The sequence below is a fragment of the Zosterops lateralis genome (genome assembly GCF_965231275.1).
Source record: "Zosterops lateralis genome assembly, chromosome: 13".
NCBI lineage: Eukaryota > Metazoa > Chordata > Aves > Passeriformes > Zosteropidae > Zosterops > Zosterops lateralis.
In genome coordinates this window covers 14118805-14257002 of record NC_139773.1, presented here as the reverse complement: position 1 = coordinate 14257002, position 138198 = coordinate 14118805, and the positions used below count along the sequence as shown (strand labels likewise).

Sequence of the window (138198 nt, the reverse complement as noted above, 5' to 3'; positions counted from 1 at the left end):
GTTAGTTCTGGTTTGGTTTGGTTTGGTTTTTTACTTATTTTTGAGCAAATGCTCGGTGCCTTCAATTTAGTTAATTGTGGTTCCTGCCTACAGAGGAACCATCCAGGTGGTGAGCACTGGACCATCAATTCTTGGGTGTCCTTCACCAGAATGTTCCTCCTCACCAAAGGATTGTCCATCTGTTGATGAGAATGGTGGTTAAAGATCAAAAGATGTACACTAAATCTGGTTTCTATTTTCTCAGGAGAAGTTCTGTGTGAATAATCAACAGTCTGCAAATGCAAGAGACTCATAGAAAGGCTGAGTGACTCCCAAAACTTTGGATCAATTAAAAATGAAACCAAACCAATAGAGAATGGGTAAAAGAATCCTACTCTTTTCTATATAATATCAGTTTAAAACTGAACTGCAGCAAGTGAAATAGGAAACAAAATCCCTGACAGTTCATTCCAGAGCTACCCTTATGAAAGTCCAATCCTGTCATTTATTTGCCTTGTCCTTGATAAATACACACAAAAGAAGGGAAGATTTTACAGCAGAAAAATATCAATAATATCTTAAGGGAGTCAGGCAAAATTGGTTTGTCTATTTACAAATCAATACATAAAACCCTCCATAAAGCTGGTACTTATTTGACTTTGATGCCTGAGCATTATTGAGGATGTCAAGGTTTGTTCTCTGCGCTGTGTAATGGCACAGAGAGGCAAAGGTGTCGTGCTGTGTTGGGTTTCTGGTTTCCCACATGTCTCCTTGTGCCAGCACAAGCCAAGGGGCTCCATGGGGTCATGGGCTGTGGAGGCATCCTGAGCATCACTCCTGATGGGAATCCCACAGGGATATTGTTCCTCTGCCCTCCCTGCCCCTCTGTGCTGCCCTGATTGCTGCACTGAGGAAACAGAAGAGCTCAGGCCCTCCTGGCATCAGCATTTTCTGGAATATCAGGATTTTGTAGAACTCTGTTATCTCCTCTGCTGTATTCCCCAGGGCTTGGAAATAAGTGAAAAAGGCCATGCAGACTCAACTGGGACAAGTGAGGTGGGTCAAGCATTTACATAAAACACAGGGAAGATATTATCTGTAAACTCTGCTTCCATTTCCCTTAGGAAAGGCCCAGATCTGTCCCTGGAAAAGGGGTGCTTTTCTATCTGTGCAAGATTTTTACTAGGAAAAGATGCCCAGAAAGACCAAGGGCATCCCTCCTGCAGTTACCAGGACTTGGAAATGTTTCCCAGGAAAGGAGTGAGTGAAAATGCAGAGAGAGATGATACCTTTCATTAAATCAATGGAGCAGAGCAGTTGTGGAGCAGCAGAGGAACAGCAAAAGGCAGGCAGCCCTTCTGCAGGGCTGAGACAGCAATGGCAAACCAGATAAACACAGTCACTAAGCACAGCCAAGACCCCAAGCATCAATCTAAATGCTACAATTGCAAAAATATTGCCCTTAACAATTTGAAAACGTCACTTGCAGAATGTACAATTAACCCTAAGAAATCAACGAGAGAAAAACTGATTGGGTAGAAATTCCATAAAATGAGGGTCAACACCTTTTCTATTTTCTCCATCAGGATTTAAAAAGACATAAAATCAGGGATATAAAGGCCAGCAGCAAGGAATAAGACTTTTTTTTTTTTTCCTCAGCCAGCAGTAAACAACACACATTTTTCAGAAAATGAGACGTGTCCCAAGGAATTTGAAATGGATCATTGCCTTTTATGAAACATTAGATGTGTCTGGAAGTTAACACTGAAAATTAGAATGCAGAGAATAGACAGACCACAGAAAAACATCATTAAGTGCAATGTATTGACTTTCCTTTCACAGTGGGGATAAGAGCATTATTGTTTAGGTAAGTGAATGGGAATTCAAATGGGAGACCAGACCAAATCTACCTAGTTTTGGTTTGTTTCTTTTTTACAAGATGAAATTTCCAGCAATGTCCTGTATTACTGTATTATGCATTACTGCCTGGAGGAAAGTTCGTCTCTAAACAAATAGATGAAAATATTTTGAGAGAGGAAGGACAAAGGAGCTTAGAGCAATGAGCAAAAACCAAATAGGTAGTGTAAGCATGATTAATTTGTTTCTGCCTGCTCCTCCATTCAGAGAAGGATGAGCTGGGCAAAACATGGTTTATTTGCAAAAGGAACAGATTCCTATCGTGAAGAGAATGGGGGCAAAATTGTTTTAAATTATTTTTGTTGTCTTTTGTGCAACAAATTCTCTGACACAAAGATGTAAAACTTAAATCTCCCACATGCTGGAAGGCTCTCACATTGCTATTTCCAGCAGTGGGCTGTGCTCAGATGCCTTTGTTCTCCATATCTCCCTTCCCCTCTTTGTGTGCTCTTTATTTATTTATTTATTTAACCAACAGGTCTTCTACCTGTTGGTTAACAAATTACTGTGCTACATGAATGGGAAAGACTGGATCTCTGATAAAGGGCTTCGATGAGCAGAGATAGTGCTGCTGGCTTGTTCTACAAGGTGCTTCCTAAACAATTTCTGCCACAACAGGAACTGTGTCAGGTTAACAGCCTTTTTTTGAGTCTTAGACATTGCTATGAATGGTGCAGAGGTGAGGGAGATGAATTGGAAGGTGAAGGCTGCCTGGACTCTGCCCTGCTGGCACAGCCGGGCGGGTGGTGGGTGGTGCTGAGAGGTCAGGGACTGCATTGAAGTAGTTCAACTCCTCAGCCTGGTTTTGCTGCTGAACTGGAGGTGTCAGAACCATGCCCTGAGTGCAGGAGCAGGAGCTCAGTGGTTTCAGGTGACCCACTTTCCACCCACCCCTGTCCTCACCAAGAAGGAGCTGTGGTGTGTGAGTTGGACACACTTTATGTGCTACAGTTCCTGGGTGAGCAGAGGAGATGCTGCTGCTCCTTCTGCTGCCCAGTGGGGCTTTCAGGGCAGCAGCAGCCCCATCTGTATCTCTGCTCCTCAGGGGGAACCTGAGCTCAGCCCTGTCCCAGCACAGGTCCTCCCAGGCTGTCACCAACCTGTGTGCTTTTCTATCCAGGTTTGTGATAACCTGGCATTTGCAGTGACAGTGAGTGCTGAAAATTTATGTGTGCTTTGGATTCCATAGGGATTTGGTGTCATTTTGGTCTTTTTTAGAGATTTGCTACTCTTTTTTTGTCCCTGAGAATAAGTCCTGATTGTGCTGGTGGTAAGTCCAGCAAGGGCAGCTCCCACATGAGTGGGAAAACATATAAACACCAAAAATTTGGAGGAAGGCACTAATTTTTTCACAAGGTTTGTGTGCTTTTTAGAATTGCAGAACACAAGTAAATTTTTTATTTTAAACTATAGTTAACCTGTATGGGGTAAGATGAAAAGAGGTTGAATGCACCAGCCACAGGACTCTAGGTTATGGCATTTTTGTTCTTCAAATCACAATATAACCAGCTCTAAAGAAAACAGAAACCCTGAAAACAGTTTTCTGGGGACAAAGTGAATTGCTTATTGCTCGGCTGTGGTTTGCTCCCTTCTCCTTCCCCCATTCATTGCTAAGTTATGTCTTCCCTCCTGGTAGTTCACAATAAACACCTCGGGGATGGAGGGAATGATTGAAAAAACATGAAAACGTTTAAAAGCCTTGACTCACTGCCAGCAAACCACCTTCCACTGCAGTTAAATATCTGTTTGCATTTGAATATTTGATGGAATCTGGTCGAACTCAAATGAAACTGTTGCTGGGAGAGAGATAATGCTACGGCAATCTATAGTAATGATCTGAAGTGGTGCCATTTACAGCAATGGCCCTGCTATGGCTGCTGCATTGTTAATGAGAGCACAGAAACACACAGAGCCCATTAATGACAGGGAAAAGCCTGCAGGGAGCTGGGCACCCGCAGCTCCAGGAGGCCCTCAGCTCCCATCCTCTGTGCCAATGTGGATGGGAGATGTGGAAATTTCCACCCAGCCCCTGACACAGGGATTGCCACCCCCTCACACCTCCCAGTTAAGGAGCTCCTGGGAGCCCTCCCTACCCCATTCCACCGGGATTACTGAAAGCCTGCTCCTTCTGCAAGGGGCACACCAAGGAAGAAGTTGAAAGGCAGGATTTCCTATCTCCTCTGATGGCTTCTGAAATGAGTTTTGCCTGCAAACCACTAATCCCTGTGCTACTAAACAGTTTCACTCTCCCTACTGTGACAGTTTTCCCTCCTGCTTTTCTCAAACAGCTACCACAGTGAGGATGGATGAGTTATAGATTCCCTCGCAAAACATAAAACCCTAAACAAAATGAAAAACTCACTTGACTTAGTGGAAGATTCTAAGATTAAACCTGGAGCTAAAGCCGACCCAGAGGTCATCTCTGAACTCCTGCAGTGGCTAAAGATGTGCATCGTTCACTTCTGAGCTGGGGGAGATGCTACAGAGGTCACTGAACCGGGGAAGGCACAACTGGGGAGGTGACAAATGATGCCAAAATTCTTCCTGAAAGAAAAGAGAAGCCAAAGGAGAAAGGTAATCACATCTTTTGAGCAGCTGGCTTCAAGCCAAGGGAAAAAGAGATGTTAGGCTGTCACCACTTCCTGCAGCACTGCTGAAGGGGTATTGGCAGGGAGAAGAAAGCAGGCTTTGCCTCACAAGCTCACCTTGATCTCCTGAGTGATCGCATTTCCATGGAGTGTCACTTCCTGCCGGCTCACAGGTGTTCCCATCTGTGTTTGCTGCCTGAGCACTCAACACCCCCTCAAAGGGGCTGGTGGGGGAGCCCCTCTCATTGAGCTGCTGCCAGGCTGAAATAAACAGGGCAAGGAGGCCAAGTCCTTTTTAATGTCTTTATTAACATCAGCTCTAGGTGGGGGCTCGAGGGGTCGTGTTCACCAGTGGACAACACAGGGGAGGAAGTGTCCAGCTTTGCCACAGAGCAGAGCTGGGGCTTCCTCCTCATGAGAATCCCTGGGAAGACCCTGTTGGGCTCCCAGTCCAGGGTTGTCTGTCTGGTCAAGTACTATTGAGGTTATGGTGATGAGGTGGAAATTCAGCTTTGGTTGGTTTGAGGTTCTCTATGGTTCTGCTGACTCAGAGTGGTTATTCTTAGTCCTTGATTTTGGGTTGGCTCATTGTTTTTGGGGATTTTATGTCCAAATAGTGTCCCATGAGCACTTGCGGCTTCCTCATTTGCATGTCAGGTGGTGTCATTGGTTGCCATGCGGTTGCTACAGAGGGAGTGGAGGGGAGAGATACAACTTCAAAAGAGTCCCAGATAAGTATCACTTAACAGAGAAAACATTTAGGAAAAGCATTTGCAGAGATAACGGTATCTAACAGATAAAGCCTTACAACAGGTAATGGTAAATAGTATCTAACAACAACAAAAAAGACACTTTACAGTATTAAGTCAAGTGAATTCAGGAACTTGGTATTTTATTTCTTACAAGGCTGAGGAGAATTCTCATTTTTCTCATCTTTTCTCTCTGCCTCCATTCCATGTATGGCACCACCAGTTAAATCGCTGGGAAAAGCTGGGACAGGGGCTCTTCCCATTCAGTGTTTGTTATTGGCACTGTAAACAGCTGTGGGGAGTTTTCCCCTCCACCTTTCTCTGGATGCAGGAGAGGATTTAACCAGCACAGCCACTGCCCAAAGGGAGATGCTCTTATCTCACATGGCAAAGAGCTGATACTGTACCTGGAGAGAGTCCATGAGAACGTCACTTACAGATCTGCCCCTTGAGAGGCTTCCCTGTGTCTTCTTCTGAAATATCCAGGCTCTGCCCCTCACCTGGCAGGGGATCTGAGATGAGACAGGTCCTGGTCTAAGGTGATCTGGCTATTTGGGCACTGGTTTCCAACAGCTCAGACCTGCTGTCAGAACCAAAGGATGACATTTCTTTCAGCAGTGACCATTTAAATCCAAATTATTTATTCACGGAATTCATTAATTTAGAGAAGAAATTGTTAGTCGATCAGATTCTGAGAAACAGCATTGACTCAGGGTTTGCAGTGCAGATCTCAGACTTGTGCTGGCATGTGGGGTATTTATTCAAGCTTGACCCTTGAAAAGGGTCACCAAGCCCCTGTCCCAGGGTATTTCTGTTTGCTTTCAATTGCAAATGAACATTGGATAAAGACTTAATCTCCAGTTTGCCTTGTAGAAATTGATTTATCACTTAATAAAACCCTTGCTGTGATGGGGAGAGAGCAGGCAGAGCCTGAGCAATAGCTCTATTGTGCTGTCAGTATAAATTAGAGCTAAAGATGTTAGTCTTTAACTACAAGCTTTGGGGTTTCTGTGTTTTTTTACAAGTGCAATTTTCAGCTGACAAAAGGCATCTTGCACAACAGATTCTTTCCTGTTTAGGGTTTCATCCCACACAGTTTTCACAGCCTTGCTGCCCTCTGAATCTCCTGCAGGCAGCAACATGCAGAGGAGAGGGGATCAAACTACCGGAAAGGCAGAGTCTGCTTCCTGGGCTGGAAATTGTAGGGTACAGCTATTGATGATAATTATAGGGAAAAGGCTCATTGATTTTCACTCTGCTTTCTGAAAAACTGAGGTTTCAATAGAAGCAGGGAAAGGAAAAAGTAATAAACTAAGACGTCTGCTCTACTTTATCTGTTATTAGAGAGGATAGAGCTGGCTTCAGGTGTCTGAGAGAGTCATGTTAAACTCCAAGACAGAGTTAAGTCAGGAGCTTTATTCTAAAGTACAGACTGGCGCTTTTTTTTTTTTTTTTTTTTTTTTTTTTTTTTTTTTTTTTTTTTTTTTAACTAGGCTCTCACCCCGGGCTGAGAAGCTGAAATCTGGAATCAGAGTGCATCAGCTCTGTAGAGATGGTTTTGTCCTGAGACAAAGGTTCAGGACAAGGAACGAGGAGTAAGAGCAGAGTGCAGGGACCATGTCTGGGTTTCATCATTTGAAAATTGTCTGAATGTGCTGTCAGTCTCTTCCTCTGTAAAAAGACTAAAAGATGAGTAATGCTCAGTCAGTAATATTGAAATGCCAGATATAGATAGATGGAGTGGTATCAGCTCTATCTAAAGCTGAGAGCTCTTGATCTCCTGCCTCACTGCAGATGGAAGGATCCTGCTGTAGCTGTTGGTCCAGGCTGGACATCCAAGGGAACAGGGAGTGTCACAGTGGCAACCTGGTGTTTTTATGCAGAGGAACTGAATTAATATGAGTGGTGGCCATGAATCCAGGAACTCAGAGGTTTTCTACATCTGAAGGCTCCTGTCTCTTTTTAATCCTGCAGCTTGTTAACATCAGTTTTGTCTTTTGCATTCAGCTTCTGAGAATCTCCCATGAATTGTAGATTCCATAATTCCTGATTTCACCCAGCCCATGACTTGGGGGTGGCTTCAACCAACCTGTAATTCCCTTGGCATAAACAGAAATTCTATAAAATAATATCAGCCAGGGCTTATGGGGTTAACTCACTATGGCATAAAAACTCATAGAGGAGAGGAAGATTTATTTATAAGTTAACATTTTTATATACACACATGCATATATATATATTCATTAACTTGCTAGAATGTATATTGGGAGCATTTAATACATTCTTCAACAGCTGAGAAATTTCTGTTCAGCTCATGAATTCATCACCACAGTGAGTGATAATGAGCCTTTTGCTGTAGGATGCAAATCCTACAGCATCCCTGCATCCCTGGTGAAGGAGGGACTAGGAATCCAGGCTCTCCCTGATACTAAGGCTAGACTGAGAACGGAAAAAATAAATTAACCCTTGTCATTTTTGCTAAGTGTGTCTATAATGAACTGTATTAAATTTGAAAGGTAAAAGTATTTTGAACAGAAACTCAAATGTGGATCTGATATATTTAATTACTGTTGATCAAAGAAGAATGAGGACTAAGCAAAAGTTTTCTAACATTTTTTTAAATCTTTCATACAGTCTCTTTGCTCTGGCAGGACAGAGAACAAAATGTTAGGAATATCTTCCAAGTCAATTTCTTCTACAAAACAAAAAATTAATTTTGCATATTTTTTGCCATTATTTCACAGTACTTTTGAGATATTTTATTTCACTCCTTAGTTAATTTATTTGTAGCAACATCTTTTCTTTATTCTTGTAATGATTCACATCACAGTGATCTTGGAAATATTTTTCAAAATCACTTTGGTTATCTTAGTCATGACTTACCAAAACTTTTGCACTCGGTGCATATTCTAATCTACAAATTAACATTTAACAAGCATTCAAGACCTTTTATACAAATAAAAAATAAATATGTGAGGATGGGGGGGTTGTGTGTCAAAGGCAACTTGCTTTGGATGGAAGAAAGAAGAAGGCAGAGAAGCAGCCTGTCAGCAGCACCATTTCTTGCTGTTATGACCACCAGTGACCAAGATCCCCCAAAATCACAGCTCTCCTCTTGTCTTATTTTTCAAACAAAATGAAAATCTATTCTTTTAAAGGTGGCTTTATGGGTCTCTATGATCCTTCCCTCCTCTTCCATTTATTTTGAAAGGAAAACGCTATTTCTTAATAATTAAAAAAAAATTCATTGTATTGGAGAGATACAGATTTGTGTGCCAGTGAACACTTTGGTATTCTGCACAGGGAAACACTGACCATATTCCATTTTTTTTGTCCTCTAGGTCAAAAAGATCTTTTCTTTTTTGAAGTTCCCCATTGCCTTAAGAACACTTAACTGAAAATTTCCCTCCTTTCATGAATAGGACAAACATTCCAAATCTATTAAGCTGAAGGGAAGGCTGCAATCTCTCATTAGCTGCTGAAGAATGCACCACACCATCCAGCTTCAAACATTCTGTCAAAAATATAATTAAGCCATCTTCTAAGTAGTAGTAATGATGTTGTCTTGTACTTCCCCAGATGCTTTTATCCCTGCAAAGAATATATTTCAGAACTCACAGACCTTCTCCTGTCTCCCTTTATTAAAATAAATTCTGAAAAAAAGCCACAGCTACTTTGATGAGATATCTATCTATCTATCTATCTATCTATCTATCTATCTATCTATCTCAGTATTTTCCAATCATTTCCAAAATATGTTTTCCAATCATTTTAGTAAAGAATACATGGTGGGGTCGTGTGCATGTATATTCATGAATATGAGTCAGGGCTGGAACTTCATTCTCAAATCATTGAAGTGCATCAGTCTCTTCCACCACTGTGGAACTTGCAGGAAATTTAACCCAAGGAAGTCCTTTGTTCAGCTGAAATTCAAAATGTGCTTCCCACCCTCCAGGTGATGCAAAAATACCCAAAACTCTTCTAAACCAGCAACAATCCTTTTTTTTTTTTTTTTTTTTTTTTTTCTTTTTCTTCTTCTTTTAATCCTGGAGGACTCCTGTTTTTTTAATTAATACATCTTTAGGGACAGGCTGTGAGTGCTCAGTGGAGAGACCTGAGTGGACAGGAGTTGGCAGCAGGAGCCCCATGAGGTGTGTTGGTGCCCAGCCCACATTCCCATGACATCTCTTCATCTCTTCATCTCAACTCCTCTCTCCCTGCAGTCCCTGGGCGAATGATGCCTTCATGCAGGCAGAGCAGGAAAATCAATATGAAGTATGCCCCCTTCTATTTTGTTTATTTATATGCTTTTAGCTTTTTCAAGGGAAGTTTAAAAAAAAACAAACAAAACAAAACAAAACCCTGTCTCTTGCTTGGTTGTCCCTTATGAGGGATTTTAAGGTAATCTTTCATCAGCTTGCCTTACCACCACAGGAAAAAATCTCCCTCTCTTGCATTCTTACTTCAGGCAACTGAAGCATGAAATGGGAAATCTCATCTGCACTGGAGAGCAAATGTGTCACCTTATTTATTAATTTCATGATCAGTTGAAGGCTGAGATTTATTGGACAAGCCCAGCCAGAGTGTTTTTGAATAAAAGCAAGAATAAAGACTAGCTCTGGAGAAGGTTGCTGAATATTTTCTTTGATTATTTACACTGAGATGCAATGAAAAATGTTGTTTAAAATCTAAAATAAAAACACAACAAAACACTACAAACCCAGAATTCCTTATGTCTTTTTCTGTCCTGTGGGAAGTTTTTCTCCCTTTTTCTTTGCCAAATCTCTCATCATGGCCTTGGTCAAATCACATTCCAGCCCACGCCTCTACCTGCAGGTTGTGGAGTGCTGTACCTTGGGTCTGTTTGATTTAGCTAAACTTGGCTGCCAACATGATGGATTGAGACCCTGGAGTCCTGGCCTCGAGGTGCCATTGGCAAAATGAGCAGAATTTAAAATATTTGCAAAGTGCTCACGTAGTGCTGTGAGCTCTCAGGCACTCTGGAAGTGCCTGGTATTTTCTTTGCAAATGGGATTTGCATGTATCCGAACATTTAAAATCTTACAAGAAAAGGTGAAGTCACCAGAGCCTGGCAGGAGACAGGCTAAGAACCTCACATTTATTTCACTGCATTTGGGAAATAGAACCCATACGTACATAAATCTTTCAAAAATCTACATTTTCCTCTTTTCTACAGCAGACACTGAACCAGTTTCATGTAAATCACTTTAAACTTGTAATAATAGTAATATATCCAGGAGAATGGTGAAGGAGTTTCCTATGCAGTGCTGGAGCCTGAGGTCTCAGGTATAAAACCAGGAGAACAGTAAAAGCAGAGAGAAGGGTCAGGGATGGATGTTGGCTCTGGTGGGTGCATGTCCCAGAATGATGCTCCTGCTTCCTTTCCCTGGGGCTGTGAGTGGATTATCTAATGATGGATAGGTTTTAATTACGAGTGGGCATGTCTTCCAACATCTGATCTCCATCCAGATCTCCATCCAGTTAATTCAGAGAAATATTCTGGTCTGGTTTATGCAGGGGAGTTGGCTAAGGTCATCCTGACAGTCCCTTGTGGCACCATAATCCATAAGCCTTGCCAACAAATCACACCATTGCTCCAGTCTCCCCTGTGGAATCACACATGCAAAGGATGTGATGAAGAGGATCAAATCTAGCCCTGATTTTTGTTCAAAGCTCTCCTTTTAAGAGGAAATGCATATAATGAGTGATTCACCCACCCCACTTGACCCACCATTTAATCAATTAGGGGGAAATACAGACTGTCCTTACCGATGTGCGCATATGCAAATCTCCTGGTTTGTGCCTGTAAGGCAATTAAGCTCATAGGTACAAAACAATTATGTTGTAAACTTTGATTTTTCTTAAGGGGAAGCCTGTGGCATTAAAACCCCACACATTTATAATCTTAAAGCCTTGTTTTTTGATGATGTTTAAGGGATGTGGGGCTAGAGAGTTAACTGAGTTAGATGGCTTTTCAGTCGGCATCAAAAAGAGCAGGAATGAGTCCCCGCTTGACAGCTTGGAGATAAACTGTAAATGTGAGACATAATTTATATGTATTTTAAAAATTCAACAACAACAGCAAATAATTCAAGGGACTCTAGCCAGCTGGTCTTCCTTCTAAAACTGGATACAGCAAGCAGGAAGTTTTTGCACAGCGATGATGACATGCAGAAGCCTTCTATATAAATTTACACATTTATCAAGCCTTTGTGGAATAGTAAGCTACAATCTAGTCAGCCTGGGGCAGTCTGCTGTAATTGTTATGATTTGTTTTCCAGATACAGTACAAATTCCTCGGTAATCTTTCCTGAATTTTAATAAGGGGAAGGGAAGGCTTAATTAAAGAATCTTTTGTACCTTCTATGGCAACTGCCATCTGTGAGTGCTTCCTTCTGGGTCTTATCTCCATCGTACAGTCCCCAGCTCTGCCTTTGTGCAGCCTGCTGGTAACTTAGACTCCAGGAGTGAAATACCCACACTGAGAGGGTTTTAGGAAGCATGAACCACTTTTGCTTCCTCAGTGGAGAGGCAAGGACTAGAGCCCTTTGATCAGCCCTGATACATTAGAAGACAAATGGCATTTATTTCCAGACAAATTAATGGCATTTATTTCAAGATAAATTAGGGAATACCCAGTTTACATATGAAAGAATCCCAAACTTTTTTTTTAAGGGGTACTTGTAACATAATTGACTTCTAGCAAGAGTAGTCTCTGGTGTGATAGGGCCTTTTGTATGTTGATATAAATGGGCTTTTAATTTTACAATGAAATAGGGAAAGGTATCTACTCATAGAAGCTCTCAATAAAGAAGTGAGCTTCTCAGATGCAGCCAAAATTGATAATTTATTTCGAAGTAAATCCTCCCCACCCACAGTTCCAAGAATAAGCAACTTTTATAATAGGAGTTTGTAATTAAGGCTGGATGTCCCAGCTTATAAGGTCCTGAAAATACAAATACTATGATGAATTTCTTCACAAGTATGACCCAGAAACTGGCTGGTATTTCAGAGCAGGATGTGTCTGACCACTGGTTAAAAGAATGCTACAAACTAACTCTCCTTGACTTAATGCAGAAAGAGCAAACACCAAAGGCATCTTACAGGGCCCTTGCTCCCTCCTTCAAAGTATATACTATATATATACATAAATATTTTTATGTACCTTTTGCTGTAAGAAATTAAAAGTTTGGCCAACATCTCATTCTTTCTGTTCTGTTAAATGATCACTGGTATAGCTGTGAAAGCTTTACTAATTTCCTCTCTTTGTTACATTCCTCCTCCCTCCTTTCCTATCCATCTATCTATCATTTCCTATCTGCCTGTGGGCTGAGAAGCTGCTTTGGTATGGGAATCCTCAGCATTGAGTCCTTTCCTTCCAAGTTAATCCCCCTTAGGAGCAGCCAGGATGTAATTATTAATCAGTCACTGGAGAGTGAGGAATGTAATCTCTAGATAACACTCATGCAACTTAAGCCTGGCCTTAACACCAGTTTTTGAAGAAATGTCTTGGGCCTTCGTGTCACACCCTGATGTGATCACACAGGAATCCCCATGGGAGTGGAGAAAAACACTGGCAGAGCTGATAGCCAGGGCTTTATTTCTTCCTGTCTGACTGCACACGTGGTGGGATGCCATTGCTTTAGCTGATGGGTGTGTGAAAGCCTGAACTGTGGACGCAGGGGTTAATTTGTTGAAAGAACTATTAACCTTTTATTAATGCCCTTTGTATTTTTCCTTTCCTCTTTTTATCCATTTGCATCAAAACTCAATCAAGCAAACTGCTTTCCTCTATGTCTGGAAAAATTCAGTTTGTATTTTATTTCTATTGCACTTTTGTGTCCTTCCAGCTCTGTTAGCATAGATCAAAACAATCTAGGAGCATATGTTCCTATCAGATTTAATGTGTAGACTTTCTTAAATCTCTCAAAAGACCTTTCAGATCTAAGCCTACATTTAAGTAAGCAATTAATTATTGCATACCTCTTCCAATGAAAACACAACTTGTTTTCAATTTAAACTGCAATTCTGGCTCTTTTGAAGTTTCCTGTCTGTTCATTTCTAGCTAGGGATTGTGCAAATTTGATCTCAGACAGCACCTGTCAAATCATCAAAAGGCGTTGGGGAGCTTCCACGTGTCAGGAAGAATCTCCAGTTCTTCACTCATCCCTACGGAGTTCAGGGACCAGCAAATTCAGTCACACACATCAGTGTGTGCAAACCACTGAACTAAAACCTTTCTCTAAAACACTGAAAACACAGTCTCTTGCCTAAAAGGACACAGCCTTCCTATAAAAATAAGGGGGGAGAACATTTAATTAATCCTATGACACTGAAATGTCAGGCAGGAGGGAGTCCCTGGGGAGGGAAATGATTTGGGAGTGAAGTGTTTCTTGTCCTGGTTCATAAGTCAGGGACAAAAGCCAGGAGGGATTTTTTGAAGAGAGGAGGTATCTGTGATTCAGCTGTCACATTGTCAACTGCTCCTGGCAACCCAGTGCCCTGACAGGGCTGGGAAATACCTCCCACCAGAGCTGGGGGTGAAATATGTCTTTCTGCTGGAAAACTCCGGGAGGTATCACAGTTTTTCATGCAGTAAATCGAGTTCACCATGCAGAGCATCACCTGCTGCCAACCCAACAGAAGGCACCAGAGCCAGGCACAGAAAGCCCCATAAATCCACAGAAAGAGCAGAGGATTAACGTGGGGCTTGTTGTGTTGGTTTTTGAAGGACGGTGTGTAATTCATCACTTGAGGGCAATCACGAGAGGGATGTTTGAATTCCTCGGAGAGCACAGAGCTTATAAATAATAATGAACAGAATAAAATGCAAATGGCCTGGAAGGAATCAATAGTCATGAATGAAATCAGCCCTCAGTTCCTAATTGAAATGAAAATGAGATGCATATTCAATATGTGCTTAATAGAATATACATAATATGAGCATCCTGAGCTAATGAACAAGATCTTTCCATCATGCAGATACACACAGGCAGGCCCCCCTCCTAGGAAGAGAATGCCAATAGATGCACCCAGCCTCGCCATACCTCTGTGAATTGCTATGTATATATACATATATATTGAGAATAATGGAAACAATGAACTTTTAACCTCTGTTGGGTCTCAACCACAAACAGCCACAAGAAGAGCAGCTGTTGTTTCTGAATATCCATGAAACTGTGATAGGTATTTTGCATATTGCTCCAAAATTAATTGAAGCTTTTGTTTGTGTCGGAAATAGTGTGTGCCAAGGCTTTATTCTCCTTTGTATTTCAGGCCATTTTGCAGTAGCTGATTAGGTGTCCACATGCTAATTGCTCTGGTTCCTTGGTAGCCCTTCCTGGGACCTCACTGACCCACACAGAAGAGTGGGAGCTACTGCTCTTTGAATCTAATTATAAACAATTGAATTATTTCCTGCACAAAGGCTGAGCTGGGGATCTCATGTTATCTCAGCAGAAAGCAGATGTGCACTTCTGTGGGGATGACTTGCCTTGATATGCAAAAGCATGGCACACTCCCTTGCAGTAAGAAAAGAGCTCCCTGTTTAAAACCAGATTTTTGGTGTTTGTGACTTGGAAGAATAAGCAGCAGAGACAGAAACATCAGTGTCACATACAGGAGGGTCTTGGCCAGGGCTGCAAACATTGTCTGTTATGGTTCTTCCAAGCTTGTCTCCCGGCTAGCCCTGCTCTTCAGATACCATATAAATGAGTTATTTCTTTGGATCCAGATTTCAGACAGAGATGTGATCTTGCTTGGAAGAAGGAGAAGCTCACACTTGGTGGTAATTAGGAAGGTGTTTATTCAGGGAAAAATGCAGGGTGCGAGAGCATGAGTCTGGATTTGGGCTCTTACCTCCCCTTATGAACAGGGGCGTTACTGATGGAAATGAGGGGGAGTGATTTATGTACAGGGAGCATTGACATTGCCATTTTGGGGCAAAAGGGGTGTGGGGATGCCTGAAGCCTTGGCTGAGCCACCTGGCTTTGCCAGAGTCGTCAAGTACCAGGGTATGTCAATTTATAAGGTACAATGGGAGGTACAATGGACTGGGAGAGGGTTATTGAGGGGGTACAATGTGGAGGGAGAGGCCTGTTGAGGGGATAAGGACAGGGATTAAGGAAAGGGGATGGGGGTAGGGATGAGTTATTACAGAAACTCAATAACAAAAACCATACAGAACTTTAGAAAATTCAAAATGCACACTGCAACAGGCTGTCATGAGCACAGCACTGCTGAGACAGGAGCAGGAGATGGTCCATAGCCCCGGGACACAAGGAATCCTGACAGCTGGGTAGGTGTGAAGCATTCTGGCTCATGTAGGATCACCTCCCTGAGGTCCCACTCCTCCTGGAGAATACAAGTTAAAAGATGCCCAGTTTGCTGCTGAAATGCTGATTGCCCTTTGCCGTGCTGGGTGCCTCACCCAGCAAAACAGAATTAGACATTATGCTCTTGGCATATAACCCCAAAAGCCAAGTGTCATAGTTGGAATTCTGCCTCAGTTCAACCTCTCTGCCTCAATTCAACCTCTCTGCCTCCAATTCCTCATCTCCACCCCACATCTGTCCTGAGGGCTGAGTGTTTAACATTGCAATGTTTTGAAAATGTTCTAAATGTTCTGTGCTAAATCCTATCTGAAAGTACCTAACTGTTAAACAGATGGAACTTATTTTATTGCTTTGCAAAGCAAATGTCATCTGTATTGAATTTCTTGCCTTGTCTGCTAACAGAATTCTTCCCTCTGATTTTATTTTTCCATTCCTGTGGAGACAGGTTTGTTGGAGAAGGAGCCGAACACAATAATCTAAGGGCCAAAAATCTCTTTCTTGCTTTAGTATCCAGCATTAAAGTTACTGCCTCATCACTACTGAGCCAGAATCCCAACTGGATATCAGACTGCTGAGGTCTTTATCCCAGACCCATTACTGGATGGAAACACATTTTCCGAATCTGCACTCTATGACTGAATGGGGGCACTCATTGACAGCGAAAAAAGTGTGCTCTGAGAAAGCTGAAGTAAAATCATCCCTCCCTTAACACAGCAGAACAGCTCTTCTGACACACTGAAGGCTTTGCTGAGGGCCACTCAGCTAAGCTAAGGGCCATTAAGCTGCCATAGAAATCCCTGTGGGTTTTCCTCATGGGAAAAATGGCTGAGAATTATCGCTGGTGTAAACTGCAAGGGTGCAGCTTGTGCTCTTGCCCCTTGCTGAGAGCTGAGCACAGGAGGATGCCTGCAGGGAGCAGTGCAGTGCTCCTGGCTCTGCTGCCAGCAGGGATTGCTCTCCCCCATCACGCTCTGTCCCTCTGCCCTGTCTCAACATCTCCACTCTCAGACATGAGCACAGCAGTTTGGGAGGGCCTTTGACCAAAAGCTATTCTCACAGCCAGCTGAGTAATTCTTCCTGTTGTGTTCCTTTCTCTTCCAGCAGATGGTTGTCTGTAGCTGTTCCTTTGTAATTTTTCTCCTTATTTACTGGCTCCAGGCAGTGGAAAGTCAAGAAAAGAGAGAACAGAGATGATGGACCTGTCTTCATCACTTGGCCTGTATCCTATCACTCTGCTTCCCAGACCTGGAGCACTGGGTCCCAATCCTTCCTCCCTGAGACCCTACAGCCTCTGCACCTTCAGGAGTGTAGCTTTGAGTCATAAGCAATAAACCTGGAAGGACTTGAATCTATTTGAGGCTGCTGCTGCTGCCAGGTACAGCAGATGCTATCTGTTAGAGTTTACTTTCCCAGAAATTCTTCTGATTCATAAAACATTCAGGATTGTGGACTCCTATTTTGTCAACTCTTTCTTTCCTGATGTGTAGCTTTTGGCAGTGGAAGCATGTATGAATGACTACAGAGCTGGTCTTCTTTATTAATATCTTGGTTGGCCAGAACATTGTTGGATAAGCCATGGATAGTCCTGAGGAGTCTGCAAGACATCAGGAAGTGATTTTCCAGATGAGAAGTAGAAAGAAAGAAGGGAAAAATCTGTTTTGAGCTATACACATGAATTCCCATGGATGCAAACAAACAAAATGGAGAAGAACTAATTCAATTAAAGAGCATTCAAGCTTAAGCCTTGTTTTAGGATTTTTTAAGTGATAACTCATGTAGCTACACTGCACTGGAGTTTCCTAGGATTTTTTTTTTCCTTTGTATTTCTTTTTCCCAAGTAAGACAATCCCTCAGTTAAAAGGATCAGAACACTCTGAAATAATTGTTGAGAAGTAATTCCTCTTGCTGTTCTCCTTGGGGAGCAGCACTCCAGGGTGAATGCTGGTCCCAGAGCAGCTGGAGACATGTCATCTCTCAGCATGTGGCTCTCAGCACATCCCTCAGTGCTGGGATGGAGGAGAGGAGAACTATGCGGATTGGTCTGGAGCATGTGTTGTTGGTGCTGTAAATGTGAGCCCAGGCTGAGTGCTGGCAGCTGGCAGCGTCACAGTGTGCAGGGAGGTTCCACATTCCTGACACCCTGTCTGGAGGGGACACATGGCAGTGCAGCTGAGCCCTGGCCTGAGGACCTGACCCCACACCTCCATTGCCAAAGAGCCACGGCTGCTGCTGCTGCTGGAGGGTACCAAGAGCAAACTGAGGGCTGTGAGAATGGCTTTGCATGAAATACATTGATGACTTAGCTGAAATTCCCCTCCTTTTTGGCACATCAAATATTCACATGTGATATACACTAATAAGATACAGCTATTTCTTAATCCACCTCATGCTATTTAGATTGGGGGGCAGGAGACATTCACGTTATACACAGAGGTTGATGGAGGGGGGATTCTGTGAGTTTTAGGGAAAATTCTCACCATAAAACCTGATCTAGAGTCAGTAAAACATTCATCGTTGTCACCCCTTCCCCACTAGTGGTCCTCATCTTCTATTTCTACACTTTGTGTGAAGATTATCAACTTTTCTTTTCCTTACACCAATGTCACCCTCATCTTTTGGAAGACTTCTCTTGCAGTGACAGTATTAAGATCAGTTTAGCAATTGTTATGATGGTTTCAGATTTTTTTTAAGCACAAAAAAAAATATTTTAAACAGTAAAATTACCAGATGGGAAGCTAATTTAATAAGTTGATAATATCTTTTCATTTTAAATAGAAGACTGCACATAGAGCTGTCTTCTTGAAATACAACCTGACACAACTGCAATAATCCTAAACTGCCAGATCTGATTTTGTTTTCCAAGTAGGAACGAAAGAGTACTTTAATTTCTTTAAAAGTACATTGGAGAGGATAACATTTCATTTACAAGGGCATTCTTTAAGGAAGACTGACTCAGGCACTAAGAGACATGGAAAGTGAAAAAATTAAAATGAACTGAGTTGAAAAATAGTTATGACGATGAAATTAAATAAGCAAAAAACCTGCAAGGAAACAGCCCAGTTTTGCCACATAAACCTTGTGGTTTTTTATACAAGCCAGGGGTAGAATGCTACTGCAATTCACAGAGCTTACAGTGAGGGTTTTAATATTCTGCCCTGTCTACGCATATTCCATGGCTGGGAGAACCAGGCTTTATCTCAATATTATCAAGGTCTTTCCATCTTAAAAATAATGTACAAAAACCAGACTGACTGGGACTGAATACAGTATTCATGGAGAGAACAAATACCCATAAAATTTCACCGATGTCTGATGAAAATCAAGATGTACCCTCTGGAGAGAAGATTATGTAGAAACTCCACCCCCTCCCCAATCATAAGTGAATATTCTATTTTTACATACACCTGCTTCCTAACTTTGTTTCCAGTGAAGGAAATAATAAATTATTTTTAAATTCCATTTTTATCTGTGAGGCAATCTCAGAAACTTATTAATGGACAGGAAATGTTGGCCAATAATAATGTGGTTAAGAAGCACATTACTTTATAATCATTTTACCTGGGTTCAGATTAAGATTTTTAAGGCACAGAAGAAATTATTTCTCACTCTTTTCTTATCAGAGATTGAGTACCTAGAAAAATTCAGATGGGAGATAATACTTGCTGAGTTTTACATAGGGAAAAGTTGTGGTAGAACATTTCACAGGAGGGGTTTGGGTAAAGTTGCATCTATTTTTTTGTGTGCTGGAGAGAAAGAAAGGTCCCCACCTCCAGATATGTTTGAATTATGGGGACAACTGTGATTTTATCGAGAGGAAATGGGAGCTAGGGAAATATTCCTTGTTTCTAAATAAAAACATCTATTTTTTTCTCCCACCTCCTAATGCATGGGATGTAGTCAATATGAAATATGGTTCTTCAGCTGCCTCAGCATGCATGTCTGCTACACCAGCACTTTCTTGGTTTGATTTCATTTCAAAGCCCATTCAGACTCTATTCTCCCTGTGCTATAGTTCTGTAACTGATTCAGGTTTCAAGTAATATTTTGCTGTTTTCCCTCAAGAGTAAAAAATCAGAGCTGGCTCCTGTGGGCAGTAGCTGATTTTCACATGAGCTAGAGACAAACCTTAGGGTTCATTCCACACACATTCTTTTGTAAATGTGTCTAGATTGATTGAAACATGCAAAAAAAAAAAAAAAAAAAGCATCACCTACACCTGTCATCAGTACAGCACTTATCTAGGAAAAAAGGCTTGCAGATGAAAATGATCCTGGGAATAATTGCAAATCCAAGATGAAAATAATCAAGTGACCTCCTTTTAAATACCAAGAAACATATTGGCAAACCTTTACCATTGGACTGGAAAATAAATATCCATCCACTCATGGTCAAATTTCAAATGAACATGATCTAACTAATCAATTTTTGTTTATTTAGCATGCTCTAACTACTCAAGTAAATCTAAATTAATGGCATGAGTAATTGAATTCATTTAAGACCTTGCATTTCCTTTCCTTATGCTCTGCTGCTCGCTGCTGCTTAAATGGGAGCAGCCAAACCATTTTCTTCTGTGGCCACACAGACAATACACTGATCACCAGAATTTGGGTCCCAGGTGCCCTTTTCAGAATTATCCTCTCACATGTGGTATAGCCAATGATTAAATCTGGCTTTAATCTGAGATAGCTGAGAGCTCCAGAACAATTCAAGCCTGAGATTTCCAGCAAAGAAAAGATCCTGTATAGAGAAGAGAAACTACCCAGTGTTATTCCCACTAGTAGGAGAGGGAAGAGGTTAGTTTGAGGTTAACAACAGGACTTTGGAGGCCTTGGCATGTGGTATAAATGTCTTCTGGCACACAGCTGAGCCTCTGGGCTGTACCTCAGCCGAAGTGGGATGTGATGTGTCCTCCTGCCTCTGCTGGAATTCATGGAGCAAGACATTGCTTACTGGGGATTGCACTGGAGCCCAGGATGGATTTTACAGAAGTTGGGGTTGATGGTGGTTTGTACCTCAGGGCCTGTGATCCCTTCTTTAATAATCAAATCTGCTCTCCTGCAGGCCTCTTTCCCCCTCCCAGCACATAAAACTCCTCACACCTGTCCTGTCCCATGAATCCATGTGCTGTGGTGGTTCCACACTTACACAGTGCATGTCTACTGCACTCTATTCTGGGATTGTGGTTCTGCAACACCATTGGCAACACAGGGTGACTACAGCAGCTTTATTTGCTGTACAGCAGGCAATTTGGGTCAGCCTTTTTCTTAGAAGCCTGGAGCTTTACATGCTCAAAGCAGGTTTGCTTGGCAGGAATTTAAAACGTTTCTTATGTCTTGGAGGAGTTTTTCCACTTACAGTTTGCTAAAGTGGGGTCTAAGGAAAGAATCCCTCCATTTTGACTACTCTTGTTTAAACTGAAGGGGTCTTTTAAATCACAGCCCATTCCTGTCAATCCTTTTCTGCCACACTCAGGGATGAGATCTTAAAGCCCACCTTGCACCAGTGGCCTCCTCTCCCCACACACCCTGCAGCCCCTGACACTCCTCTCATCCAGCAGCTTCTTCAAACAGCAACTCCACAATCTGCTTCCTATATCTGCTGTGCCCCCTTTCTAAGCCAAAAGCACACAGACTGCAGGCTTTCAGCTTCATTCCAGAAACACAGAATGCATCTTCCTGCCATTTTTTCTGCTTCTGCTGTAACCAACCTGTTGTCATTTAGCTCTGGGCCAGCTCTTCCCTGCTGCTCCTCTCTCCTTGAAGCTCTCCAGCAGGTTTCAGTCCAGCCTGGAATCATTTTTATTGCCATTCCTGGGAAAATGCCTTGGTGCACTGACAGGAGTTGATGAGCAGGCCTAGCATGGTTTGCAAACTGCATCCATCCTCTGCTGTGGGAGGGAAAATATCTGCCCAGAGAAGCTGCCTCTAAATACACAGTGGCATCACTTCCACAGACTTGACTGCAAAAATTAACTTCTTTCTCCCTCGAGTCTGCACTGCCAGTGCTCATGCACAAAGCTCCTGAAAACCAGGGTCCTTTCTTTTCTGGAGGTATGGAAAGAGAGGAGGAGAGCTCCTCCACAGCACCTGGGCACCATCTAACCCAGCCCTGTGCTTTCTGCTGCCCCTGGAATTCAGTTATTCAATTAGTAACCAAGAACAACTGCATTCTTCTTCCATCCCATGGTAAAGAAGGCTGGTGCTGCCTGTTGCAGCTTTATTTATAGCTTCCCTACACCCCCCTGCTCTCTCTCACAGGCAAACCACGGAACAAGCTGCTGCAGGGAGAAACAGAGCCCTTTAGGTAGCGGCTGGGATGTGGGATTCTCATAATACTGTGTCACTACCCAGAGAATATTTCTTTGAGCCTGTCTCCTCTCTCCCAAGAACTTTTTTTAATTTTTATTAATTTTAATTTTTATTTATTTTTATAATTTTTTTTTAATAGACAAGGCCTCTTTATGGAAAGAGAACACTTTTCACCTAAAATGTTGAAGGTTTTGCAAGGCAAAGTTGGACCCAAAAGGGAAAGAAAGAGAAAAAATGTTGCTTCTACCAGAGTATTTCTGGGAGAGAACAATCACTTTCTGGGCTTTCTCAGCAGTCCTGTCCTCTCTGTGTTGTGGTCAAAATTGCTCAGCAGGGATACAAATTCCTGGAGCTTGGACCCGTTAGCCCAGATGAAAATGGTGTGAAGTGCATGAGGGTGAACAGGCAGGAGAGCAGGAAAAGGCACAAAGGGGTTTTGGACCAGGAGCAAACAGACTTGTTAAAATGGCATATTTTCTAACTAGCAGCAGAACTGCTGACTCTGGTTTAGATTATTGTTCCTTGCCTTCCATGAGCACTAATAGGCTATAAATAAACCCACAAAACCTTACTGCCAGGGAAAGCTAATTTCTGGTGCATTTACTGATGCTTAGGGCTTTCTTTTCACAGCAGATGAAATCACTGGAGTGTTTGCTGTGATTTGGTGTAGAGTAGCTTAAATCAGAGCTTTGCTTGGACCAGCTCCCAGCATTGCCTTTGTTGTTGGATCAGCAATCTTAGTGTGAATTTGCAATGGGCCAAAGGAATTAAGTGCCCACATTGACTTATTTTGGTCATCAAGATCCCCACATTTACCTTACAAATGCAAACTTTGAAAAAGTACACCCTGTTTTCAACAAGAAACCTGCTGAACAGACTTCTCAACCTGGGAGACTTTTTTTTGTTGGTCTCTTACTTGAGTTCTTCCTTTGGATTTTGGTTTGTGCAGCAGCAGAGAGGTGCCAGTGTTGAGAACACCTGAAAAGCAATTTAAGATAGCAGCTGCTGAGGGACTGCTTCTTTATTGCCCTCCACTGAAAAGGTTCATGGAAAACTATTTGCTTTCCCTGAGCTGCTGAAGAGGATGTTAGACAAGTTGTAGCTCTGTGCAGAGGTTTGTGCCTGCTCCAACCTCTCGTATCCATTTGATATCTGCAAATCTATTGACAAATTATTTCCTATCTGCTTTTCACACTTGCTGGATTCCTGGGTTGAGAGAGTCTTTATTTCTTTGCAGGGCTGAACTGCAGCCAGCTAGATTAGAAAATGTTACTTTCTGATAGATTTTATTTTCCCTGTTAGCTGCCTACAGAATGCTATACTGAGGTGCACTGAAAAAAAAAATAAATTCCACACCAGAGATATGATTTTTCTATTAACCTTCTCACCCCAAACTTCCTCAGAGATCTTCATTCTTCCCCTGGATTTCTATAGAGTTTTTCCATAAAAGCTGAAGAAGTTTGCAGAAATCAGCCATTCTTAAGAGAATTTCTTCATGCTCATATATTTATACATTGCTTTTAAAATCAGATGCTTTGTAAATATACAATTCCACTATAGATGAGGCCTTGTAAGGCTCAGTTGATACATTACAGAGCCCTTCTTTACCAGGCTTTGGTGAAACCCAACTCTGGTTTCTGTTACTGGTACAAGCTGCAGGAAAAGGTGTCCAGGAGCTGGTATCACACGTGGTTCTCTGTAGAAATCTGGTGTCTGACAAGAACCAGGAGGGTAAAGGAAATGGCACTTTGGGGACTGGGGAGTCACCAGCCCATCGGGAGTGAGTCTGCAGCACTTCTTGGCCAAGTTCACCAGCAAACATAAAACATTTCCATTGGTATGAGCAGAGATGAGAAGGCAGGCACAATTAACCAAATTAATTTGAAATATGGAAAAAATCCATTTCATATGCAGCTGAAGACAGCCCTGCAAAAGAGTTCATCCCCATTCCAAAGGGAGAGTTCCCACATTTTGATTGCATGAGTGCTTGAAAAACAATAGGCAGAGCTCTGCCATCAGAGGGGTATTTGCAATCAAACACAGCCTAATGCAACCCTGTCTCTTGGGGATTTTGTTGGTTTTTTCCTTCCCTGATATTTTCTCTTTCTCCCACTCTTCCTTTGTGGTTTACTCTGTCCTTTCAAGCATTAATTTCACAACTGATAAATAAAATTTCCTACTGACTGGGGTGCAGTGGCAGTCAGGCCAGGATTTACACTTCCAGTTTAATAAAACCAGTGAGAATGATTTGTTAAATCAATGCAGGAAAAATGCAGGAGAGGAATTTCAAGGATCTCTGAGTTCATGGGCATGATTGCATAAGATGGAAGTAATAACTGATTTCTTCTGATATAAGCAGTGTTCTCATGACCCTCACACTGTTACAGTGGTCCTGCATTCCTTCTTTATAATGGATTGATGTTTATTGCCTAGGATTTGGGATTTTTATCCTGAAATCTGCAGAACTATTAATTTCGAGATAACTTATGGCTACACATAAATCTAATGATTCAAGACAGCTTTCAGTAAAGGGCCAATGTAGTAATGACTCCCTTGAATTCTGGCTATGAGTTTGAGCAGGCTGACTTATTTCTGTTCTGCAGGCACCCAATAAATTTATTAGTTTTGCTGCAACAGTTACGTATCAATGTTTTGTGTTGTTAACTATTAGATTAGAAAATTGGGGTTTCAGAAATCTCTCTAATTGTTAGTGGTTGGTGTGGAAAATGGACTAGACCATGATTTTTATCAAGGTAGATGTGTTTGACTTCACACTACTTTTCTTCTTCCTGGAGTGTTATTGATGGTGCTCTGCTGCGGTCATTTTTCAGAGAAAAAAGGAATTCACCAAATCAAACAGTTTTCACTGATGCCCCACATTTCATTGTGTTGTAATGCTGTTATTTTCCCCCTAAATTTTATCCATTCTTTGTCTAGTATATGTGGGCCTTTGAGGATAAGCACAGGAAAAAAAAAAAAAAAAAAAAAGAAAAGAAAAGATACCCTGGAGACTCTTCAGTCTTAGTAATAACAGAGAGCAGAACCACATGTAGGGGCTGTAAGGAGATGTGTAAAAGGGATCATGATTTTGCAGACAGATGCCTTGAGAGGTTTTCTTATTCCTGTGCTTTTAGAAAACTTGTTTCCTTTAAATATATCCCACACCCCATCCCATGGCAGCTCAGGATAGAGGGGCAGACATACACAGACACTGTTACCAAGGCAGCAGCAGCACACAGACATTGGGCTGCTACCATGACAGCAAATGTTATATGGTTTTTATATATATATTTGTTTGTGTGCAAGCATCTGTCCTGGCTTTAAGCCTAAATCCCACAAGTCAATGCCAGAAGCTGGAGTGATTTAAGACCATGGAGTTAGGCTGAGTGTGGTGAAAGCTAAGCACGTGTTAAAACTTGCTTCTTGATGGGAACTTTCTCATCCAAGTAAAACTGGGAAGACAAGGACAGTCAGAAAGCCAGGAGCAGTCAGATCATCCAGGGAAAATGAATGAAAGTTGTGACTCCCCCCATCAGCTCCCCAGGCAAACAGGGCCAAATCCTTGGAGCCAAGTGTATCCTACAAGGAGTGTCCCAAGTCAGGGTTTTCCTTGGCCATCTCCAAGTAATACCCAACAGACAGTGTAAATACTTTTAAATTTTTCCACAATCCAGAAGGCTTGTTGCATTATATTTTTGTCCAAATAGACACAAATATTGCCTCTCATTATCCATAACCCTTGAAATTTTGTGGGTTTTAATTTTTTTCTTCAAATAATTAAGCCTGTTTTCTGTTGGCAGCCATCACATTTGCCTACACCAGGCTGAGTCTTTCCAAGTTTATTGGATTTACTATTTCCAAGAAATGGCTTTCATAACCAGAAGTACCCATTAGTTCTCCAGCTATTTCCTGTCTTATCCCCAGGTTGTTGCCCATGCCAGATTCCCATGCAAGGGTGGTCTCATGTTACAGAAAGAGCCTCTTTCTCTCTGGAGGACACCAACTTCTCTGACCCCACACAAATATAATGATGACTTTAAAACACAGAGTGCAGCAATTACCCATGCACGTGTCACAAACCAGGTCCACAGAATTATTTACTGTCTCTCTGCTTTTAATTTTGTCCTTGTTCTGCATCTTATAAAGGTCCCTGTCATGCTGCCAGCATTTTGGTGTCTGTTATTTATTTATTGTTGAGAAATGAAAATATGTGTAAATCCATAAATAGCTAATACAAGAAATATTGCTTCTGTGACATAAGGCTGAGTTTTTCATGGCTCTTGCATCAAATGAATGGTCCAATGGGTCAGGCAGCTTCAGCCAATCTCCCAACACTCCATGACATTTAAATATAATTTAGCTTTCAGGGTTAGGGGGGGAAGATGGGAGGGGAAATGGAATGAGTTATGAAAATACAAATTAAACTACACTACTATTGCTTTACAACAGCCTGTGCTGTATTAAATAGCTGACGTGTCTTTTCCGAGCCCTTGTCTTGTTACTTTTACATTTATGTAAACTTACTTCACTTTAAAAAAGAGAACAGGAACAGAAAAATCAATTGAAACAGAAGACAGAGATTTAATTTAGCTGGGGGGAAATCAGATCAAGGAAGGCAAATGATGAAGATAAAAGTAACCCTTGTCCCAATGTAGAGAGAGAGTGGCTGTCTGATGTTCATTAGAATTAATTAACAGCATTCTGCTCCACTGGGACCAGGGGGGCTGAGGAGGGTGGGGTTTGCTGCTGTTCCAAGAACGAATTAGAAACACAAACAAAAGGAAAAGGGAGTCAGGGGTTCCCACCCTTTAAGACTACAACAGTTTGGTAGATCTAAATGTGGATGGACAGAAGCGAGGTGGTTTAAGCACAGCCCTTCCTCGCCACAGCTGTGCTGGAAAAAGGCAGTGACTGATGGACTATTGTGCTGAGAGTGTACCTGGGGACATGAGGTTTATGTGCTCCACACTGTGTATGCAACTGTCTGCCTCTGCCTCTGCAAAAATCATAATGTCCACTGGCTGATTGGAATGAGATACCTGAATATTCTGAAGGATATTAAGTTCCCAGAAGGAAATAGGCCAGCAGGTAGAAAAGCATCTGTCTCCATGTTCAGGTTGGTACAAGGAATGAACTCACATTCCTTATGAGACACTAGAGAATCAACATTAGACAGAGCTATTATTATCATCCCAGCACTGCCAAGCCCACCACTAACCCATGTCCCCAAGTGCCACATCTACACATATTCTCAATACCTGCAGGGTTGGTGACTTCACCGTGGCTCTGGGCAGCCTGTTCCAATGCTTGACAACTTTTGGTGAAGAACTTTTTCCTCATACCCAATCTAAACCTCTCCTGGCACAACATGAAGCTATTTCTTCATGTCCTGTCCCTTGTTACATGGGAGGAGAGCCTGACCCCCACATGGTTACACCTTCCATTCTGGGAGTTGTAGAGACCAACGAGGTCACTCCAGAGCCTCCTTTTCTCCAGACTGAACCCCCTCAGCTGCTCTTTATCAGACTCATGCTCCAGTTCCTTCCCCAGCTCCATTTTCTCTGGAGACACTCCAGGCCCTCAAAGTCCTTCTGGTAGTGAGGGACCCAGAACTGACCCCAGGGTTCAAGGTGAGGCCCCACCAGTGCCAAGCACAGAGGGACAATCACTGCTTTTGTCCTGCTGGCCACACTGCTGCTGACACAAGCCAGGATGCTGTCAGCCTTTTTGGCCACCTGGGCACACTGCCAGCTCATATTCAGCTGCAGTCCAAGACAACTAAACCCAGGATAATCCAAATACCAGACACAAAATGGCAGGAAAGAGGTTTCCTAAATTCATGTGAGATTTTTTTTTCTCCTCATCTCTCACCAAGAAGTCCTGCCAGGAAGCCTGTTCATGCCAGCCCTGAAGATCCTGTGCCTGAACTTGGTGTGTGCTGGAGGAGGAGAGGCAGCCAGCCTGGGAGCATGAACAAACCAACAGACCTGATTCCAAGAACACGGGAGCCAGCTGAGTGTGGAAGGACACAAACTTTGTTTGCTTGTTTTGGATTGAAAAGGAAGGCTCATTTTAAGCTTCACGGGGTTTTTTTGAGGGATGGAAGAAATCAGCCTTTACCAAATGCAAGGAAAAACTGACTTTTCAAAAACCTGCAAAGGATCAGGGCTTAAACAAACAGAGTCTCTGAAATTAAATCATGCAAATGTACTTGACAGATTCCCTGTTCAGAAAATGGTGCCCAAGAACAAATAGTTCTTTGGCTGTTGAAATGTTACAGGATATTGGCAGCCTAAAGAGATGAAAATAACCCCCTGAATCAAGACATTCTGCATCCCCTGAGCTGCTGTGCTCCTGCCCTGTGGTCAGGGGGTGTGAGCACTCGCAATATGGTGATGACTGAATGATTTATGAGGTCCCTTTTTCAAAGGATGCCTTGAGAAGTACATATGTATAGTGATCCCAGTCAGCCATGGCATCAGGCTCTGAAGATTGTTCCACATGTTGTCTGTTCATTACATAAAAACAGAGTGTGGGCCACTGGGATTTTTGTTTACTCCCTCTCCCAGCAATTTAGAGAGGGGACAAATGTGAACAAGGTACATGGACTGCTCAATTCAGTGTTCAATAATAAAGCAAGGACCACGGGGATGGGGACAAAGCAGAACATCATATTGATGGCCTGCTTAGGTTTGTCTCTCCAAGCCTGCTGCAACCTCAAGCCTCCAGATCTGACCCTTCCAGGTGAGCAAGATGAGTCCATCAGATTAGGGAGATATGATGCTGTTGGGAAAAAAGCCTCTTCATTTGACCATGGAACAACATGCATAAGAAATTCCTTAGCTGGACATTGACTTGAAAAGCAGGAAAAGGAAGGGGAAGGAGCAAGAAGCCTCCTGGACTGCATTCTGACAATCTGAAAATTCACCAGGCATTTCAACTATCAAGCTACCCCAAAATACATGAGCAGTATGAAGCATAAAAGTAGAGCGAGATCTGAATTTGATGGGTCAATCTCTTCAGTGATTTGATTGCACTAAATTCAATCTTTAGTTCAGAGAGGTGACACAGAGCTGAAAATTGAAGCTCAGCTACAGAAATTGAGTCTCAGGAAGGCAAGAAAGCAGCGAGGCATAAAGGGAAAAGAACATAATTTCTTAAATAACTTCCCTTTTGATTCCTTTAGCTAAAGCCAGTGTTTGCCAGGAGATAATCCGTGCACAGCTTTGCCTCCTGTGCTTTGGAAAGGGAGTCACTGGGGGCCAGACTTTGAAACCCCAGCACCCAGCAGCCAAGTATGAACTCTATTGCTGAGGAATTTCTTTCATGACGGATCCTGCTGGCTGTTCTGGTAGGAGGGGGAGCCCTTCCCTCCTTGGGGGAAAGGAAAGTCAGTCTGGGCCGTGATTTGCACACAGCAGAGATCCTGAGGGCGATGGGCAGTGTGTGGTAGTTTGATGCCACAGAGATGTTCACCTACCAGGAGCAGGTGCTCACTTATCACTGGGGCTGGAGAGGGAATGGACTGGAGATAAACAGCTCTCAATGTGTTGGCAGAGACTCCAGCCAAACTAGAGATTGTCTGCAGGCTGCTGTAATTTCCAGGGCTGTCACCTATCTTGGAACAGTTGTTGTTCTCCAGGAGCCAAGGCCATGGCTCTGTGTGGTCCTTGGAGGCACTTCATGTCTCAGTATGAGGAGTTCTGCTTTGTCCTATGAAGACATAAAAATTTGATCTTTTCTGCACTAAAAAATATTCAAACAAGAGAAACTCTGAATTCAGCCCTCTGCAGGAGCTTTGGGATTTCCTCCCTTCCCAGCCTGGGAAAGCACTTGCAGGCATGGTAGAGATTATCAGTAGTAGTTATAACAGTATTTATGAATTATAGTTTAAAACATTTTGCTTGAAGCGTTCTGCAAAGAACCAATATTACAATAATAAGCAACAATTTAGAAATGATCATCAAAGTGGAAAACCAAGATAGATATAACATAAAGAGCCAAAGGGCATCATTAGAAGGAGGGGGAGGCTTCCCTTTGGAATGCAGCCACGATGCAGAAAATGCCTATTCAGAGTAAACTTTCACCTGATCCTTCTTCCCTTCGAGAAAAATGTGCATTAGAATTTAATGTTGCAAATTCTATGTTAGAATTCAAAAAGTAAACACAGCCATGAGCTTCTGCTTGTTCTGAGATGTCGTTTTCCCTACTTCTCTCCTTAGATCTTATTCATCTTTAACAGGTTGTAAAGGAAAACACAGCTCTCTTGACTGCACAGGGGTCAAAGAGGTTTTCTGCTCTTGCTTAAGTGACAGACCAGGATTTTCATAGACTTGAGCCACAGTTTTACTGTGTATGACAACATAGTCCAATAGCAGTGACCCAAGCAGAGAAGAGGAATAGCTTTGAAGTATTACAGATACAATTTACTATGCTTCTTATGTTACTATGACTGTACAGATTCTTACAGCAATCAAGGTTTTTCATTAAAGCCCATTTTTAAGAGAACATTCATTTTCAGGAAGGAAAAAAATGTTAAAGACATATCTGTTTTCCATAAAATCTGGGCGTATTATGAAAAATAGTTGGAGTCCTAGAGGAGAATATTTTAATTTTCAGCTGGAAAATACTGGCCAAAGTGCCAAATCTCAGCTTCATACAGAATATGAAAAAGAAATTAAAATGTTTGCAGAGAACTTTTCCTCTGGGTCATCTTTACCAGGCCACTGCTACAAGGTACATTCCGTCTCTTCCCGGACTGCTTCAGTACACCCCTTCCTGTTGTGGTTTGAAAGAAAAACAAGTGAGAGGCTCCAAGTCAGAAATACAATTTAATAAGAAGAAAGGTAAAAAGGTAAAATAAAATAAAATAAATGCAATAACACAAAGGACCACTGACAGAGTCAGAATACAACCTGAGCAGGGTAGTGGAAGCAGTCCAGATGAGATGGTCTTCCTGAAGCAGTGATGCTGTAGAGAGGTCTGGTAGCTCTGCTCCTCTGGGAATCCAGTGGGTCAGGGCTGCTTGTACTGTCCCAAATCCCAGATTATATCCAGGTGGGAATGCTTGGCTCCTCCCCCTGGGCAGAGCATCTCCCAATGGGATGAGGAGTCGTAAAGTGGGTCCTTGATGGTCCATTAAACAGAGATAACTCCTGGGGGGAGTTACCTGTGAGTCCTGGGCAAGGCATTGATGGGCCATGAGCAGAGGACACCCCAAAGGCAGGGGGCCTGGAAACACTAGACCACTGCCCCACCTGGTTTCAACAGTTCATGAAGATGGTGACAGAATAAATACTTTGTGTACATCCTACACTGCAACCCAGGACACTTCCCAATTCTGCTCATTCCTTGGAATTTCTCAGTTCTACAATTTCAGCTTCACTGTCCCTCGATGCAGCAGGAGCCTAGCAGAGCCCCAGAGGCTGATGATTTGGGGCAGCTGAGAGTCCTCCCACCAGTGCTGAACTGAAGGTGGCCTTCACTCTGCTATTTACAGGGTTCAAGGTTAAAAGATTTAATATTCTCATCAAATTTCTCATTTCAGACTTCTCTAAGCTTAATCCAGTAAAGCTGAACTGGGTGTACAAACTGTTCAGCATCTGTAAAACTTCTGATAGAACATCCACATTTTTTTTAAAGAACATGGAAGATGGGACAACTATGACACGAATTATTTTGCTGCTTAAGCATTCTTCCTGTTTAAATGTTTTTGCCTTGCATTCAGATTGAATGTTTTTAGTATTCTGACATTTATTTTTTAAGTATTTTCCCCAGAACCACATACAAACCTAATGGCCATCTGTATTGTAAATCTTCCTTTTGGTCCTAATATATTTCAAAATTTCTGACAGATGTGGTTTTCCACTTTGGTCTTTTCATTCTCACTGAAGTTTTTCACCATTCTTGATGGGATGATTGATCATATCTTTTATTTTTCACATGTAACTCTCGTTACATGTGTGTCTATATAACCTGCATATATACATTCTATATGTTTAGTTTTGGGCTGCCAGTGAGATGCCCTTAAACAAGGGTGGTGGCTCTGGCTTCATCTATTTGAGACAGCAGGAGCTCCTCAATTTTAGGACTCTATTTACCTCTACTGAACTGTGTCTGGCACTTCTGGCAATTGTGCTGGTCATTGAGTAAATGCTGTAGATAATTTCAAAGTAATTGGCAAAAAATCTTCTGGAGGCACCAGGATTGATCCTTTGTGAGGCAGCAAAGGCACCTCTGGGTGCGCCAAGGGCTGCCTTTCCTCCTCATCCAAGTGGCTGAGCACATCTCTGCCTTTAAGAGCTGGATGTGGGAGGCAGCTGGGCTGGCAGGCAGAGCCAGCCCTGTCACGGGGGGCTGGAGGAGGTGACCAACAGTCCACAGGTTCCCCCGTGCCACACTGTGAGGAGCAATGTTCCCATTTAGTCACTGGCACTCACTGTCTTTCAAGCCTCATTGAACTCCAACAGGGGTAAAAAAGCCTCTGCAATGAACGTGCTCCTCATCTGCAGGACAGAGATGTTTAGAGGATGTCACTGCCATCACTCTGGCTGGGGGTGAGGCTGAAAGGACTCCTGTCAACCCCATGATGGAAGCAGGATGGAGGAGCACTGCTAACAACAGGCAGCCGTCAACACTTCCAAAACTCTGCTCTGAAATGAGGCCACTGGGCTGTCTCTCAGTCTTGCTGTGGGTGTGTGTGGTGCTGTGAGCTGCAGGTCTCTGGGTATTAGGGGCTGTCTGGAGCAGTGAGGGGCCCTGCAGCTGCCAGACCCCAGCTGAGGGTGTGAGCTGTAGAGGCATCATTACTGCCCACCTCCCACTGCTCCTGCTCGCAGCCGCAGCCGCCTCGGCTCCGTTTGGTTTATGTGTGACATGATTTCCCCATAAAGGAGGGCTGATTGTAAATCCAGATGGAAATGGATTTGCATGAAATGCACTTTAATTAATTAGCTAAATGTTAGCAAAGTGCTTTGAAGATGTAAAACTCCATACAAGTGTTCATCGGTTCTAATAATAAAATAACAATAATTAATTTCCCCAGGAAGCGTGTGTACTGCATGTGCTCAGAATATTCCTATCCAAGAACATTAAAAAAAAATAATAACCCCACTTTACCTCTGACATTTTATTGAGGACTGAGTACTGCAATAAAATAAATTAATTCATTTATTCATCCATGGAGATTTCAGTTTGGCTCTAGTTTAAAAAAGAAAATAGCAGCCATAGTGCCCATTAGTCAATGTGACAGAACAGAAGTATAATTTAGAGCAGTTAAGCTAGACACGGCTGTTTAGCAACGAAGCATCTGATAAGGGGACCAAGTATCTCTGCTTTCAGTTTTCCCCTAAAAGCAGTATGGCCCTGCAATAAGGTGACCTGCAGTGACTCAAAATCTGGATGTTATTCTGAGTACATTAACTGAGAGGAAGCAGGCACAAACCTGGGCTGGTACAGATGCTTTTACACATTGTTCCTGGATGGAGTCTGGGAAATTCTTCTCTCTTCTCTTGGAAGAAGGGTTCATTTTAGTGCTTGCATTCCCTTGGATTTGATTCCTGCAAATATTTGGTCAGATTTCTGCATGCAAGAAGTTAGTGAGAAAAAAAGCCATTGCAAAAGTTCATGCGAATGTGCATTTATCAGAGGATTTGCTCCTCCAGCAAATGCTTCCAGCATTTCTTTCCAGCAAACCTTTGGCTCAAGGGTCAACCTTCCCTGTGCTGCACCACCAGGATTGTGTTCTCTAAGGGAAACTGGGCTGGATCTTCCTCACTCTGAAGGAAGGAGTTGACAATGCAGTGCTCCTCCTTCAGCTTCCTGACAGGTTTTCACTTGAAATCACTCAGACTTGTTAATTTACCCGTGGCATCCCACCAAACACATCTGCTGGAGCAGGTCACCACAGAGACTCAAGGGCAGGGCAGAGAAGATCTGAGGATGGGCTGATTCCTCCCTGCATTTTTCATGCTTTATACAAGTGCAGAGATGAGTGGTGAAAGTTTGTGTCATTAATCAGTAGCTTATACCCAGGGCATTAGGGATTTTAAAGCTGAGGAGATAATGTGACAAATGAACAAAATTATGTGAATTAGCAGAAAACTGACTTTTCCCCTTGATATTAATTCATTTCTGTGGCAAGGGTGCACTTTTAGAGCGCAATCAAATTCATTAAGAGGTTTTGATGGATATGGAGAGACAGGAAAACACCATTTATCACTTGGAAAAGCTTTACAAAGCACAAGAAGGGCTCCTTTATGGAGTCATAACTGCAGGAGATGTCATCTGTCAGGGAGCCTGCATGATGGCTCTCCCTCCCCAAGTGGGGATGTGCAGATTGCAAGTGAGGCTTTAAACTTCTCTCCAGAGCCTGAGTTCAGGAGTTTGTTTTTAGTGTATTTTAGAAATAAAATCAGAGAAGGAAAGTGACAGAGTTGAGCTGCTTTCTGCACAGGGACTCTGCCACCCAAATCAGCAAGGAATTGTGTGAGGTTCACCTGATTCATCTGTCTCAGAGCAGAATTTAATGACAAAAACCATCTGTTTTGTTCCCAGTAGTTACGTTGAGTGTTATATAACAAGAAGCCCTACAATGAGACACTCAAACAAAAACAAACCTGTACTTTATCTCCATGCCTATAAGCAAATTGAGTGTGAGCAAATGATTTTAGATGTGTCTCTAACCTCCTTAACAAAGCAGAGGAGATACTCATGCTCCACTAGAAGTAAAAAGAAACATTCAAAAGAAGAGCTGAGGCCAGTCATTTTCCCAAAATACTTAGCTGTTTACCAAAAATTGGAACATTATTTGACAGTCGTCAGCATGAATTTTCTTGAAGAGAACGCCTGGAGTAAGTAGAAAGACCTGAAGCTTTTGAGTGTCCAAAACTAATATAACTTTACCTTGACTCTGAATTCATCCTGCTTCTGGAGAGAAACAATGGGGAATTTAAAATCTCCATACAATTTCAATACCTTGACTGAATAAAAAGAACACGATTGACCTGCTGCATTTGACCATTATGTTATTGAAAGATTCCCACCTATGAACGAAGGGATTTAGCCTTTGGAAAACCTACTAGTATTTGCAGAGCTGTTTCCTGACCTTTTCTGTAAGCCAACATAGTCATGAGCAGTAAGATCAAAAGCCTGATGAATGTCTGATGTGAAGAGAAAAGAAAAAGCTCCAGGCTCTTTCCCTTAGAGACTGATGAACACTCATTTCCAGTTAATTTAATAGGGTATATGCTGAAAAAGGGACTCCCGTATACAGTACATTGAACACAATCTCTTATATTTTCTCTGCTTAAGTGGATGGTCTGTTCTTGTGAGCCTCTGTCTTAGCAGACACTAAATATTATGTTTGTCAGATGACTGTACCTCTTCAGGAGCTCAGTTTGCAGGCACTGAATGCACTTCAGACCTCAGATGTCGATTTGGAATGGATACAGAAACCCAGAACCCTGCCTGATTTGGGACAACTGCAAGAGGTGACCTGAACCTCTAGTGAGGTAAACCAGCCAAATTTAATTGATTTTGGTGCAGCAGCAGTGATTGTGGTCCCTGATGATCCAAATTGGATGCTCCAGACCAGCTGACTGTGCAGCAATTAAAGCAAAGGGATGAAGAAGGAGCTTGTTTTAAGGCAGCAACACCAGCATCAGGCTTAAAGCTGACAACTGAAATTTAATAATGCATTTCATGACATGTGAGCATTTTGTTCCTGAGCCATCACTGAGGACTAGCTTTTGGCACAGTAACTGAGCCATACACCTTGAAGGAAAAACAGCCCCCCTGCCTGGGGCACAGCTCAGTGGGACCAGCTCTTCCTCAGCCCCTCAGCACTGACTCCTGCACATTTCACAGGAGAGAGGAGCACACAAATGCCTGTCCTCAGTGTTAGCTCCTAGCCCAAACATCTCTATACAAAAACAAAACTCAGCTAAATTTGACAAAGATATCTTCAAAAAGCTTTTTGGCTGGTTCCTACCTGCAGAGTGATAATCTCTCTACAGAGAATGACTTTGGGAGGGACATATTGAAAGGGAGGAGGGAAAGAGTTGACATTATTTAAAGAAATCCATTTAGTGAAGTTAAGCATGTCATCTAGATGTTCATTTTGCAAGCGTCAAGTAAATATAAGAAGATTGTATTTGCATGCTCAAGCCCAGGTATCTACATTAATGTTGTCAACTGCTTTAGGGTTTTCTTCACTGGGATATTATTACAACCCAACCCTTTCAGCTGCTAATTTCCTGTGCTTTGCAGGATGGTGAGCAAGGTACAGGGAAGAGAGGAAGTTCTTAGAGGAGAATGGGGCATTTTACTGCATTTTACTGCATTTTACTGCAGCAAGTAATTACAAATTTAATTATTTCATATACTCTCTGCCTTTGATGGTTATCATCAACATACAAATACTCTGCAACAGCATAATTTCTCTGGCAGTGGCAAGTAAAAAATCATATTATAGTGATTGGAGCCATCAACTTTGTCATCTGTGTCTCTGCTTCTTTTGTCAGATTCGTTTGTGGAACTCAAGTTTGTGTGGATCTCTCCCCTAAATCCACTGAGCAGAGTCAGGGCCACAAAGCAGACTGTTTTCTGTTCTTTTAGGAGCTTAAATGAAGGCTGGAAGAATAATAGAATCATTGAATGTCCTGGGTTGGAAGGGATCCACAAGGAGCATTGTTAATCTATTTCGTTGTAGCTGGGGTGGTCAGGGCTGTAAAATGGTTCAGTGCTTAACTGCACTTTTATAACCCTCTACAGGAGACAGAGTGATGCCAGAAAGCCTCTGCATTTACCACTGCAGAGGAAGTGGAAGGAGACATGCTCCTAAAAGTGCAGTTTACCAGGGGAAGCTGCAGCAGCTGCATCTGTGCTAACAACGAGCTCTTCCCTTCAAGTCCAGCTAGGATTCACCCTCCCTTTTTCCTGAAACTCTGACAATTCCACATTGGGTCAAACACATGTGAGATGCTCCCAGGCTGGTCTCTGACAGCTGAAACAGCTCCAAGGACACTACAGATTGCTTGTGTTGTAGTAGCAGGTCTGAATTGCATGAGGAGGAACTGAGATCTTGCCATCATTACCCTCTGCAAATCAGGACTGAGAGGCTGCTCTGCAGATGTCCCTGCCTGTCCTGTTCACTGCTATCACTTCATTGTTTCCTTCTCCTCCATTCTGTTCCCTCTTCATTTAGTCTTCAGTCATGACCACTTTCATGTCGTCTTTCCTCTCCTTGTATCAGGGTAGAATGTGGCCCCTGGCTTTAAACAGCCACCCTACCCCACAGGACATCTGCTGTGCCTCACAGGCACTGTCCCCCTTAACCAGCTGGGACAGAACTTTGGCTCCAACCTGGAAAATGGAGGTCCCAGCAAAATGAGGAGCTGCAGTTTCTCTTCTCTCTAAATCCCGTTGTTGGTCTCAGTGGTAATAAATCAGTGTTTAAAACACTTTAGCTTTTCATCATCCATTAGACTAAACATCCGCTACTCATCTATTTTCCTTCTGCAGCATCATTGTCTTCACGAGTCAGAATTAATTGATTTCTTTAGGTTGGTTTGGGTTTCATAAGAAGACTAAATATTCCCAAGAGATGAAAACATGAACTGAGTGGTCTGCGTGTGTGTGTGCAAAATAGATTTCCATCTAGATAAAGGGGAAGTGAGAGTTCAATACAGAACTACTGTTGTAATCCTGGAGACACAGGAAAACCACAGAATTGCCATATATGCAGCATGGGAACAGGTTGCTCAGAGAAGCTGTGGCTGCCTGACCTTTGGAATTGTTCAAAGTCAGGCTGGAGATCCCTGCCCATGGCAGAAGATTCGGACTAGATAACCTTAGAATGTCCCCTCCAACCCAAACCAGTCTGTGATTATATGGGGCCTCTTAGGTAGGTACAGAAATATCTATTTTATAAATAAAGTAGAAATCCATGATGGAAGTTAAATTGTTGGAGACAATTTAACAATCAGACAACAAACAAATGACATAATCCTAAAGAAAACTGAGGAATTCTGGATGTCACTCATGCTCTCCCTTCTGAACCATGTTATCATCTGAATGTGTAAAAAACCAAAATCTACAATAAAATAAGCTTCAATCATAAGTCAGTGAAGCTGAGGGGGCAGCAGGTCTCAATTTTTACTCAAAAATCAAAACCCAGAAAGACAAGGAAAGTTCAATTTGTCCAGTAAAATGCCATTATTGTGTCTGACAATGACAGGTTTTGCATATACAGACACACAATGTGCATGCACATGCATACAAAGTTGTTCCATAATCACAGGTTTTCTGGCTTAGTCTCAAAGCTGACATAAATGAGAAGACCAGGAGTTTCTCTTCTGCTATTTTATGGACTATGAATAAGATTGCACTTGTCCTGATGATCCTTCCATTTGGCCATCATTCATAACCATCAGACAGACGGCCCCTCACAAATAAAGGGCACATCCATACGCAGGAATCTGTCAGACAGAGTCAACATGTCACTCTAAACATACCCCCAGTGACCCAACACATGTTTTTCTCCCTTCCTTCTTTAATTTAAAATTGTTTTTTCTCTTTCCCTTCCATTTTCACCTGCTCATTGGATGGAAATTGCACTGCTAGGAAGGCAGGGACACCAGCTGCTCTGAAACTCTCTCCATTCATCTCTCTTAGGTCCTGAATCAGTCAGGTGCTTTTGTGCCTGCTGAACCCTGAGCACCTGCTTGAATCCATCCTTGTTCAGTGAAACATTTAAAACTCATTGTAAGCCCCACTGACGCCAAGCAGAGTTAAACACAGTTAATGCTATACTTAAAATTCAGCCCAGTTGTGTAGTGCTTTGCCAAATCATTATTTGGCACTGGATAGCAATGCAGGCCTCAGTGACCTCCAAAAGGCTGCTCATTACAGCTGTTTATAGCAGTTAGGGACAAATACCTTAAGGTGCAGTTAAGGAAATGTACCCAACTTCAGATCTTTGCCACTGACAAGCAAAAGCTCAAGGAAGCTTAGAGGAGAAGGTTCAATTTGTTCTCCAAATGTGACATAAGCTCTGAGGAATAAATGCACAAAAATGTTGCTTTTAAATTTTTAAGGTTAGCAATCATTCACATCTGCCATAAAAGCCAGACAATTTCCTTATACTTCATTTTAGCTGCCTAAAAACTAATTTCACATGTTACAAAATCTGAAGGTATCTTAGGGATGTTTGCTTGTAGCTGCCTACCTACAATTTCCAACACTTGAAAATTCATTTCATCTAATAAAGTTATTTGAGTGGAAACCACTCAGTACCTCACTTATGCTCCTGATTTTTCATGGCCAACTGAGATAACTCATCACTAACACAAACAGTGCATGTGCACATCAACATCAGCAGAAACAGCCCCCTGGAGGGTGTGCAGTGGGCTGATTATGAGGGTATTTATCTCAGAGTACAGGGAGTGAGGAGTCCAAAGCTGTACCTATACCATCCTGATCCTCAAGAACATAAAGACACTGAAACTGCCTGACTCTGGCCCACAGAAAATCTGTCTGAGCCATCTGTTCTCCAAGAGTTTGTTGACCAGTGCACAACTGGACTGGCAATGGCTAATGGGAGGTGTCTAATGGGCAGATGAAGAGGGCAAACTAAACAGCTCAGTCTCTGACTATTAAAAACTGGCTTTGGTTGGGCTGTCTGGCTGAACTGCCAAAGGTTCAGCTATTAGAGGGCTCAAGATGCTTATCTAAAAATAGGTTGAGGGCTTTTTGTCAAATTTCAACACTTTGGCTCTTTCCAACCCGCTATAAAATCTGGCTGATCTTTGGATCTGCCTGGAGCTCTGTGAAGATCAAACTAAAGCAATGAGAGCCACAGAAAAACAATAGATTTAGTGATGAAAAGTATTTAAGTCTACCTGTTAATTTCTCTTAGATGCAGCCCCTAGTACTGACAGCACTGGAAACATCTGAAAATTTTTTCAAAGTGCAAGGAATCTCTCAGGTCAGGTATTAAATGGAAGAAGCAAGACCTCAGCACCAGCCATGCTGTCTGCAGGCAGAATCCCTCAGTGCCCCACTTCTTCCTGCTCTGGAAGGAGTCTTATGCCTTGAAAGAGCTCCAGTAGAGCACAGCTCCTCTGCCTAGCAGCACACTCACCATGAGCTCACCAGAGGTGGCTCTGCACCATTTCCCCTGTTCAAAATATCTGCTAAGATGTTTATATTTGGCATTGCCTGTGTGTGAAACCTTCTCCTCAGCCAGGACCCTGTAAAGAGCTTTGCCATGAAGCATCGGTGAGGGACCAAACTGGTGAAATGAGTGGTGAGACAGGAGGCACAACCTCCACAGGAGGGAAATCATGACAACACAGCTTGCAAAGAGTAGCAGACGCCACCATGCTCACCCAGAGCTTGCCAAAGAGCTTGTTTGTTTGAGTTCCCTCCGTTGCCTTTTTCCGTGTACGTGGTTGCTCATGCACACAAAGCCAATGACAAACACACACAGGCTCAAACCCAACCACGCTGTGCTCCTTCTGCCAGCTGGAAAAGGAGGGCTGGAGCATTTCTTGTTTTCTCTGTTTCTTACCCCCACAGAAAAGTCTGGGATACCAAACAACAACCTGTGTAGAGAAGATAGAGCAGGTTAAAATGGAAAAAATGTACGTGAAACAATCTCCTCTGCTTTGCCCAGGAGGAGCTGCTATTTCACTTTGATGCCTGCTGAAGCTGTGGATGTCTCCCTCAGCCTCAGCAGTGATTTTCGTTCCTTAATTAATCAATTACACATGTAACTGTGGTCCATTAGCAAGGCAGATGACTGTCTTCAGATGCTGATTACTGGTTTCGGAAGAGCCCAAAAATATTTCAGCAGGACGAATAAATTTCCTCTATGAGGTTTTAATGAGACCATTTAGCTTTTATTCTCTTTTTAAAAAACAAGAACTGAAATGGGCGTAATAAACCAACTCCACCTACATGATGCACAGGGGAAAAACAGCAGGCCCCAGTTTTAGACCCTGTCTGCACTTAATTGTACTTGGAAGGGTATATAATGGAGGGCTAATGGTACCTATGTGTTTAGCTCACTTAGCAGTGCAGAGGGGATGATTTCCTATACACAATATAGCACTTTGGTTGGCTGTTTTATAAGATAATGATCAGGACACATACATTAGTAATAGACTGTCATGGTTAGTATGTCCTGAGTTATAAACCCCAGCTGGTCATGATCATAATTATTAATAATAACAGTAATCTACATTTCTAAATCATATCTGACCCCAAGAGCTACCGGAGTCTGTTTATATAATGTACACATTGCAGTAAGTCTAATTTCATCTGTGCATAAATTTAAGGGCATTTTTTTCAGTATGGGGCCATATTTTCAAAAAAAGCAAGAATTCAGTTCTTGGAGCAACTCAGCCTACTGTGCTGCACACAAAAATACAGTTAGGATTTCAGTACTTAATTTTCTGACATCTTCCCATAGTATGTTCATTGTGTCTGTTCATTTTATTAATCTGTTATTGACAAGAAGAGCTCAGGACTCTGATTTTAAATCTCATCTGAGAGTCTGAAAGCCTCTCCTCTCCAGCAACTGCTTGCCCCTGGGTCACTGCTACTATTATACGATGATTTATATTTACATATTCTGCTTGGAGGCTGCATTGTATTTGCTTTCTCCCGTTTTTCTTCCTGACATTGAGGATAAAAACAGCAATCAACATGGGACATCAGCAAGGGCTCATAGCTGGCCCCCTGCCCATTACCTTCAGCCTTTCTTAATGTTTCACTGATTATTTTCCAAGCCGAGAGGCTTAAGCTGTGAAATTCCTGAAAAATTAGTTCTGAGCTCGAGTGCTAAAAATACACATTTCATGTAATGCTGGAAAGAAGACAGGGTGATCCCCACTCTACATTTGCCAAAGCATCTCTGAAATCCAAATAAATTAAACTTCTTATTCAATCAGTGTTGCCAAGTGGATGGGTACAAGCAGCTCCAGTGGTGAGCAAGTAAATTGGCCATATTCTGTATTTATTCTGGTAGGCTTTTTACTAGTAAAGGAGGCATCACAGTCTTTTATTCCTGCTGGACTATGGTCCTGCATCCCCCCTGGACACATCTCCAGAACTTCTGGTGCTGTCCAAAGCTTTGGAGTCAACTGGGCTTTCACTCCTCTTTCCTTTAAGGATATTTAGATTTGACTCAGGAGTCAGAAGTCAGGAATACATGGATAAAACATCCCCAAAGCCAGGATAAAGGCAGTAAGAAGCAATTTGCATTGTAAAGAAGTTTTATAAGTATGCAGCCTATTAATAACTGCCTCCACTTGTGACAAATGTCACTGGGCTGATTTGAGCTGCTCTGGAGGCGGAACAGATACAATTATCTATTACCCCGGAAGACACTCTCAACAAATTATTCACGTTTGAAGGGTGTTAGGATGGTGTTTTCTTTTGTTTTGTTTACCTAATGGGCAATTTCAACCCAAAGGTCCTGGTTTTTAGAGGCTTCAGACTCAGGGTCACTTCTGCAGGGCATTTGCATCTCCCCAACCCATCAGCCCTGTTGCGCTTTGTGTTTCACAAACTTGAAAGCAAAATGTGAAAAGAATTAGAAATCAGTGGAGATTTGGACATTTATGCAGCTTCAAAGCTGTGATGGCCAAGGAAAAGCTTGGAAAGACAGGAGGCTGTGAGTTTTCTTCAGAGAAAAGTTTTGCAATTACCTGGCCCTCATCATAGTTTGACACTTCTGAGTCTTCTATAGAAGTGCTCTTACTGAACCCAAGGCATTTGGAGGAGAAAACAAACTCCCACACAGGCAGAAAAATCGCTGTAATTCACCTGGTGAATTTGCTCTCAGCAAAAAGCCCATGGAAAAAGATCCCATTACCCTGTCCTCGAGCTGGGAACAAGGGGAACAGAATTGGTCACTTCTCTGGAGGTGACTTTACTTGGGAATTGTCAGTCTTCAAGACTGCATGAATCATGAAAGTCAGACTGCAAAGTCAACAGTGAACATTCCAGCTCCCTCCATCTGTCCCTGCAGATGCACTGGAGAGCCCCATCTCCTGCCACCTCCACATCCCCAGTCATGTCCTGCAGCAAGCTGAGACCTTTCTGGAATCAATGAACTTGGTTCTTTGGAGGACTTGGCTTCCAGCAGAAACAGCCACACAAGGTGTTGTGACAAGACCTCACACCAACCCCAGTCCAACCAGGCGCTGACTGCAGCCTTGGGTCATGTCAGTGATTCTGTGCCCAGTTACAAAGGCAGCAGCTCCTCACTGTCACCCAGCCCTCCCCACCTCTCAGGCAGTTTGAGATACAATAACGGCCCAGTTACCAACACCTTCACATTTTCTGTTTTGTTACCTCCAGTACAAATATCAATTACACAGTCTGACAAGGAGAAAATGAAATTGCAATGTGTTAGGCTGCAGGTATTTAGTCCAGTGATTGGGGCTGTCTTTAAAACATTGTAATGACACCATCCTGGACAGGTAAGAGAGAGATGGGATATTGAGTGCATTCCTACTCTTTGAATTTAAATTAAAATTTGCTGTGATTTAAGATGTTATCTCCTTTGAAGGGCTATACTTTCCTTGGAGAGAATAATTATTCTCAGCTAATAATGTGAGTTGCTAGGCTAGTGATTAGTATATTTGCAACAGGGTAAATTTGCTTCCTGTTGACGAAGGCTCAGGTGTGTTATTTACTGTCTGATAATTTCAATCTGGAATTAATCTTTGGCTTGAAAGGACACCTATTCTTTAAAGCTCATCATCCCCTTGCCCTGGTTTTGCTTATGCCTTCAATTTCGAAGGTACATTTTTCTTCATGATTTGCAGAAGTCATTACCAAATGCTTGGAAGTCCATCAGCCAGGTTACCTTGATAATTTCTTTTATGAATAGTAATAACAACAATGTCAATAAATAAAGCTAAATCATGCCCTGAGGAAAACAAAGTAGTCACTTGTGAATTGCGCTTGCAAAGATTGGTAGTTAGAAGGTAGCAAGGACATAAAATGAGTAGGCAGCATTATCCCCCATGCCTCGTTTTGAAATCAAATTAATCGGGCCACCACCCAAGGACTTTATTGGTAAGTGTAATGCCAAGCAGCAGTTCTTGTTACGGAGTCAAGGGGGAACACAAGAACTAATAGCTCAGGGCTATGACCACTGAGCAGCCCAGGACAGAAAATTTTAGTGCTTTATTCCTCAATCAGCTCAAGGGCAGACATCAAACTAGACCAGGATCCCAATGTGGCAAACAGAAAGATCTAGATTGTCCTCCACATTGGCTTTAATGCTTTGTGCAGTTATTCAAGAGGACTACTGAGAGCAGGGTCATTGCACTGGAGATCTCTGTGGTATGAACATTTCACCTTGTGCTCATTCCTTGTCATGCAACTGGAAGCCCTGGCTGAGTAATGCCTGGTGAGTAGCTCAGCCCTCACTCCTTCCCTGCCATTATCTCACAGGCTGGGGGAATTCATTCTCAGTGATTATGGTGCTGATAAGGGAATTCCCAGGACTACAATGACTGAACATACTGGATTTACATAATCTTGCTTAAAAATCAGCATTTCATTTCCATCGTGTCACCGGATTCCGGCTGCATCAACCAAGGGAGGATCCTTGGGGAAGTCATACCTGAAGAGAAAAAGGAAAACCTGGAGAGAAAAGGAGGCAGAAGGTGATTTTCCCAGGTTTTGCTGTGCCGTGAGACACCTCAGAGATCTAGTTCTTCTAAAGTGAGGAGGAACTGTCAGATTTCCAGTGAGCAATGCCACCACATTAATTTTCATTCAGGGAGTTTGCCACCCACACCTCCAGGAGCCTGGGGCTTGCACACATGGCAAAGATCCAGACTCAGACCTCTGCCCTTGAAACATGACCAGTGTGGTTCTGGGAGAGGCTGGACGGGGCTCTGAGCAACCTGCTCTAGTGGGAGGTACCCCTGTTTAACACGAGATAATGGTCAGGAAAGGGGCTGGGGTTGAATTTGGGGTATTTTGTTTGGTTGGATTTTAACATTTTCCTGCCTAATTTTCCCATCTAAATTTCCTCTTTATGAAATTCTGTCTCTAAAGCCTATCAAGGCAATATTTCATCCCCAGTGGACACTGGAAGGTTGCAATAATCGTGTTCATGATTTAGGGATACACTTAACTTCAGCCTTGAGCTCTTCTGTGGTTGATGTGGAATTCACCTAGGATTGCCTCTGGTTTCTTTTCTCTTTAATGAGTGTTTCTTCCCACAAGTTTTATACTGAACTTTGACCTGAGGAGACAGGGAAATTGGTTATTTGGGAGCAAATGTGTAGCAGTTACAAGAAAAAGCTGCTTTAACTGACCTGGAGGAGGAGCATTTTGCAATATCAGAGAGAAATGTCAGCAAGGACATGGAATAATAACTGGCACCCCAAACCCAAAAATCTCAGAAAATCTGTCTGAGAAGATCTCTCGAGCCCCTAATGTAGGTGTCACCTCACAGAGAGCAAGATACCAACACAAAGGTGACACTATTCCTGTCCTCTTCCAGGTGGGATGCAAAAGGGGACAAAGTAACTTAGCAGGGTCCCACAGCTGTGCTGAGCCAGGGCTGCTCAGAAGTTTTTATGGTTTCTTTGGATAAGGTCAAAAGGGGGCTGTAAATAGTTGTTCTGAAATATTTATAGGCCTGAGGGCTCAGTACAAGGCTGGTTTCTTCAGAGCAGTTTGTTGTTCAGGGGTCTAAGTGAAGGAACAGGATTGCTGGGAAGATTTCAAAGCTCTTATCCTTATCCTAAATTAGAAAGGATAAAAGAGCTGAGTTTATAATTTAAAGATGTATTTTGAAGGGCTGAGTACAATATTCTTTTCCCATTCTGAAGCAGAAGATTTCAAGTCTAAGAAAGGGCTCCCTCTGGAGAAGTCTTACCGACTTCTGAAAGCCCAGGACAGGAGTGGGTCCTGCTCCTGTCCTGCCCATGGCACTGCACTGCTGCACAGCCTGCACAGCCTGCAGCCCTGGGAAGGTACATCCTTCCTGGAGTGTCTCTTTACTCTGCCAGGGTAACAAAAGCAAGGAGTGAAGCCACTTGAGATCTGGCTTTGTTCTCCTCGCTATTAGGTCTGTGTGTATTCACTGAGCAGCTCTTTTGTTTATACTCTATAGCGAAGGAAAAGCTTTCTAGGGAATTCGAAGCTTGTTGTTCTCAGGGAGGAAAGAACACAAAATCCATGGTGGACCTCAGCTGTATCCAGGTGTGGTGGGAGGGAGCTCCTAAGGCTGGGGTAAAGCCCTGCTTAAGAGGATCACAAACCTCAAGGCTGGGCTCTGTGGGGTCTGGAAGCTGTAGGCTCCTTTGAATAGCCCAAATTTTAACTGCAGAAGGTTCTGCCTTCTGGAGAAGGAGGAACTTATGAGACAACGTTGGTGACATCTTGTCATGATTAGCTGGGCTGGAAACCTTCTCTTCAAAGGCCATTCCCTAGAGCACCTCAGCAGCTGCCCCAGGGGGCACCACTCATGCAGCCCTGCTCAGAGCCCTGTGGGTAAGGCACTGCCCAGTCCACAGCTTTTCTCCTCTCACTGCAGTCTCACCACATTATTATAAGAAATCTACATCTCCCCTGAAAAACACTCAGTATGTGCAGGCTGAGAAATCTTGAAAACCATTGCACCAGCCTACTGAAGCAGAAATTCTTATTTTCTCCCCCATAATTACGTTTGCTTCGCTTCAGGTTTGCACAACTCGCATTCCAAAAGCTTTGGCACTAGTCAGGGCTGTTTGCTCCCTAAACTTTGGAATCACTGCCTTTTTTCTTTTTTTTTTAATTTTTTTTTACCCCCCTTTTTCCCTGATTTACCCGAGGGTCAGAGCCCTGTGAGCTGTGTCTGATGGCACTGCTGCAGCACCTTGTCTGTCTGATGGGGGTCCTGGGCACAGCAGCCTCCAGCAGTTACTGGAGAGCAGAGACCAGACAATGCTATGGGCAGCTGCTGCCATCTCCTGGTCTTTCAATCCCCCAAAAAGCTTGGGCATCATCAGTAAGGTCAAGTGCAATAATTTAGTTTTGCACACATCTAATTGCATATGTGTGCATATACGTGTATGTATATATATATATATTTACACTTCTTTTTTTAGGTGAAAAAAGAAGTGCTGAACAATAAATGTAAATCTGACTTTTAGTATTTTCAAATAGTGCTATATAGGCTAGTGCAGTAATAACTCTGTACACTTAAAAATGTAAAAAATTATATATAATCCCCTAACTGTTTGCATTTTATCACGGACCATGGTAGCTGAAAATTCTTCAGCTAATTCTCATTGCTCACTGAGAATGGTAAGAAAAATCTTTTGATAGTTTTTTCTGGTTTATAATCACCTGCTCACAAAAAAACTTGTCTGAGAAGAACAGACTCACTAAGCATCAGCCCCAAAATCATACCATGGTTTATGCATTGGCAGGTGTTCAGTCTCAGCAATTTCTGCCCCAAGCTGGAAAAACAGGGCTCCATTTCCCATCCACAAAGACCTGGCCAAGTTTTGCTCTTTCCTTGTCTTTTCAACGAATGTGAACTCAGATTGCCAAGTTTGGTCTCTACTTTTAAAGTCCCCAAATTAGAATCTGAGATACTGGTAGTTCTGAGATACCGTAGCACTGGTAAAATGGTTTGCCATCTTACCATAACCTGTCTCAAATCACGTTCCTAATATGAAGTCACTTCTCAATTCAGAGGCATCACTCAGACCTAGTGCTGGATTTTGTGGCTGGGAATGGAATGCCATCATCCCCAGCCTTCTTCCTCCGCCAGGTAACCTTCTGTGACAGCTCGGGTGAACTTGCACATCCAGGGAATCTGGGTCATTTATTAGTAGCTACGAGAATCTGTGCCAGAAAATCCATGTGAAGAAAACGAGATGGTCAGGGCAGGAACATTAATATGGAAAAGCAGGAACACAGATTTGGAAAGGTTTTCTTGCACGAACACAGATGTGCAAAGGTTTTCTTACCAACCAGTCCATCCTATGTGATCTCAGGCAGGCATGTCACATAATCCTGCTTTTAAATTCTTTGTGCTCTACTTTAAAATTAGTCAGGGGTTTTTATGCCCTGTTTTTATCAGCAACCCTGTCTGAACATTCAAATATGGGATTTTTCTGCTTACTGAGACTCCAGCCTTATGCAGAATGTCAACTAGCCTGGAGGAAGAACGACTCAAAAGCACCTCCAAGGCTTTCAGTGCAAATCTCTGACCTTTATCTAAAACCTCACTTTGTAGAAAATGCTTTCTGATGGTGTTTGCTGATGCACATTTTCCTACAGGCCAAACACACAGCAGGGACTCAGGGAAGATTGACTCCATAGCTCAGCACTCTGCAGTTGGACCTGAGCATTGCAAAATTCACAGTTGGCAGCTCCAACCTGAGTCCAGCCCTTACTGACACACACCTGAGACCAGCCCTTACTTGTCCCCACCTGAGACCAGCCCTTACCTGTTCCCACCTGAGACCAGTCCTTAAAAATCCCAGACTGCTTCTGCCTCTGATTACCCCAGTGCAACCCCAGCCCAGACAGGTCTTATGGGACCCAGCTGAACCCAGGCTGAGGGAAAATTCTGGTTTAGCCCCCTAATGATGGAAATACCTTTATGGTTTCTTTATTACATTTCTTTATCTCTCACTTAATATTACCTTTAGCATGTTGCAGTGGATGTGCTAAGAGGACCAATCACAGATTTACCCAACAACTTTTCAGCACTTAAATTTCATAACAACAAGCCAGGGCTGAGTCCAATCAAAACCCTTCAGCAGGCCTAGGACAGGAGGGATCACTGCATTTTATGCTCTACATAAAGAAATTCTTGCATAAGCCCCATAGTCTGTCAGCCAGCCTCCACTGCTTGTGCCATGAGCTCTTTTCCTATACAGTTGCTGCTGTCTGTATCACTGCTCTGAAAGCATGGCCTGGACAGTTAGATATATACAAAGAGCTGCAAATAAAAAGAAAGAGCTCACATCCTTAGAAATACATCCAGGAAGGGAGCATACTGTGCTCAAATGGTGTGCCAAGCCCCAAAATAAGTGCTTTTTTGGGAATGCATTCTTGCTACAAAGCAGAGTTTAGCTTTTTGGTCTTGCACAACATTTGAAGATATCTCATACTTCCTCCTACCAGAAAATTTTTCAGGGCAAAGATTTTCCCACGTCCTGTGTTTGGAAGTCCACGGTGTGAAAGGATTGTGATAGAAGGGAGTCTTAATTGAGTTGGGATTGTTTGAGAGAGGAAGGATGAACAAGTAGCAAGCATCAAAGAAAACCACGGTGTCAGGGTACAAAGTTACCCAGTAGAGCCCTTGTGAAAGGGCTCAAAATGTACATTAAACACAAACAGTACAAGAGCCATTCTTTTTCTTCCAGCCTTTTAATGTGACAGAGAGAACAAAAACAAAGTCCATTGGAACAGCTGCAATTTCCAGTGACGACCAGACACAGATCAAATAAAAAAAATAAAAGAAGGTTTCAAATGAAGAAAAGGAACCAAGGGACTGGAATTGGCTATTTCACAACAGAGTTGACAGAACATCTAAATGAAACTTTCCATTAAAGCACAACACCAGGTGTTATTTACAGTGGGACTTGCAGTGTGTGTACATTTATACAGCACTAGCATCACATACAGCAAAGAAATTAATTTCATTTCCTTCACAGTTCCCAGGCTTGATTCTTCCTAAAAGCAGTATTTGCTAATATAAGGGTGAGAAGCTAAGGGAGAAACTTAATGCAAAATAAAATGCATTGGGCTCAAATCTACAGAAACCTAAAAATATCCTCTCAGGTTTTGTGACTCCTTTGGAAAGTCAAAGGACATAAGCAGGGAATATAAAAGGACCTAGGGCCTCCTTAAGAGCATCAGAGTATACTCTGCTGATGGAGGTCTCAAAGCAGGACCTGGAAGGGACCTGGACATTTGCAGAAAGCTCAGCTCCATGCAGTCCTGCTCTGTGCCCTTGTGTGAACCCAGCTTTGGGGCTCAGGAGCATCCCTCAGTGCCTCTCCAGTATCACTGAAGGACATCAGGATGCCTGAGCACTTCCCAGTGTGCAGAGCCTCTGGCACTGGATATGGGTTTTCCATGATTGACCCTCTTCATAGTCTGAAAGATCCACACATCACCACTTGTAAGTCCCAGAGCATTTCAAGGAATTTCGAAGAGTGATGTTGATATGGGCAAGGAGGGGATCACCCCACCCAGCACAAGCTGCAGCCACCATCACTAGGATGTAGCAGAGCCAAAGGCAGTAACAGGAGCTGTTCTGCACAACTGGATTAAATACATCACAATGCCACAACCTGTTAAATCAACAGGGAATACAAGGAGGCAGAACTCTTATTGTAATACCACTGGTCTTTAATAATAATATCAACAGTGCTTGGTGTTCCTATAAAAGCCTGAGTCTGCATGCTCAGAAATTCAGCCATGGACTCGTTCCACTACAGTGCTGTAGAGCTGAAGACACAAAGCTGCAGCAGGCCAGTTTGGGTCCCCTAGACTCACCTTTCCCATGCCACAGTGTCCCTGGCTAAGTGGCTGTCCTGCTGTGCCACACGTGCACGACGAGATCCAGCTGTCCTCTAGAAGAGGTCTTTGGGATTTAAGGCAAGTCCCCTGCCTTGGTCCTCTGTGTCCCTGTTGCAGTAAAGTTCATGGATCCGTGGAAATAGTGCTGTGCAGAGAGCATCAGGGGACCTGTGGTCAGCAGGTTTCTCCATGGATGGTCCAGTGTATCCAAGACAGAGACTGTCCACTGTGAGAGACGTGGGCAGGGGAACTGAGGGAGGAGATGTGCTGGCCCTTGAACAGCAGAAATTAAGCTGAGCCATCAGAAGAGGTGCCTGAGGAGAAATCTTCCCTTGCTTGACGCTCAAGGATCTGTGACTGAGGCTAAGCCTAGCAGGTAGCCAAGGTTTGAAACTGAGCCCAAAACAAACCCCAGCCCATGCAGAGGGGTCTGCACCCAGCAGCTGTTTTGCTCTGGAGAGCAGCTGAATTACACCATGGCAAGGACAGCAAACAAACACATTGGGAATATTGACTCAGCCTGTCCCTATGAATTGGGTGGGAGATGTCAGCCCAGGTGTCCCAAAGGAAATGCCTGAGCTGGAGCTGTTCCCCTGGATCTCTCTGTCCCTGAAGAAGCAGGACTATCCAGGGCAAGTCATTGCCTCTGCCTTTCAGCTGAGAATTATGGGAATCCATTCAGTCAAATGCTGGCTGTCCCAGCTGGGTGATGGGAATTCTCCTTAGCTTTTCCTTTCTTCCTTCTCTGCTCATTGCTGTCCTTTATCCCAGGCTCTCAGCTGTGATATGTGTTTGCTCTCTCCTTTTAGGTCACAAACTCCCTGGTCAAGCCAGGGGTAAGAGCCTTGTCCCAACACCCCAACAGGTGCAATATCCCTTAGCCCTCAAGTGACTGACCTACGGATTTTAGGGGTGCAAAGAATTTCCAGGTGACATTGACAAGGAGATCCTATTACTCTTTACCTTGTCCCAGCTGGTCTGTGAGGTGAGGTTTAGCAGCCTGTGAAAGAGCTGTTCTGTAAGGAAGAATGGATAATATTTCCTAATATTACCTTGCCATTTCTATCTCCTCAAGATTTCAGTTTCTTCCTTCTCTGAAAGTTAACAGGGAAGTTTTGCAAAATAAATGATGTCATTAATGTCACTGCAAAATGTCAGTGGAGAACACAAATAGTCAGGTTTGCTGTGAGCATTGGGTGATGTGTAAATAGGAATGTTATGCAAAAGAAATATTTATACAAATAGGTTCTGGCTCCTCAGAGCAGCACAAGCAAATAGTACAGAAAATGAAACAAAATTTCACCCCCCTGCCCAGTTGCAATGTGGTAATTGGCAAGCACAGCCCAACAAAATGGACGAAACCTAAAGGTCATGGTGATCTTTTGTGTTAAAATACATATTTAAACTGTTTCTTATCATGCAAAAGGACCAGATGTTCTTAGAGAAAAATCCCACATTCTGGGCTGTGGTTCTGAACAGAAGCTGTGAACTGCTGCCAAAGGACATAATTACATTCACTCCTACCTTAGAGAAGGAACCTTACTGTTCTGAAGACAACTAAATAAAATAAATAATATTTTAAAAAAGCCTTAAGCTACCCATAAAATGAAGGAATGAATCATAATAAGCTCGGTTATTACAGCAGCTTGTGACTTTATCCATTTCATAAACCTCAGAATAAAGGTCAAAAATCTCAAACAGCCCATTGTAGCCCAGCGGATCCATGGGTGTTTATCCCTGATTGACACAATGATAAAAGTGATGCTCATTAGAGGCTTTTGCCTCATTGGCAAGGAATTGCTGCTTGTGATCCAACTCTGCTGTGAGTCCTTCAGCTGCCCCTGCAGCAGCACCGTGCTGACTCCCACAGCTGCAGTCTGGGCTGGCCCTGGTGGCAGCCAGCCTAAGTGCAAAGGACTGTGCCTGTGCAGCCAAAGGCAGGGCTGTGAAACATCACTCCTGCAGGATTTCAGCCTAGCCTTCCTTGGTTTTCTTAAAAAAAAAAAAAAATCACCAAAAAAGCAAAACCAAACAAAAACCAACGAAGATCCAACAAAAGGTAAATGAGAAGATCATCAGCAAAAGTACAAAAGAACTTTTTACGTCATGAAATATCCTGGTTTGACAAATTAGCTGCACTATGTGGTGGTTTCAGATCAATTCTGGTCTATTGCTGAGCTTTGTTGAAAGGATATAATTAGTGTTATCTCATCCATTGCAAGCACTGGTGTGTTACTGAACAGGATGCTTTTCATTCTGGTTTCCCAAAACAGACCCCAAAATACACAACTCACTTCGCCTCTAGGTGCAGCAGGACTTAACTGCTGTGATAAAAAGGGCACACAAATTCCAGAAATGTTCTCCACAGGATATCAAACTAAACTGTGCCACTTAATGGGGAATTTAATGTTCTGTACAGTGAAAGCTTGCTGTGTGCATTCCCTGTGTAACAAGTTAAATGGCTTTAAGTAACTGTGCTTACAGTGTTTCAATGAGACCCAGGTATATTAGAAAATCAAGCATCATATTCTTCAAATAATATGGCTAAAATGCTGGTAAATTCACAGTTACCATACTGTAGGTATTAGGCAAAAATCCCCTATTTACACTGGATATTATGTACACATTTGGTTTGTGAAATGCTCCAATATCATATCAATTTCTCCTCTGTGAAAGTTGTAGGAAAAAAACCCTCTTAATCATTATAGAAATATATATTCCCAGCCACTAATACATTTAATATTTGGTATCTGAATATAAAGAATGAAGTGCCACTAAGTTGGTCATGACTCCTGATAATCTTGAATTACTGGGATTTGTTTTTTAGTGTCACTCTTAAAATCCTCCTAAGGGTGCAGAAATTAAAAATCTGAACTTTTAAATAGCTAATCACTTCAATGGGTGTATGTACGTTTGCAAGTAGATGTAAATACATATATATATATAATTATTTAGATATTTCTCTTCCACAGCAAGAAGGTGCCTAGTGATTTGCTGTGCCCAAGACAATGAAGACAGGAAAGGGCTTTGAAGCTCTGAGTCTTCTGAGAGCTGAGCACCCACCCTCACATCCTTGAGAAGTCAGGATTCTCACTCTTCCAGGTGGGTGGGAAGTGATAATCTCAAAATCAAGAGACCTCTGCAACTCTCACCCCTACTGCTGGAGCTCACCTACAGCAGGCTGGTTACCTGCCTCCCCCTGGATGCTCTGGGTGTCTGAGCACAGCTGATGTGGGTGGGCAAGGGGTGCTGGACAGAGGCAGCAGGGTCGGGGTCTGTCCTCCCGTGTCACTCCCACACGTGGGCACGGAGCCTCTGTCTGCATCTGGCGTCCTTGCAGGGGGATGGACAGGGGCAGAAGGGGCTCCCAGAGTAGGCAGGGTGGAGCCCAAGCTCTGCAAGGGGTGTGTGGGGGCTGCATGCACCAGTCAGGGCTATAATAAGGTCAGAAATGATGGGTTTGTTTATATCCCTGCGGGTTCTTCGTTCCCTCTGCCGTCTGAGGTATCGACAGAACAGCGTAGAATGAACGTTTTGGGTTTTCCAGACATGGCTCTTTTTTGTTCTTCTTCTACATCTGCCCCCCCCACAAGCCCCCTGGCCTCTGCTGCTCACATCAGGACCTGTTCTCGAGTCTCTGGCAGGCGCAAAGCCAGCAGGCCACCTCCAACCAGGGCAGAGGAGGCCAGGAGGATGGGAACCACCTTGGTTATCCCTACGAAGGAGGAGAAGATGGAGTTCCCGAGGATGGCACCAAACTTGCAAAGCCCATTGAGGATGCCAAAGGCTGTTCCCCTATCAGGAGGAAAAGCAGAAAGCAATGGTTAGGAAGGAGTTTCTAGCATGACCACAGAAGGTTTGGATGTGTAATCTTGTGAAGGCTTTTATGTTGCCCAGGCTAAGCTTCTAGCAAATAAAACTGGGCAGAATAAATAAGTAGATAAATAGATGCAACTGTTTTGCATGTCTCTGTGAATGAGGAAAATGTCTGTGTGCACTCATTTCTCCTCTTCATCTCACCTTCTCCCTAGCCCTAGAGTGGCCCACTCTGTCAGCCTTTGCCCTTTCCAAAAACAGCACGACAAAATCTGCTCTAGATCTCCCTTCCAAGGGCTGCCTGGAGTGGGTTGTCACCAGAGGAGCAACCACAGCTCTCCTCTAAATCCTGTTTCACCCAGCAGCTAAAAGTACACTACTTTAGGTCTCTTCCAACCTAATTCCAACCTTCATTCTGTGATTCTGTGACTCTGTGACTATATGATTCAATGTACAGTTCTTCTTCATTTCTGGCTTCCCCTAACTAACAAACTGAAAAAGCAAAAAGGAGCTTATAAGAATGTTGTAAGGAAAGATTTAATCTGCAGGACATTGTCCCAAAGTCTCCTGTTCTTCTCCATGTCCCAAATCACTGTGCACATGGTTTTCTCCAGGTTTTGGAGCGGAAGGCTGCCCCACTGATGAGCCATGATGAGAGGCTTGGGGATGCAGTGTAAAAGGCCAGACCTCCATGCACATCCATGGAAATGACAGAGAACATCTTTCATTTGGTGCCCTCGCCCATGGCATGGGGTTTAGAACTAGCAAATCTTTAAAGTCTCTTCCAATGCAAGCCACTCTGTGATGTCATGATTCTATGATTCTTTGATTTATCAGCCCATAGTTTCCATATGTCCACCTGATCCCTGTGTTCAATCTGCCACACATGCAGAATTAGGCTTGCAAATATCTGTTCCGACCCAGAACTACACATCCCTGAAGGACCGGTGAAAGTAAAATAAATAAAAATATACAGCTCCCCCACCTATCGCCCTGAATTTTCTTGCCTTTGAGTTTTCGAACCTTTGCAGCAGCATTCTCACACTGCTTCATGTAAACTATAGGTATTTTTAGAACTTATCTATGTGTTTACATATTTCTTCTCTAGGAGGAGGAATGTGATTGATGGTCATGTCCACCAATGATGTTCAGAAGGTGGTGACCCTTTTGGCCAATCTTTGGCCTTCTGTTCAAAGTGTATATAAGTAGATGGAGTCAGAAATTAAATTAGAACTTTTGCTGCTTGACCTGCTGGTGCCTGTGTATCTTTTGTGTGTCCGAAATAGCGACACCCACCTACATGTCCCTAGGGCAGCTTTTTCCATTGGGAACCAGGAGGACTAGGTAGAGAGTAAAGGGGACTAAAAGGAGAAGTGTAGTGAGCACCTTTTGTCCGTAGGGTAGAGCTCCACGGTGATGACGTCCAGGGCGTTCCAGGCAGCGATGCTGGCCCCGCAGAACAGGCACTGCCACCCGATCATCGCCGACTCGCTGTTCCCGAAGAACAGGAAGAAGCAGCACACGGCTGAGATCAGCATCGACCCTCCTGCAAGGGGAGAACCAACAGAAAAACGCTGGCACCACCTTCCCCCATCCACAGCTGAGCAAAGACATTTGTTAAAGATGGCTTTCAAGTGATGGCATTTCCTCCCAATAAGAATTAAATCTGTGAGAATCCAAAAACACCTTAGTGCTGCCGTTCTCTGGAAACCAGCCTGGAAATATTCTCAATGTCCACCTGATCTTGCTGACAGTCCTGCTCCACAAAGACTGTGAAGATAGGCTTTTCCAGGCAAGCTTCCAGCATCTCAGACTTCCAGATGGACCCAGGAAGAGCAGAGGCAAGTAAACACGAAAAGTCAGTAAGGAGGAGGCATCATTGTGAAGGTTTTTCAACTTGGGTTTCAAGTGATAAGCTTGTGCATTTCATACCATATTGAAGTCACTTGACACATTTCTAGTCCCAATTAGGATAATTTACAGTCACTTGTATGAAGCACTTGAGGTCTCTTTTAATTATAAGAACATCATTAGATTTCATGGCACATTTGCACAGGAGCCATAATTTTATGAACATCACCGAGGGAGAATGTGAGAGCATTCATGCTCAGTTAGGCACAGTTCAGATTCAGAAATATTAATAGCTACAATCACTGCTTTCTACCCCATTAGGAATTTTCACCTGAAAGATGAAATTTGTGAAAAATCAAACTATTTTTCCAGCAGAATGTTCTGTTAGCATTGAAATATCTCCATTTATTCCCAGAAAAACAAACAATTTTCTTTGTTGTTTGGTGTTTTTGGAGTCAATTTAGCACCATCCAAAATGTTTTGGATGCTGAAGTGTAACTAAAATGCTTCAATTTGGACATTATATTGCATCTTGCCACTGCAGTGGCCTGCCTATGAAAAGCTGCTGTGCAGGACTCTATATCCACTTCTCCTCCATGGTACAAGGCCAAACTACATCCCCACAGTGTGGTGTGAACATCCTCCCTGCTGAAAAAGCCCAGCCCAGCAGTGGTCATCATGAAGGCACCAAGAGATCTGCTGTTTTGTACAAGAGAAGGTTTGGCAGGACGTGATAAAAATGAACTGAAGCCCCAGTGAGGCACGTAACACAAAGGAGAAATTCAGTTTTGCTGTTAAGCTGACCAGAAATAATATGTTCGACAGAGCGATGCAGGTGGGACGCCAGGAGGCTCTTTCTATTGGAAATTCCAGAGTGAAATGTTTCAGCATGTCGTTACTAATTTTTGTCCTGTTCCCTTCGTTTTTCCAGGAGAAATAAGCATTTAGGGCTCCAGCTGTCATCTCAATTCCAGATGAAAATGCTGAAATGCTGACATGTTTGCAGGATGGACAATCTGATTCTCATTCAGCTTCCTCTCATTTATTTCCCACAGACCCTCTAGTTTGTTTGGGTCTTTTCCAAATTCACCACATGAATGCTCATTTTCCCTCAGTGTACATTCCTGAGACATCACTCATCTTGCTCTACTTTAACCTGTCTGAAGGTGAGGTTGAGCTAAACCTTCCCTCTGTTCTCAGAGGAGAGAGAGGAGCTCAAGAGAGTGATTCATCCCTTACCCCTGAGCCACATCCCTGATTTTATTACCTTCTTCTGGCTATTCCCCAGGGCATGAGTCCTACAGTACCTGGAGAGCAAGGTCTGATCCCTGGAGGCTGCAACACCAGCAATTCCCAAAACATTCACAAAGCTGATAAGGTGATAACTTGATAACTTTTTCCCATGATGCTAAAGGGTGGCTCCTTTCTTGGCTGTGACATGGTCAGTTAATTTACCATATGGTCTCTGAAGCTGCTTGTGCAATCATTCGAAAATCAGATAAAAGCCAAAAGAGGGAACTCCTGGGCTGTCAAGCTGCCACATCAAATAATCTTTGTGAATATACATTGCTACAAGCAAAATGTTAATTTTTTTATACAGAGGCTTTGGACTTCAGCAGCAACTCAACAGGACCAAGAGGTCATTTTTTAGCTCTGACCCTGATTTGCTGAACACTGGAAAAACATGCAGGATTTGACAAAAGGCAAAATTAAGAAAAAGAACAAGTTACACAGAGAAAAGCAGGGTGAGGAGGTGAGGAGTAGGTCACTTGCTCACTGCCCTGGAGTAGATCACCTGCCTCACTCTCTAGTCTTTATCCTTCTGCTCCTTTTGTTTTGGGGATGACTCATTCCCACCAGAGCTCTTCACACTGAGCAGGGCTCTTTGCAGGGCTGTGCTCCCACCATGTCCTGCCCCATCATCCCCACTCACCAATCATCTTTATCCTCCCAATTTTGTCCATGAGCAATGCAGAGATGATGTTGCCTGGCAGCACGGACAGGCTGCCCAGGAAGCTGACCAGGTAGATCAGAAAATCATTGTCCTCCTCAAAGTCGATGTGGCAGCCTTCCTTTTCCATCATAAATGTGGTGTTGATGAGCCTGCAGTTGATGAATTTGTGTTCGTAGAGATCTGTGAGGGAAAGAGGCAAAGGCTTGACCCTGCGTGGCTGAACTCCCTTCATACAACAGCAAGGACCAAACCAAAGACCCAGGAGCAGTTTATTATCCAATGGAAATGGTCAGGAAGTATTTATTTCAGTGGAAATTTATTAGAGTGGCAAACTCCAGCTGGGTCCTTGGCTGCTGGTAGGTGCAAGCTCATAAACTCCTTTTATTTGTGCAGTCACCTGAACCAGTATCCTCATGCCACAAGGACAGGGCAATTCAGGCTTTGGTTTTCATAGCATTATCATTTGTCCTTTATTAGAGTAGAAATTAAGAGCTTTTTTTGGTATAAATTGGTGACTCTTTTACTGCTGATGATCTTCAACTGCCAGTGGCTTGAAATTATATTTTAAGCCAGTTTTACTGAGTAGAACTGTAAAGTGCTGAGAATTTTGCCATTACTTTAACCTGTCAGGGCCTGAGCATGGAATTTTGCATTTCCCATGTAGCACCCAGAGACACCAGAAGCCATGGGATTAAAATCACTGATGGGGCAGCTTGAGGTCTCCTTCCAAATGCATCACACTCTTTTCCTCCAGCATCACTCTCATTACCCAGCACACACTCAAACCCACAGACCCCTACCATCCTTTCTCCCAGAAAGCAGATAAAACAGTTCTGATAAAATAGTTCTAATAAAATAGTTTTCTGATAAAATAGTTCCTAGTTACAGAGATGACACTGCAGCAGGAATCCCATTACCAGTATTATAAAAGACAGTAGAGATGATGGTGCAGTTTTCAAAGAAGGTCTCACTGGATCTCACATCTTCAAAGTAGCAATCCTCAAATAATGAATCCTCAAATCTCACTTCCTTGAATTTCATGCCAATAAATCTGTGGGGCAGGAAACAGAACTTCACTCTGTGCTTTAAGATATTTTCTACGCTGTATAATGTGCAGTGGCTGTTAAAAGAGACAGAGCTCTAATTCCAATTTCTAGTGTCATTTACAGAAAAGGTGTTGCTTGAATGTATAACTCCTTCCAGGTCTTTCTGTGTTTTATTAGGAAAGAAGGGTCTGAAAAGGTGGTTTTTTTAAAGAGACATGGATCTTTTAAGGTTTGGGCAGTTTTTCTGTTCCTCAATATAACCACACCTGAGAAAATGTGCTTCTAAAGCTGAGGGGACCCAAATCCTCTCCTGTTCAGTCCTAGTCTGCCTGAAGACAGAATTTCACTCAGTGCAGGGCATTTCCTTCATGAGCTGACCTTGCTGCCTTCCTTAGTCTCCTCCTTCCTCCATCATAAATAAAACCAGACATTATCAGGAGCCTATTGAGCCATTTGGTGAAAGGCTTCTGACAGTTGTTTAAACTCAAAGTGATTTTTAAAGTGAAAATGCAGTAGGGATTCTGGAGAGAGTGGGGAGATTATCTCAGTCCTGCTTGTAACCATCTCTGTCCGAGGTTTATTACTTATCATGTAATGAAAACAGATTTCACTAAAAATAATAAACTGTGTCAAGTGATTGATTTCTCCTCTGATGGGAAGCGTGACACGTCTGACCTGGCTGCCTGAAAGATGACACAATATTGATTTACCTGTGAGATTTTGCAGGAACACTGAGAAGATGTATTAGGTAATGCACAGGCATGTTTAGAAGATGTAAGGAGCTATTAAGAACAAGCATTATTGCTGTAGTTAAAGACTGTCACCAGATGAAAAAAAAAACCCTTCTGACATATACTCTGCAGCTTAATTGAATTGAGCACTTTTAACACAGCGTAACGTGATGGTTGTTTACACCTTTAAATGAGCACTGCAGGGCTTCTTGACTGAGCCTACTAACAGGAATTATTAATGCACAAAATACCACAAGAAGATTATTCAAGTGTTTTGCTCCATGTAGAGGGTCTCAGAGGTTGCAGCAAAACTTAAGCTGTTCTGCATTTGCCCAGTGATGTATTTGCCTGTGATGTATTTACTCCTAAAGGCTGTTAAAAGCCCTTTTTCTCCCCCTGCAGTTTGCTTTCTTAACACCAAGCTTTAGAAGAGTCAGATAGCCATGGCCTGGTGATCCATGGAGTTTTAGCTCACAGCCAAGGGCTGCAAGGAAAACACAGCTGTAAACCATACTGAGATAACTTCTGGGCATTACTGCAATTTAGCTCCATGAGGTTTTGAGTATTGGAAATGGAGAGGGCCAAGGCAGGAGAATAGTGATTTACATCAGTTTTATGTCTTCATCCAGCAAAGCGCTGAGTATCCTTAATTCTCAATGAAGTTAGTGAAAATTCAGCACCTCCTCTAGGCATAAGAAAAATGTCTCCAATCCCCAAATCTGACCACTTTCTTTTGGGGAACAGGAATTGTGGGGCATCATCAAGTTCAGCTCCTTGCTGAGGAAAGGTGTATGGAAGGACATGAGGACATATGTTGGGGTCCCCCACCAATGTGTATCAAATATATAACATGGAAACAGAGACAAATAGTTTCTGAGGGGATTGGAACAGCCTGGCTGGGCAATGAGATGTGGTTTCAGCTGTGAAGATTAAAACAATGAGTGTGGTGTGTAACATTGACTATCCAGTGGGACCTTCCCACATGGGGAGGAGCTCCCACCATCCAGGCAGCAGGTTAGGTCTGCCTGGGGCAATGAGACCACAGAAATTACATAGTGATAATTTTCCTTTTTATTGGGATTTTGAAAAGTAATAATGGAACGACTAGGATTTACATTGCTGTGGAACATAGAGTGATTGGGGTCCAGGTTGGACACAGAAGCAAAAACAACAAGTCCAGCCCAAATAGGAGGAAAAAAAGGAAGGAAAACGATCATGTTCTGCTGGAGCAAATTCACTGACTTCAAAACACTACAAGAGTAGGTGACACACTCATCCATGGGAGATGTGACTTCACTGGGAGAAGAACCCCAGTGTGGCTGTGGCCCAGCTTGCACTAATGGGCTGCAGGATGGAGACTGGGGTCATTCATATAAAGGACTTTGAGAAGAAATAGCTTTTTATTTTGGAAATACAGCAGCAATTTTATTACCAGTGGCTGCCCAAGCCCAGTAGATGTCAGTGTGGGCTAAGGAAAAAGAAGTAATTTCTGCATCCAGGGCTGCCAGGTGGGTGTTCACTGCCCTGATCCCAACACAGGGTGGGATCTTGTGGGATCCTGTGAGATCCTTCCTGCTGGAAGCAGAACTCCTCACAGACATCCCCTGGGCTCTGCAGAAGTCAGTGACAGAGGCAAAGCAGGTGGAAAAACAGGATTAAAATGATATTTTGTCTGTCAAAAAATACCTCTGAGACTTGAGAGATTTAGATTGAGTGTCCAAAAAAAAAACAACTGAGAGGTTCAAATTGATGGAGAATGGAAAAGAAAGAAAGAGCTTTCTACAAATTTATTTCAGTTTGAATACATCAGAGCAAATTCTGTTCACTTACTTGTCATTCTTGTATTCCCCATTTCTATGGATCTGGTTTTCCAAGGTGAAATTAAAGGTGAAATGGGACACTTCTTCCTCATCAAAGATCTTCACTCGGGATTCATACGCCTCATCTTGGAAATAGCGGATCATGTCAGGGAACCAGACAATAAGGCCATAGTAACTGCAGCAGGATTGGGAGACACATCAGGGATACAAGATTCTTCCAAAGATCCACTTCACAGCTTGTAAACTTGTTAAACTCCATATGTGAATGCACGTCTGACACAAACTCTTGCTCAGTTCTGACATAGGACTGAGCAAAGTGTTTCTGCACTCTAAGCACTCTGCTGATCACAGAACCATGTTGGTCCCTTCCCTTTCACTTAAAGCAGGACAATTCAGTTCCCCTTGGCTGGGGAATAAAGACATATGCTAAGTTTGCTACCCATAGCAGAATAGAAACAAATTATTTCTGTAAGTGTGCAGTTCAAGTGAGAATTAGACAAAATTTACCTGTAGTTTAGATTCAGACTTCCTGAGTGGTTTTGATCTAGACTAAGGAACATCTGAAAATCTGGTAGGGTTGTGTCTTTTGTGTGTGTGTGTGGACAAGATCAAATGGAAGATCTAAATGTGAGAAAGTCAATTTATTACTGTGCTACCAACCACTTCTCAAGTGCGGTTTGTTCAGAACACCTTGTACTTCATATAAAGCAATCAGATTGATCAATATTTGTAGGAGATCAAGGCTTAGTTCACAAAGACTCTTTAAAATAAGACCAGGATTAATTTTGTAATAGTTTATTTACATGTGTAAATAACTGTTCAGACTCTGAATAGTGCTTTAGTTTCCTGAAAAATACAAAGAAGTACCTTCCTTACCTTAAGGCCATTGTAAACCAAACCACAGCCAGCATCAGTGTGTTCATCCTGTACTGAGCTGTTAAACAATATAGCACGTTGTCCCAGACCTACAAATCCACAAGAAGGAATTAGCTGCCAGGACTGCCCAGCAGACTCTTGACAGCTTAATTTCTGAGTGCATCATAAACCTAATGTCAGAAAAATGGGTTCATTAGGGGAAGGTCAGATGCGTGGCTTACATTCAGTGTTTTTTCATAATTATATTTGTCGAGTAAATGGCTTACAAAAAAATCACTTATTCAGCTCAGTGCCAGAGTACTTGATCTGAGCCCTCTGTAATGAGCTGGAGTGCATGATTAGGGCTGGGTGTGAGGCAGTGTCTCTCTCAGGTTATATCAGCAAATGTGGATATGAGATCATTCTCAGACCCTCTGACAACTTTATCTTTTCAAATATATGTACAGTGTCAGGAGTGCTTTCAGACTGAGATCGAAAGCTCTCTGAAGAGCAAAAACCCAAACACAGCTGGCACTTCAGGAGGAATAAGATTAAATCAGGTAGGGAAGAAGTGAAGCAGGAGGCAGGCCAAGATCTGCTCTTGACTCCTTGCAGAAAATTCTGCCAAGAACATGAGGGGATGTAACTCCTCAAGCTCGTAATCTTCCCAATAAGTATAGTAATAGTATAGCACCTGCATTGCTATTAATTAAGAAGAAGAAGTTTCCTTTATTTTCAGTTCAGCCTTCAAGACTAGAAGTTCTGTGAAGGTTCTCTACAGTCCCACGTGGGCATTAGGTGAGCAGCATAGTAGGTGTGAAAGGTTAAATTAGCCTAGGAGACTATATAACATTCTTAGAAACTTGGTCTCAGCAGGAACAAAGAGCAAACGCTTTCTGCCTCCACTGCAGGTGATAATTTCACTTAGGCTTGGGGAGAGAGAATCAATATTTATCTGCTCAGGAGGAGAGCCAAGCACTTGGGGCTGTGGCTGGTCCTGTGAGCTCTGCACTGCTGGGTGAAAATGATGCTCCCAGGAGCATTTTGGGGCCTGGCTGGCAGATTGCAGGTGCACACATCTGCACAGAAAGTGCAGTCAGACTACAGCTCTTTGCAAAAATCAGAAGATTTTCTGAGGTGAGAGTCAGGATTTCAAGGTACAATGACCTGCAGCAAAGAGGCACTGAAACACTGTGTGAAGTTTTGTTCTTCTCTTTACCTGTTTTAAAGTAGTTGTGATTCTGACCAGCCACCGCTGGTACCAGGTCCCTGTTGAGCTCTGGATTTCAATAAATTCATCTACTTGCTTTGGAGTTTTGATATAGGAAACCTGGAGAAAAAGAAAAAGAAAAAAAATAATTGAAAATTGGTCTGAGGTTTCTAGAATTGATCTTGGGTGGATTTAAATTCCACTGTCTTCTGGGCAATGTTTCCACCTAATAGCCCCTATTATTTTTTCCTTGAAAGTTAGCACTAGCAATTGAGCTAATTGATTTAATTACAGCAAGAGACTATTAACAGAAATAAGCCTTCCTTCCTCCTTTTCATCCATCCCTTCATTCTCTCTCTCTTCTTCCATGAAATATTTTAAGTACATCATGTCCACTCCAATATTTGATTTACTGGCTAATGTACCTGTATACTACCTTATTTTTCTATCTTCAGATTCCCAATAGAAATTAGGACTCAGAAAGTATAGTAAAAATTATCTCCAAAATCAGCCACTTGTACGCAAACTGTGTCCTCAGGATTTCATTTTACTAAGAAAACTAGCAGGAATATTTCTCATTCAACATCTTTTAAATACCACTGGCAGAACTTCTATGACAAATGAATGTGTGGATGGGAATCTTTGCAGCTGAAAATGCATCTTTGCCATCAAGTGAGCCCACACAATGCAGTTTGGAGTCTGAATATTCACTGCTGAATACCTGAACTGGACTGCTCAGGAAAAATTACAAATGGATCCCAGTAAATATTTGCTTAGTAGCTTTAATTAAAGGACATATTCAAGGAAAACAGAATTGTTTGTAAACACATGGAGGAGGCAAAAATCTGCTGAATAAATTTCTGAGTGTGAACGAGCGCCTTGGCTCAGCCGCAGAGTCTCCACATTCCTATTCCTGGCACCCACTAAATGTCAGATCTGGGAACTGTCCCTCACCAGCTGACTCACCACAAACTGACAACTTCTGGCCTATCAGAAAAACACAGACCCTGACAGTTTGTGCAGCACCAGGAGCACTGATCACCTGCCTGTGCCAGTGGGTGTCAGTACATCCCAGCTCAGGCAGTGCCTCGAGGTGTGAACAGAGCTCAGCCCTCCACTGCAGCCATGACTCTGTTCCATGGAGTAATGAGCACTAACAGAAGCTGTACAGCTGCTCCTTCATTCTCCTGCTCAGATCAGACTCTCATAGTGCCCTATTTTGTGAGATATATATATATATATGTGTTTTTATATATTTATATTTGAGTTTTATTTCCCAGCTCAGCATTAGGGCAAAGCCAGTGATGGATTTAAAGAAAACGTCTCTCTCACCTTTGCTATCAGGGCTTGAATTACTCAAGTGGTTGGTAGCCTAAAAATAATAAATGCTCATTAACATCCTACATGAACCTGCACACGATTGTCATGCTTGGATATGAAATGTTAATTTTCTTGAAGAATCACTCCTGAGGGGCACAGTTTCCTGACAACCCTCCTGAACGTGGAGAGTTGCTCCCCTTCTTGATCAAAAATACATGTTTCACACACAAGGGTATCTCCTTTTTCCCATCCTTTAAAAGCATGTGTACTCCCATCTTTAAAAACATAAATCAAGACTACTTCCTTGGCTGGCTAACCAGGATTTTACAACTGAATTATAGTAATTTGCAGCTAACCCCAGCATAAACCTTTCCTCTGATTTTACTATTAATGACTCTGCTGGTGTGACCTTTTTCACAACAAGCAGCAGACCAATGAGTAATAGCCACTCATCCCACTTTCCCTTGGAGAGATTAAAGACTGGATATGAGGCAGGTGGAGCTTGGAAAGCTTATTAGAAAGTACACGAAGTTTAATCAGACTTTGATTAGAAGCCAGAATGGAGAAAGGAATGACTCAGGTCTCCCTCATGGCTAATATCTCTCTTATTTTGTTTCAGTCTCTTAGAGAAAGCCAATTAAGCATGTGCATAATTGAGAAATATTAAGCATGTGCATAATTGAGAAATCACTGGTCTAAAGGATGCAGAGTAACACCAGGGATGAAGAGTACTCACTGCAATTGACAGACTTGACTAATGCTGAGGAAAACAGACTGGCATCTAAATTTCAACGCACAAAATGTTTCTCACAGTCCTTTTTTTCTGGTTGCTGGGGGAGAGATTACACTGAAAAAGTCCTGAGGAGGGATAGAGTTGTGCTGTGCTGCACTGGGGAGGGTATGTTCAGCTTTTCTTAACCCGTGGCTTTGCTCAACTCACCGTGAACACCCTCTCTGGCTCACCCTTGGCTCGCATGTTGGTGTCATGAACTTGCTTGAGTATCATCCAAGCTTCATCATGTTTACCAATCTGAAAACACCAAAGAGAAGGAAAACAAGTGTTCAAGCTCCCAGCTCTGTAATTTATCAAAGCACAGAGAGAAAGCAATTCTAGAGGTTCAGCAAAGTAGAGAAGCACACAGACAGCCTGGGTGCATGAAACCTGCAGAGCTGAAAGCATGGTTGGTATTCACAGAGTGCAGCATCTCTGTGCTGGAGAAAGGAATTGTCCTAAAACTGCCTGAGGCAGAAAAGGGGTCAGGGATAGAGCTTTAAAAACAGATGAAAGAAGAGGAGATGGATGAGAACTGGGCTCTCATCCCAACTCTGTTAAAGACTTCAGGCTTGAACTATGTATTGCTACATTTCCCATCTGTGGAGATACAGAATACTTGCTTAAGATTTCTGAGGTTTAAGAATTTTACTCAGTGAAATGTATTTTGCCCTTTGCTCTTCCACCAGGATTCAGGAGTTCCGTGCCCAAACCCTGTGAGATGTTTTCAAAGTGCCTTTGTTGGACAGATTAAATTCCCATTTCTCACTCCCTTCCTTCTGTACCCCAAGTGGCAGTGACACACTAATCATCAGTGATTGACCCCACAGTCTGCAATCTTTGGGCTTTAAGCAGTCTGTGGAGCTGCTGTAGACACGTAGGAGTGGCTTTCCCTCAGAGCTTGTGCTCGGTGTGTTTGATGGGACAAAGAAAGACAGACAGTGACACATTAGGGACCTGCCCATCCTCTCCTGATATCAGACTGCAACATTTGAGATGAATCATCTTACCTCCAGCAAAAACCGTGGGCTCTCAGGCATGAATTTCAGCGCCACCAGGGAGGCAATACAGGGCAGAGCACACACGAGTACAAAAACCCTCCAGCTGTGGAAGTGGTACTTGGTTCCCATACTGAACCCCCAGCCTGGAAACAGCAAGAGACAACAAGTAAAAATACTGTCCAGGAATTCTGAGTTTTTCTCTGCTAAAGCAGCTCTGAACTTTGCAGCTCTGTCTGGCATGAGGGCAGGTTGAAAGTTTGCTATTCTTAGTACTGGTGGTTCTTGGAGGCTTGATAACATGCTCAGTAGATAGCATGTTCTGTCCGTTACAGAAACTGGAACGTGCTCAGGCTCTGCCTTGTAAGAACCTCCTTTTATCTTGGAGTTTAGAAATCACCTTGTGATAGGAACAGCTCTATGCAGCTGTAGGCAAATAAGGCTGGAAAATGGTACAGGAATAAGGGCCATAACTGATTGCTTCTCAGTTTTGTTACCGAAGGTTTATAAAGGTTAAATCTCTGCTCTGAGAGGCACATAGGAGACAGCTTCTTTCCGTCTCCTACATCACATATGTATTTCACATTTCATGGAAGTGAGCAAGAAAAGCAAGTTTATTTTTTTTTTCCAGACCTACAAAATCTGAGCTGGGATTCAAGCTTAAAAATATCAAAATCCTAATCCTGCTTTTGAGGTACCCTGTCTCCTGCTTTTTTCCTGGAGTTTACCAAGTTAGGTATTCCCCTGCTAAGAACTGGAAAGTACAGCCTCATTCTCTTACATTGCTCCATTCAATCTCCCTAGGCTCAAATCTCATAAAGAGTGTTTAAAGCCTTTATTTCTATAAAAACTTTTATTCACATAATAAGGAAATCATCAAGCACTGGGTTTTGCAGAGGTCTCATCTGAGCCAGTCATGGTGCTCTAATGATTTCACAAAGTTCCAAAATAGTAGGTGGAACACTGGAAATCAACAAAGAAGCTACAAAAACACAACATCAAAAAGTTATCTGAAAAATAATTGTAATGTAAATATCTAAGGGCTTTTAAAAGCAAATGTTGTTGCAGGTAATAGAATTATTTCTGCCTGAAACCACTGCAGTAAATTTGCCTATTTCTTCCAACAGTCTCTGTCATGTCAATCAAAAGCATGAATATTTCTTTATACTGAATGTGCTTTAAATAAGCTAAAAATGAAATTATAGGTAAATGTTAGTGGTTTCCTTTGTGGGTTTTGTGAACTGTCCTACTTTCCTCAAACAGAATTTTGCAAACAGCTGGTGTCACTGAATACTGGGGGAATTAATCTTTTCCAGTAGATACTTGCTTCTGGTGTTTTCCCAGGTTATGTACACAAGTTACAAGGAATTCTATGTGACATGCAGAATTTTGCTTCTCAGAGCACAAGTAAATTTCAGTTTACAGGCATCTACTTTTTCATTCCCACTGCCAGCTGAGGGCAGGGAACTCATTCCACTCCTACATCCATTAAGATGAAGTCAGAAGTGGCTTTAGCCCATCAGTGCTGGGCAGATGTGTCACCAGGTACCCAGCCCTGACAGTGTGGACACGCGGCTAAGGGAAAGCACATGTGCTGTCCTCATTGCTGTCATTCACAGCATCCAGTAATTTGCTGATTAAAGTTGCTTATTTTTGATAACTGGATCAATTTTTGCAATATAATCTCAGTTGATTTTTTCCCCAAATGAGCTGACATTTAGATTAAGAGCTCAGGCTCCAGCAGTGTAATTCAAGGGATGTATCTGAGGCTTTAGATGGAAAGCAGGCCCATCCAGCCTTATCTGCAGCCTTAGCATCCATCAGTCAATCCTGCAGTCCATTTATGACACTTGTGTGCACTTCAGGTATCAATTTATACTTGTGTTGGGATGTGTAAGAGCTGTCACTACCTGTGCAAGGGTTTGGGGTGGTGTAGTGAGTGATGTAGGAATGTGGTGGTGTAGAAAGTCAAAAGCACAAATTACCGTAATGTGGGATGATGCTCCAAGCCATTGCTGAAGCATAAATGCCACCAATCATCCAGAACATGCAAAGCCAGCTCAGGTGTTCCCCCCTCTTCTCACGAGACAGGAATTCAGAGAAATAGGGAAACACGATGGGGAGGGTGCCCCCAATACTGAGGAGAAAAAACAGCACATTGGAAAAATAAGAGTCTTCTTCAATGTCTTTGTGGTTAGGATTGCACGTTTAATGAGGGAAGGTCACACTCACAGGTGGGCTGCTCAGAAGTGAGGCTTGGAGGAAAAATGCAAACCTCTTTGGCTGGACTGGTCTTGGACATCAAAGATGAACAAGATCCTCCTCATGCTCTAAAAGCTGAATTTCCTGTACAGTTTGTACAAACCCAGAGTAATACCCTGCTCTTCAATTAAACATCTCTTATTATTTCATGATCACTCATTTTAGGGTGCCAAAGTACAGGCAGCTAATGGGAACTGCTGAGGGTCTCATTGGAGGCCTTGGAGGTGGGCATTTTTCACTCTCATCCACATTTCTGCACAATTTAGGCAGTACCAGAAGGACATCAATGACCAACCTTTGCCACCATTACAGCTCTAAGGGTCCAGAGTGAGCCAGCACAAACACACATCCTAAATGGCAATGCCATCCCTGCTGGGTACCAGGGATGCATCTCCTGAGCAGCCTTCCTTGTCCCAGCCCACACACCCACACTGCCCAGCTGTGCTGGGGCTCCTCCAGGACAGGGGCCAGGTTCACCAGGTACCCACCCGAGGCCTGAGATAAGGCGGCAGAAGAGGAAGAATCCGTATCCCTGGACGAAGGAGGAGAGGAATGCAAAGGCAGCATTGATTGCAAGTGATATGATGAGGCATTGCTTTCTTCCCAGTTTATCAGCGAGACCTCCCAGCAACACAGCCCCCACCATCATTCCTAAGTAGACTATCAAGCCTGCAAGTGAGAGAGACAGTCAGCTTGTTAACAGGGTGGAGATAGTACAGCTGATGTTGTCTTGGCATACAATGCAATAGAAATACTCTTAACCACTCCAAATCTCAAAAGCCAGAAACTCTGCCCATTGGCAGGACAGTAATTATCCCATCTCGTGCCTGAGAGGTTGCATCATTTCAGGGAATATGGACATACCCTCATTTGACCAGACCCACATCTTTCCTTCCCAACCTCTCTGCTCACACATCCCCTGCACGTAAGCAATGGCCAGGCATAAGCAGCTTAGGATGCACGTGTCCCAGCTATGTGCCACCAACAATACAACAGAAGTCTGATGTCTTAACTCCTCTGACCCCCCTGAGTGCAGCAGGGTGCAGGATGTGTGGGGAGAGGCTCTGTCAGGCTGCTGTTTATGCTCAGAAAGCTGTGAGAGCAGAGAGACTGATGAGGCATGGCTAAATCTCTTTGCAGAGCTTCATCTCTTTCACTCTCTGCTTTTCCCAGCTGTATCTGAAAGGATCAGTCTGTTACCCAGACTCACCTCGTGTAGCTCAGCTACTTCCTTCGTTACTGAGCCAAGATCTGGCGTCTAACTAAAGGACATCTTACTCAAGAGTGCAGTCTTGATCTGAAAATTTGAGGAGAAGGGAGAATCTAAGGCTTGTCTGGACAGTTTGCTCTATAGAGTTATCTCTCTAACATTGCTGAGAAAGATGGATTCTTCTTTTTAATCTGACTTCACTAGATCTTCTTCTATGGGATCCTCAAAACACAGTCTCAATGACTCATTCAGTGCCAGGCTGAATAGGAGAGAATGAGTTTCCACTCTGGATAGTCTCCCTGTACTCTGCTCAATTTGTGCTTTCTACTCTCCTGGAAAATATGGTAGTTGTCCTTTTCTACTGCCACTGTTGCAGAAGGGCCACAGATTTTATTGCCTTTTGCTTTTATGCAGGAACCAGTGTAAATAGTACTAGCTAATAATGCTTAAAAGTTCAGGAAGACATTTTTTATTTATTTTCTCTACTTTCCAGACGTAGTTCAGAAGAAATTGGTTGCAATCACAACTTTTCCTGGGGAGCAGAGAGGTACAAGAGGCTGCTCCCAAGAATACCTGCTGCATCACATTAAACCCCATTGACAGGATTGTGGGCTGTGTCTGCAGGCTGCACAATCCTGCTGTGGAGATCCTGGTAGGGCCTGACCACGGCTGGATGTGATCCAGAGGAGCTGAACTATTTTAGGATGGGGAACATCTGCTCGCCGGAAAGCAGAACTTGCAGCACAGGGAGTTCTTGAAGGAAAAGGATGATGCTTGAGGATGTTTGGAGACTGGGGAAATGTCAGGTTCAAGACCCAGCTGAGCAGGGGTTGAAGGAAAGCAGCAGTGCTCCCTGCACCTCTGGCCCTGAGTGAAGGCATCGGACACTGAGCAAGTAAATACACTGCCTTAATAGGAAACATTCCTATTCACTGATTGAAGGAATACAGCTAAAAGAAACATTTTTTCAGGCATGGTTGGCTCTTTGGAGGTTCATTCCTCACCTTGAACCAAGCTTGGCTTCTCTTGAGAGCCAATGCCTTCCCCAGATCACAATACACTTGGAAAACAAGGTGGTAATGAATGTTTTTGTAATTCATTAATGTTTAAACAAAACAATCAGTCTGAATGCAGCTCTGTGCCATCCAGCAAAGCCAGCTAAGGGCTAATGCAGAGTTGTCTGGCAGCTGATCCTGTCTTCCTTTTGATTGCAAATGCCTGCACTTGATTTAAAATGCATTACTAAATTAAAAGCTATGCAGAAGAGATCCATTGCAGCATTTGAAGGACACTTGCGTCACATCGATCAGATGTGGAAAAGTTTGGATTTCTTAAATCTCTCTATTCCACAGTGGGGTCACCTCTCTGTGAGTGATTCTTTTCAATCCACATGATGTCTGATGGGCAGGATTTGTGTGTCAAAGGCAAAAAATCTGTTCTTGTGTATTAAAAGTCTTTGTACCAGAACTGTGGAGCAGGATTTGGCCAATTGTACCTCCACCATGAGCATGTGGCACTGTGCAACCAATCCTTGCACTCCCTGCCCCATCCTCCTGATCCAAGCTGTCCTGGTGAGGAGATCTGAAAGTGTGTAAAGGTTTCAGGTACTGATCTGAAGATAAGATACAGACATATCTCAGAGTCTGGGATCTCTATTTCTATTTACTTTGACCTCCAGCTTGTTCACTGAGGTGCATATTACAAGGGTGAGCCAAAGCAAAACCAGTTTCAGTACAAATATTTCCTGAAGGAAGGATCTTAATGCAGTCCTGGATGGCTTAATGCTTTTACCCTGGCTCCTGAGCCACATTTAATGGAGCAACTCTGATGGCAGAGAGTGGAAGGAAGTGATGATCAGCCCTGTATCTACTCACTGGTGCATCACAGCCACCCATCTGGCAGCGAGCCCTACCAGCACTGCCAGACCCTGATAAGGAAGAAAAAATGATCTGCCAAACTTAATTTTTGTAATTTTTTTCTTTTTTTTCCCCCCTTTTTTCTTTTTTCCGGAGAAAATCCCTGGATGGCAGATGTTCATCCAAATCCTCTTAATAACAGAAAATGTTCCAGGTCAGGAGGAGGTGGAGGAGATTGCTACTGCCTTCTAGATGGTGTTTTACTGCAGTGACTGGTGAGAGGCAGCATGTTCTCTGGCCAGGAGAAGAGTGGGCTCAGCATGGGATGTGGCAGTGCTTGAAACTCCACGTCAAGAAGTGGAACTGCTTTTGCAACCAAACCCCTGCAGATTCTGACTAAGGAGCCCAAACTTGTGATGGAAGGGAAGTTTGGATCTCTGCAACACAACATCCATCAAACAGGGAGCAGATAAATCCCAGCAGAGCTGTTAATGTCATGAACTCATCTAGAGGATGTTGCTTTAATTAGTTATTGTATATGATAAACCAATTGATGCAGGGTCCCCCCAGAAATTTAAAACAATAACAATCTGTAATAAAGAAAATATCAAGGACAACCAGAGACTGTCTACTTAGCCAGGTTTTGAGGGAAGGAGCCTAGTTATGGAAAAATGTGCTTCAGGGTTGAAACAAAATGAAGTGAAGACTGCATGTTCTGGCCAATGTAATTAAAATTTTGGGGTAGCTGCTATAGAACACTCTGTCAGCTGATGGATCTCGGGACCCAGAACAACGTCTGCTCTGCAGATTGCTGTGCCCTGGATTGACAACAAGGTGGCAGGGACCCAGGGAGGAGTGGAATAGTTACTCAAACAGCCTCTTTGCAGGGAGACAATCTTCCAGAGAACACAGTGATGGTTGCTACTTCTGAAAAAGATCCAGTTCACATCAAGGAAACTAAAATTTTAAGGGGAGTTGGACCAAGAAAAGTGATCACAAAATCATATTTCTTTTGCTGGGTTAGTTGTGTCCGTCAAATATTCTGCAGCACAACATTACAATGGTCTGCACCAGAATCTTGACTTCTAAACTTGGCCTCAAACCACACAGACTTCGACTGTGCAAGGAGGGATCAGCTTCCCAACTGACACATAAGGTGCTCAGATGAAATGTTAAGGGCAATTCTGAATAAGCCATTATTTGCAGGCTATTCCACAAGTCCTGGAGTATAATGAATGCCTGTGGGAAAGTCTGCAACAGCCTCCCATAAAAGTGGTGGAAAACCAAAGAGCTGAAATTCTATGAATAAATTTTGGGTTATGACTCATCCATTGCTGAAGTTATAAGGAAAATATGTGACCACTGACTGGGCTTATTCCCACTAGAAAAGGGGTAACATATTTAGCATTTTCACACTAAGAAATTTATTAGCCTTTACTGAAGTTGTGCACTCTGTATTAGACAGGAATTTGAAGTTAGAAGCTGAAGTTTTAGGAATAAAGAAAGGAATATACTGCAGATACAGTATGTGCCTCTCAGTGTGTTAAACTGTATTTTTACTACTTCAATATAGTAAAAAGTAGACTTCTAAGGGTTTCAGAAAAAAAAACCAAAAAATTCAAGGTTTACCTAAATCTGCATCACAAGCATGAATTTTTCTCATTGCTGGTTAATGGGATTATGGTTTTTAAAAAAGAGACACATCTAAAAATAATCCCTTTTATGACAGGACAAAACTTGTGGAATAAATACAAAATTTGAACAAAAAACCCCCCAAATAGCTCACTGAGAAGAATTAGTCCCAGAGTCCTTGAGGCTGTCAGGGAGGCGAGGAGTTGGGCCCAGGGTTGTCTCTGGTTTGCATGGAACCAGTAACCACAGGAATGGGAAAACTCCTGCCTCCCTTCCAATCCCAGGCCACTCACTACCAGTACAGCCCTATGGTAAACAAAACACAGAGGGTCTTGAAGAGGGAAAGCATTTGGACAACAGAAAATTATTAGGACCTTATATATCTTGTAGCTCAAGTTGTAATAAAACTAAAATTGAAATACTGTTACTGGCATAGAATCTTTAGGGATGCACCTTATGGACACAAACAACACTTCGTGAGTCAGGTCTGGACAGTTTGGGAGATGGATGTGGCAAGGCAGAGATCCAGTTGTAAGTAATTGAAAGAGAGGAATAAAGAAGGGATAGTGCTGACTCTCTTGTACCACAGTGATGCCCCAGAACAGGGGAGGGTCTTGACAGAGGATGAGCTCAAGGCTGATGTTTTTTTGGGATTTTTTTCCATTCTTCCTGCAATTTTCAATCTGCTCTTCCTTATAGGCTTATTAATGCTTTCCTCATGAATCAACGTGACCTTTAAATGGAAGTCAAAGGAAAGGCAAGATCCCATTGCACTCTCCTTCTTGGTTAATACAAGCAGTGAGACTCCTTCCACAGGCAGCAGCTCTGGCACTGAGAAGGGAACCTCCCATGGCAAAGGCAGCATTGCATTTGGGGAGATCTGTGTGTGGATATTGGGCAAATCTGGCTGTTGGGATGCAGGGGTTGTGCAGCTGGAGCCAGGGTGAGGCCGTGGGGCTGTGGCACAGCACAGGTGAGCCAAGGCACAGCACAGATGAGCCAAGGCACAGCACAGATGAGCCAAGGCACAGCACAAGGTGAGCCAAGGCACAGCCGGGCTCAGCACTGCCAGCAGGGTGTGGGTGGTGTTTACCCTCAGCTTAGCTTCTCCCCACAGGACTTCTCCAGCACCACAATACTCATGGGACCATCTGGTTCTCCCCACCCAACCCCTCTGATAAAGCAAAGATTTCAACTAGGGAGGACAAACAAATCCTTTTCTGTCCAACAAAAGCTTCCTCAGGCTGGAAGGCAGCAGATGAAATTCCCACCGTGTTTACAGATGGGGACACAGCCACTCACCCCCATATCAGACCTACAGAAAATGTGGGGTGTTCTCATATCACAAGACCGCTTTTGTTTTATTCCCTACTGCTCAGGGTGATGATGCTCCTTGGGCTGCATCTTGGGCTGAGTGTTTCTGACTGAGAGCAAATTTGTAGCCAGGAATCCATGCCTGATATAGGGGCAGGTCTCATCACAGTGTAGTGAATGCTGTATGTATGTAGTGAATGTAGTGTTGGGGGTCCATGGCCATGGAGGAGAAAAAAAGACAGGAAATAACCATGGCAGAGCAAGGGAGACATGGCTGGGCTGGGCTGGGCTCAGCCAGAAGAAAAAAAAAAATGAAGTGGAGAAAAGCCACTGAGCTCTGCAGAGGGGATTAGGATTTACTGTCATATCAGGTGAATTCAGGTCAATGAGAAGCTGAGACCAGATTTTATCTCAGCTGATAATAAAACATCCTCTTCACACAACTAAAAGCAGGCATGTTGTACACATTCTATTCAACCTGACTCACACAGCCAAACTTGAATTGCTACATAAAAGCATAGTTACTTATAAGATTTTCTTTTTCTTGCTTTTTTTTATCTGGCATTATGAGGTTAAGAGTCTGTAATATGATATTCTCCTTAAAAAAATTATTATTAAATCATAAAAAGGAGAAGGGAGCCTGAAAAGGCAATTTTATTCTCCGGCCTGGTGTAGCTGTTTTATAGTTATGGGCAAAGCCCTTAAAAATTTCCTTGTCTCAGTTTAGTGAACTGTAAAATGACGATAACACAACTGCAGCTCTGGGATCTGGGAGGGCTGATGCTTTAACTCTGTCTCGAGTTTTTTATATGCAGGATGTGAAGAAGTTTAAATTACATTACTATGTCATTATCTTTTATATTTGCTTTGTACTTACTGCTCTGTGCTTGCAAACATAATATTTAGTCCTCTAAGAAATGATTTATAGCATGTAAAGATATGTATTTATAAGATATTTCTCCAAATAATGATACTGTGTGCCTTTCAGCAACTAAAAAAATACAAATTTTATTACTCTTTTGATTATACTTAGCATATTTTAAAAAATGCTTCCAATAGGCTGTATCATACTGAGAAGGAATATGTAAGTACTGTTTCAGAAAATTTAAGAATTGAATTATTATTTTGACTACTGCTGATGAAAGCTCAGCAAAGTTGATCTGTCAAATGAATATGTAAAAATAATGTTGTTACATGCTATCAAACTTGTTCTTAACAACTTGTATTATAAGTTGATTGAATCAAACTGCTAAAATATGTATACTGTTGTTTCTTTTTTTTTTTTTTTTCTGGTTGGGTTTTATTTTTGTAATACCCCTGAAATCATCTTTAAAATAGTATTTCTCATAACTGAAAAACTCCAAATACGTATTTTGTCCCACTTGAGATATTTAGGGCTAAAATAGCTGTTAATTTGCATCTGATGGTGAGATGTTTATTTTCAGAATGAAATGTAAACGTTTTCTAAGATGTGTCATATCCACTTCACACATTTCATGAAACACTGTGGGCATCTGTTTATTTGCAATTTTTGCATAATTTGGCCATAGTTTGCTTGATATTTTCCCATGATTGCTTTCCAAGGGAGGAAAAATATTCAATGTGCAGAGTGTTTAATGCAAAATGTCCTTTTAGCAGAAGCTGAACTTCACTAAATTGGTCTTTAGGAGGCATCTGCTTTATCTCTCATATTTGTCCCTTCCTATTTCTGCTGGAGTTTGATTACTCACCTGACTTATTTCCCAGTTTTTCCCTCCTGGCCTCTCTTGTTATGGCTGAGACCTTGTGTGTTTAAATGTTAGCAGTTGCCTGGAAGTGACCTTAACTGCTCCTGGGGAAACCTGGTTATGTTTCCCTTAGCTAAAACGTGGGAGATAATCGGTTCCTTGGGAATAAACACGAGCTTATCTGTGGATGTTTATTGGTACATGGGGATAAGGCAAGGGGCAGCAGCTCATGTGTGGATAATATCCCTGCTTCCCTAAAACCGTGTGATAACTTGAGGGAAAGCTGTGCCTGCTCTAATCACCCCCCTGTTCATCCTGTGCAGACACACTGGGGCAAGACTGTCACTGCACATTAGAAATGGAGGTGAAGGCTCTTTGATTGCCACCAAATCAATCTCTAAGTGTAAATGAACCCTGATCAACGTGCACTGACATAGAGCACTAAAGGAATGGATTCACAGAGGGACATGAGTTTCTCTTGGAGACTCTGAGCTTTGTGGAGATACCTTTTTTCATAGCTGCAGGTGGATGGGAGCTGAAGCTATCCTAAGAAAGATTTTGATGATTTTGTTCTCATCTCCATCAACAGCTCTTCCTCAGCCTTCCCCTTGAGAAGCTGATATCTGCTGTCCTCGTGCCCCAGCTGCTCAGAAAAGGGATGAAACTCTCTTGCAGGGGCAGTAATTGAGGCACAAGGCTGTGCTGGTGGCAGGGCTGCACCCAGACCTCATGTCCCTGCAGTGCCCTGCTACCTGTCAAACCTCCAACACCCTCTTTTCCCTGCTGCTTCCACCCTTCATTTGGCAGAAAGGTCTCCTTCCCCTCTCCAGACCCAGAGATCTGCACTGTTCCCTTCCTATGCCCTCCAGCAGCCCCCTACCCACCCCAGGCTCATCATACTCTCTTCTTGGTGCCTTGGGTACTCAGTACCCACATCAGAGCACTGCTGGGCAATGTAAGGCTTTCCAAGCCATGCTTAACTCATTTTCACAAAGAGTCATCTCACAAACCTCAGATCCAGCAGCAGAGAAATGTCCAGCAGACAAGAAAGGGGTTTAACAAATACAATGGACTGAATCAGAGACCTGCCCCATAACCACCACTACCATAACCATAACTACCCACTCTTGTCCCTGCTCCAAACTAAGATAAACCAGCTTTTATTGTATTTTAGAAAAAATCCTTTTTTTCTTTCATAGTGAAGCAATTAAATAGTTTGAACACAAGCTTTGACAGCAGATCCCTCCCAGACAAACAAGCTAAGGACAGGAGAAATTGTTCTGCAAAATCAGGTTCTCACAAGCTGTGTTTGAAAGTGGGCAGGAAAGGCAGCAAGAAGAGTTCTCTTCCCTCATTAGCAGTCCCAGATTAGCTCTGTCAGTGCGCAGGAGGCTGGAGCTGGGATTGGATACGGACCCAAATGTCTCCTTGCTTATTCAGAGCTTATCAGAACACCCTGAACTTTCAGCCTCGCAAATACTGAGCTGGAAAAAGCAGAACACGCTCTCTGGGGAGATTTCGTGTTCATTTTTACCTGTGGTTGGGCCAGAAATACTTCAAAGATAGATTCCCTTGTGACATTTGAAGTTTTCTCATTCAGGAGCCTGCCAGAGTTTGAGCTATACAGAGGTGGATATTTATGAGGTCAGAGTTTCAGAAAATCTCAGCTTTCATAGAGTCACCAAAATAAATGACCTGCTTTTCAAAAAAGGTCTCATCACTGAAAACACACTGAGCCTTGTGTCCCACAGGGAGCTGGTGAATTCCCAAGTCCCTTTGAAATCAGGATCTAATTGTGAGAGGTTTGCTTTTAGATATCTCACTGGAGATATTTTGAGCTAGAATTTTAAGGGGTTTGTAAAGCAAAAAAGTCAGTACAAAAGTCAGTACAAACCTGGCTAGCTGTAGAAAGAAACATCCCAATCTTCAAGTTCAAAGAAAAAAGGGAGTAACAGAAAAGTGAATATGACCTCAGTACACCAAGAGGAGAGATGTATATATGGATAATTATCTATTGCCTTTGTCACATGAAAATAATGTAAATAGAATGAAGTCAATGGGGTCTAGTCCCAAATCTGCATGTACCTTGCATCAGGCAGGGCTACTGGGCCAGCCTGTATGACCTACAGTCCCTGATGATTCCCTGCAACCCCAGTACATGTTCATCAAGACATACTCCCTCCCTCCTCAAGCAGTTATTCCAAGAGCTATTTAATTTCCCTTCCAGATGCTCCATCCTACTGCGTGGCTGGCTCTCACTACAGACTGTGCTGGATCCTGTCCTAATTCTTGGAGATCTGGGAGGTTTTGCTGTTTTGGCTGATGGAATTTGGCTTGTCTATTGTTCAAGGGAAGAAATTGTTCGTCCAAACCTTTCCACCCAGTCTCACTCCCAATAACTGAGCCTTGCATTTTCACCTCAGGGAGATGTCGGTAATGATGCAAAAGGGATGTTGCCAGTAGCCTCAGCTTTAATCTGCATGCTGCATTTTAATTGCATTCCACAGACCTAAAAAGAAACCTCCATTGACAACATCTGATCCAGGACATATGAGCAAACAGAGAACTTAGCAGGCAGAAGGAACTGACTGCATGGTTGATTTGCCAGTTGGGACTTTGGGCTGAAGAAAAGGGAAACTTGTAGTTTCTAACAGTTTTGAGTCACTAGATCTACCTTTAATTTTTCATTGAACACCCTTGAGTTTTGCCCTGTGGACCTGCACACTGTGAGCTGCCTGCCCAGACCCAGGTTACTGTGACCAGACTGGCGCTGCTGCCACAGCACATTCTGGTACAATTCTGCTGCTCATCAGCCTGTGAACCTCTCCTGAGTCAGATCCACCCAGGCATGACATACAACACAAGAAGAAAGTCATCAGAAGATGCTGAAATGAGCTGGTCACTAGAATAAAGGTGTCCCAGCTGCTTCTCACTGCATTAGAAGAGCTGTTTGCCAGTGGCACTTACCCAGCATCCCTTTGTTGGAACTGGACAAGCACATATCCTTCTCAGCACTGGGAAGAACAAATCCAACCACAAATACCTCCACCCCATCTGCCATCAGTGCCAACCCTAAAACAAAGAAGAGAGTCCACTGGAAGCGTCCGTGGCCACACTCCTCGATGATGTTCTCGTACTGGTGGGCGAGTTGCTCCTCGTCCTCCATCCTCTCGGCCATAAGGTCAGCACGGTCTCTGTACTCATCATCCATGGCAGGGGCTCGCTTCTTCTGCTTTTCTTTAATGTCATCTGGGTGTGGGATCCCTTGGTACTCCCCCTCATAGACCTCATCATCCTCATCGTGGCCTTCTGTAACGTCACTCTGGGCATCCTCTTCCTGCGCGGGCTCGTCCCCGCCCCGGTAGTAGCCGTCGTTGGGTGCGTCATAGTTGCCATCCTGGTACCTGTAGTCATCTGAGACCTGGTTTGTGTTTCTATATCCATCATCCATTCTGAACAGAGAATTCTAAACACTGCAGGTCACTGCGTAGATGTTCTAAAATGTTGTCTGGATTTGTGCAATTCCTGGTGTTGGTTACTTGAACATATCTTCTCTCCGTTCTTTGGAACTGATGGGATGTACAGCTTCCCAGGCTCAGGAGGAGAATTATATATAAAGGTTCTCTTTGACAGAGTCTCACGCAGCTTTTGGTAATGCTTCACTTTTCAGCTGTCATTTGTGACTTGCTGGGTTCTGTGCTTTGGGTGAGAAAAGCTGCTGTCTGGGGAACAGCGAGGGAACAGCAAATTGCACAGCCAGGGAGCTAGGAGGATTTGACAGGTTTTTCCTGATTCATTGTGGTGCTGAAGGTCATGTCCTGAGAAAGAGGAGACAATAGCAATGAGACAGCAGTAACCTTGCAAGCACACACGGGCTGAGTTTAATGCCCAACATTTTGAACACATGCTTTTCCTTTGAAAAAATATGGCAACAGAGGAATGTTTTTTGCATCATCAAAACCCAAAGCCTCAGAATAAACCAGAGCATTAAAATGTACCAAGTTCAGTGGGAACCCAAAGTAGAATGTAAAGTACCATGTGGTCCCAATTTCTATCATTCCTGGAAGTCCTGCCTCCCATATGTGGTCCTGCTTTCCACAGAGATCAGAACAGCACTGGGCTGGGTTGCTGGAACAGAGCTCTCAGGTTGCTAAATATGTTTCCATCCATCTCCTCAGAGTACACTCATCCCTGGTCCCTACAACTGGCTAGCGTCATATTGAGACAAAATATGCTCTTGGTTTTCTTCTTCATCCAGATCCCCACATCAATTTTATTTATTGGCTTCTTTTTTTCCCTAGTGTCTCTCCATCTGTATGCCAGATGCACAACTGGCATGCAGCATCTGCCAAGATAAAGTCACCAAAAGTCACACCAAGCTCTGTTCTCTCCATATCTAAACATCAACAAGGGAGGATTTTCACAGAGAGCAAAAAAATAAAGCTAATACAGGACCACTGCTGTCTGCAGGGAAAACCAAGGGAAATCAAGGAACATCTAAACACATACTCCTTCTGGACACCTGATTTCCATTATTTTCCAGGCAGTTTGCAGCCAGCTGGCTCTCCAGTGTTCCCCTGCCTCCCACAGCTGTAGACACAGAGTTTGGAAGGAGAAGCACATGGGAAAGGGAGTGGAGTCAGGCCAGAGCAGCCAGCACAGCGTAGGCATGCACAGAACACAGACTTTGCTTTAAGCTTTGAGCTACTTGCCTAAATAAAATGTAAATGAGGTATGGATTGACATGGGCAGGCACAAGCCTGAGGATGTGTGGGTGTTGTTACCTACACAGTCAGTTGACCTATAGAAGCGCACGCAATTGCACACACTGTAAATAACAGTGCTATATGCAGCTAAAGCGACTTCAGAGGAGAAATTCAGTAGCTCTCTCTATAATAAAATGCTCAGAGGGGCATCACTCCTGCTGCAAATGCTGTGATTTTCTGGCAACCCAAATGCTCAGGGTAAGGAAGGAACAGAGGCCTGACTTCCCTGCGTGGATTAATGGCCATGCCTTTCCTGTGCTGTTCATGGAGCCGCTCCAAGGAATGTCATAAAAGCTTCCTCGGCACTTCTGCTTATCTACCTATATATTTGTGGCCCATAATTACAAAACAGCCTCTACAGAGCCTGCCAGAACCTCTTCCTTTTCTCTGCCCCTCTGCTATTTGTCACTACCTTCAATGTGTTTCCTCTTCCCTTTCTTTATGCTGAGTCACACCACACGTTTTGCATCAAGTGAAAAAGGCAACAGGGCATTCTTTCCAGGGCTCAAAAAAGGCACTCAATAAAGCAATGGAAAAAAAAAATTAAAAATGCCAAAGCCATTCTGATCAGGTTATAATGATCAGGAGTTTACAGTGCAGGGAGCAGTAAAGAGAAGTATTGGCATAGGCACCAGAGCTGTTAACGTGCAGGGGAGTTAATACATCCGACAGCCATCAAAAGCACTTAAGTGAGTTCTACAGCTCTTGTTTCAGTGCTGGAGTGTTACCTTTAATGGTTAAAAAAAAGTCCAAAATTACTTTTGAGTCTCAGAACCTCCCAGTCCTGAAGTAACTTTCTTGATTACACAAAGATTTGTGTCATGACTGAACATTATGTTCTCCAAGGCAGTAAAATGTCGTTCCACAGAGACATATTTTCTTTTGAAAAGTAGGGGAAAGAGGCTTTTCTTTAAAGAGAAAAAACAAAAGAACAATATGTGCAAAAGAACATTAGGCCTTACTTTGGAAGTCTCTAAGAATCATCTGCTGGCAGGTCATGCTTCAAAGCGACCTCAAATGTTGGAGCAGGAAGCGCAGTGACCTCACTGTGTTTGTCCCTTTCTGGTTGCTACAGAACTGAATTGAAAACTCATTTAGGAAACGAAGTAACAACAACACTAATGATCAATAGCAGAACTGATCAGAGTCTCCACAGACCTTATCTCTCTTTTCAAAAGCTAAAAGTATGTTTTTAAAGACCAAGTGCTAGAAAACCTTTTGTTCTCTACTTAAAAGCTGCTGAGGCTTAAAGCTGGGCTCTTTGCCTCCCACAACAAGAGGACCAAAGATCACAAACTTAGAAAAGAACTATTGAAGCATCCATGCTCTTTCACTGACACACAAAGATTGGCATTTACCAGATGGAATCACATCTTGGGCAGCCTAAGAAACCATGACATGAGCTGATGGGTCTCACAGACCAGTGAGAGTCACCTGAGTGAGGAAGAACATGTACTTCAGATAAAGGGTCATGGCAAAAAATAGTGACTGGGTTCCCATTCAGTTTGTAGGATGGATATTTTCTGGGATCACCCTAGGAGAAAGAGCAGTGCAGAGAGGCAGGCTGTAACTTCAGAACGCTACACTTTTTTGCATTTCACACCACTTGTTTTCTTTCCTTGCCACATATGCACAGGCTGATTCACTCCAGACCTGATTCTTTAACACCCTTTCACTCAAGCTGAGCTGCACTCACTCATTAACAGCCCCATTTAGCATTTAGATGCGAAATCATGATGTGTCACAAAGATGGCAGGCTTGGGTTGCTATAATTACCCTTCACAGTGATGCATGAGCACTTGAGACAAATATACACATCACACCAAGCCTATTGTAGCAGGGTGGGTGGCAGTCTCTTCTCCCGGATAACAAGCAACAGCACAACAGGAAACGGCCTCAACTTGTGCCAGGGAAGTTTCAGACAGGATATTAGGAAAGTTGCATCATGGAAAGGGTTGTCAGGCATTGGAACAGCCTGCCCAGGGCAGTGGTCAGGAGTCACCACCCCTGGGGGTATTTAGGAGACATGTAGATGTGGCACTTGGGGATATGGTTTAGGGTCAATAGTTGGATTTAATGATCTTACAGTTCTTTTCCAATCTAAATGATTCTAATTACAACCCTTGGCCCTTTTAATCAGCCAGTTCCCTTTCTGAGACACACAAGTGAAGTTAAGCACACAACAAACATCAGGCTCTGTAAGGCAGAGTCTGCAGGGGCAGGAAGGCAGAGGCAGGAAAGCCTCACTCTGAGTCTGCCCAAAACAACCCATTAAACTGAGTGCTGGACACAGAAACCTGGAATATATCAGAATTCAGATCCTTTCCTCATTTCTTTAAAATACACTCTGCACCTTGCAGTTTTCTTTTACTCTTTAGCTCTGTAGTTAGTTCAGATGTTGCCTACTTAGCCAGGAATTCATTCATTTGAGCTCTGCAACTTAAAATAGACCTAAAGTCTTGGATAAGCCTCATAATAGAAACAGTATCTACTCTAGGAAAAAGGGATGTTTAAAAAAAGCAGATTAACACCTGCATTTGCCTCTGTGAGAGGGTATATAGGTAAGTCTGGCGTGCTGAGGTGATAAACTGGAGGGCAGCAGAGCTTGGAGGGGATGCAGGGAAGGGTGAGCTTCTTGTGCTTGGTACTAAATAAAGAGAGCCAGGGCTTGTCAGAGAGCTGGGCTCTATCAGAAAACAAATCATGTCAAATTAGTGAGCAGAGCAGATATGAGAAGGGTTTTCTTATGAAATATTGCACCTGGGGGCATGATAGAGTTTCTGGAAAAGCAAAGAGAGCGAGGATGTTGCTCTGTGGGAGCATGAGCCGTGGGTGCACACACATAAATGCATAATGCACATCCATGGTGAGGATCCAGCAGGGAGAGAGCCAAGGCTGGGAGCTGCCACCCAGAGCCTTGCTGCAGCTCAGAAAGGGAGAACACTCAAAATCAACAGCAGGAGGGAGAGGTCGTTTGAACACTAAGGAGAAGGAGCAGGACAGGGACACTATAAAAATGCTTTCAAGGGATTTTTTAGTATTCACCAGAATAATCCCTGTAAAACAGATGGCAGAGCAGTTTAATATTCTGCCTGAAGGACAACTCCTCCTGCAAAACATCCTCACCCCCAGAGCTGCTTTCTGCTGACAGCAATGGGAAGGTGCTCAGATCCTACAGTGACCATAAGGACATTCTGCAGTCACAAAGATGACTGTAAAAAAAATATTCCTGAGAAGATATTTTCCTCACTGAAAGGAGAAAGATGATTATGTAGATAGGTTTCTGTGAAGTTCCAATCTCAGATTCTTAATGAGGCTGCAACTAATGGATCTGTTTGTACACACAAAGGGACAGATTTTTGAGGTGCCTAACAAATCACAGCTCCCAGGGGAGCAGCATCCTGGATTTCAGGCAGCCAGAAATGACACCAACATTATCACACAGGCTGAGCACTGTGGCAGTGAGTGATTACTGTGCTGCTGGATGGAAGTGCTGCAGGCTGAGCATCCTGGGCTCTGTCCCTTGGCATCTCTGTGTCCCTCCAGACCCCACAGCAGGACAGCACAGCTTTCCCCTTGTGGGCATTGCAGATGCCTTGCAGATGTGATTATATGAATACAGGAATATATTCATATATGGGCAACTTGTGTCCCCAAAACCTTAAACCTAAATAAACCAGAATCTGGGGAAAAGAGGTCTCTGTGCTCCCAACTTCACAGCTGAGGAGCTGTCAGGAAAAGTGCTCCCAGGTCCTTGTCAGGTTTTCAATGAAGTCTTGCAGACTCACATTTTAATTTTTTTTAAACTAAGAAAAATACTATTTTATCTCAGGAGAACTTTGAAAATTTCCCTCTTTCCAAGTAGTATAAATAATAATGATAATTCTTTTAAAATCAAAAAAATTGGGCTGCAACCCCATAATTCACAACAAAAATGTTTTCAGATCAGCTCCATTATAAATTCTTCATCTTACACTGTCCAAAGTTGCCCTTTTCATTGGCATCAAAAAAAAAAGAAAAATAGAAGGAGGTGCATGGAGATTTGTTTCAAACTGAAACAAAATGTTTAATTTAAGAAATGCCATCCTGTCAGCTGCTTGATCCATTTTTTATTAGAAACATTCGTCAAAACTGATTTTTTCCCCCTAAATAATTCAGGTTTGGAAAAATGGCATGTTTTTATCAACAAAAATTGTGACAAGAATTCTGATTATGCTCTCATGGATGTAAAATTCTCTCAGGTGCACCTTTAAGAAGACAATATAGAGACATACAATATAGGAAAAGTAATCCTGCTATTTATATGCATATGACTAAAGGTATCTGACCTCTGTGAGGCAGAAAAGGGCTTTTCTTCCACAGGGCTGATTATTGTTAGGGGAGGTTTTTTTTTTTGTTTTGTTTTTTGTTGTTTTTTTTTTTTTTTTTTTTTTTCTTTTTGCTAACATTAAAATTGCTGCTGCAGCCACACAATTCAACATCCAGAAGAGAGCTGAGCAATATCATCATTCTCCTGGACAGATGGCAAGGCTGGGTTCTTGGCAAGGATCCTGCAGAGCAAAAAGCAGCAGGATCTGAAGAGAATTTATATGTGAGGGAAGGTAGAAAAAGGAAATGAGGGGGCTTCGGATACAAAAGGGTAGAAACCAAGTGAAATCGGAAGTCAAGGAGCAAGAACAGGGATTTTTGGGGCAAACTGTGCTCAGAATAAAGGAGGAAATGTCCAGGGAAAGATGGAAGCCCTGAGATATTATTGATCCACAAACTGTGGAAGAAAATGCTTTGTAATAACAGGAGCTCTTGCCTTCATATCCAAGGATTATAAATGCATCTTGTGCCATCTCTGTTGGAGATCAGCCCTGAGCCTTATTAATTCTTGCTTGACTTTTTGCATCTCTCTCTCACTACCAAAACAACAGGAGAAAAGTCTCAGAGCATGGAACTCTGAAACACTTTTGGAGGAAGCTGGCTGTGGAGAATATCACTCAGTCAAAAAATAACCCAACCCAACCCACACCAACGACTGAACGTTATTTTAGGGGATGATTGTATCAAAATAGATCACATCTCTTGTAGGTCTTCAGCAGTCACTTCCCTTCCTTCACCTCTCAATCAAATATCCTAAACAATGGTGGTGAAGAGCACTGTGTCCCTGGGGAATTTCCAGGAGGATGTTCTCAGATCTGAACACTGGCCAGTGAATTGGTGTGATTTCATCAGCTGAAGACCGTCTCTCTTTTTTTTTTTTTTTTTTTTTTGAAATACAGATCAGCCCTTGGGATGCAAGTTTCTACAGTATTTTAGACAGGTAAAGGAATCCTATATGCATCACCAGGAAAAAAAATCCATTCTGATCCCTCTTCAGTCTCAAAAGATTGGAAGTAAAATTTGTCTTTGCAATTGATGTCCAAAAGAAACCATGATCATCAAGCATTCATGAAGGAGGACTATATCACAGTCCCAAGTTGAAAACCCATTGCAACTGGAACAATATCAGATTCTGTATCATTTCTGAGGTCTCCTTTCTGCTCTTGTTCCAAAAAATCAAGAAGAGTATATGAGTTTGATTTTCTTACTCAATGACATGGCAGCTGGAAGCAAAAATGAGTTACTGTGCCATCAAAGACAACAAAATTACATGGAAGGGCATGTCAGTATATGTTTTTTTCAGGTGTAAAATTATGTGTTAATGGCTACAACAATCAACTGTGGCTGCAAACACAGGAGGCTAACTGGGTCTGGGCAGCAAGGGATTTAAAAATCAAAGTCTGGAGCAGAGCTTACCTTTAAAAGGAATTTGCTTTGGACTGTGGAAAAAGAAGTGTCTTTTGTTGTAGCTTCAGAGGAGACCACTGTATTAAGTGAAAACTAAGAAAAAAACCCCTAGTTTTTCCTGAAACTTTTTTTATTATTAAGAAATTGTTTGATAGATGTGTAACACAGGTTCAAAAACTCTCCACGGAGCTTGTTAAGCAAGCTATCTGTGCCACAGATTCTGTAAAGAAGAGCAAGGTATTTGAAAGTCATTGACTTGAAATCATCTGGTTCAAAGAACCGACTTTCAGCAGTACAGATGACACCTACTGATTCCTCCCCTACAGCACAGGTAGGACATGTAGGGTAAAACCCTCTGTGCAGTGTAAAAAACATTGATTTCTGGAATGGGACTCATTTATTCACTGCTCCCACACTGTAGTTTGGAAAAGATTGGTGCAGATGCAGCCCTGGTGTATCAAGAAATGCAGAGAAACTAGAGATGGAGTATTTAGTGTGCTACCAGCAGCCTTGATTAATTATTTAGAGAAAGCATTTTAGTTCAAAATTCTCTGCTACAGAGTTTATTGAACTGAAGTTCTCCTACAGTTTCTGGATAATCTCTATTGATCTGTGGTGGGTTTTACACATTCCTGGGCAGGTGCACACTGTGCGTGTTTGTTCCACCAGGAGAAAATATTTATTGCACTGTTTGATCCTACAGTCCTGCATTACACAATTTTCTGTGAGGAGAAACTATTGTCTTTGGAGCTGGAGCATTTACAGTAGCCCTTGGATTTGGAAGCTGAGATGGACAGGGTACGAGCACAAATAGTTCAGTAGTTTGAACTCTCCTGATTTATGCTGAGTAAGAATCTGGCTGCCCTGCTCCAATGCCTTTACATTTTTTCATTCTCACCCATCCCACTGGGGGAGAATTCTGGTTTCCAGCACATTGAACACTGAAATACCATTGCCTTTTGTGGTGATGGTGGTGACTCTCACAGCAAAGTGGCTGTGGGATGGATTCAGCCTGTAATCCACAATATTATGTTATGAACTAAGGGACAGAAAGTCCCCAGACTGTTAGAGGGAGATTATACCCTAAAGTCTGATACTCTGTTGATGCAGATGCTTTAAAGGTCATATCTAAGACAGTATGTGCTACAGCAAGCTGGCACAAGCAAACATGCAGCAGATGAAACAAGGAACAAGCATCAGTCAAGCAGAATAAACAGTTTTTCTGAAGTTAGGGGCACAGAGTAGCAAGCTGGGTGTTCATGAGATTGATACAGAGAGGAATGTCTAACAGTAGGAGTTGGAAAGCAACGGCTTAGCAACACATAGCTATATAAGGAGGGACAGACTACACATTAGGATTCCAGAGAAAGGCCATAAAAGGTCAATTTGACAAGCTGAATATGGATAATGAGTTGAGACAGATGGTGTAAGAGTATGGTAGCTAATAAATAATGAACAGACTTGCTTCAAGGAGCAAACACGAGGAGAAGTCACAGCCCAGAGCTTAGTCAGAGGGAGGTGATGAAGAGGAAAAGAACAAAACCATGGAGGATGGAGGAGAATCACAGCAGGAGGCCTGGTGGGAGAGGAGTGTCTGCTGTTATGCGCCAGAGTTTTGTGGAAATGATAATTTACCCAAAGAGAACTTAGAAATGCATATGCCTGAGCTGGAATTTGGCCATCTTACAGAGATTAACAATTTTTTAGCTGAGAAATTGCTCATAGTCTTTAAACTTCTTCTAGACATCTATTTCCTCTTGCCCTCCTCTCCCATTACCACAGGACCTAAGCAGCCTAGAGTGCTCCCAAGTCCCATCAAAGGCTGGGGGAAATTCTCAGGTTTGTTTTGCACATCATGACTTGAGGCAGGGAGAGACTAAAACTGTATCTGAGTATGGAAATAGAAATGCTGTGTGCTGTCCCCCATATTCCAGGGACCCTGTTGACAAGCAAGGTAAAGATTTATTCCCATCTTCAAACTCCGCTATGCTCCACATGATGACCAAGATAAAGGTGAGCTTTGCTGCCCCACAAACATTTTCCTGTATGTGGAGCTGAGGCACAAACTCCAACCTGGACACCAAATAATATTTAGAGGTGTCCCAATGTAGATGCAAATCAAGGAGTTTTCCCAAAATCACCTGGGGGAGCCATATCAGAGCCAATCAATCAGCACATGTTTCTGCTATTTCCTTGTCTTTTTAAATATAATAACGACCTACAATCTTTGAGGTTTTACTGCTTATTAATAAACCAGCTGCTCTATCAGCATTGCACCTGGCAGCGTAAACCAATAGGAAATGGGATTTTTATTCAGAAACAACAGTGCCCTAGTGCCCTTTGATGTATTTAGCATTTCTACGTGTGTTTGCCCTTGGGCAGCTTATTAGGTTTAACCTTACTGGGCTTGCAGGCCCTGACAAGCTCCCAGGGAGGACTGTAAGCAATAACCTTGGAAGTAAACTGCTTGCAATTCAGCAGATTCTGCCTGTGTCAGACAGCAAACATCCCTGATTAACTATAAACTGCTTAGCTTATTGGCAAAGATGTGTCTCTGGCTACAAAGGGGATTTTTATTTCATCACACTTGCAACCTGAGTTATTAAATAATGAGCCGCTTAATTAACTAATTCATTAATACATGGCTGTGATGAATAGATTTGCTCCAGTGACAGAGCCATGAAAGCAGAAAAGCCCTGAGTGATTTCTAAGTACTGCTTTCTTTCAGGAGGGATTTTATTTGAGCAAGCATCCTTATTAAATACCCCTTTTATTTTTCCTGTCTCTACCTAACACAGCAGCCTTGAGGTCTGCTGTGTCTGTTTGCCCCCAGCACTCCATGCTCTTCTCCTTTCCTCCTTTCTGCCTTGCTCCTCCTTTCATTTGGATCCCTGCAGCCAAAGTGTCCTCAGAGTGCTGTGCCACAAAACGACCCTTTGCCCATTTCTCCCACACTGCTGTGGCCAGGATGCCTCATCATCCCCAGCCACAGATGGGAGGTGACTGTGGTGCTTCAGGTACTGATAAAAACCCATCAGTTATTGCCCACAATCACCTTCCCACAACCAACCTCCCTGCTAATGGAGACAAAATAATTTACTGCACCTCACAGCAGCCTTTGCAGGGTTGTTATCTCCTGTTTTCTGTGGCATTATTGGAGTGTGTTGAGAAAGAGCTCTAACAGAGACATTTCCACAGGCTGGAAACCACTCCTGCCATCAGGAACAGCTCTTTCCCAGCCCAGGATGCTCAGGCATCAGTCTCTCGAGACAGCTGCTCGCCAGCTCCAGTGAAGCGTACAAATGCAGTGGCCATGCCAGGATTCTCACTCATTCCCAGCAATCCCCTGCAGCCTGTCACAGACACAGCCAACCTTATGCTTCCATCCTGCCCTTTAATAGGCTTGATCCTCTTGTTTCCCTTCGGGGCTGCCCAATGATCAAGGCTAAAGGGGCACAGTTATTATGAGATGAGATAAAAGGGGTGGTTCTCGAGCTAAATCCAGCCTCTTTCTTTTCTGCATAAGACCTCCAAAACAATTGTATTGTGGCCTCAAGGGCTTTCGAAATTGCAAATGCACTGTTCATTATGCACCTTGCCTGTGGAGAAATACAAGTGCAAGCAGAAGCAAATTTAAAGAGACTCCTTTCAAGGTTAAGTGGGAGGGAAAATACTGGAGCAATTGCTTTTGCTCCATTCATGTTCATGGAATTTTGATTAGTTTAACCTTTTTTTTTTTTTTTAATATGAGACACTACTGAGAAGACCTGAACCTTGTAGCAGCCACAATCATTCAACAGATTCCATTATCTAGCTATCAAATTCACTATGTGCCCCACATGTATCAGTGCAGCACAAACAAAACATACCCACAGAGTGATGTCTTCTTCTGTAAGGAGGCAATTTGCAAAGCCTGTCTGAGCTGCACCTTGAATATCTGAGATTCTCAGATCTTTGAAGAACCTGCATTTGAAACCAGCATCTTGAAGAAAGTCATAAAAAAAATTTCCATAGGACCTGAAATATGTTGGTATTGACTTATCAGCAATGTTACCCAAAGCAACTCTGTATTTATGCTTATGTTTTTATACTCATGGAGGATTTAGACTCAAATGAGCACCCAGCAGTATTTTTGCACCTGAAGAAGAGGAGAATGGGTAATTTGGGTGCATGTAATGGGCCCCTTAACATTTTGGAAAGTTGGGTTGCCTGGCAGTGGTTTTTCCTAAGCCTCCCTCATTCCTTTCTTGTTCCTGCAGGAGTCTTTAGGATAGATCTTTGCAAGAGGGGCTCATTTACACAGAGACTTAAGCTTGGCCAATATTCTGACAATCCAAAGTCATGTAGCTTTCAGCTGTGCCATGGGGAAATTGCTGTCTCATAGTCTTCTGAAATGATGTTTGTGCCTCTGCAGAATAGAGAAGGAAAGGAAGAAAAAACTGAAAGAAGGAGAAGATACTGCAGGAGCCAAAGAATGAAAAAAAGCAACAGCAGAGCATGAGATGCAGGAAAGGAGGCAGGACAAGGCAGGGGATAGCGAAGGTCAGAAAGGTAGGGAGAGAAAAAGGCATAACAGTATCAGTGTCAGAAACTAATGTTGCCTTGAACCAGTAAAAAGAAGAAAAACAAACAAAAAGAAGCCAGTTAGGCTTAGCACTTCACAGCAGTGAGAAGGTTCTGCATTTTCCTCCCAAACACATGAATAAATTCCTGCATTCAGGTTGGACATTAATGATGAAAAAGCTTCATCTCCCCAAATTAATAGCTACAATACATCATCAAGCTGCAGCACTATACCCTGTGTGTACGCAGAGAGAAAATCCTCAGCATCACCTGTCGAGGCAGAAGAAGGATTTAGCTGTTATTTATTGCTCGGTGTGACTCATGCCTGTGGGTAGGGGCACGACAGTACAGATGGGAGTTAAAATCAGACTGCCATCAGGGGAATTTATGCCAGGAGAGTTGAATTCAGGCAACTTCTGCTTATGTTTTACCTGGAATTTCTCTATAAAATATGAAAAGAGTAAAAAAGAATTTGAAAAATGCATGCCTGTGCAGACATTTGTTAGGACTCAGACAGGTTTGATTAGAGGAGAGATGGCTTAGTGACTTGGACAACATCAAGAATTCTGTACAGTTTTCTCTAATGCCACAAATGGCTCCATTAACCTAAGGCAAGACATTTAGCTACTCTTAGGTTTAGTTCTTTGTCTGCAAAATTGTTGTAATAACTTGTTTTCTCTACCTGTCAGATATTGTGTAGGGAAAACACAGGCATCACTGAAAAGAGAATCTTGTAACCACTAGTGAAGAGCTCAAAAGTTCACCTTTCTGGACTTAAGATTGTCCCTGCCAAGACCACTGTGATGTTGAAATGATGCTCACACGGACAGAGCCTCTTGTGAATGACCTCCACTGTGCTGCTTCTGATCAGAATCAAGAATATTTCCAGCACATTTCGTAGCTCTCCTTCTGTTCCTCTCATTTCAGCCCCAGCAAAAGAAGTCATGTAAGAACTCTAAGAGTCATCAGACTCCCTAAAAATGAGAAGGCAACTGAGAGAGATCCTGAAACTTGAGCTACCCATGCACAGGAGCTGCTCTGGCTTTCAGAGGTGGGGGACAGATATTTTTTGACTTGTCTCCATTTTCCCTGCTCCAAGTGTGCTCCTACCTGCAGATACTGCAGTGAGGGGCACCCTCACCTGCTCCCCAAACCCAGCCTCTCTGACCCAGCCCAAGGAGCTGTACAGCAGAAATGCCAGCTGTAGACTCCCTGGAAGTGAGTTTAGTGGAGGAATATGGCTTTCAGCAAAATTTAAGCAGCAAGGACCTTCATCATCTTCCTTCCTGCTGGGAGTTTGAGACCTGCCTCATGTACATATTGGCTGGTCTCCACTTGCCCTGGGCCTGCTTGCAAAATCTTGTTTGGTATCCAGGCAGCCTTTCCCTCAGCCCTCTCCACACCTCAGATGGAGTCCAGCTCTTCATGTCAGCAGGCAAATTGAGGGACTGAGGGGGACAGCTGCATTTGGCCCCATCTGAGGATTTCATCTGTCAGGGTGTTATTACCCAGCTTCCAGCCCACATCCTGACACGCTGAGATCAAACCTCATCAGGCTCCTCAGGGACGTTTTGGCTGCCCATCCTTCTGACTGTCATTTTGATAGTCCAGAGCTCCAGGAGAGCTGGCCATGCTCTCTGTGCTGCAGAGCCAGGCACAACAGGCCTCAAAGAGCTGCTCTTGAAGAGCACATCAGGGAATGGCTGCCAGGATTTGGGCTTCAAGCACTCCCTTGCTGCCAACCCTCCCCACAGCAGTGTTCCTGCAGCTGGCCCCTGATGAGCAGATGTATGGGATCAGGGCTTTCCTCTGGCCCCTGCCTTCCCAGGCCTCACAAGGGAGCTCCTGAATTTGGCAGCACTTGCAGGTGGTGCAGCCTGGGATGTGTTGTCACATTTACTCCTACTGCTGATGCTGCTCCTCCCCACTGAGCTGCAGGGACCATGTCCTGTGCCCCAGCACAGAGCTCTGTTCTCTCTGTTCTCTCTCTGTTCTCTGTTCTCACTCCTCCCTTCACCCCAAGTCAACTGGCAATGCTCCCCAAGGCTCCTTGTCAGGACTGAAGTCACTCACTGGCAGATGGGTCTGGTGGCCAAGTGGCTGCCCCATCAACACACACCCAAGACCTTTTTTGGGTGAAAGAGAAGGCACAACAAGGCAGCAGCTTCTCAGAGGCCTCCATGCCTTATCTGCCTTCCCTACCCTCTGTGTGGGCTCTGTTTCCAAGCATGTTTTGGGACAAGGGAAAATATCCTTTGCAATGGACAAGAAAAGAAAAAAAGAAAAAAAAAAATCAGTCTGTTTGTTCTCAAAATGTAAATTAGATGGACTTGCAGTCTCATAATAGGAGACAAAGGGACACTAAAGAAATTTGAAAGGCAAGAGATTAAAATCTTGCACAAGGAAATTCCTATTTACACACTGACCTGTGGGACTTCTGGGAATAAAAGGCAAGGTGTTGGCAGCACTAAAAAGCAGGGATTGGATGCATTTGAGGGAAAGAAGGTCAGTATCATCTGCGTTTCTTTTTCTACAACTTTTTTTTCCACTGGGAGAAATAAATTCTTCAAGGCATGAGGCAAACATCAAGGGAACTTCACTGTGGTGTAGGCTGATCCATGAGTATCAACCAAGAAGTTTTCTTGGATATATTTGCTGGTGCCAACTGCCAGAGAGGGCAAACCAAGGTAGATATTTCCCCGGGCTGTCAGTCCTGGGTAGCAGTAACAGGAAGGCTGTGGAATGTTTTTCCCTTCACCTGTTACTCTGGGACTATTGACACAGAAATGACACCAGGAGATAAAGTGATATCTCAGTAAATGGCTTCTGCTCCCCACAGGGAAGAGAGAATGACAGTCTATCACACCTGGAGTAAAGACAAAATAAACTCAAGACTTTTGCTAGTAGCAGGAATCCTGGATGATATATGAGAGACTGCAGGAAGCAGTGGAGTGTGAGAGCAGGTGTCCTCCAAATGACAAGCCTGGGGGAATTAGCTGGCAAATTTCAAGGGGATAACAAATATTTCAAGGTAGATCACGTTAGTGCCCCTTCAGGGGAAAAAGGATAGAATATCCCAGGTGAAGAAAGTGGCAAGGAGGTGATGATCAGAAGTTATTTATCAAAGTGTAACCTCACACTTCCTTGTCAGGGAGCCAGGGAACAGCTGACAGACAGCAGGGGGATATCAGACCTTTCAGCTAACCCAGACTGGATAGGCAAAAAGCTGCTTTCTGATGGCAACTTAGTGATGAATGTAAAATCTGGTGGCTGTAAATTTTTTCTGGTTGCCCAGGAATAAGCAGCCAGAGCACAGAAACCCACAGTACCAAGCCTGCAGAAACAGCTCCTGTCTGCAAGCAATGTACCTTGGGAATTTACTGTGAGATGAGTAGGATTTTCTCTGGGAAATAACTCCTCCTAATTGTTTTGAAATTACTCTCCTCCCTTGTGAAAACAAAGAAAATGTCTCTCCCTGAGGGTTCCCAGTCTATTGCTGTCTCTGGATGCTGCAAACTGTGGGGGAACTCCCCTGTGGTCAGAGCTGGCTGACAGCACAGTGGTGCTACAGTGGATTGCAAACGCAGCAAGGCTTTGTGAACCCAGATCCATCCCTGATATTTGTCTGTATAACCAAGGCTGCCTCAGTGCTGCTCCTACAAACCAACATCCTCTTCTGCTCTGCTCATTTAGGGCACCCACCTCTCCCAGCCAGAATAAAAGCCAGGCTGAGCTGGCAGAGCCCCTGGCACAGGAAAGGAAGTTTTGCCCTTTGACTTTTCTTTCTACTTCTCCCATTTCTGCTGCTTTGCAGGAGGGAAGCACTGGCTGTGGTCTCTGCAGCAAGGGGTTCCCCTGCAGCATGACATCATGCAGAGAGCTGCCTTGGCTCATGGACAGGGCTGATTTCTTCTGGTAGAGTAACCCTGGCTGCCAAGTGAAGGCAAAACTGCTGATCCTTCTGCACAGCACCCTCAGCACCTGCCCCCAGCCAGAGACCAGCTCCTTCTCAGACTCCTTTCCACACCAACCTGACAAATCGCCTGCTGCGCTGCCACAGATGGCTGAGGCACTGCTGACTTTCTCTGCTCAAATCTGGCCAAGTTTTCCAGCTTTCCTGCCCTCTCTGGCTCCTTTCTAGCTCAGTCATTCTGTGGGATTTATTTTTTTTAACACTTTCCATATACTTTTTAGGAACGTTGGCTCATGTTGCTGGTCTTTTCACCCCTGTATTCAAAGGGTGATAAAAATCACCCATGATTTGCTGCAGGAGACCATGTGAAGGGAGACTTGGAGAATCCAAATCAGCCCCCTGAGCCATTTGACTCTGAGAAGGGTAAGATCAGAGGATATTTAATTAGGTTCCTAATTACAACAGGTATTAACTGTCATAAAATCACCTGTGTGGGGATCCCAGAGCAATATGAGCTGGAGATTTCAGAGATATGCATTGCATAGATACACATGATTATTCCTTTGGCTTGATCCCAACTGCAAGAAAAGCAAGCTGAAGATTTAACTCTAATGTGCCATTTATTCTTTCCATGATAAAAACAATGTAAAGAAATTACAGGTGGGCACAGATGGGTTCAAATACCATCAAGACCCACTGTATTTCAATCCTAAAGTAAAATCAAAATAATAAAAAAATGGGATCACTATTGGAAAGCCCAATTGTTACTGAAGTAAAACCACCTTACTTCTCTTTTCTGCATCCTTTCTAAGAATATATCCCTGCTGAGAGGAATAGACATTGTTTCTTCCACATGATCCTGACTAAGAGCCCAGAAAATGGGGAATTTACTAGAAATCAGGGGAATAACTTTGAAGGTTAAAAAAGCAACCCATTTTCTACTGCTTGCATGCTCATGTCATCAGGCTGATAAAGCAGGAAAAAGCATCAAAAAATAGAGTGGTTTTCTATGAAAAAAGAGGTGCTAATAATGCTTTTTCTTTACATAAATAATATTTTTCTTGAAAATTTGGCTGGTTTGTCCTGACTCAAAGTCCTGCAGTAGGTTCAGTAATTTTCAGAAATGGAGAAAGGGAAAAATTTGCTTCTCAAACATTTCTAATTTCTCCAGAACAGATTCTTTTTCTTTTGAGAATAAAATCCCTCTTTGACCAGAAGGAAAGAATGTCTTCTTCAAAGAGAAATGAGGAGTTTCTCTTTTCCATGGCTTCACTGGGTAGCATAAAGGGACTCTCCAGCTGGACCCAGCTCTGTTGGGACACTTGCAGCAGATGCAAAAGCCTGAAATTCAGACTGATGCTGAAGCTTAGACAAAGCTTCCTGACAGCAACATTTCAGGGGCTGAAGGACAGCATCTTGAGGGCATGGAGAGAAACCTCATCAGTGGGGTTGCTGAAAATCAAAGACAAACTGCTGGCAGTAACCTGTAAGTGTGAGCCTGCACTGGCTGAGCCACAAGTTTTAAGAGACGTCACTTTAACCCTTCTATGAATTAAAGATGGAAAAGACACCACAGCGTGGCAGGAGGGGGGCAGTGCTGCTGTTGGCTTCCAACTTGCACAGAGTGTGAGGAGCAGCTTGTTCTCTACATCAGCCCAGTGGCAGGTAGATTAAACATCAGCTGGTACCTGGCTGCTGAAAAGAGCATCCAAATGTCACCCAGCATTAAGGGGATAAGGCCAAGGCTGCCAGAAGATGTTAAATCCAGGGAACTTCATCTGTCTCTGTGTTTCTCTTGAGTCATTGTTGCTTTTGCAGTGGAGGAGCCCTTCACTGCAGGCAGAGCAAAGGGCTGCAAGCCTCGGGGAGTGTTGAGGCTGATGAAATATAGATGGGAACCTGGCAGGCTCCTCGGGCTGGGTAAATACATGCTCAGTAATTGACTCCATCTTCCAGCAAGAAATGCTCTGCATAAGGATGAAGAACAGGCTTGTTTGGTGAAGTGTGATATTCACATTTGACTCAGCAATCACTGAGGAAAAAAAGAAAGAAAGCCCCTCCTCTGTGATGAGTAACTGAGTAGTAACTAACAGGTAACTCCATTTTCAACCTTTCTCCCTTTTTACTCCACCTATTTTCCATCACCCACTCAGAAGATGCTATCTCTGATGTCCTATAGAAGCATCTGATGAAAGCAGATGCAGCACAGGCACAATATCTCAACCCAAACCACTTACAGTCTCCACTACACTCCCAAAGAAAACATCTGCCTACCTGGAGGTGGCAGGAAATGGAGCTGCTGATGCACAGATCATGCCACAGCCACAAGCCAATGGTTAAGTGGTTACTGTGGTAAATGAACATTTGGTAGTGGCTCTTTTCCAGCTGCAAGGACAGGAATGGGAAGGTGAGTTCATGGGAATACCCTGAGTTCATGCAAACCTGAACAGCTGCTCCCTGTGAAATTATTACAGGCTTTGGCTGAGGGTCCTGCCTGTCCTTTGTGTATCAGCTGGATCCTGGGAGATCTCTGCCTTCATGTGTTCTAACCACATAGGACTGGTCAGAACAAGCTGCTGCTTCTGCAACCACAGCAAATGAATTATTTCTAGGCACCTCTCAGGAGCCTCTGGTGCTTAACTGGATCTCCCTAACATGGAACAAAGATTCCCCTTCCCAGTGAGAAGGTGAAACCTGGATGACCACTCCTGTCAAGGGTAAGGTACGAGTCCAGACATGAGCAAGCAGGGCCAGATGGATGTGAAATGAAGCCATCTAGGAAGATTCTGAACTGAAATCTCATGTAGATTGAACCTCATGATGGAATCTCACAGTGGAAACAGCAGCAGCATCTCTTGCTCAAGCAGGAATTTGAAACATTCTGAAGCAGATATTGAAAATTATTTTTTTGCTAACAGCAGGGATGAAATTCACCCCAAACCCACTCAGCTCCAAGCTGCATCTGTGGACAAATTAGTAATGCCTGGTATCCTATATCTGCCTACTAATTAACTCAGCAGCCTGTGCCAGAGTTAATCAGGGAAGCAGCTCCATTATCCCCAGTCCCCCCACAGGGCAGGGATCCACCAGCTGCCACCTCCCACATCCTGCAAAGGCAGGGCAAGGACCTGCTGGGTTTGCTGCTGCCCAAAGGCCACTGAAACTTTATGGGGGAAAAGTGGGTATTTGTGGGTGTCTGTGGGTGTCTGTGAGTGGATGTGGGTGGATGTCCCTCAGCCCTGCACCACAAGAGCTTTTCCCATCCAAGGGAGATCCCTCCACAGGGAGTTCCTCCCACACACTTTACACTGACAGAAAGGAGGGAGTAAAGGAAGAAACTGAACTGAATTTATTAATTGGAAAAAGACAAAGCTTGTCTCCTATAATTCAGCCTCAGATGGAGCCCCCATCTCAGAGCCCTGGGGCTGCTGCTTTCCCAAAGCACCTCAAAAGAAAAATCCTCATTCAGGAGGATGTACAGGAGATCGAGACCCCTGGGGAGGGTCTGTTCCAATCTGACCCATTTACCCCGGGGGGTTTAATCCCAACTTGTGGGGTTGGCAGGCTGGGCATTCCTTCCCATTTGAGGGAAAAGCTGTGTAACACAGTGTTACAGATATCATTTGCTTCCTTATTTGCCGTGCATCTCTTCCAAGCCACACGGGCTCGGATGCTGTAAGCCTGCCAAAATCATGGTATTATTTCATAGTATATAGGAGGGAAACACCCCCCCAACAATAGTTAAATAATTAAAATGAGGTCCTGCATTTTTCAGCACACTGCTGGGAGATGGAAATTCTGGATGGTTTTTTAATCAAATGGCTTATCTAAATCTAGCAGGAATTAAAAACCGTTTCAGAATTTGATTTTTTAAATGTCAAAAGAAATATTTTCTTTTGGAAATCTTCCAGACGGAATATTTCCCAGTGCAAAAACTTTTCTTATAATTATGAAAAAATAATTGAAATTGAAAAGCTCTATTAGATGCTCTGAAAGAATGAAAAAGATGCCAAAATGATGGCAAATGACTTTCACACGTCCCATTTTAATAGCAGTCTTGATTTTTAATTTGATTTCAATTACGTTATGGACCACAACCTTAGGGCTATAGATTAATCCAGATTTGCTCAGATGAGAATCCATCCATCAGCCCTGCTGTGACTATGTTCTTCTAATCAAATGCAATTAACAACTGTCATGAAACACTAAAAAAAAACACTTACAAACTGCTTAATGACTCCCATAAACTGAACTGATTCATGTAATTTTTGAAATCAAGTTTCAATTAGGTCCAAAGAACAATGAAAGCACAGATTCTGCTGTGATTATATCATCTCAGTCTGAGTGAGAAAGATAAATATGATCCATTTTTCCTTTACCATTGGGAAAAAAAAAATCTGCTAAATGCCTTGTTTTGTGTAGCAAATGTTGGCCAGTTCACTCAGGCTGTGAGTAAGCAAAGCTTCTCTTGCACATTTACTCACAGGCATTTCTATAGACTTCTCTCCCATAGGATGCAACCATCAAACTCTAGAAATATTTCATAAAATTATGATAAAATTTGACTTAATTTATAGATAAAACAACCAGAAACCAATTATCAGTGATGATTATGTATTAAAATAAATGGAATCCAATGCAAGGCCTAAATTCCCCTTGCAGGAAGGATGGAAATCCTGTTTCTCCATCCCCTGTCTGAACCTCTACATGACCCAGAGGGACCAGCAGCTCTTTACCCATCCTGTCCTGTTCCTCCAGGCTGGATGGGCTCCCTGCCTGCTGGGTGGCCTGGTGCTTTCAGGACAGATTATCCTGCATCTCTGCAGATTACAGCAGCATTTTAATCAAGTTGATATCTTTTCTCTGTTTATACTTACACTAATGAGATCAGAGACATTTTTCCGAAGTTTTCCTTTGATCACAGGACAGATTTGCATGTCTGTTTTGGACACTCAGACAATGAAGGGAGCCTTCTTTCTCTGCTCAAATGTGTCTTTTCTGACAGCATAAAGTGACTAAATGTCTCAGGCCAAGCTGTGCTGCTGTGACACTCCCTACAGTCACAGCCCACAGATCAACCCTTTCAATCTCTCACACTTTTGGCCCCTACCTCTAATCCCAGCTCTCTTCCTGCCTCTGTCTTTATCCTCATCAACAAATCCCTTTCCCCTCCTCTCTCTCTGCCTGCACCTCCATCCATCACTGTCTCTCCCGGGGTTTTGGGGGTGTTTGGGGGTTGAGCCTGGAGCTGTTGTGTGAACACACAGACCTCAGGTGTTGGCTGCCATCACAACCAGCCTTTGAGCACCTGCAACAGCCTTTGAATGCCACAAGGTCTCTGACAAGCCAGCCTGACCCCCATCTGCAATCCCCACCTCGCTGAGCACTCCCACCTTGGCTCTGAGAATGAGGAACCCAAACCCACGTCCTGATGGTGCCTTTTCCTTAAAACCCACAAAGCTATTTTGAGTCTATTTGTATGGTATGGCCAGATGTATTCAAACAGAGACTAATTTCACCAGCACAAACTTGTCCTCACATAACTTCATTTTCATCCAGACAGAAGCTTTTCATGCAACAGCCACGAAACCCTTTCAATATTTAATCAGCTGCATGGCCTGGAACAGCAGGGCCCAGCAGCAGCTGCCTGGCACAGAGTGGGTGAGGGGGATGAGGGCTCTCATCCTCACCAAGCCTCTCTCCATTCTAAAAACTTGCCTCCTCCACAAATTTGCTCTGGAGAAAGGCAAATGGGAACCCCGTTTCAGCCTTCTGCTTTAGCTGTAACAGCTCCCAAACAGCATGGCTTTGAAGCACCTTGGTTTTCATTCCTCCCTTCCAAATTCCACTTCCCAGGTGTAAATCTTACTTTCTTTCCTACTGATGGCTGGGAAGTTGCTGTGCTCAGTGCCCTGTAATTGTGAGTCAGCAGGACTTGAGCTCTCTCCCATTTCTTTCCAGTTCTAAAGCAGGCAGGGAATAAGCTTTGGCTACAGACAAGGCTTTGCAGAATTTGCAGGGTGTGTGGGGGGGCAAAATTAGGCTTTTCCTCTTCTTTCCTCATTCCCTTAGTGCCTGTCCTGTGTGGCTCAGAGGGGGAGTTGAAAGGACATCATCTCTCGTGGGTTGGCTCTGCAGCATTCAGCACAGACTGTTGGTAGCCACCATACCTAAGGAGGGTATCTAGGAGATAAAGCCTTAAGGAGAGACCCCAAAGTGACCTGCTTTAGTCATGCCTGTTCCAAAATCATGGCAAAACACCAAATGCTTTCTGGTCAGAAATGGTCTGTGAATGTTTCCTACCTGTGCCCTGATCTCTGCAACATCCCCAGTAGCCAGCAGCCCAGCAAGGCTCTGGTTTGTCCCTCCCCTGCTGCTGGAGGTGTCTGTGTTGCCCACCATCCCCAGCACCAATCCAGGCATGGCTGCAGCACAGGCAGCATCTCTGAGGGTTTGCAGTGTCTTAGCTCCTAAGAACAATGCTTCCTCTCTTGCTACAATTATAAAATAGATACTAATAACCAACTCTAAACACCCTTATCTAAAAGAAGAAAGAAAAAAAAAGCATATCCAATTAGCGATAAATAATAAGCAGAAGATTAATTAAAATTACTCTGTTCTTAATTCTCATCCTCTGGCTCTGAGAATACAAAAGGCATTCCCCATCTTCCCAAGGGTGTCCCCACGTCAGAGCACCACCAGAGCCTCCAGAGGGCCAGTGACTGGCAGTGGTGACAGCAGGAATTGTCATGGATGTGCTGGCCCTGCTGGAGATGGGCTCCCTGCTCCTTCCAGGCTGGTCACAGCCTCTCTTGGCTCACCAGGGAGGCTCAGCCTGCACCAAGGCCACCAATTTTGGGTCTGAATTGCAAGTGAACACTCCTCATCTCCTCCTCAATGCCTGCAAGTCTGACTTTTTCAACAGCAGCTCCACATCGGAAGAAACCACTGGGATTTTTCAATCTGGGTCTGTGTATAAATCATTTAACACCTCATTTACACACACTTATAATTAATGCACACTGGATGGCTGCAATGAAACAGCCCTGATAAAACATCCAAAATGCACTGGACTGCAAGTGCATTGGTTTAGGGGTGTAGAAGGACAAATGAACCCCCTCAAGAAATGGCTGATCCCACTGGCTCCCACTCTCACTTTCAGTGGAAGCAGATGAGAGGAATTTGGGTCAGATTTCCTCCTTCCTAGTGCGCTGAAAGCATTTGAGAACCATTTGCCTTTTTGTAAAAAGCCCACACCTCTTGTGGCCACAAATCATCTCCTCTTCTACTTCCCATCTATCAAGTCAGAGAGAGCCCTGGGCTTTGTGTACAGAGCAGAATTATCACTTTTTTTTTATTATTGCATTATCAGGTGCGATATCTCTCATAGTAGCCCATCTATCTCTTATTCTGGTATAAGTCCAGAGAAATTTTACTTATTTTGCTGGATTTACAGCCCTGAGAATAACATCAGTACCTATCCACCCAGGATAGTTTGTAAATCTAAAAGAACTTTTATCCATCAGTAGGAGTGTCCTGTGCAACACACCCTTTGTGTCAAGTACAGCTGGAGAAGAATTTTGCATACTTCTATTCTTGTCTCCCAAACCCTCCATCATCCCCTTGGAGGCATCAAATCCAATTTGCCTCTAACCTGATTCCCCAGATGTGCTACTGCCCCAGGGAGTGTGACTCAGGAGCTGCAGAACAAGGTGTAGCTGGGCATGATGGAGGACCTTGGCTGCTTGTAGGACTGCAATATAAATGAGGTTCCTCAAAGAAGTCACCACCACCTCCTCTATGGGGGTCTCCTCTGAGTGTCAAGGCATAGAGGAGACACCAGAGAGTCCCCCATACTTGAGAAGAGCTTGGATATAAGTTCAGGAGGTCAGGAACCTGTAAGCTGCAATAATTACAGCAGTTAATCTGCATCAGCCTGACCACCTGCCACAAAGGGCAAGAGAAGTGTCCCTTGGAGGAGGCAGATTTCTCCCTGCTGCCAGGAGGAACAGAGTGGGAGAGATCCCTGAGACACCACTTGTGTCCTGACAGAGGATTTGTCTTCAGTTTACCACTGCAGCACCTCAAGAGCAGGAGGGGTGGGTGTACATACCATGTGCACAAGCAGATTGGCTCCCAGAGCATTTTCCCCAGGGTCAAAAATATCCTGCAGGGATCTGTTCACTCTCTGACATTTTACAGAACACCCCACAGAGATTATCTCCAGGCCAGGACTGGGGAAGTCTCCACATTGCAGGGCTGCTCAGAGGACACCATGCCTCTTACTCCCAGCCTGGGAGGACAAGAGGCAGCTGCTGTGCTGGGAACCAGGGCTTGAATAAATCCATCCATCACCCAGTGGGGAGCTGCTGAATTCCAGCTTCCTGCAAGCTCATCTCCCACAAGAGCTGCTGTGAAGCACAGCAAAACACCAAGTTTGACTGGAAACACTGAATCAGTGAGAACTGAGCCCTCACAGTCCTGCAGCATGTCCTGGACTGCCCAGCATCAGAGCTGACACAGTCCTCATGCCAAGAGGAATCTTGGAGTGGCACTGGGCTTCTGATGTTGCCTGGGTCTTGGATTTGAGAAGATCAAAGCAGCCCTATTGACTGTCTCCTCCACAACACAACTTTGTAGATATCAATCACATCCCTCTCTATCTGTAGTCATATCTCCAGGTTTGACACACTAAGGTGACCAGAAAACATCTCAGAAAACCTGTAGCCTCTCCAACTTTAATGAGGGAGATTAGAATACTTACAGTGTTCTAACATTTCAACCACCTCCAAGCAAGCTGTAATTTCTTCTCCCTCTCTGGCATTAGGGCAGTTGAAAACATGCCCAGGTGAGCTATGTCACCTTAGATATTGGAGATTGACTGGCACCTACTTGTAAAGATTCCCTAGGACAATGCTAGAAAAAGAGAATTGTCCTCAAAGTGGCCTGAGCTTTCCAGCTCCCTTTCTGTGACTGAAGTCTCATTCATAAGAGTGAGACTTAACCCAGCTCCTCTTTCAAATTCAGCACAGCCAAGGGAATCTGCCAGGCCACCTCAATTAATCCCATCTTCCCTCTCCCCCCAGCAGCAGTGAGTTTCCTCTGCTGCTCCCTAAGTCGTGACTGCACGGGGAGAACAAGCAGGCTGAGCAGATGGGGTGTGAGGGAGGGAGCCCTCGTTTAAAATGCAAATAGCTAGTGGTAATTTAGCAGATGTGGTAAGAAAAAATCTGGAGAGACAAGCGTGAGGTGACAGGATTCCAATTTCAATCAAATAATGTGGAAGTCTCCCCGGCAAGGAAAGGTTTCATCTTCCATCTTCTTGATTGCCTTGTCTTGAAGAGATGGTGACTGATGCCAAGTGCCATCACAGGAATGATCTGGAGTATTCTTCATTTATGATCCCAAATCACTCCCTGCCCTTAGAAAATGGATTTTTTTTCATGGGGGAAATCCATCCTTTATAACCCAAATGTCCATAAGAAAAGACTAAAATTCAATTAAAGTCATAACATTCATTAATTCTGTAGCATATTCAATTTTGTTTCTATCCAGACACAAAGACTTTAGGCTCAGTCCTTCACTTCCCCATTATCTAATCAGGATGGCTCAGGAAATTTGGGACATTATAAACATCTCTAGATCCAGCATATTGTAATATTCATTTGGCCCTAGAATTTCATCTTGGCAGAAGCACCGAAGTTATCACAGATGGGTATGAGGTTTTTCTCTTTATAAATATTACAGAGACATTAATTAAACAGGGGAAATTAACTGTGCTAGGCAGCACTGCAGAGGGACAGGAAAGCACAGTCACCATTGGCCAGCATGGCAGACTGAATGTGGGATAAATGCACACAACATCAAACTGACAGCAAAGATACTCTGTAATCAACATTACTGCAGGTTTTAGAAGATAATTCAACAAGAAAAATAATTTATAGACATTTCTGGTGCTCAGAAGCAATATTCCAGGAAACGTGGAATGAAGGGCTTTCAACCTTTTAAAACAAACCATGATGTTTTGGTTAAAGGACACAAAAGCTGTCCTCTCTAAGATTATTTCCTCACATTATCAACCCCCCAAAGATGACAAATTGGGCAATTCCTGCACTTTCTCTCTCTCATTCTTGCCCTGTGCTGGGTTTTAGTCACGCAAAGCCCTTTCCAGTTCCTCATGTTCTCTTCACCCCTGTGTACCACACAGATTTGGTCAAAAGATTCTCCCCCTGAAACACACTCGAAACAAAACTCCAAGTCAAAACCTGCTGCTGAAGAGAGGAGGTTTTTTTTCTTAGACTTAACATGACTGGTGCTTGAAACGTCTAGGTTTCTCTAAAATAATCACAACCCCCAAACTGCCCTACTCTCAGTGTCACAGTATCTAACTTCAAAGAGTAGGAAATGTGTGAGTTTTTAGCAAGTGGAGGTTTCTGCATGAATACATCATGACAGGAATATTTTTATAAACAACTCATCTCTGAAATGTTCTTCAGAACTAGTTTTAATTCTGCCTATCAAAAATAAATCTAAAAAAAAAAAAAAAAAAAAAGTTTTGGTATCCCCAAACCAAATCCTGCACCAATTTTTTGGGTGAAACACAGGTCTGTCAAGAAGATCATATCTTTGAACCTGTTAGAAAAATTCACAAAGCTCCCCCAGTACATTTCTCCTTTGTTTTTTGTAATGTACAGACCTTTGCAGATTCAATACAGCCAGATTGCAAAGGCTGCTCTTAGGTTTATTATTCTCTGATCCTCTTTAAACAAGGGCCCTGAATTCATCCCTGGTATAAGAGCTCTGCTGTCACCCCACTAAGATGCAGGACACCTATTTTGAGAATCCTGTGAGACACTGACTTGCAAACCTCTCACTTGGACTAATCCCATGTCCAGGAGATAAGACAGCTCACGGTCCCAATGGAGTGTCAATGAGACCCTGTTCCTCCCAAACATCTTTATCTGCATCTCTCTCTATATCAGCTACTGGCAGAACCTAGGGGACTGGTTTCTGTGAAAAATGCAGTTAGACTTCAGCATGGAGATAGTTTATCAGCTAGGAAAATTAAGATGCTTTATGCACTCTTTTTATGCAAGTTTATGCAAAAACTTTCTTATGCTAGGAAAATTAAGAGCTTTATGCACTCTTTTTTAAACTCAGGGGCAGGAATTTATGAATGACTTCCCACAACTCCTACAGTAACAAGCACAGGGCAGAAAAAGCAGCATTCAGGTAGGAGCTCACATAGGACTACAAGGAAAATATCAGACCAAGCTGGAAATCACAAAAGAAAAAAAGATACACGGTGGGCAATGGATCTGCCTGCGAGTGAGAGCTGGTCCCACTGCCCAGGCACACACATTGATCTGCTTGATTCCCAGCCTCTCACTTAACAGTAATTAAATTGCTTTGATGAGCACTGACCCCTGGAAAAGCTTCACTACAAACCAAATGAGCTTCACTGTTTTGTTGGGGTCTTTTTTTTTTTTTTTTTTTTTTTTTTTTTTTTTTTTTTTTCAGCTCCCTCTTTTTTGCTTTTCTACCCCACTAAACCCTATTACTTTTACACCTGGACTGGTGGTTGCCCAGAAAGGGACCAAAGAGAAAAGCATCATTTCTTACCAGAACTAGGAAATATCTCATCACAGCCGTTCACCAGCCATTCCCCCTCTTTCTAGCTGCTCCTGGAAGGGCTGCCCCTTTCTGCTCGGATGCCACAAGCCGGAGATTAGAAGTAAATGCTCTGCAAGCCAAGCCGATCATCCCGCTGCGACCACATCCAGGTAGTGGAGCGGGAGCCGTGGCAAAGTCCATCAGGCAGCAGAAAAGAGCCTGGCACGAACACACCCCCGGGCACGGAGCAATGGGAGCGCAGGGAGGCTGCAGGCAGGAGGGAGAGCAGATGGGAGGGGGTGGCTTGGGGAAACCAGGCAGCGGGCGATGCGAACGTGACAGATGTGTTGACTTTTAAGTTAAACAGGAAATTGAGGATGTTCGACGCAGAGAGGAAAGACATTAGCTCACATTAAAGGCAAAGACTTTCCACGGTCTTTCCCTTCTTTGCTTTCCCTCTTCCGTCCAGGGATGCTCCAGTGATTTCTAGCTCTGCCAGCCAGGGTTGATACTGACTCTGCCTGTGTGTCTGGGCAAGGCAGGAGCTGCAGGGCCAGCCACAGAATTCTCCATCCTAGCAGTGAGTTGGGAGACTGTTCTTTTATTCTCTCTTCAACTCAGACACTCCTGACATTATTTAAACAGCATCCTCTAGATGATATGAGTAAAAGAGGAGAATGCTGAACAGCAGAACAAAGCTTTCAATTTGTCCCAGTTCTGGGTAGGGGAAAACACAGGGTCAAAATCCTGATTTAGCTTATGTAGGATAAGCAGCAGAGAGTAGAATAAATTGATTTAAATGAAGGGGAAATAAAGTGGTCTTGGTGCACTCAACTTCCCCATGATAAACCTGATTTTTCCACAGTCCAGACAGGGGTGACCAGGCTGAGTCTGGAGGATAAGAGCTGTACTGTGAGGGTGCACAGGTTCAGGGGGATGTAACTCCAGGGCAAGGTGGCTACATGTCTAGGCAGCAGTAAAATGTGAAGAGAATTGGGGAAATCAAAGCCCTGCACTGATTTCTTAGTTATAGCTTGGAAAACCGAGTGAAGGAAGGCAGACAATACTGGCTTAGAGCTAGACCCCCTAATCTAGAGATTGGGGGAGGAAGAGAGTGGCCACACCACAAACCCATGGACAGAAAATCAGCTGGGACACAAGGACTCTGTTCCTGTTTTGTGAACTGGTCATCCCTGCTGGCTTTTTCCACTGTCTTTGACACAAGGAGGAAGAGCTCCCTCATCATCCTTGCAGAGCTGGGTGTCAGCCACAGCCCAGCATGCACAGTTGAGCCTTTCTCATTCATCTCCTCACCAAAGCTTTGTCCCAAGACCCACATGTGGAGGGTCAAGAATCTCTTCTGTGGCATGAAAGGAGTGGAAAGACTCCTTTATTCTAGCAGATGTGCATTAGGTAAAGAACAGAAATCTGCTATGGGCACTTGCTCCATAATGGGGTGAAATATTCAGGTTTTGGTGCAATCTAGTCTTCCTCCCTGCTTGCATCCCATTCTTCCCCACCCCCTCACTGTCCCTGAGCTGTGCTCTTGGCCTCCCTTCAACATTTTAATGGAGTATTGACAGTGATCCATTCGCACTGACTTGCATCCCCAGAATCACTTTTGCAGAGCCAGCCCAAGCAGGTGGGTTTGGAGCAACTCCTCAGATGGATCAGCTGTAGTTCCAAAAGCATCCCTTTTTTCTGGTTAGAGAAACAGCTTGGAAAAGTCTAGCGAGGATATTACACTTTGGAAAACTGCTGCCTCGGGTCTCTTGTCCCTCCTCCTACCTGCTGCCACGCTCCTCGTCTCTGCAATTATTTATAAAGCTCCATGTTCTTTCCTAATTGGGATGTTCCCTTTCGCCTTGCACGTCACTCCTGTGTCACTCTGCGTCTGGGCCCCTGGTGACCTCTTGGAGTGCTTTGGCAAGGCTGGCAGCAGCCAAATGAGTCATCAGCAACCTGCTGGCATCTCCCTCCCTCCAGCCATTGCCCCCCTGGCTCCCACCGAGCCTGGCTGCAGCCAGGGAGGCCTGGGGGAGTTTAAAGCTGTCTAATCCCCTGGATAATTCATGAAAAGAGGATTACCCATTCTGTGCAGAGCCCTTAACCTAAATATAAACCAGCCTTCCCCTTGTATTGCAGCTCCTGTGGCACGGAGGCGTTTTCCCTGCACTGCTTCCTCATCCTACCTTAGGGGTTAACTCTGCTCTTGCTCAAATCTGGGACAACCTGGTTCTAACCCATGGAGCTACAGTGCAATAAAACCAGGGTTTGTAAAGCAGAGGTGAGACTGTTCTGTGACCACCAGCAGGATCAACACAGACTCATCCCCAGCAGCACATTCTCTGCCTAATAAATGGCAAACTCCTCTGTGGGGGGTGTCAGGGAATATGCTTTCTTACTGTATATTTGGAAACCAGTGCCATGGTCCCATGAGAGCCTGACAGCAATTCATCAGGAGGGCAGAGGGAAGTGCTAAACTTGGATAATCCCATGGGAGTTACAGTAGTCTGCCCCAGGACCTGGCCTCTGCTCTGCTGCCCACCCTGGGTCACCAGGACCTGGGTTATCCCTGCTGCCAGAGGGTACAGCCAGAGAGATGGTGAAAGGGGAATAAACGTGTTACCATTCCTGCTTGCATTCAGAGATGGAGGGATAAATTGGGGACCTGCAGGAGGGATTCCTGATGGATGCAGCAGCTTCCTGGGAGACCACAGCAAGCCTCACCTCTCTCCTTATTTTCTCTCTCCTTATTTTCCTGAGCTGTGCCTCTCATTTTCCCCCTCTCCTCTTCCTCAGATGGTGAAATAAGGTCTGACACAGCCACTACTGGCTCCCCTTTCCTACAATGCCTTTTTTTTTTTTTTTTGGCAGTTAAAGTCCTTATGGGACTTTAGTCACCGTAACATTAAAGCATTCATTAGCACAGGAGTAATTCCATAATCTCTTCAGAAGAGAACAATTTCAGAGGTTCAGCTCATGATCTGGAAAATCAATTTGCCAGCTTGATGATGCAAGAAGAGGATTTTCAAGGCTGGCTTTGGCTTCCCCAACAGGACTGTTATCAGCCCTGGGACTTGGTGGCCAGGAAAAGGCCACCCACTACAGCTCTGAGGGGAGGTGGCAGGACCCAGGGGGTGTCATTTGGCTCAGGCAAAGAAGGGAGCTGTGGAAGTTGCAGGATGAGCCTCAAAACCAGACCTATCTCACCAGGTTTTGCCCAACAGTGTGCAGGACACAGGTGAGACAGCATCACCGTGGGTCATGGGGAATTTTCCTGACTTTTTCATCTCTTAATACTTCATTTCACCAAAGCAGTGGTCCCAGCTCAGAGCATAAAAGGGACGCACCTTAAGCATCCTGCCTTTTCCCTGCAGTTACAGGCTAAACTAAACTCTTGCACCTCCTGTACCAAGTACCAGCCCATGTGCTCTCCTCATGGCATTTTTCACACTTTGACTGTGCTGTCAGAAGGTGGGGCCCACACCCTGCCTGCAGGCACACAGCCAGACTGGCAGAAATCATCTGCAGGTGCAAAGCTGACTTTGGGGAAGTGTCCAGCTCTGTGCTTGAAGGTTGGGGGCTGCCTCAGAACCTGAGTGGGCTTCCTCCTCCAGCCCAGCTCCTTCAATCAGGAGTTGTCAGGTACCAGAGACTTTCATTTAAAGATGTTCCAGGACATAAATAGGTGCAAAAAGCTGCTTCATGGGACAGACCTCTCAGAACCTGGCAAGCTGAAGTGGAAGGCTGTCTCCTGCCAGCTGCTTTCTGCTTCTGGCTTTGATGCTCCCAAAGGGTTCCCCAGCACCCACATTATGCAACTGCAAACTTGTGTTAGGAAAACCTAAAGTGTCCTTGAAGGTCTGATCTCCAGCTGAATTCATCTAACAGGGGTGGACATGCTTTTCACAGCAGGGCCATGAGGAGGAGAAGAACAGGAATTAATTAGGACCTCTTAGAACTCTTGAGACCCAGGGCCTCAGTGTAGGTGCTGTTACCTGTGGTAACTCTCTTAGAGTGAAGGGAGATGTTCCCCCTCCTCTTTTTGATGGAAGTGGGCTTTTCTATTGTGACAAAGAATCAGAAGCCATGGCTGCTGCCCCTGCTCCCACTCCTTCCTCCAGGTTGTCCTGTAGGAGTCTGGCCATAAACATCCCACTGTATTAAGTGTTAGGGCCCTGTGGCATTTAGGGCAGAGGCACTAAGGTGTATTTCCAAATGAGCAGCAGATGTTGGGCTCAGTGCCTGGGATGATCAGTGCAGCACTGTTGGATGTTCAGTATCTGGATAAGTAAACCAGGGAATTAACCCTTTTCTTCTCCCTTCCCCTAAGTGATAACAGCAGGGACACAGAGGAGACATGAAACAGTAATTTTCATGCCATGTCAGACACATGAATTTCTCTCAGCCTGCCAGAAGCTTCTACTCTGACTCTTCATGGCAGGAGTCCCTCATAAGCTCTAGTGGGTTCTTACAAGTATCCCACCTAAACACAGCCAGGGATCCCCTCAGCACACATGGAGCACTGCATGCTCCTCCCCTGTACATTATCACCACCAGGCTGTTACTCTCTTCCTTTTTTTCTTGAGATGAGGTCATCCCTGACAAGTAATATCCTTGCAGGGCCACTTTTACCCATTATTTTTAATGGGATCTTGGTGTCATATTGCTGCAGTTTGATACACATAATAAAATTTTCCCTTGAACAACACTTGTCCTCCAAAAGAAAAATAATCCCTGCAGAGATGTGTGCCTGGATGAGTTACAGGATGTGCTGAGGGCATGCACACATGGATGGGAACTTGTCACCACAGCACCTGCATCCTACCACAGCCACCGTCCAGAGAGCCAGCCCTGCCAGCTCACGGATCGCTGCTTTCTCTTTTAACCCTTCCTAAGAGGGGAGACTCACTGCAGTTTGTCCCTTTAGCTGCAGTTGAGCTCTCATGGGGAGGATGGTGAAGGGAGGACAATGTCAGTGGGTGTAGGACAGGCTTGGTGTGCACAGACACTGGCACAGCCAGGCATAGCCCCTGTCCCCAGGCACATACCCCTGTCCCCAGACACACAGCCCCTGTCCCCAGGTACACACCCCTGTCCCCAGGCACACAGCCCCTGCCCCAGGCACACAGCCCCTGCCCCAGGCACACACCCCTGTCCCCAGGCACACAGCCCCTGTCCCCAGGCACACAGCCCCTGCCCCAGGCACACAGCCCCTGTCCCCAGGCACACACCCCTGTCCCCAGGCACACAGCCCCTGCCCCAGGCACACACCCCTGTCCCCAGGCACACAGCTCCTACCCCCAGGCACACAGCCCCTGTCCCCAGGCACACAGCCCCTGTCCCCAGGCACACAGCTCCTACCCCCAGGCACACAGCCCCTGTCCCCAGGCACACAGCCCCTGCCCCAGGCACACACCCCTGTCCCCAGGCACACAGCCCCTGTACCCTGTCCCCAGGCACACACCCCTGTCCCCAGGCACACAGCCCCTGCCCCAGGCACACACCCCTGTCCCCAGGCACACAGCTCCTACCCCCAGGCACACAGCCCCTGTCCCCAGACACACAACTCCTACCCCCAAGCACATAGCCCCTGTCCCCAGGCTCACAGCCCCTGTCCCCAGGCACACAGCCCCTGTCCCCTGTCCCCAGGCACACAGCCCCTGTCCCCAGGCACACAGCCCCTGTCCCCTGTCCCCAGGCACACAGCCCCTGTCCCCAGGCAATCCGTTCTCCGTCTCCCCTCCAGCCCGCCCCGGGCGGACACACCAGGAGCACTCCGCTCCAAACTGCTCCAGCCCAAGTTAAAACTCCACAGCGCAGCAGCTCCCGGGCTCCCAGCAGAGAACCAAGGCGGCATAACGGGGCTGCTTTAAATTCTTCACAACTGCCCTGACCCCTTCAATCCCGTCACACCCACCCAGCCCCTCCAGCTCCCACCGATCCATCCCAACTCCGCCACCCACTCTGCGCCCTTCTTTTCCAGCGGCATCTTTCTAGTTTCTTTACCCTCCCCGGCACCGAGCCCCCCAAAGGCGGGGTGCCAGCTGTTCCCCGTGTTCCGTGGGGCAGAGGCAGAGCCCGGCCCTTACCTGAAGCAGCGCGGGGAGGAGCGGGGGGTGCGGCACAGCGCGGCTCTGCGCTCGCATCTCCGCTAGCGCTGATGCAGTCCTGCCAGGCGCCGCATGCCAGTGATGCAGCCGCGGGGATCCCAGCCCAGGAAAGCCAGTGCTGGGAGGGGGAGGCTGGTGTGTCCTACCTGCTTCCCTGCCGTCCCCAGCCCAGAGTGCGGAGGCAGCAGAGGAGCGGCAGAGAGAGCGAGAAGCTGCACAGCAAACAGGGAGAAGGAGGCAAGGCTTGTGTAATTTCATCACGGTAATAAAATCCAACCCAGAGCCCAAGTGTTGCAGCTCTCTAGCAGAGTTCTTCATTACATGAGGGGATATTTTTTTTTTTTTTATTTTTTTTTATTTTTTTTTTTTTTTTTTTTTTTTCTGGTGTAATTGCTGACACACTGGAATGTTTCTGGCTGGAAGCAGAGGGGAATCCCAGCATGACTGGGCATCCTTCATCTCTCCACTTCATATATTAGAGCATTGCTACATTTGAGACCCCTCTCCCCGGGATGGCTGGGGTAGGGGCGTGTTTCAGACAAAATCCTGGGAAAACCCTGTTCTGTTTAAAACTCCCTTGTGTTTATAATTTGTGAGTTCATTGCCAGAAGAGTAGCAGGAAATATCCCACTGTCCATGAAATTTGGTGCTGGAAAGAGACCATGTGGACACAGCAGCATGGAACACAGTCTCCCCTGGGAATCCATCCCCATCATTCTGTATTATTAAAAGAGATAAGCAGTAACATGAGGAGGTGTCTTACTGAGGAACAAATCCTGCAGCTCCTAAGAAATCCTTCCCAGTGCACATGGGGGGCATGTCCACACCCAGCAACCTCTCCCCATGCAGAAGTGCCCAAATTAGTCCCGATAATGAGAGCAATATTTTCACTGACAGATTTTCATTGCTGCCTCTGTTAACATAAAACTAAAGAGCAGCATGGATCCACAGGCTTTTCAGAAACCAAACAGGGGCAGATTTACAAGGCAGCATGAATTGCTTGTACTTGAGCAGAGAAGTGAAAGTGCAACCCCATCTACCCACCCTGCCTCTGTCAGCAGGTGACATCTGGAAATCCACTTTCCCACCCTGTGCCTCAGTTTCCCCTCCTGTAAGCCAGGACTGGCACTAGTGGCCCCTCCAGGCTGTAGAAGTACTAGAGATTGTCACTCCTTTCTTTGGCTGTTTCTAGGGTTCCTCCAGACACATACTCCACCCTTCTTCCCTGGCCTGTGTGTTCCTGCACACCCTCATCTCACCTGATCTGAATCTCCAGCTCAGGTTCTCTTGTTCTAATTGACAGCATTCCAAATTGGGCCTGTAAATTCCCTGTTTATCCGATGCCTTGCTGACACAGTTCCTGTGACTGCACTGGTGGCATTGCTGCCATAAGGGAAACGCAGTAGGTGATTAATTCAGATCTTTTTCTTTTTTTTTTTTTACACCCACTCATAAAAATTGGAACTGGAATCTAAGGTTCAGCTTTATTCTCCCTTGCACAGTACATTAGCTTAATTGCATTCTGTGTTTGGTACAGTGCACCAATCACTTTGATGTGGGAGCACTTCAGAAGTCAAATTATTACCAGAACTCCTGCACATTACAGGCCAAGTATCAAGGCCCTGGCAAAGCTATAAAGAGTCAGTCTATCACCATGCCACTGAGCACTGCTTGCTTGCCTCTCACTGCTTCTCTCAGTCCTCCAGCTCATTAACAGTCCAAATTCCTCTAATCACAGCAGCTCTGTTTGCAGGTGTCAGATCCATGCATGGGTCATGCTCAGGGAGCACAGCACCCTTCATGCTGTGTTCTCCTGGAAAGGGCTTGGGGCAGTCCCAGCTTCATCCCAGCAGCTGTTGGAAGGAGGCTGCTCTGCCTCATGTCACCTTCCACTTGCAGGAGGGTTTGGAAGAGAGGAGAGACAAGACAGGCTGGCCAAATAAGCACCTCAGTGTCCCTGCTGGGCTTGTCTCTATTCCCAGAAAAGTCCCTGCATATTCGTACTGTTCCCCATGCAGCAGAGATCTAATTTGGGTAAACTTGCACTAAACCTCCCTGCAGAACGAGCAGAGAGGGAGGCAATAAATCTCAGAGGCGTTCTTTACCAATGCATTGTGATTATCAGAGTTTCTAATTACCTCTGCACCCTCCTGTGCTCTCTCTGTTAATCACTGCCCCCGTATCCAGGTACCTCAGCCAGACAGAGCCATTTTCCATGGTGCCATATGGTGCCAGTGGGGAACCTCACGGGCTGCCTGACAGCCAAGGCAGCAGGACAGGGAGGCCTAACATCTTCCTGTTCAAAAAAGCACATTAATGAAATCTGCAACAATCCAACTGCCTCAGAACTGCAAGGAGCAAATGCAAAACAAAGCAGAGCTGCAATGAATAAGTGCCTGGCATGGAGATGGATAAAATTATATAAGCTCTTATATCCCAGGGAAATAGGAGTTAGTGTAAAGGCTGATTGTGAAGGTGTACTTACCAACCTGACTGCACAGGCAAAGAGAGCTTGTTCTAACCCCATAAGCTTGATCTAACCCCATAAACTCACTGAGCACAGTGGAAAGCTCACAGATCTACTGTGAAGCAAGTTGGGATGGGAGATCTGGCCAATCCATGTGAATGGAGCAGAACCCCACAGTCAAAATCAAGCCATTTTCCTCTTTTATCTCACCTCAGTGGTTTCTCTTTTGCCTCCTTGCATGAACCAGACACCAGGGACTCTTGCACTGAGGTGCACAGCTGGCCAAAGCAGGGTACCCTCCTTCAGCAGTGCTCAGATGCTGTGGGGAAGGTATACAAAGCAAAACAAGAAGTCAAGTGATGAAGGAGCACCCTCTGGGATGGCTCACAGGCTTTGGAGTGAAAGGAAGGTAATTAGAGTGAAAGCACGACTCTAAAAATACACAAACAATGTGGTTTTGTTTGTGTGAAAGAAAACATGAAACAATTTCATGGCTCTGCCAGAGCCATGGCTTACATGGCCAAGCACTTGCTGTGAGAGGCACTCGGTACCACAGGGTGCTGTGTGACCAGGGGAGGGACCAGCTCAGAGCTTTAGGGTGGCTTCCAGGGCTCCCTCCACACACAGACACTCACACACATGTGGGGGTGCACACAGACCACTCATACACTCTAGTGTCCCTCTCTCCTGCCCTGAGCCCTCCCACACAGTCTGTATGAGGAGCCCCAGCTGAACCTGTCCTTGGAGGTGTCCATGTCCTGAGAGGAGACAAGAGAAATCAGCTTTAACATCTGTCAAGGGTTACACACGTCTGAGGGGTCAGGATTTGGGGCTGGGGGCTGCAGGGAGGTGGCAGCAGGAGCTGAGCGCTGTCACCTCTCCAAGGTGTGCAGTGACAGCAGGCTGGTGGCTGCTGCTCCCCACTGGTGACAGCTGTCCAGCCAGAAACAGCCCAAACCTCTCCCTCCCTCCGCCACTCCTGCTAATGAAATTTACTTTCAAAGGCCAGAATCTGGCCTTAATAGAAGGGAAAGTCCCAGGCAATATTTGATTGCACCTTCAATTACACCTGATAAGCAGGATTAGTAATGCAGATAACAAATACAATGTAAAGAGCTACACAGGCATTAATTCTAATTATTGGTATTGCTGCCTGATGACTGGCAGATATAGATAAAATGCATATGGAATCAATCTGGATATCAATAAAATAGCTGTCAGTCCTCTGTGCTGTGAAGGGATTGTGTTGCCAAGACCCAAAAGCAAATTTGGAGGAGAGAGCACACGGCAAAGGGCCAGAGCCACACCGTGCCACATTGTCTCCTCCCAGAAAGGGACTTGGCTGCTGCCTGGTCTGGGGAAAAGGCCAGCTTGAAATGAGGAAAAAAGGGGTTTACACTCTCTGGGGAATACACTGCAATGTGCAATCCTGCAGGGGTCAGGGTTTGGGTCTGTGCAAGGTTTCCATGCCCACAGTTCAGATGGGGTGTGTGGATATACACAGACTCCCACTGGATGGGCCCTGCTGCTCAGAGCTGCTCAGGAGCAGCAGCCCCTTGCCGAGTGCTGTAACTCCTGCAGCACCAGCCTCGCCACCCACATCACCAATGTGCTGCATAAAAGGAGAGATGAATTACTGAACACAGGAGAAATGAGGAAAACACTTCAATGCATTTCATATTTTCCTCCAAAATGCTGAGCTTTTCTGATTAAGGCTCTGTTTCCACAAAGCATAATTTATTTTTTATTTTCCTTAAATTAACCTGTTACTTTCTGCTTGACAGGAGCTCCTGATTATCATGGCAACCCAAAGGGCTGCACAGCTCCTGGAAGACCAGGAAATCCCAGCACCAACTGTGCTTCTGAATGCTGGCCCCACTGCCTTCTCAGGGAGGTGGTTCATGAGTGTACAGGCTGCAAAACACAATCTGCATTTGTGCCCTCCAAGCCAAAGGGCTGAACCATCTAAAACCCACGCCACTGGTGCTGAGATTTCAGGGCAAAAGTGCAGTCACCGTGGCAATATCAACTTACCTGAGCTGGAAAGCTGAGCTGGAGAGGCTCTACCACACTAGAAAAACAGGAAATTAACCTCACAGTAAACATTTTGCTGAAAACTATTTGTGGCATAAAAATTTCAGCTTTCCAAAGAGCAACTGCTTTTAAAGGGTGCCAGTGGTACATGCTGTGACAGGGCAGGGGATGTGATGTCAGCTGCCATCCCTCAGCAGCATCATGGCCTGGAAGTGGTTCAATGTAGAGACCAGGGTGCTGCAATGTCTCTAACCCAGCAGAAACCATGCTGTAAGACAGTTCTGAGTGAAAAAACATGGGGACTTTGGCAGGTCTTGGTGTGAGGGCCAAGACAATGAGCACAGCAGGACTTGGGCTGACAGCACTGGACTAAATATATTACCTAAGAGCTGCATCCTCCAGGTTCACCTTACACATTACTTTTTTTGTTGTTGTTTTTGTCCCCCTTTCCCCCCTTCTTTCTCTAATGGTTCTGTTCTAGGTTGAAAATTCCAAGTACAGGCACAGAGAACCATTAAAGAGCAGCTCACACATCTCTTTTCTTTGCCTGTTTTTATCTTTCAAAATGAAGGAATATATTGTCAGGTTAACTCTGACTTTGCAGAGCTCTAATGAGTTAGTCAGGGTTTATTTATGTGGAAAAGATGAATGGTTGCCTACATGTTAATAGCACAATCAGCAGCAAACCCCTCAGCATTAATATTTAATGTCCTTTGTTATGTACATGCCTGGCTGTTATTCAGAGAGGGCTGAGTCAGGAGAGCAGAAGCTGCTGGGAATTGAATAAGCATTATTTGTGGGATTTCTCTGGGTGGAAAATGGAAAGTAGAAAAGACATTGTTTTTTTATGTGTGGCAGCCCAGTTGTCAAGAAACTGCATTTCTGGAGAGTGTATAATACATGCAAGGAACTGCTGCAATGGAACTCTGTGGATTTTTGCATTACCTGATTTCTTTAATGTCTAGATATTAATTGTTAGTTTGCACATCCATAGCACAGCCTATCTCCCATCTTTTATCTAGATTTCCTACAAGTTAGACAACTAAATAAAATAAGGATGTGAATCCTACATCATTAGCACTTCTTCACTTTTATATACACAGATTAATATATGAAGTCTATATATAATATTAACCAAATATTAATCTTAAATCTGTTCTTCCTCTGTAGCCACTGCAATACAGCTGCCAGATACAGATGTTCCCCTGTACAGAACAGATATCAACAATGTTTTTCCAGATAGCAGAGCTATGCCTGTTTTTCAATTTAAATTGCCCATAAATGCCCCACTAGCAAAACCTTTCCATATTTCCATGATTATTCTGTAACTATAGCAAATGGCCTAAGCCTGGTGTACAACACTTATTTCATCTGAGTGATTTTTAAGAACACTCTGATAGATGTGGGCATCTAAGGGATAAGAAAATATGCTATATTGCATTACAGAGAAATTAAATACGAAGCTGTAATTTCAGATGCAAAGGCTCAGGTTTCAGCTTTTTTCTTACTTGTCTGGAAGAGCCCTTTATTCTTGAAGCTGTGCTTTCTGGGGAATTTCCTTCAGGGAAACAGAGGGGCCTCTCCCTCCTTCAATAAAAGGCAGAGAAAAAAGAAGCTTTGGTATTTTCAAACAAAGTCACCTTCACCTTAGCTGTTCACTCATGCCTTTGCTTCTCTCTCAGGCACAAAGCTGCTTGGAGCTGGATCAGAAGGGACTTTATTGAGTTTAATGTGCACAGGACAGAAGGCACCACAGCCAGGCTGCTTTCCAGCAATGCATCTGCAGGGGGAAATGGATGGGGAGATGTTCTCACAGAGTGCATCAGGAAATCGTGTGAGAAAAGAAAGAATTGCTGATGATCCCAGAAACATTTCAGGTGTCTGCACCATTGGGTTGTAACTTTGTGGTATCATCGACCACCCCTGAGGCTCGATGTGAACTGGTCATTTAGGCGTAAAAACGGAGAGAAAGGGGAATATTTCCCTGAGCAGGAGTGAAGACGAGGCGGAGGAGAGCAGAGAGAAGCATCGCTCTGAAAGCATAGGGACAGAGAGAGAATGAGGAGAGGCTGCGAAGGGCAGCGCTGCAGTGCGGAGCCGCCTACGGCAGGGGGCAGCAGCGAGACAGACGGACGGACAGACAGACGGACAGACGGCCCCTGCCTTGGCCCACGGCAGCCAGAACTCCACAAAGGCCTCGGGAAATTCGTCAGCCTCCTAATAACTCCTATCTACCTGAAAAAAAAAAAAAATTATATATATATATATATATATATATATATATATATATATATATATATATATAAAAGAGTGCAAAGAGTAAATAAAGTCACAAAATCTACAGAAATCTACAGAGCGCCCGGTGAAAAGAGGTGAGACGGCAGCTGGCTGATGTGCTGGAAGCATCATACCATTGAGGCAGCAGACAGGCACAAGGAGTTGGTTATTTTTTTATTCTGTGGTTATTTTTTTGTTCTGTGGTTATTTTTTATTCTGTAGTTATTTCGGTAGTTCTGTCCTAGCAACCAGGTGTCACAGTCCCCTGGGCTCACCTCTGAGGAGCTGCATTTGTCTTCACAAAGCTGCTTAGTGATCATCTGCAAGTGTGGGCCAGCAGGCGAACTACTTTGAAGATGAAAATGGAGATTTGCTTTCCTACTTTCAGCCTGATTTTGGTATAATAGCCATGCTCTATAATGTTACATACCAACAAACATAATGATGAAACATCTGTATCATGTCTGCACTCCTGTTACCTGCAGGCCCTTCAGGAGGTCACAGATGCAACTCTGCATTTGCTGATCTCCAAAACCCCACGATTTAGTGACCTTTTCCCAGTTCATGTTTTCTCTCTCCCCAGGATCCAGCTGAATGCCAGTTGCACATGCATGTGTGCCCTCTAAAAGGAATTTCCCTAGAAGGGATAAGATAAAGGCTCCCTTTTCTACAGCCCCCCGGGTAAGACAACAAGGAAACCCTCAAGCTTTTGTCTTTGCAAAGTGTGTGATGGCTCTCTATTTGAGTTCATGGAGAATACACACAATTTGGGAGTTTCATGACTCGTGTTTATGTAAAACCACAGTGTCAGAGGGTCTCATCAGGTCGTGTAACAGGTCAGTATGTGACCACAAACACCACTGGCAAGACACACAGGGTTTGATATTCTCAACAGGGATGGGCACACAGGCTTGCTTGATGCTAATAAAGATGCTTTTGTCTTGTCCAGCTGGAAGCAGGAATGACTGGATGCTCCATGAGAAAACTGGCTCTCATGTGATTTCCAGATCATGTTTTTCATATCCCATAATCTGAAATCACATTAGAGTCAGGGCCCAGTCCTGCTCTGAGCTTCTGGGACATCCAGTGGCTCTCTGCTCCTGGCCCAAGCTCACATAGATGGTTTGTCTAAACACAGCTGTGCAGCACCACTGTAGAACAACAGCCAAGTATCCGTGTTCAGTGGAAAACACAGAGCTGGAATTGTTAGGCAACACGCAGAAGCCTAAAGTGAGTATCTAGGAGATGTCTGAGTACCACCTGAGTGTGGTGGGATTGCAAGGGCACTGTAGATTCAATTTCTGGCCTTCTTTTAAACTTCAAGCAATTCAGTGCATTAATTGCTCAGGGAGGTGAAAATGATGCTGCAGAGTGGAACAGAGACACTGAAGAGAGGGCTGACACTGCCCACCATGGGCAGTGCCCAAGGTTCCTGTTGCTGCTCCATGTGCACAGTGGGAGAGAAGACAGATGTGAAGCAAATGTAAACTCAATTTCTTTTCACCTTTTCCTCCCTCTATAAACATCTAAGCACCAGTTAACTCCCAGGGACTGCTGGGTCCCTGAACCTGCTCCTCTTGCTGGAGCAGCTGCCTGCTGAGAGCTGAGACTCTTCAATGCTGCACAGCCCCAGCCCTCACCAGAAGGAAGCCTCTCATCCTCATCTCTAACAGCGATGAGGTGCCAGCCAGTCAGCAGCCTCATTTGTCTGGAGTCCAGCCTTGTCCCTGCTTTGTTTACCTCTTCTCATGGCAACAGACAAGCTTCAGAGAAAATTTTTCACCCACTCATTTTACCTGATAACAGCCTTGAACCAGCATCTGTTTGCCTGCAGGCACAACTTCTCACTGCTAGTTGGGACTTATTTCTTATGAATTGTTGCTAAAAGATGTCACTTTGGAATGAGCTCCCAACAAGCTGTGTCCCTGCTCCCTAAACTCTGAAATTCCTGAAACTTGCTACTGCTGGGGTCCAAAGGGCACAGGGACAATCAGAGATGTCAAACACATGGGATTCATCCCTCAATTTGCTCAAATGGCACTGGGCAAGCCTTGAAAAAGCCTCCTCCTGGGGGATTAGGAATACAGGTGTAGGAGTCTGCTCTCTGCTCACCCAGGTATCCCTGAGCCTGACTTTTTCCTGCCCATGGGAAAGCTCCTGTTCTGCTCCCTGCTGTGGCTGGGTGTGCTCCTCTTCTCCTCCATGGTACACACCTGGCACTGCTGGGCTGTGAGCTGAAGGAACAACAAAATGCCAACCAAAGGCAGCAGAGGAGCATTATCTGGCTCACCCCAGCCAGCACAGCTATTTGGGGCAGTCTCTCCAGGCCACTGCTGCTGCACACTGCTTGCCCTGCCTCTGCTGCTCTGCTGGTGCTTGCACAGACAGGGAAACACAGGTCATCACCTGTGTGATGGTGGAAAGTTCTCTCCTGAGGAGGAGGAAAACTTGAGCATGGTGCAAAGTTGCAGTCAGCTCCTTCCTCAGCTTTCAGTGGCATTTGACTGAGAAATGTGGCTACTTCAACACCTTGCACAGAGCTGATTCAACCACAGGCACCTCTGTGGCTTCCAGTTTGGGGCTGGTTCTTGCAGAGCCTTTTTAGATTTCAGCTTCTCTGGCTGGTTAAAAGGGACCAAAGTGAGGCTCAAACACAATAGTGGCAAAAAGGGCACGGTGAATAAGAGGATTAAAGTGAGGTCAGGTCAGAGCAGTAGCTTGGTCACCACCCAGACAGAGCTGAGCTGCAGGTGTGGGGCTGCCTGCCCGTGGCAGGAGGGATGCTTGCCCACAGAGATGTCCCATGGATGCTGCCAGGGATGGGCAAGGGGACCTCAACATGCCTGGGGGAAGCAGGCTGTAGTAGAAAAAACATCAAGTGTGATTTTTTTTTTTTTTTTTTTTTTTTTTGAAAGCATGTAATTCTCTAAGACTGGCACAGAGACCAGACATCACAGACACTCTGAACATCACTGAGAGTGTTCAAGGCCAGGCTGGACAGGGCTTTGAGCATCCTGATCTAGTGAAAGATGTCCCTGCTCATGGTGGGGGGTTGGAATAAGATGATCTTTGGGTCCTTTCCAACCCAAGCTTTTCTATCATTCTATGATCTCTGTTGAGTCTGGATGTAGTTCAGCACAGCTACAAAGCATCGAGAGTCCCAGCCCTGGTCACACCTGCCTATCTCCAATTTTCAGCACAACACAGCATCATGTTTGAACTCTTGGTTGGACAGGCAGGCTGTCATTCCCTCCCACTGGTGTTTTTGTAAAGGTGTCTTGGTTTCAGACAATTTTAGGAAGAAATACCCTGAAATGAATGTCTCCTCTAAATAGTGAACTAAACTACAATACCATTTTTAAACACTCCTCTGACACGTTTTGGACCTGACCATGTTGGGTGTGGGACCAAAGACAAACACAGTCACACACAGACACACACTCCTACGTGTAGACACCCTCCACAGTCTCATGTTTCTTGCTGGCTGATGAACAAGGGACCAAACGATCTGAGGGAATGTAACTTAGCACCAGGGCCCAGTGCAGCACAAAATCCCACTTGGTGCCAAGGACTTGTGATTTATGCTTTTGTTTCTGCAACAACAGACAGAGGCATAAAGTTGTTTTTTTTTTCCTTTAAAAAGGAGCTTTGCTGGATTTTCCATCCCCTGCTGAGACACAAAGCCGAATGGCAGCCAGTATTCCCAGCAACACCCACGGTTAAGCACCAGTGCTGCTGCCAACTCCTGCAATCTTATCACAAACACCACAGCATTTGCTTTCCTTTCGTAAAGCCCCAACTCCTGGAGTCATGGGATTAAGCAGGCAACTCAGCTTTTGATTTTCATTGCAGCTTTTATCCCTCACTGTTAAGAAGAAAAGCTTTTGAGTGGGACAGGTTCAAACCTACAGAGATGAGAAATAAACGTATCTGCTTAAAATCTGGTAAATTTTAAGTAAATTTTATTTGGAGAAAGAGTTTTGAACATTTTGGAGAGCAGACCTTGTCAACAGCTAAAGGAGTCCCTTAAAGAGATAACCCTAACCCTAACCTCTAACCCTAACTCTAAACTGTAACACTAAAAGTAACCCTAACCCTAAACCCCAAACCCTAAACCTTAACCATAACCCTAAACCTAATCCAAAGCCCTAACCCTTACCCTAACCCTAACTCTAACCCTATCCCTCTAACCCCTAACCCCCTAACCCCTAACCCTAAGCCCTAACCCTAAACCCTAATTTCAGTGGAGAAGATGCTGCAGGGAGAAAGTAGACTTGGGTTTTCATTTCTTTATCCTGTCTGAAATATCAGCAAAGGGAGAACATGAGGGTTCATTAGCTAAGGCAAACACATTCTGTGTAAAGAAGCCAACATTATATTTCAAAATGTGAAGAGTGAGACTCTTTAGAAAGGGAATTAAGCTGAGCAGATAAGCCTGTCTTTGTCCCAAGCTGAGACTGCTGGATGGTATTGATATATCAGTGCTCTAGAAGAAGGAGGAGAGGGATCAGCATCTTTCATTTTGCAGCACTTGCTCTATGTGTTGTAGTCCTACAAAACTGTCAGAGGGATGGACAGATGTCCCCAGTGCTTGCAGCCCCCAGACCCTCATGGTGATCTGCTCTGCATCTTCTGCTTATTTGGATCTGGAGCTGCCTCAATTTTTTGTCCTATCTAATGCCAAAAGCAACTTCAGTGCTTAAGTAATTAGGAGCAATAATTGTGCAGATGCCCTGAGAATGGGGCCATCCACTGTTTTGCTGCAATTTTTAATAATTTTAAGTTGAAAAAGCTTGTATAATCTTTGAACACAACTACATCTCTAAAGTACAAAATGGGATGCTTTAACAGACCCTGGTGAAAATTGTTCCCATAAATGATGAGAAATATTTAAATCAATAAAACATTTGTTTAGATGTCCATATGGAGGAAAGATACAGTCTGTTGCTCTTCATATTGGATTGATCCCACTGTGTTAAATTACAGCTGGCTACAGCCCTTCATCATTTACTGCACAGCTTGACAAGCATGTAAAATATTCACACTGAGCGCAAAAATTCTGAGTGTCTGATCTCTGCATTGTCCTTGTCACTTCCTCCCAGCCAGGGCCAAATTAAAGGCTGCTTGATACAGGGGGAAGCTTTGCTGCAGCTCTCCCACAAGCCTTTAGCCACGTTACCCAATATCCTCCCTCTGGCCTGCAGGAGCCAGCAGCTGGGCAGCAGATGCAGGCAGTCTTCCACATGTGATGGCCTGTCTGCCACAGCCCTTGCCTTGGGGTTTATCAGCAGCTCTGGCCTGCTGATCATAAATACAGAAATGCAACAGAGACCTGGTCTTAAAAGAGTAGCTGTTATTGTCTGAAGGTGCCTGGTCTGTTCTTCTCAGAGGGTGACAGCAGTGACAGTGGATGGTGGGAGGAGCAGCCAAGGCACTAAATGGGATCTGGGAGCTCTGGGTGCTGTTGCCACCCAACCTGGGTGATGCAGCTGGAGTTTGCCTGCCTGTACCTCTCCTCAAAACACAACACAGTGTGGACCACTGAAAAAGACCAGGAAGGTCAGCAACAGCAGCCTTCAAAGCCATCTGAAATTCTGAATTTCCAAAGGACCTGTGAAGTAGAGTAATAATTCTGGGTACAAGTGGATGCTGAAATTGAAGATGTGTGTGTGAAAGCACCTGCCTGCACATCCCATTGCCCTGTGAAAGCAGAGGCAGGCCTGTCACTCTGCCCAGGGGCAGCTCCAGCAGAGATGTGGTGTGAACAGCCAGGTTCAGCAGGGAAGGCAGCTCCTGAAAGCCCCATCCATCTGTGGTGGAAGGAGGAAAGCCCTTGTGCTCCACTCCACTGGAGCCTCTCTCCCACCAACGATGGTCTAGGGGAGCATTAAGGAAGAAGGGCTGGATTAGAACCCTAATCCTGCCTTGAGGCACAGTGCTGATCCTGGCCTGACTAGCAAGGCTAAAAGGAGATCTCAGGCTGGGCTCAGACACAGGAAAACTGTACACCACAGTTCTGGCTCTGCAGCCCCAAATGGCAGCACATCACAGGTTCTACTCAGGAGCTTGGACCAAGCTTCGTAAAACCCCTTCTCAGTCCAATTTTGGGATCCCAATGAGTGTTACTGTGCATCCTGCAAACTCACTCTTCTCAAGGTCCTGCTTTTCCCTTGGGAAATGGGGATCTGTGCCCTGCAAAGCCTGGTCACTGCTGAGGCATCCCTTTTAGAGCAGGGAGACAAGCAGGAAAAGGAAGCACAGCTGATGTCCTGACTGGAGCCGGCAGAGGCCACTGCTGTTTGCTTAAAAATGACTCCAGGCTCAGGTCTCTGATGTGGGCTTCACTCCCAGGCATACTCCTCACTCCAGAGTGTGTTTTTCTGCTTCTCTGTGGTGTCATGTCTTGGCTCCAGGATCCCCAGGCGTGTTGCAAAGCTCTGGGTCAGAGCCATCCTTTCTGCTCTCTGCAAAGGGGTGATGTCAGTGTCTGTGTCCCTCCCTTCCTCGCCCCCAAACTCACCACAGTCACCAGACAGACCATCAGAAACCACTGCTAGGAAATGCAGGTCTCTAAGGAGCTACTGCACGCCAAACCAGATATCTCTAAGGCAGCATGATATAAAAACTTTTTTTTTTTTTTTTTTTTTTTTTTTTTTTTTTTTTTTTTTAATGAGAGAGAAAGCAAAATGAAATCTGGAGTCTCTCAGACATGGTAACCTCAAAAACGTGGCCACCTTCCACCAGGGCATGCTCTGCTCTCCTGCCTGAGTGCCCACCTGGCACCTGCCCTTCCAGCTGGGGTGATGTTGCTTTGGCCTCATCCTTGTCAAAGCTTTTAATCTTCTGTATGTTTACTAATGTGATATAAAAATGATACAAATTGGGCTGAACAATGAAATCCATAAAAGTATCGCTGCCTTTCTGCAGTTCCACAGCTCAGGTCTGTTTGAACATACCCAGTGATGATGGAGCAATACGTGAGGTGCCTTTGATGCTTGAAATGGCTTGGATCTGTGAAAAGAAAGCTGAGCTGTGCCTTTACTTTAGTGAAATGAACAGAGAGGTGACTATAAATGCCAGTAACTACTCTTAAAAAAGGCAGCAATGTGGAAAAATAAGTAGGGCACCATCAGTAAAGTCAACAGTTCTTTCTAAAATAGCTTAATTTCTTTAAATAGCTTTCAATAAATTTTAGAATAGTTTAAAAAGTTGTTGGGTTTTTTTTTTTTTTAATGAGACAGAGGGCCTTTTTCATTAGAGGATGAAAGAGGGTGTTAATTTTTCAGAAGTCTGGCAATTTTTCAATGTGTGCCTTTCAGATTTATGAAGACAAACCTGCTCCTTGTGCCTGTGTTTTATCATCTCATTACTCCCAGTACCAGGGGGAACAGTGTGCTCTCTCATAGTGTACTCGGGTGGAAATGTTGTGCCCCAGACTGTCTTGGTCATAATGAAATGTGGCTGAGCACATTCAGCTTGTTCCAGCTGATGTTACACCTCTTTTTGCTCTCCAAGTGGAAATGTAGTCATCACAGGGTGTGTATGTGTGGGGGAAATGCCTTCCCAACGGGCCCTTTGGGATGCAGACATGGAATTAGCAGCGCTGCCTAATGAAGGAGCTGTTAGATGTGGGTGTAGATCCAGCCTGGAGTACTCTCAGTTTTGTTACCAAACTTGTAGGACACACAGAGCCACAGCCTAAATCAGGATAAGGTTTATGACTTTCTGTCAGCTAACCAATTTGTTCAGCAATTCTGGCCTCTTTGATTAGCTATTCCAACATTTCTGAATGCAAGTATTAATTATCTGCATTTAATATAGATGGGTCACTGTTCATTTCCCATCTATGACTCTGCATGGTTTCCTTCCCAGTTTGACAACTGAAAGTGTCACTTCACAACCTGCTGCCAAGGTGCTGCCAAGAAGCCAACCATCCTCAATTATCACTTTCCCTTCCATCCCTAAATAGAAAGGACATGTGCAGCAGTACAAGCATTATCTGCTCAATTGTTTTGTGTGAGGAGCTCATTTCTGGAAGAGATCTCTAGCTTGCTTATTCCCAGCATGCTGTGTTGCAAATAAGTCCAAACTTTCAGTCCCCTGCCACAGGAAATTAGGTCCAGAGAGAATTATCAACACTTTTCTCCTTGTGAATATTTGTATATTTGCAGTTACTGCTCTTCCAGTTTGAATCAAGGTGTGGGTGTATTGGGTGAAAAATTATTGTTAATCATTGATGCTACACCATCAGTGCTGTGCCTGAAATGCTCAAATAATTTTAAAATGCTTCTTCTGACCCATAAAACTGAACTGGGTCTGGCTGTTGCTTCTGAGGTGATAATCCTTCTGCCTCTGCACACTCAACCAGAGTAGGCTCAACTGTTTATTGTGAGGACACTGCTGACCTGCACACCTAAAAGCATGGCACAAATGTGGGGTGTAAGCTTGGTTTAGAGAATCTTTTAGAGCAAGTGGCAAGGAGAGACAATGGCTGGTTGGACGGGAGTCCAGGGGTCAAGGAGTAATTGATGGGCAAAGTGCAGAAGATATTGGGATCCTTGTGACAGCAGGAGAAAAAAAAGCAACAGCAGCAAGATCTGCTCTAAAAGCTTTAGGAATTAGTGCTTCAGGAGGCAGCAAACCCTCTGGGGACTAACACTTCATGATACCCTATTTTTTTTTAATTCCTATATTTGTTTCAAGCATTGAGTTAAGCAGCTGATGCTGAGTTAGAGTGGAAATTGCCCAGGGAAGGCATGTGGTGTGCATGTGTGTGGAGGTAATGGCTTTATGTGACGGGCCCTGGGGGTCTGAGAGCCAAACGAGAGCCCAGTAATGGCTGCAAAGAAAATAAAGTGCTGCTCTCCATCTAGTGATGGGTGTGGGTCACCCACAAATGGCTGTCAAAGAAAAGAGTTTCAGGCAGGAGAGTCAGACACAGATCTGCAAGGTGTTAGATGGCAGGAATCTCCAAGGGGAAAAGAGGGTGGAATCTTCATTGCTTGAGATACTTCAAGTTCAACTGATAAAACACTAAAAATAGATGCTGAGGAACTAACTGAAGTAGCAGAAGTAGTGTGAGGGTGTGGAGAAGCCTGATATGTGATCTAATGGATGTTAACCTCTGTGATCCTGCAAAGCCATAGTAATGAGACACACCATGGGCCTCTCCCTGTAAAACACAACCAGCTCCCTTCCTCACTCAGCCCTTCAGCACACTCTCCATCTGCTGTATTGCACAAACTATACATACAATAAACCACTGAAAACAACCAACACCCTTTATAGGTAAGGGGAGGTGATTGTCTATATTCTTAATTTTCACTTTTATAATAACCATCCCAGTGCTCTGTTCCAATGCACAGCAAAGCATTATGCACAAAGAACAAAACCCTCCACAGTCCATTAAGTTTCTGCCGCTCCTTCTCTCCTCCAGACTCCTGATAAATTATATCAGGGTGAGTAGTCAGATGCTTGCTGCTGGTAGGAAAACCCCTCAGGGGCCTGCAGGGCATTGAGTTTCCAGGTTCTTGCTGCCAGTGCTAGAAGAGATGGGTGTTGAAAGCAGCATGGTCAGGTCTGAGGAGCAGGGAACACCACAGGTTATTCTCCAGACTGGTGCTGACTGATGTCAGTAGCTGAGAGGATGCAAAGGCTATGGATGAGAAGAGGGAATCAGCTTGATTCATCTGAAAGTAAGGAGGGATGGGAAAAATTGGCACCCTGCAAAGATATAGATATCAGCAAAGGCCCTGGTATTTTGAAGCAATTGCTCTTCCATCATTAGCTGTCACATCTTGCACAATTAAATTGTGTGTGAGAAAAAACATATTTAAACAAACATTTGCAGAAGTGGTTATCAGATGGTGTATACAGTCACAGTTAATGAGCAGGCAAATTCTGCTCATGAATTCTTAGCTTTAAAATCATTTTAAAGCTACAGATTTTTTCCAAATAGCCTCATATACACACAGCAAGATGTCTTCATACACAGCTGTAAACTTCTGACCCCAGGCTATTTTCTTTGCTCAGTGATTTCAGCATAAGCTGCAATATTTGCTTTATTCTTCTGCCCACTACAACAGCTGAAAAAGTAAGTCAGTTCCCTTTTTTTATTTTAGAGATGCTCGGAAAAGGAACCGAATGTGATTACAGGAGTAACCTGATGGGGCCTTACATTGGCACAGAGGGATGAGCCTCCTGTTTCATTTTCGGAATGAGACACTTTGTGTGGCAGGAGTGTCTGTGGTTTTAATACTTACACAGTTGTAAAGGAATTGTAAATAGTTTTCTTGATATTTGGATTAGTGGGTAAATCAGATCAACGATAGAAGGAGCAATCTGTTTGTATGTGTTCATATAGGCTTTCAACAATTCTTCATGAGCCAAACAAATAAACTGCTCCCAATTTTCAAAAAGTGTAATTTCACTATCTTCAATAAGAAACAGTCATGTTAACACCATTCCAAGACAATTAATGCTTTGCAGGACAAAGTTTGCCATGGGCACCTTTTTTCCCAACTGGGTGCAATAAATAGGGGCTATTTTCAGGGATGTTAATTTGATTCTCTGCCCATGTAACACTAATCTCTCAGATGTGGTTTGGAGTTGAATATATACATGCACCAATGCTTTGGCTTGTGACAAACATGAGAAAATGGATGCCAGCATTTGAAAACTTAGTGCAAAAGAGAGAGTCAAAATCAAAACAAAGGATTTTGAAGGACATAGTTATGGACGAGAACCAAATCTTACGTCTATCTGTGTAGCATCAAAGGCGGTTTTTTTATATTTGAGACCTTCATTATGTGAGGCATTTAATCTCCTGTTTTGTTAAGCGATCTTGCTTGATGAGGTGCCTCTCAACTTTCCGATCTGTTACTGTAAGCACACAAGTGACTTTCAGCTAACCCGGGCAGGCAGTGGGAGGAGGAAGCTAATAAAAAGGGAAACACAGCTTTTGCTGAAGTTCTCAGATGTCATGGCCATTTAATGGGTCACAAATGAATTCTCCAGGCTGGCAGGTTACCCAAGCCAGCCACAGCCACAGCACACCTTGATACCCAGGGCAGGTATGCCATAGTACACTGCACAGCTTCATTAAGAGCAAGCTCAGATATGTCTGAGGATGGGTAAACTGCTCTGTGCTGACAAAAAAATTATAAAATAGTTGTGAAGACAAAGACCTCATTAGCTGAAGTTGTCTGCTAACTGTAATGACATCCTGGACACCTGTCAATGAAGAGCTGCAGGGACGGAGGAGGCTGTTTGATCCTAATCTCTTTCTTGCCAGTCTGGATCAGTTCTGTCTCTGTTTGATCTATCAGAGGTTTAAATGACCAGTGCAATGGCCTGGTCTGCAGCCTGCAAGGCTGGAGATAAGTCTGCAGAAATACCCAGCTGACCTTGGAATGAGCTTTGCTTGGATTTGCTTACAGGTGGTGATCAAAAATACCGTATGATGGCAGCTTAGTGTGAAAGAGATCCCTTCCACACAAAAGCGTGTCAGTGTTGCAAAACACAACTTGCTCAGCCTGGGATGCCAGAGATGCCGTACCCCATTCCTGACATGGGCTTCTCAGCCCAAGCTCCTAAGAAATAACTGAGAGGCAGTCTAGCATTACAGAGTGAGGGGAGATCCTGAGAGGACAGAATGCCAACCCTGCAGTGTGTCCATCTCACAGCATGCCCCACAGGCTTGCTGCTGCAAATAGCCAGCCAAGCCCCTGCTGTCTCAGCAGCCAGAGCCATTGCAACTGGAGGCAGAGAGGGGAATGGAGAAATTATGTTTTTATGATGGCTCTCCTGGCCTGGGGAATGTAGAGAGAGTAGTGTGTGTGAACCTGGTTTGTCCTTGAGAACTCCCTTTGGCACAAAGCACAAACACTCTACCAAAGCCATATTCAGAATTAACTCTTCAGAGTTTACCATGCTGAACCATATTCCATCACTACACTCATGCACAGCCTTCAGTGAATGTCCAAATACCTGTTGTCCTTCCTGGCATTAGGATTTGTGTCAGCATACCTTTGATTTCCTAGGACCCACATAGCATTTTTATGCAGCACATGATAAAGCAGTTTCCTTTTCCCTCTTGAGAACTGAGGTTATTTCAACCTACTGCTACAAGAGACTTGCACTTGTTAACAGGCCAACTGTTTGTGCTGCTGAACAGAGATGCTCTATGGCCTTTTGTGTTTTTTCTGTGACTTGGAAGTGTGTTAAGCTGAGAAAAACCATGGTGCATTTTTGCTGACCCTTGTGCACATCAGCAGTTCTGGTGCAGAAGTACAAGAACCATCTGGTGGGTGCTTGTCAGCTTGCAGAGCTGGGCTGACTGGCAATGGGTACAGAACTTGTGTGTGAGAAAATGAGGCTTCATGAGACGAGCTGAGGAACTTTCTGGCTTTCCAACACTGGAAATCTCTATAAAAGGAGTCTGTTTTGTTCTCAAGAGATGAAGCCAACCACAACAGTCTGCTACAGGTACGTGTTGTAACACACAGGTGTTGGCAAAACCTGGTTGGTGGGCGGCTGATGATGGAAATTCAGAGCAATTTTTAAAGCAGTTCATGTGCAACCCATAGGTTTTGTTCATGTGCCTGAAGTGGATGGTTTTTGATGGGAGTTCCCACCCTGAACTTGGATCTCTGTGAAACACACACCATCCCTCTTTACCTTCCTGAGGAAGGCATCTCTCTTGGTACTTTTTTTTCATTTGGCAGGTTTGTGAAGAACCATAGGAAAAGTCTGGGCAGGTATTTCACACCGGGATATGAATGGGAGAAAGTGCTTGCATGTTTGGATAAGCTGGAAATATTTGCCATCACCCCTGGTTCCCAGCACCTGGAGGACCCTCCTCTCTTACATTCTGTGGTTTGAGAGGTCTCATCCAGTCCATATACACCTGCAGAGAAAATCTGAATAGTACAGGTCAAAAATGGAGCACTCGGGTCCTAGACAGAGAAAAAGATACTGTTGCACATCCACACTGCACATTCAGTTTCAGCCAGTTTCACCCTTCATAATATTTGCAAGACTCAAGCAAATATTGTCAAGTGACCTAGATGTTGACAGTTTCTCTTACTGCCTCACATAAAAAGCAAATACACCCATCAGCTCTGGCACGGATTCAAGAGAAGCCAGGGGTGTCATTGTGTTCACATCCTGGCCACATGTGGTGATGGCAATAAATAATTGGTTGCAAATGCATGTGTTAGTTACTTTCTTGATTAGTTGTTTTACTGTGGGATCTGCTGTACTGATTAATTTTAATCTACTTTGCATGCTATTTAGATCTGAAATTGAGTAAAGTACACAGAATGAGGAAACTACTCTATTTTTTCAGGACTACACTGCATTTGAATAATTTTATAGCCTGTGCTGATAAAAGCTTTTATCCTAGTCTGCTATCAACTTAACTCTCTGTGTTTGTCATTTTTTACTCCTGGGGTGCTACGTAATTCAGTTTCATTAACTGATTTGATGGACAGTGTCTGATACTTCAATAAAAGCTTTTGGCACAGATTTGCCTATCCCTTGCTCTGCACGTACCTGGACAACACTTACTGAAGACAGAAACAGAACTTTATTAAATTAAAAAGGTGTATTGAAAAGAACAGGATGGCCAGAGCAGATGGTAGTAAACAGAGTGCTTTGACAAAGCATGAAGTATAAAGCCCAAGTGAAAGAGAAAACTGTCCCAGGAGGATTAAAGACAGTTTTTACAGCCTGCAAGTCCCCTTTCATCCCTCCTGCTCTATCTACCATCTATCCTACGGGGCTGAATGGAGGGCAAGCCTGCAGTTATATCTTGATCCCCTTCTGGGACAAGGAAACACTGTCTGATCTTCAAAGGTCTGGCCCAGGCAGTAGGAGGCTGTGAGAGTTACTTCTGTAGCTGCTCTTAGCATAAAATCACAGAATGCTTTGGGTTGGAAGGGACCTTAAAGATCATGTAGCTCCAACCCCCTGCTATGGGCAGGGACATGTTCCACTAGACCAGGTTGCTCAAAAGCTCCATCCAATCTGGGTATTATTTATTAGACCAGGCAGGAGGGGATGAAATGCCACCATTTTTGCAACACACCTGCACAGACCTTATCCCTGTGGGACGGCAAAGGTGTTTGTGGAGTTCTTCTCGTTCTTTGCTTGCTTTTGTTTTTTGTTTCTGTGTTACAGTTCAAAGCCTATCAGAGTTCAAGGAGTGTTTGGACAACATTATCAGGTCCATGTGGGATTTTTGGGGTATCCTGCACAGGGCCAGGAGTTGGACTTAATGATTCTGATAGGTCCATTCCAACTCAGCATATTCTATGATTCAGTGAAGTTACAGATGCAGACGTAGGAAGGCAGCAGGTGCAGGTACCACATGGACTTCACCAGAAGATTTCTTTGGTCTGGAGGATATGTAAAGATGATGTGAAATAAGATGATTTGTACCTGTCATAAATTCACGTGGGTGTGGTTCTGCCAGGGCTGTCAGCAGAGATGTTCCCTGACCTGTCTGCATGTCCTCTAAACAAAAGTAACTGGAGAATTTAGACCAGAAGAAAAATCAGTATTTTTATCAAGGCTTCCAGTGATATATGTAAAGGGGAGTTTTGAGAACTTGGTGTTAGCACAGTTTATCAGCACATGGAGGGCCCCTGTGAGCTGCAGAGGTGGACCTGCTAGATGTGCCCCACCAACTGAGCAACCAAAACGACTTCTGCATGAGCAACTGATAAGCAGTGCCTCCCAGAATTGAGAAATCATCACAAAGAGCCATGGTGAGCAGCTGGGCTACATGGTGGGTGGCACTCACCTGCAAGCCTGCACCCCTTCTCCCAGCAGAACCCCACAAACTTTCCACGGAGGGGCAGAAGAACCCAGGGAAATTGCTTTTAATTCATTAACTTAATTTTGTAGGTCATTAAGTGTTTGTGCTTTGGGTGGGTTTTACTGCAGTTCACCCATTCCACACCATCTCCTGTGCCAAGGGTGAACTCCAGTGTCTGAAGATTGTGAGACACTAAGAATTTTTACTTTTTAACTGATTATATATAGTACACAAGAATAGGTTAACTTCTCCTGAAGGCTGCTTTCAGCCACAGTCCATTTGCAGCAAAGACTGCACCTCTTACACGACTTTAGAGATGACAATGGTAGAGTTTGATAAAAGAAAATGATATTAAAATCTCTTCAAGTGTAGCTGCTGTTATTCTCAGCTACCAGGCAGTGGCTTCAAACAAGAAGGGACACAAAGAAAACACGACACACCGTTGTCAGCCACACTAATGCTCAGTGTCTCAGTTTTGTAGCTGCTTGGATATGATGAAAACAAACCTTTAATAGCTGCTGCTTCCATCATTACACTGCCCTCTGTTTTCTATTCAGTTGCAAGGACAGCTCACTTCCAGCAAATGGGAACAATGCACTCGTATTGCTAATTCATGCCACTACACACAAATGTTCAGATTATGCTGTGCAGAACCAAATTCCAGTCTCATTCACGAGTGCAACTCGCACTTCAACCCAGTTCTCTAGCAAGAAGCAGGGAGCCATATATTTATTATTACTTTTTTAATAAAAGCAGACCTGGACATATAGTAGAGGATGGAACCCAGGGGAACTAGAGTCAGAGATGATTTGAAGACAAATGATTTGTCAGGATTGGCATCCACAGAGTGCTGCACAAATTTCCCTTAATCTACTGCTTCCCTGTTTTGGTTTGTGGTGATATGTGGGTGCAGACAGGATATTTTGATATAAAGGATTTGGGTGTGGATAATTTAAAGACTGAAGTAGAATGCAGACTAATCTCAGGGAAATGCAAGGTAAGAAGATGTGTTAACTACTGCTGAGAGCAGAGGCTGGGCACCTGAAGTGGCCCATAGAGCTTTTCTGTGGCCCATGCTCGTTGTTCTCTCCTCCTGGGGCATCAGGAGCCCACCCACAGGCCAGGGAGACCTGGGCTGAAATCTAAACTGAGACCTTGTCCAATCCCTTGGCAGTCTGGGGAGCTGCCTGCCCATCCTACAGGGCTGTCTACCTTTGCTAATTCCCTTCCACCAGCACCTGGCACTCTAGGGGTTTGTGGGCAGCTGGAGAAGCCCACTTTGGCAGGGAATATTTCTCTTAGGGAAAATCACACCATCTCTGCCTGTGTTTTGATTCACCTTCTCTGACTGCATGGGCCAGAATCCCTTCCATGAATGGGGCCAACCAGCTGATTTTCCTGATTTGGTGCTAAGCTGCTGCACAGTTTTTTCTCAGTATTTTCCATGCTAACTTCCTTGCCACCCAGTCTGGAATATTATGACTATGCTAAATGCTCCTGGGCAGCCCTGATGACAGATGATATTCACACTCTTCTGCTGAGAAGACACCCCAAAAGCATTTCCAAACTCTTTGCAGCCCATATGAGCCCATGTGAATGGGCATGTCCACAGCTGGTACAGACTCAGGGAGCCCCTGCTTTGGGACTTCTGACCCCCACTATGTGCCAGGGGGGCACCTACAGCAAGACCAGGGTTGTGTCAGCTCCAGGAGAGACAGCAGAACACAGAGATTGATTTGCCAGGATTGAGCTGATGAGCAAAGAAAATTCCATTGATGGACAACCAAGAGGGTAGAACTAAAGATCTCGCTGTTCTCGTTATGGAAACTTCCAGGCAGGTGTTCTACCTCGCTCACAATTGCTTCAGATGCGATGCAGGGTGGGCTGGGTCAGTCATTTGTTTGGTCGGTGCCTTGTAGGGGACAGTTTAGTCAAGACGTGGCCTTTCACTAGATGGTGCTCTTAGCTGAGCCATCGCTGTGTCTGACCCCTCTGCTTGGATCTGAGAACTTCCAAGCGATCTGCCTCATAAGCCCTTCTTGTACAGATAGGCGGTAAGGCAAAGGAAAATGTTTTTCCAGAGTCTCTGCTCTCATGTGCCTTATTTTATTGGACCCATATAAGAAAAAACTACTGCTTTGTATCTGATTGTAAAGGGTGCACAACGCTGGTACATTCCAGTCTCCAAAATTACTAAAATGCATAAGAATTGAAACAATTTTTATTGTTTCAGTTGCTTTAAACTGAATTAACAGGGCATATTTTGGAAGCCAATGCCGAGCTCACATGCAGGGTTTTCAGTAAATAATCTGCACCATACATAGGGTTGTTTTTTCTGTCCCACTTAGAGAGAACATGATGTATGGGAATTACCTGCAGCCTTTGCCTAGTGCTCTGATCAGCAGCAAGGTCTCTGGAAAGTATTGTTGAGTATTTTTGGGGTGGTTCTCATGAAGTGACAATGTTAAGCTCAGCACCGATCCTGCATTTGTGGACATGATCATCCAGCCACTGCCAAGGCCAGCGGGACACACGTGGAAATGTTGGGCCACCACACGTACACATTTCCAAAGGGCTTCCAACAAAAACGGTAACTTGAAGGCACATCACCACCACAAGAGATCAGGAATCTTCACTCTGCAGGGCCTCCTCCAGCACAGACCACAGACCACATGAGCTCATTTGCTAATGGTGGGGTGCTGTTCCCGCTGCTTTTCCGGGGCAAGGCGTGGGATCCGTACGGGAGATGCTCCTCCATCAAACCTATAGCTGCACACAACCATGGGAGTCCTGGGGAACAGGGTGAGCAGCAAAACGAGGCCGCGGGCTGGGCTGGTGGGACTTGTGACAGGGACAGATGTGCAGCAGATTCCCTTCACAGCCGGACAGTTGTGCTCTGGGAACCAGGAGAGGCTTTAAGTGCTGCAAGTGGGGATGCCAGAACTGCAGCACCCACCAGAACAGACCCTACAGCCGGAGCTCAGTACATGGGAAGGCAAGATCCTAAACCCCAGAAT

The 138198-nt window shown here is 44.1% G+C and overlaps 1 protein-coding gene across 1 annotated transcript; it reads right to left on the bottom strand.

Annotated features, from left to right (window-relative positions):
- Positions 1-49305: 49305 nt before the first annotated feature.
- On the bottom strand, positions 49306-107733 carry SV2B (synaptic vesicle glycoprotein 2B). Its single transcript, XM_083871057.1, has 13 exons — positions 107476-107733; positions 79804-80654; positions 69586-69766; positions 68821-68972; positions 66848-66981; positions 66006-66095; positions 63755-63865; positions 62557-62645; positions 61691-61855; positions 59001-59134; positions 58063-58263; positions 55665-55824; positions 49306-54257 (listed from the first exon to the last, which is right to left on the bottom strand). The coding sequence occupies exons 2-13, from the start codon at positions 80285-80287 to the stop codon at positions 54074-54076; spliced, it is 2085 nt and encodes a 694-aa protein (XP_083727183.1). The 5' UTR covers positions 80288-80654; positions 107476-107733; the 3' UTR covers positions 49306-54073.
- Between the last annotated feature and the right edge of the window lie 30465 nt (positions 107734-138198).

Excerpts from the sequence above, each read along its gene's own strand:
- SV2B (XM_083871057.1), bottom strand. The coding sequence starts at position 80,287 with ATGGATGATGGATATAGAAACACAAACCAGGTCTCAGATGACTACAGG. Across the intron at positions 66,982-68,820 it reads GAGCATCATCCCACATTACG|GCTGGGGGTTCAGTATGGGA; the intron begins GTAATTTGTGCT and ends TGCTGTTTCCAG. Across the intron at positions 63,866-66,005 it reads AGCCAGAGAGGGTGTTCACG|GTTTCCTATATCAAAACTCC; the intron begins GTGAGTTGAGCA and ends CTTTTTCTCCAG.